Here is a 144,179-nt window from a genome sequence, read left to right as displayed (position 1 = left end):
CTGCCTTCAGACCTGGTCCCGTCAACTCCCTATTGAGTCGCCAACTCCTGGAGGGAGCTATTTCTCCTCCGGCCACTTGGCCTCGCTGCCACAACCTGCTCAGTCTAGGGGTTCAGATTGAGAGGAACAGGACTCCCAATCCCCCTCTCCAGCTATGAGGCCAGGCCTCAAGGTCCTCTGCCACCCTGTACTTGGGTATCACAGAGACCACAGCACTTCTTTGGGGAACCCCTGGAGGATTGGCACCTTATCCAACTGCATGCCTTCCCCCTTCCCAAGGTCCCCCTTCATAAAGCAGCGTGGTCTAAGCGGTTGGGGATCTATGTGGTACAGAGTTTGACTGCCAGCATTCAAAACAGTAAAAATGTTTAATAAGAAGAGAAAGAAAAAAATAAAAACAAAGGCCCTGACCTGCCTCTTAGTCTTTGGGGCCTCCCACTTTTGGATTGTCTCCACTTTGTCCCACAGTGGAGTTATTCTCCCACTCCCCACCTTATGTCCAGGGTACACCACCTCTAACATTCCAAACTGGTATTTGTTCAGTTTAATCGTGAGGCCTGCTTTCTGGATTGCCTCCAGCACTTTGACCAAATGTTCAAGGTGAGAATCCAAGTCCTTACTAAAAATGGCGATGTCATCAATATAAGCTACAGCATAGTCCGACATGCCACTTAACAGGTTGTTCACCAACCTTTGGAAGGATGAGGGAGCATTTCGGAGGCCAAAGGGCATCACCCTGACTTCATACAGTCCATCTGGGGTGATGAAGGCTGACTTGGCCCTTGCCTCAGACTCCAATTCCATTTGCCAGTAACCTTTGCACAAGTCCACAGTAGATATCACCCTAGCTGAGCCTAGCATATCCAGCAGGGTATCTATCCTGGGCATAGGATATGCACCTGGTTTTGTGATGTTGTTTAATTTTCAGTAGTCCACACAAAACCTAATTGAGCCATCTGGTTTGGCTACCAACACCACTGGAGCTGCCCATGGACTTACTGAGGGTTGTATGACTCCCATCCTCAGCACCTCTTGGACCTCCCTCCAGATATCTGCCAACACCTTACCGTTGACTCTGAAAGGGGAGCACCTGATAGGCCCATGAGTACCTGTGTCAATCCGATGTCGTGCCAGGCCTGTTCTTCCTGGCTCTTTCTTGAAAATATCCTTAAACTGTTGCAAAACCACAAGGATCTTTTCTTTGTCCGGCACAGATATAGTTATAGACCACAACAACGCTTCCCACTGTACCAGTTCTGAAAAATGGGCTAGAACATCCAATGGGTCATCATCTATCATCTCAAGGTTTCCTTCCTGTCTGGTTATATGCAGCACCAGGGGCCTCTCTAAGAAGGGCTTTAGCATATTCACATGCACCACTTTAGTCTTTTGCCCAGACCTCTCCATAGACACTGCATATGTGACATCGTCCAATTGGTCCACAATTACATGGGGACCGTCCCATGCAGCTTTTAGTTTATTAGTGTGCAGTGGCAGTTAAAGCATCACCCTATCCCCTATTTCAAAAGTTCGGGATCTGGCTGTTTTGTTATACCAACTGTTCTGATTGCTTTGAGCTTTGAGCAGGTTCTCCCTCACCAGATCCATCATCTCTTTCAGTTGCTCCCTGAAGGACAACACATAGTCTACTACTGACATCTTAGTCTTTGGGATTTTCTCCTCCCATCTCTCCTTGACCAGGTCTAGAGGTCCCCTGACCCTTCGGCCAAACATAAGTTCAAACGGAGAGAACCCGGTGGATTCCTGGGGTACCTCCCTATAAGCAAATAATAATTGTGGCAGTTTTTCATCCCAGTCTTGGGGATGAGTATCAACATAAGCTCTTAGCATTCCTTTCAAAGTCCCATTAAACCTCTCCGTTAACCCATTTGACTGAGGATGGTAGGCTGTGGTTTTCAGATGTTTCACTCCACAGCATTTCCACAAACACTCCATTAGTTCTGACAGAAAGTTACGCCCCCTGTTTGTCAGAATTTCAGCAGGAAACCCCAGTTGACAGAACACCTTGATCAGGGCTTCTGCTACTACTGGAGCCTCAGTGGAGGCTAGAGGCACTGCTTCTAGGTACCTGGTTGCGTGGTCCACAATAGTTAATATAAACCGTTTGTCTCTCTGAGTGGGTTTTGGGAATGGGCCCACAATGTCGATTCCTATCCTTTGGAATGCCTCTCCCATGATAGGAAGGGACTGCAAAGGAGCTCCTGCTTTGCACCCACTTTTGCCCACCTTTTGGCAGGTTGGACATGACTTGCAGTAGTCCCTCACATCCTGAGCCAGCTTCGGCCAGTAAAAATTTAACAAAAGCCTCTGTCTGGTCTTGTTAATCCCTAAGTGTCCAGCACATGGTATGTCATGTGCCAGCTCCAAGAGCTTCAGCCTGTATTTCCTGGGAACCACAAGCTGTTGAACTGCTTCCCAAGTCACTCGTCTACCAGGTGGCAACCAGAGCCTATATAAGTGATCCTGCTTCCATACCACGTGTTCAGTCAGAGCTTCTGAGAACTCCACTTCCTGGTCCCTTGCTACCTTACGCAGCGGTTCCAGACTAGGGTCACATTGGATCTCTGACAGGAAAGTTTCTGGTTCCCCTAGACTCTCTGCTCTCAGCTCCTCCAAGCCACCCATAGTCCCACTATTCCCAGGACACTCAGACAAAGTTTGGTTTGGGTTCTCTGCCCCCTCAGTTGGTTTTTCAGTGTCAACCAACTGAACTCCTTCCTGCCTGGAAGGCTCCACAGCATCCTGCTGCCCTTGGGTGAATTGGCACCCCTCTTCCCATTGGGCACACCCTCCTTCAGGGCTTGAGACAGGCTGGTCCTCCCCCTCCTGGGTGACTGACCTCTCTTCGTTCTCAGTAACCTGGGCTATTTCCCCCTCCCTGTTTGGTGGTGAGGTGGCTTCCCTAAAGTTGCCTTCCTCCTCTCACTTTCCTCTGCGGGTTTGGCTGTGGGTTACAGCATTGATAGAGTACTGGCCAACCAACAAATCCCGGCCCAATAACACTGGAACTGTCTGTTCCTTCATTACCCCCACCTCCATAAGACCTGCTGATCCTCGCCATTCCACTGGCATCTGGGCCACAGGAATCTTGGCGGGTGGTCCCAGAACCCCCTTGATTCTGAATGCCATATCAGGGACAATGTCAGCTTCTGACACCAGATCTGCCCTCACAAGGGTGACTGAAGAGCCAGTGTCATCATATCCCAAAACCAACCGGTCTTTAAGCCTTACTGGTTCAACAAAATCACTCCAGGCCTCTGCAGGCTCCATTCTGGTGAAAAGACATGCATGGCATACCACGGCCACGTACTCCTCCTTCACCTTAGGAGTGACTGGTGCTTTTGTTGTGGGTTTGGGGGTTTCGGCTTGCAGCTCTGGGCAGGCCAACCTTAAGTGCCCAGCCCGGCCACAGCTGTAGCACGTTCGAATCTGGGGCCAATCCTGATTAGTCAAATCAGGGGATTTCCTACCCTTTTCCTGGGCAGGTTTCCCTTCCCTTTTGGGTGACGGTTGTTCCTTCCCACCCCTTAGGGACCCCTTTTGTCCCCTTCCCAACTGGAAAGGGATCCAATTCAACCCATCTCTGTTCTGCACCAGCTCGTCCGCCAGTTCTGAGGCCTTCGTAATGGTTTTAGGTTTCCTATCTTTTACCAGGCATTTCAACTCTTTGGGAAGTCAACAACTGAAACAAAGCCTTAAAATCCTGGGCTTTTTCTTCCTCTGCCCATCTCTTCCCAAGATCACCTAGCTTTACACCAAATTCAGAATAGGATTTACATTCTGGTGGGGCTAAACCCCTGAACTGCTTTTGGAAGTGGTCTGCCCCCAGCTTAAACCTTTTAAAGACAGTGGCTTTATAGGCTGCAAAAGGTATCCCCCCATCTTCCATAGGTATGCTGTGATAGATGGCTGCATGTTCTCCAGTCAGGATGCTACAGAGGTAAGACATAGTCTTCCTCTGCAATTCCCCACTGTTTGGCTGCCTTCTCAAAGTTGGAGAGGTATATGGAGGGGTCTTCTCCCTCTTTGTACACTGCAAAGTCTTTGGGGGTGACTTTGATCTTTTTGCTTTGTTCAGCTTTCAGACATAGCACCTCAAGCTCATGGTGGCATTCCTCTTCCTGCTACCGTCTGAGGATCTCAGCTTGTCTTTCATCCCTATCTCTTTCCTCCCGGCTGCAGATCTCTGCCTGTCTTTCATCCCTCTCTCTTTCCTCCTGTCTGCGGTCTCAGTCCGCCTCGATACGCATTCTCTCCAGTTCCAATTGTAGCCGTAAGGTTGCTTCTGACTGGGCGGAGTGCACTTCTGCAGGTGCCCCTGCATGCTGATTATGCTCCAACAGGAGGTCTTGCATATCTGCTACAGTCATGTTGTCACACTCCAGCTTTTGCTTTGCACACTCTTCCTGGAGCTGTGGCTTTGTCATCTTCAGGATGTCCTGTCTCTTGGCACGCTCCATCCTAACTAAACTAAACTTTCCCTACTCCAGATGACCCGAAAATAAAACAAAACCTCTGTTGCTTCCTCTGGGTGCTTGCACGTATCAAATTCAAAATGCCAACTTAAAAAAAAAATGCCTGGCCAATCAAGTTCTCTGTTTGTTCTTATCCCACCGCTGCCACCAAATGTGACGGAACCGGCCCGATTCTGCCTTCAGACCTGGTCCCGTCAACTCCCTATTGAGTCGCCAACTCCTGGAGGGAGCTATTTCTCCTCCGGCCACTTGGGCTCTCTGCCACAACCTGCTCAGTCTAGGGGTTCAGATTGAGAGGAACAGGACTCCCAATCTCCCTTTCCAGCTATGAGGCCAGGCCTCAAGGTCCTCTGCCACCCTGTACTTGGGTATCACAGAGACCACAGCACTTCTTTGGGGAACCCCTGGAGGATTGGCACCTTATCCAACTGCATGCCTTCCCCCTTCCCCAGGTCCCCCTTCATAAAGCAGCGTGGTCGAAGCGGTTGGGGATCTATGTGGTACAGAGTTTGACTGCCAGCATTCAAAACAGTAAAAATGTTTAATAAGAAGAGAAAGAAAAAAACAAAAACAAAAACAGTTACATGTATAGCACAGCACCTGAACAGCAACAAGAAGGACAAATAAAAGGTAGATTTAAATGCATCCTCTCGTCCCTGGTGTAAACTTGCCCTACCTTGTGAATTACTGCATGGGGGCCACTCCGCCCCTCCCACAGGCAGGAGCCCACAGACTGGCAACCTTTCTCCTTGAGCGCCAGCCGAGAAATGCCCCTTTCCCACCTAACTCAAATAAAAAGAACAAAAAAACGTCCTACCCCTCTAGGAGGCTTTCCCCCTAGAGTTGCTGGTTTAACTCCAGAAGGGAGGAGGGAATGAGGGGAAGGCTAAAGAACTTCCTCCCCCTCTAGGAGGCTTTCCCCCTAGAGGCGCTGGTTTAACTCTGGAAGGGAGGGGGGGATGAAGGGAAGGCTAGGCCCCAATGCCTGCTTTAGTAGTTTCATGTTCCCCTCCAACCAAGCACCAACATTAACTCAGATGGCGTTTCTCCACAGTAGTATTTAATGAATCCCACAGGTCAGGTCTGGACGGGCTAAACTCCGGTAGTTGGCATCCTGGAGTGATAGCCATGATCCCAGCTGCGATGCATGACCCTGTGTGCAATTAGAGCACTGGAGTGTTGTGCGGACTTGCAGTGCAGCTGAGTAATAGGCTGACTCAATAGGATCCCACCTTCTTTGCCAGGAACTTTGCAACAGTTTTGGTAACATCATCAGCAGTATTGTTCAGCAGAAAGAGCAATTTGTGTGAGTCAGGTAAATCTAAAATAAAACCAAGAACTGGTGATAAAATGCTATGCCATACACTGATGTAGTAACAGCATTCTAATAGCACATGGGATACTGTCTCGATGGCACCGCTTGCACAGGGTCATAATCTATTATAGAAAGGTGTGCCATTTACTCTTCCTGGTAGGATCGCTGAGGGGAGGACATTAGCCTTGCAAGTGAAAAGGTTTTATGTAGTGTTGAATTCTGATGTTGGTAAAGATAACGGGGAGGATGACCCAGTTATGACCCAGGGATAAATGTAAAGTTCTGCAATTCAATAGGAAAAATCCCATGCATATTTACAGAATGGGGGAGACTTGCCTTAGCAGTAGTATGTACGAAAAGGATCTTAGGGTCTTAGTGGATCCTATGCTGAACATGAGTCAACAGAGTGATGCAGTGGCTAAAAAGGCAAATGCAATTTTGGACTATATCAACAGAAGTATAATGTCCAGATCACGTGAAGTGATGGTATCGCTTTACTCTGCTCTGGTAAGACCTGACCTGGAGTATTGTGTTCAGTTTTGGCCACTACATTTTAAAAAGATATAGAAAAGTTGGAACGGGTCCAGAGGAGGGTGACGAAGATGGTGAAGGGTCTGGAGACAAAGTCCTATGAGGAAAGGTTGAAGGAGCTGGGCATGTTTCGCCTGGAGAGGAGGCGGCTGAGAGGTGATATGATCACCATCTTTAAGTACTTATAAAGGATGGTATGGAATTGTTTTCTGTGGCCCTGGAACGTAGGACCAGAACCAATAGATTAAAATTAAATCAAAAGAGTTTCCAGCTTAACCTTAGGAAGAACGTTCTGACTGTTAGAGTGATACCTCAGTGGAACAGGCTTCCTTGGGAGGTGGTGGGCTCTCCTTCCTTTGAGGTTTTTAAACAGAGGCTAGATGGCCATCTGACAGCGATTAAGATCCTGTGAATTTGGGGTAGGTATTTGTTGGTTTCCTGCATTGTGCAGGGGGTTGGACTAGATGACCCTGGAGGTCTCTTCCAACTCTATGATTCTATGACGCAAAATAGATAATATTCCATGGTTGAGGAGACAGCAAATCTTATTGGCTGCACTGTACAAATCCATTAGTTCTGCATTTAACAGTCTATCTCTTATTATTCGCAGTGCTTCCATTTCTGAAAGAGGAAGGAGGGATTCAAGAGAAATACTGTGTCTCCAGTTTGCTTCCTATGTTAGCCAGCCAGGATGAATGATTAGATTCAGTTAATAGTTGGAAGCCGTAGCTGGAAGGGTCAGAATTATATTGCAAATGCAGCCAATATTTGAATGTCATGAGCCATGCCCTTGTGAGCATAAAACTGGCCACATTCTAGGCATAAAGCCACATATGGGACAACAATAGGACACCCAAGCTCTTCCGTAAGAAGCCAGATTGTACCTGCTCAACTGCCTTATTTATTGAGTCAATCCAGATGGGGATACCATATAGTATTTGAGGGCGTATATTCAGATTGAACACTTTCAAAACAGCTGGAATGTATTGATTCCCTCTTTCAGAGAAAAAGAAACGCAGAAGTGCATTTACATTTGCTTTAGAATTGTCAATTATTGCTCTGCGTTGTTGGGTCCATGTTGCAGTGGTTTGTAAATACAAACCTAGGTATTTGTAGTGTTTATCTACTACCCAATGCAAAGGTCACAAGCACAAAAATAAAAACATTGCAACATACAAAATGGTGGAAAACAAGAACTGATGTTAAAAGGCATAAAATTATGTCAAGCAATATTTCAGAGAAGATGCTGCACTAATTCTCAATGTAGTGGGCATATCTTCCCTAAAACTATATGCTGTGATCACAAGACTCCAGTAAGGTGATGCTGGTATGTCGTTCTATCAGTAACTCCAAAACAGTTTGATCTGCAAGATACAAGCTCTCAAACTGTATTATCTGAATAATAATATTATGCTCTTTCCCTTAGGGACAGGCACTACCTCTATCTATGTGCAATAGTGTTTGCCATTCAGGTTATAATAGGATAAAGAAGGAAGGAAAGCCATTTTGCTGCTATGAATGCTTTCGGTGTCCAGAAGGGAAGATTTCTAATGATGAAGGTAGGAAGTGACCTGTGAAAATTTTCTTGGCTATATTAACTGTGATGAAACATGTGCACACCAGGGGTCAGAGATGCTAACTATGGTAATGTTTCCAAAAGCATTTCATACAGAGTTGTTTTAAACAATTTTATTTATAACATAAGGTAACAAATTCTTATTATATCATTACTATCTCTAACCCATAGGATATTTTCCTATCCCCCCTCCCTCCGTTATTAGACTCCCGCCGAGGTTATATACTTAAGTTCAGTTATAAAGGTACCCTTAACCAATCAAGGTTCAATGTCTTTCTTTTCTCATATTCATATTAAAAAATTGTCCAATGTCTTTTTACATTCCATTCTTTCTCTACATTTCCTCTAAATTTCTTCCACTCCTTTTTAAACACATCCAAATCGTAGTCTCTTAAAGTTCTTGTTAATTTGGCCATCTCGCTCCATGATAAAATTTTCACAATCCAATCCCATTTCTCTGGTATTTTTTCTTGCTTCCACAATTGCGCATATAATGTCCTAGCAGCTGAGAGCAAGTACCAAATTAGAGTTCTATCTTCTTTTGGAAATTTTCTCATTTGTAAAACCAACAGAAAGGTCTCTGCAACTTTCTTAAAGTTGTATCCCAAAATTTTAGACATTTCTTGTTGTATCATCTGCCAAAACTTTTTTGCTTTTTCACAAGTCCACCACATATGAAAAAAGAACCTTCATGATTTTTACATTTCCAACATCTATCCGAAATCTTTTTACTCATATACCACTTATACATCATCTTAAAACAGTTCTCTTTAATACTCTGACATGTTGATATTTTCATCGACTTCTTCCAAAGATACTCCCAAGTATCCATTTGAATTTCTCTATTCACATTAATTGCCCATTTAATCATTTGAGATTTTACTACTTCTTCTTCTGTAGACCATTTCAATAGTAATTTATATACTTTTGATATTAATTTTTCGTTATCTCCAAGCAGAACCCTTTCCATTTCCGTTTGCTCACGTCTAATTCCATCAGATTTAACATCATTTTCCATCAAGTTTTTTATTTGTTGCATTTGAAACCAGTCAAACTTATTATTTAACTCTTCTGCATAACTCATTATCATATGCCAGCTCCCCCCAGCCAAAAGCAACCTGATGCAAGAAAGGAGAGCTGTGGGTGAGTGAGGCCTGCTTGGGTAGTCAGAGTTCCAGCCAGCCCAAGCAGGTCTCACTCACCTGGGGCTCTCCTGGGCCACCCCACCCCACAGTCAAAAGGACAGCAAGACACCTGCCACCCAAAATCACATAAAAAGTGAAGAAAGGTGGAACGGGCTTCTCCAGGGGTTAATGAGAGCTGCTGGGGGTGTGGCAAAGCCCCTGGTGGCTGCCTAACTGCTCGCTCTCCTAATCCAGGGATTGTTATGCAACTGCCCCTACTATTCAATGGACAAGGTAGGTGGGGAGGAAGAGGAGGAACCCTCAGAAAGGTTCAGGAACTGTCCTCCTGTGAGCTCCTGCTGAATCTGAGGCCTGCCTGTACTGGAAGACAATTTTTTTTCTTAATTTGCAAACAGGGAATTGTCTTTCAGGGTTAAATATTGAGGGCAGATTACTGGAATTGTTTCTGTTAGTCACGTGTATAAACCACATTGTGTTTTCCAGATATGAATGACTGTTTTCCCTGTCCAGAAGATCATTATCCTAACAATGACCACAACTTATGCATTCCCAAAGTTATAAACTTCCTATCTTATGAAGAAACATTGGGAGCCAGTCTGGCTACTTCTGCCCTTTCTTTATCACTCCTCAGTGTTTGGGTCCTTGGGATTTTCGTGAAATACCAGGAGACTCCCATTGTCAAAGCCAACAACCGGCACTTAACCTACATCCTTCTCATCTCCCTCCTACTATCCTTCCTTTCTACTTTACTATTTATTGGCCAACCTGAGAAAATCATGTGCCTCCTCCAACAAACAGCCTTTAGCATGATATTCTCTCTTGCTGTGTCTTGTGTGTTGGCCAAAACCACCACTGTGGTCCTAGCTTTCATGGCCACCCGACCGGGGTCAAATATTAGGAACTGGGTGAGGAAACAACTGACAAATGGCATTGTTCTTTCCTGCTTCCTTATTGAAGCAATTGTTTGTACTGTATGGCTCGCAACCTCTCCTCCATTCCCTGATTTTGATATGCACTCAATAACTGCAGAAATTGTACTGCAATGCAATGCAGGGTCAGTTGCTATGTTTTACTGTGCATTGGGGTTTCTGGGCTTCTTGGCCCTTGTCAGCTTCACTGTGGCTTTCCTAGCTCGGAAATTACCGGATAGTTTTAATGAAGCCAAGTTCATCACTTTCAGTATGTTGGTCTTCTGCAGTGTTTGGCTCTGCTTTGTTCCAACCTACTTAAGCACCAAGGGAAAATACATGGTGGCTGTTGAGGTTTTCTCCATCTTGTCTTCCAGTGCTGGATTGCTGGGTTGCATCTTCTCCCCTAAGTTATACATCATTATACTGAAGCCTGAGTTGAATAATAAGGAACAGTTACTAAGGAGGAAAAAAGAAGAATAGGAGCCTAATGCTCTGTGGCCCTGGCCAAGCTGAAGTCATCCTTTGTTAAGACACATTGTAAGCAATGCAGTATCATTTTTTTTTAAAAAAGTAAAGATAGTCCCCTGTGCAAGCACCAGTTGTTTCTGACTCTGAGGTTAAGTTGCTTTTAAAACCTTTACACGGCAGACTTTTTTCGAGGTGGTTTGCCATTGCCTTCCCCAATCATCTACACTTTCCCCCCAGCAAGTTGGGTATTCATTTTTGTAGTGTATCGGCAGCCATACGCGTCCACGCGCAGAGGCGACTGGGCGGTCCCAGGCGCCTCCAACGCGGGGCGCGTAACCCCCCGCCAATCACCAGCTGTGGCGGGAAGTTTAACAGGTCAGGATTGGCCTGACCTGTCCAGTAGGCTGTACCGGGGATTGTACATAAGCGGGACCCGGCCCGCGTGTCCTCTCTCTTGCAACGTGCTCCTAATAAAGAATGTTGCCCTACTCGCGTCTCCCGATCGAGTACGTTACAGTTTTACTTACCTCGGAAGGATGGAAGGCTGAGTCCATCTTGAGCTGGCTACCTGAACCTAGCTTCTGTCGGGATCGAACTCAGATAGTGAGCAGAAAGCTTTGACTGCAGTACTGCAGCTTTACCACTCTGCGACACAAGGCTGGTTAATTTAGTAGTATCATTTAATTATGTGTATTATGCTATAAGAATATAAGCAAAATCTTTCTGAATTGTATCAGTGCTCTATTTAGACCAGTGTTCTGTTTTACACTGTGCCATCCAGTTACCCTGGAAGACTTTCAAAGAGGGCACAGAAGAAAAGGCCTTCCATGACATTTCATTCATCCTTTGTCTTTATATTATGGTCTTTTTAGTCCACATGAATGCTAACTATTGACAGGGCTTTTTTTGTAGCAGGAACAGTAGGCCTGTACTAAGAGACCTGTAACCTCTTGAAGGGTTGGCTACATCACGGGTGTGTGGCCTAATATGCAAAGGAGTTCCTGCTACAAGAAAAGCCCTGACTATTTCTAAATCTATCCTCCATGAAACTCTCTTATCTCCATTGAAACCATTCACAAGAATTTTGGTTTCAGTTGAATTTCATGTTGAGAAAACATTGTTTCTTTTACGTTCTCCTATCCATCCTCTCATTATTGTGTAAATTTCATGTGATCAACAAAGGAAAACCAGAAATGACATTAAATTACTATACAATGTTTACATTCAACTCTCTTCATCATATGTTGTAAAAGAAACACTTTAGAAATGAGTTTTTCATATGTGTACGAACCACCATTGATGCACAAGAATTACATAAGTAGTCAGCCAGCTTAGTTTTGTTATTGTTGTGCATTATGACTGCCACTAAAGCATATGATTTTTTTTTTTTAATCTTCAATAAAGATTTTTTGTTTTGTTTTGAGTTGTTTTGTTTCATGGTCTGTTTCACTGGGGAATGTCTTGAACCAAACTCAGTGTAAGAACATAAGAGAAGCCATGTTGGATGAGGCCAACGGCTCATCCACTCCAACACTCTGGCCGTTTTCGCACTAGCGTTTGCTCCGGCGTAGCGCCCCATTTACCTCCGGATCTTCTCTTGGATTTCGCACATGTTGCTCCGGCGCTGCGCTTTGCTCTGGCGCTTCAGGGATTTTACGCCGGAGTATGTTTTTCAGCATGCTGCCGGAGTTTCCGAAAACCTCCGAATCCACTCCGGATCCGCTCAGCGGAGTTTGCTGTGTGAAATCCATCCACGCCGGATCGACTGCTTTGTGGGCGTCACCCTCTCCCTTTCCGTCCTCCCACCCCATCCACCCGCTTGGCCAATCATCAGCCTTTCGCGGCGCTTCCCCAAAGTGCCGGCACGGCCATTTTTTTTTAAAACTTCAGTTTTGCGTAATAGCGATATTTCGAAATTAACAAATAGAAAAAAAAAACCCTCCTGGAATAGCCTCAATTGCCACTTCAATTGGTTTCGTTAGAATTTTTTTTATTATTATTGACTTTAGTTGCATTATTTCGCTGTTGCGTTATCTCGATAATGCGAAAACGACCATTGTTGGGGGGGGAATCTAGTGCCGGTGCGGGCCAAAGCGTTCATGTGTGTGTGTTTTAAAAAGGGAATGCCTCCCTCAGCTGTGCCACCAGGATTTCTGGACCTGCACAAAATCGCCATGTATAAAATGGGAAGTTGGAGTCATGCATTCTTCTCCCTGGCTACATTCCGCTCGGTTAGAAAGTAGACGCAAGCGAGCTCTTCACACGCGCCACAGAAGGGGAAGGAGAGAATGGAGCGGGGGGGGGGGAGCTCTGGCAGCAGGAATCAGTCAGGTCCCCGTTGCAAGCGCCAGCCGGGGAGGGTAAAGAGAGCGGAGGAAATTTTTTTGGGGGGATCTAGTGCTTCAGAATTTGGGGGGGGGGAAATCTAGTGCTAGGATTCTCCACTGTGAATGCTTCCGTTAATACATAAAGGGCTGTGGAGGATTCTACAGCAGCAGCACACGTGATGTGGTTTGTCCAAGAAAAGAAGGGGAGGAAACAGCTCGATGTTACGTTAGTACGTTAGTATGTCATTACGCAACCAGACTTGCGCTTAAAAAAAAATGATTGACAGGGCATCGAACTCAAGCCGATGCCAGTGGGAAAACGATTTGAGCCGGGGCTTCAGGGAAGGCGACTCCGCAAAGAGTCACTAGTGGGAAAACGAGAAAAATGATCCGGACATAATTGCGCCGCGGAATAAGGGGAGCAAACGCTAAGTGCGAAAACGGCCTCTGTGTCACACAGTGGCAAAACTTTTTATATATACACACACACTGTGGATAATAGCCACTGATGGACCTGTGCTCCATATTTTTATCTAAACCCCTCTTGAAGGTGGCTATACTTGTGGCTTCCACCACCTCCTGTGGCAGTGAATTCCACATGTTAATCACCCTTTGGGTGAAGAAGTACTTCCTTTTATCCGTTTTAAGAGGGCAAGCTTGTTTATGTTACAAAAACAAGGCATGGTCAGCCTTGTGACTGGCACTGCAACTGTAAAGAGAGTTACTTCCTTTGGCCAGGGGGCTAGTGTACTCAGATCAGGCTTCCTGCAGTCACTTGGTGATGGAGTTGCCCTGACAACTGCTCCTCTGGTCCCCTGAAGCTGGAGAGGGGAGGACCTATACTACACTAAGTTCCTTTCCTCTCTGCCTAGCCTGTCCTCAAGACAGTCCTGTCAGCCTTAAACAGGAAGGGGAGGGATACATAACACCCACCTCTTCCTTCTCCCATCACCCATTGTTCTGCAGAGAATGGAGGTTTGACTGTCTTCCTTGGCCACCATCCCCAGTTTCCTAAATAAGGCTGTGCAGTCTACATCAGAGGAGGCCTTGGTATTTGCCTAGTGTAAGCCCACTTTGCTGCTCCGCTGCTAGATAGGTGAACCGGCCTCCTAACCTCAATTTGTGGTGATTCCTGACAGTTTTTAGGTCACCCATCATCATCAGGGTCGGCCCAGAGAAGTCTTCAGCCAGCGCTGGTAATGGTCCACACCTGGACATGGGTGAAATCCATATGAAAAAATGGACACAAAATGAGCTTTCTCTCTCCATGTTGCGTTATTTTCAGTATGACACGCTTTCAGATGAACGTAACTCTCCATCCATATCCAACTTGCACCTGCTCGACAGTAAACTAAAAAAGCCAGCACAGAATGGCAAGACGGGAAATATTTGTCTCTTGCCTTGGTGTTAGAGTTGCATTGCCTTTCAATTCCATAACCCATGTGGAGTGAGGCAATCCAGTATGTCTTCACAGAACCAGATCTGATTAGCTACATGATGTCGACACCGTCATGGTCATCACTTCCCCTTTTTTCAATGAGTTCTGAAAAAAAGATTTCAGCCATGGAACAGAAAATGGGCTGTGGGAAGAATATCCCGTTTTCTGCATATAAACAATTACTGTATTCAATAAAAATTACACAGAAGCAGAACCAGATCAGGGAACAAGGACTCCAATTTCCTTCCAGACCAAATTCAAGGTGCTGGTTTTGCCCTTTATAGCCCTAAATAGTTTAGGGCCAGAAACTGCTTTCACTTGCCTCGGTTTTGATATCCATTCATGATGTTCTCCTGCTTAAACCAGTCCTACCTATGTATGTACTTCCAAGTCACAACCTACTTATGTTAACCCTTGCTTCCAAGGCAAGCAAAAAGCAGAGGGGGGGGGTTACCCCTTTTAATTGCCTTCCTCTTCAGAATCTTCCTTGGTGGGCCCCCATCCATTTAAATCAGTCCTTCTTTAGGATATATTCCCTGTCACTTGCAGGAAAACTTTTTCTACTGCCCCCAGAGACTGTGGAATCCCCCCCCCCAGCAGTTAAGATGGAGATTGTCCCTAACTACTTTTGAGACTGAATTTTGCTTTCTTGGAAGTCCTTCAAGCTGTGATAAAGTAGATAACAGAAAGTTGTTATGGTTTTACATCTCTGAAGTATTTGGATTTTTTTTAGGTTATTATATGCGTGCTATGTAAGAAATTGTATTTCAGTTCCCTAGATGCCACAAAGTCCTATTGAATAGAAAGATAGCCATTTTAAATACATTCCAGAAGCATGAAACAATGGGTGAAAAGTGGAGAGTCGAGTACCGTTTTTACACACAGCTTCCCTCTCAGACACAATCCTGTTAACTCCGCAGTGTCCGGTCGGATTTCCCACCATCTGCACCGGAGTTAAAGGAAGTTCCGCAGCTTCTGCGTAGCAAACGTAAACTGGGTTTTAGTGGTTTACATTTGCTACGCAAAAGCCGCGGCACTTCCTGTAACTGCGGCGCAGATGGTGCGAAATCTGAGCGGACACTGCGGAGCGAACAGGATTATGACTGCGACATTAGCTGTGTGAGAAAACGGTCGAGGTTTTTCATGAACATTTCTTGACTTTGTTGTAAATTATCCACTTTCATGGGAGTAACATATTCTCATTAAAATTAAGAAAAGCACTTCTATCAAGTAAAACCAAGTTAGACTTTATTGGCATAAGAATATCAATAAAAATTAATACAGTTTTTTTTTTAAAAAAAAACACAGCCTACATATACACCTGTGTGAGCATAAATTATTTATGTGAGATCTTTTGGCTCCGGTTTAGAGCAGAGTAACAAAATTTGGCCACCTTCTCAGTAACATTGAAATAAAAGGCCAAGGGCATTTTTTGTAGAAGGAACTTTTTTGCATATTAGGCCACTCCCCGATGTAGCCAATCCTCCTAGAGTTTAAAGTAGGCACTGGAAGCTCTTGGAGGATTGGCTACATCATGGGTATGTGGCCTAATATGCAAAGGAGTTCCTGCTACACAAAAAGTCCTGTGTAGACCTTAAGGACATCAGAGCAGTCCATCATCTTAGCTAAAACAGAATGTAAATACATGTAACGTCAATCTGTATGCAAATGACAGTGCAGAAGAACTTTCTTAAATCGATTGGATCGGAAACTATTGATGGATAACTCCCATGTTTACTACCAACAGTTCTCCTTCCCCTGATGCCTCAGCCTTTTAGGAAATGAATGACTGCCTAACATGCAATTATCTCTGATTCCTGTGATCATGAATTCGCCTACCAAATCATTATTTTTTTTTAATGATTCTATCAAATACCATCAGTACTGTTCAGGGCAAGACACTGCTCAGGGCAAGCTTGAAACTATCTGATTTTGATAATTTTCCCTAGGCTCGCAGAACCCTGCTATCGGATTCACCAGAGAGCAGTTTCCCCTTTTAAACATCAGATGGTATAACCAGACTGCTGGTAGATAGTGGACGATAAGATTGAAGGTTTGTCAAGAGACCAAGTTTCTGTCTTCTTGATGACAGGTTACAGCTTGCCTTTACAGCTCCTGGTATTTCTAATGCTGCCTCAGACTGAATGCAAGAGGAATAATCCTGCCTCATGGATTATGGATGATCAACTCTGGACACGATACCAGTATTATCAACCAGGGGATATCATCATTTGTGGGCTCACTTCTCAGTTCATCTTGGTTTCTGACAGTGTATCCTTCAAGGAACATCCCAAAGGAAATCTTATTCATGAACCTTTGTAAGAAAATTTATGGGCTATTAGTTTCCATAACGTCTATTTTGGTTTTATAATACTTGCAAAGACATAATGCCTTGGATCCTACTAGTTTTCCTGCTATTGAAAAGGGAAGATGAGATCCCACTTAACCACCAACAAAGCTTATGCTGATGATCACAGAATGCACATTTACAAAAAATACATGTGATGGAAGCTGTAGATAGAAAAGTAATGCAGTGTGATTGAGTGAAAACATTGGCTAGGTCCAACCAATGTCCCTATAAGTTGCAGAGTCTTGTGAGCAAAAATTCTACTTTGTGAGCTACTGGTATTAAATTTGTGAGCTACTACTCAGATTATTGTGCTCTGGGGCCATTATTCCTGAGCTAAGAAAAAATGTGTGCGCTGGAGGCTAAGAATCTGTGAGCTAGCTCACGCTAACTCAGCTTTGAGTGAACTCTGGATCCAACCCAATATAATCATGGGCATGTATACAGCCATGAATTTCAAAGACTTTAAAGGAACTGGCATCTTTAAAAAAGTGGGTGGTGATTTCCCCTGCTTCTCAATATACTTAAGATCCTGAATTTCTTCCTATGGCATTCTCTTGCCCACCCCATCCAACGTCACTGAAAAAATCAGGGGTTGAATTCAGATGGCTAATTTGAGCTGACATAGGCATGGCCTCCAGGAGGATTAAAAAAGAAAGGTCAGACAGGTACAGCTGCTGCCCGTCCTACTCTTGCACTCATCCCATCCTCTGATGTCTTTGAGACAGATCAAATAGCTAACACTCAAAATTCTTCCCAGGGTGGTTTGTCTGTTTCCCTCTACTGATGTCTTCTGAAGGAGCATTTAGACATAAAATGTTTTTATTGTTTTGTTTAGGGATCTCCGATTAGGTGTAAAGATTTTAAGTACATAAATAGATAATTGCCACTGACATATTTTGCAAATGAAATACTTATTTGTATTAACAAGTCATGTTCAAGTATGTATTTCAGAATAAGTAAAGCACAAGTGAGAAATTCATCCTCTCCAGCATGAGTTTCTCATGAATAATTTTGGATCCTGTGAGAGTTTATGTTTTTTTTTTAATGTGACCAAACTTTTATTTTGCAATATATTGAAGTACATTCAACTATTCATATTCAAATATACTTCTCCAATACATTACATATTTCCTCCCCCCCCCCCCCCACTCTTATTCATGACCTCCGCCGGTACTTAAAACAGATTAAAAGCATATTAGAGGTAAATTCACACTTATAGAATCTTGATGAAGAAAGAAGAAAGAAATATATATATATATATATATATATATATATATATATATATATATATATATATATATATATATATATATATATATATGTCATTCACTAACCTTTTCACTAATAATCACTTAGCACTTATTAAACACATCGCACATAATTATTAATTCAATTCCAGGGCTTCCTCTATCTTAGTCTTATCTTAACTCTCATATATATATATTTACTAAGTAGCTATGTTCTACTAATACTTTTATCACAATAGCACAGTACCTCTTTATCCTTAAAAGTTCGCTTAATGTTGTCATGCACTACTAAATATCTTTTCGCCATTATAAAATTTTTACACAAAGAGTTATCTTTCCCTAACCTTTTCTCTATAATTCCCTTAGTGCTTATTAAACACAAAACCCAAAGTTATACAACCAACTCCGGAATTCCAACTGTCTTGATTTTATCTTAACTCATATATACATAATTACCATGTAGCTATATTCTATTAATTCAATAATCACAATTCTTCTTTATCATTTAAAGTTCAGTTAATGTTATCATAAACCACTAAGTGGCTCTTCACCCTCCATTGTGTTTCCACGTAACTTTGGAATTTACTCCAATCTTCTTTAAACTTCTCCAAATTGTTGTCTTTTAAGATTCTAGTAAGTTTGTCCATTTCACTCCAGTTAAGAACCTTTAAGACCCAGTCCCATTTTTCAGGTATTCTGTCTTGCTTCCACATTTGCGCATACAATGTTCTCGCAGCTGAAAGCAAATACCACAACAATGTTCTGTCTTGCTTCGGAAAGCTTTCCATTTGTAATCCCACCAGAAAGACATCTGGTGCTCTCTTAATATTATAACCCAAGATTTTCGAGATCTCCTGTTGAATCATTGACCAAAATTGTTTTGCCTTTTCACAAGTCCACCACATGTGGTAAAAAGAACCTTCATGTTTTTTACATTTCCAACACCTATCTGAGGCTTGATTATTCATTTTTGTTAACTTTTTAGGTGTCATGTACCATCTGTACAGCATTTTGAAACAGTTCTCTTTAATGTTATAACACGTTGATATTTTCATTGAATTCTTCCATAGGTGTTCCCACGTCTCCATTTGTATTTCTTTATTAAAATTAATCGCCCATTTAATCATTTGAGGCTTCACCACCTCTTCTTCTGTAGACCATTTCAATAGCAGTTTGTACATCCTTGAAATCAATTTTTCATTCTCGCCCAGCAGCATTTTCTCCATTTCTGTTTTCTCTCGTCTTATACCTGTAGTTTTAATGTCTTTCTCTATTAAGCTTTTAATCTGTAACAGCTGAAACCAATCAAATTTGTCCTGCAATTCTTCAACCGATTTCATTTCAACTTTGCCCCCCTTGAACTTTAGCAGTTGTTCATATGATGCCCATTTCCCTTCCTTTACACTTTGCGGCATACTTATTACTTCAGTTGGCACAATCCAAAGTGGTTTCCTCTCATCTCCATATTTACTATATTTTTTCCAAGTATTCAGCAAACTCCTCCTTATATAGTGATGCGAAAAAAAACCATCCATCTTCTCTTTCCCATAGTACATATACGCATGCCAACCAAATACATTTCCATGTCCTTCTAGCGCCAATAATTTTTTGTTGATCAAAGTCATCCATTCCTTAATCCACACCAAACAGACTGCATCATGGTATAGCATTAAGTCAGGTAGTTGGAAGCCGCCTCTTTCTTTCGCATCTGTTAAGATTTTCATTTTAATTCTTGGTTTCTTGCCCGCCCAAATAAACTCTGAAATTTTTCTTTGCCACAGATTAAATTGTTTCTTATTTTTCACTATTGGAATAGTTTGAAATAAAAACATCATCCTTGGTAGAACATTCATTTTAATTGCAGATATCCTCCCCAGCATGGATATGTTTAGTTTATTCCATTTTAACATATCACCTTCTATTTTATGCCAGAGCTTTTCATAATTGTTCTTATATAAGTCAATGTTTTTCATCGTCATCTCCACACCTAAATATTTTATTTTGGAGGCAACTTCACATCCAGTAGCATTTTGTAATTCTTTCTGTTTGTTTAGTGTCAGATTCTTAGTAAGGATTTTTGATTTTTCTTTGTTGATATAAAAGCCAGCTAGCTCACCATACTCTTTAATTTTTTTTAACAACAAAGGCATCACTTGTACTGGGTTCTCATTGACGAACATCACATCGTCTGCAAAGGCTCTGTATTTATAGGAAAAACCTTTCAACTTCAAACCCTCTATTTCACTATCTTCATCAATTTGAGTCAACAAGACCTCTAGGGTCATTATAAACAGCAATGGAGATAGAGGGCAACCTTGTCTAGTGCCTTTGCTAATTTTCAGTTGTTCAGTTAAGTCGGCATTCACACAAAGTTTTGCCTGTTGTTCTGCATATATTGCTTTGATCATCCTTATAAAATCATCTCCTAGATTCATTTTCTCCATAACTGCAAACATAAAGTCCCAATTAAGATTGTCAAAAGCTTTTTCCGCATCCGCAAAGAATAAGGCCACCTCCTTTTCTGGGTGTTTTTCATAAAATTCAACAATGTCTATTACATTTCTGATGTTGTCCCTTATTTGCCTCCTGGGGAGAAAACCTGCTTGTTCTTCCTGAATAGAAATGTTTAAATGCTGCTTGAGTCTTTCCGCTAAAATTCTAGCAAATATTTTGTAGTCATTATTCAGTAGTGAAATCGGTCTATAATTTTTAACATTTGTGGAGTCTCTTTCTTCTTTCGGTATTAATGAAATAACCGCTTCTTTCCAAGAATCTGGTACCTTCCCATCATCTCTAATACAATTCATCAACTTTTGCATTTTGGGTACTAGTACATCCGCCAAGACTTTGTAAAATTTTGCTGAGAAGCCGTCTGGACCTGGAGCCTTGCCTAATTTCATTGAACCAATCGCTGCTTCAATTTCAACCTTCTCAATTGGCTTGTTCAATATTTTTTCGATATTATCATTCAAGGGCTTTACTTTTACTCTTTTCAGATAGGCATCAATTTTTTCTTTTTTTATCTGTTGACCTTTATATAATTTGGCATAAAATTTGAAAAACTCCCTTTTAATTCCAGCTTGATCTACAATTTCTTTCCCTTCCACGCAAATTTTATTCACAAACTTTTTCTCCCTTTTTTTCTTAAGTTGCCAAGCCAGATATTTCCCTGGTTTATTAGCACCTTCAAATGATTTTTGCTGCGACCTTTTTAACATCCATTCGACCTCCTTGTTCAATAAATGTTTCAGCTGATTCTGCAAAATTGTGATTTCTCGCATTATTTTCTTTTTCCCCGGTCGTTTTTTTAGATCTTTTTCTTTTTTGCTTATTTCTGCTTGTAAATCTTTCAGTTGCTTTTCTTTAGCTCTTTTGTCTTTGTTGTTCAGTGTGATTAGTAATCCTCTCATCACTGCTTTATACGCATCCCAAACGGTCTGTGTTCTAACCTCTTGGTCTTCATTTGCTTGGAAGAAATCTTTAGTTTCTTTTTCCAGAGACATCACTACTTCCACTTTATGCAACAAATCCTCATTTATTCTCCATCTTCTGCTCTTTCTCGTAACCTTCGCTGACCACATTAATGGATTGTGGTCTGCACCTATTTTCGGAAGAATTTCCATCTTATTTGTAATAAGTCCCAGGTCCTTCGTGGACCATAACATATCAATTCTTGAGAAGGAGTTATGCCTTGCTGAAAAAAAGGTATAGTCACGTACATTAGGATTAAACTTTCTCCAAATGTCTTCCAGACTTTCTTGCTCTATTAAGTCAAAGAAGGAGTTTGGTAGCTTCCCATCTTTCTTCTTTTTGTTTCCAGATCTATCCAGAGAGTTGTTAATGGTTCCATTGAAATCTCCCATTAACATAATCTGTTCATGAGCCACTTGGTTAAGTTGTTGCAAAATGTCTTTAAAAAAAACATCCTTCGCCCCGTTAGGGGCGTATAAACCCAACAACAATGTTTTTTTTCCATTTATCAACACCTCCACTGCAATGTATCTGCCATCATTGTCTTTAAAGACCAGTTTGGGTTCTAGTTCTTTTTTAATGTAAAAAACCACTCCCCTTTTTTTCTCTTTAGCTAATGAAACAAATTGTTCTCCCAAAGCCTTATTCCATAAAAATTTATAATCCAATTGTTTAATATGCACTTCTTGTAGACAAATTATATTACATTTCTGCTTGTTAATCCAATGAAAAATTGCCCTTCTTTTTTGTGGTGAATTAAGTCCATTTACGTTCCAAGAAATTAATTTGTAATCCATAGTGTTTTCTCAGTTATTCTGTACCCTCAAATTCTTTATTGTCCACCAAAAATTCATTCATGCCTTGGGTGTCAACTATTGTTTTTCGCAGTCTTTTGTATTCAAAGCTAAGACCTTCTGGTAGTATCCATCTGTACCTTATGTTCTTCTCCCTTAGCTTGTCCGTCAATTTCTTAAATTGTTTTCTGTCACTTATAACCTTTCTTGGCAGCTCCTTCATTATTCGTATTCTGCTTTCCTCCCTCACCATTGGGGTTTCAAATTGCTTGCTTAAGATCCTTCCCACCACGTCTCTCCTAGTAAACTTCACTACTACATCCCTGGGTAGTTTACGCTTCCTGGCAAATTCAGAATTAACTCTATATGCATAGTCACATAGACGCTCCATCTCCTCTACATCTTCTTCCAAAAATTCAGCCATAATTGTGACAATATTAGTCTTTACATCCTCCCGTTCATTCTCAGGCACTCCCCTTAGCCGAATCATGTTCTCCATCAACTTACAGTCTTGTAGTATTGCTTTGTCTTGCATTTTCTTAATAGTGGCATCTTGGTCTTTAATTTTCACTTCTATCTCATCAGTCTTTTTAGCTGTTGCTTGGGACTCTTTCCTTAAGTCCTCAATTTCCTTCTTAAATTCTTTCTTTATCTCTTCAGCACTGGAATTTATTTCCATAGTTAGTTTTTTCTCACTTCCAGTTATTAAATCTCTCATTACTTTCAAAATTCTTGCTTCCATAGCTTCCAGTTGTTCATGAACTTGTTTAGACATTTTACCTTCTCCCAGTGAGGCAGCTCTTAACCTTGTAACTCTTGGTTCCAACTTCTTTTCAGACATTACTGACTGCCCATTGCAAGTAGTGGATTTTTAATTGGTATCTTCAATCTCCAATCTGTTATTTGCATTTAATAGAACAGAGCATGCCCTTTTCAACAAGCCTAAGAATGCCGTCCTCAGAGCTTCCTAGCATAAGATATTGATTTTTAAAGTTCCAAGCCTCCCTTTTTAAAAAGTTTTCCTTTTGCCCTCTAGGGCTTATTTTCCCTTTTCAAGCACATAGTCCAAATTATTTAGCCCTTAGGGGATTGTTTATATATGTTTTAAATCCTTTTATAGTCCACTTTCAGGTTATTTAATAAAAGTCTTTTGGCCTTTCTGTAATTAGCCTCCAATGTTTCTCTATGATTACTGACTCTTGCAAATGTCCGGATGCTTGGATGCTTGGATGCTCCTATTCATTCCACCCTTACTTCCTTACTCTCTGGGATTAAAGAGACTCAATGGTTACAGCTTAGTGAGCTGTCCTGTTTCCCTGTGTGGGACAGACCAGGTTCTTTGTTTTTGGACAGAAAAGGTTCTATAAAGCCTACTGTCTACTTTTTCCAGTAAAGGAATTTGTCTATGGCATGCATGTTTATTTAGAGAGGAGTTCACTTTGGCCGACGAACGACCTCAGAAGAGGTTTTTTTTCGGCTTTGAAGACTCCCCGATGAAGAATTGTATTCCACCGCCTGCAAAGGATTCTTGGAGTCATTAAATTGACATAAACTCACTAAAGCTTCAACTTCCTATAGACTACAACAACATCTGAGATAAAGAGGACGGTATTCGGAAATTAGACATCGTAACGAGGTACAGATCTCTATCTTTTATTCCGGGAGTAATTCAAGCTTGTTAAAAGGGAAGATCTGGGACCCAGAACTATTTTTCAAAGTGGAAAATCAAGGAGAAGTGGAAGGGGGTAGAAGTTGTTTTTTTGGACTTAAAAGAAAGCAGAAATATGCAGAAAAATACCTTTTGTTATTGATTCCTGTGGCTTTAAAAGACAACCTCCAGCCATAACAAGCTGCTGACTCTCTCCTTAAAGCAGGCTGTGAGAGTTTATGTTTAATCTGGAAAACATTAATTTTATGTATGATATTTTCTCTAATTTTTTGCAGCTTTTTTTTTTTGTTCTTAAATTTTATAGCTATAGAAATTCTTATTACAGATATAAAGGTGTCTCAAACCACTTCTTCCTTAACTTCTTTATTACTGGGGGCGGTGGAGTATTCATGTATTGCTGATTGGAGCTTCTGTACAGAGATATCTTCCTTTAATTAAAAAAAATGGCTCTCAACATTCTAATTGGCTTCTTTCCGTGATATTTTTAGGACCATGGTCTGATCATGTCATAGGACTGCTCTCTGCTGCCCCAATAAAGGGAGCAAAGAGTGAGAAATCTGAATCTTATCAATTCTACTATAATATGTCTACTGGAGTAATGAGTGCATTCTTTTAAAGATGGGTGAATAAATATCCAGGCATCTAGTAAGTTAACATCCTGTAAAATTTTAGAGGGTTTATGCTGCTTACACAACAGGCTTCTTAAGCTACTGTGCTACATCTAAGATTGGATTTATCGAGGTCTCGGTTGATGATTTCATTAAAATCTCTTCCAATACCTGAATGTCCTACTGTGAAGGCTTCCAACTTGGTTAGAGTTTCTGTCAGGAAAGATATCTGATTAACGTTGGGTGCACATAAAACACAAAGGGTATACTCAGTCCCTTCTCTAACGCCTTTGTCAAAGATTAATCTCTCCAAGGGGCTGACCAGAGTTTTGGTTAGTAGCAAAATTTGCAGCCTTCGATATTAGAATTGAGACACCCCTAGCTTTGAGGTGCCAGGGGCATCCAATTGGTAAGTAAACCATCCCAAGTTGATTTATCGTGGATATCACAAACCAGAGAACCGGCTTTGAAGCAGATTGTATCTAGATCAGCACTGGAAAGTAGTCAGAAAGTTAAAGCCTGCATCTTACACATCCTTTGTCTTTTCCTTTAGTGCTGTGACAAAGGCCTACCAGCATCTTCTTTCCTTGGTATTTGCTGTGAAAGAAATTAATGAGAATCCCGAGACCTTACCTAACATAACATTAGGGTTCCACATCTATGACAGCTACTTTGATGCAAGGATGACGTATCATAATACTTTGAACCTCCTCTTTAATCAAAATAAGACCATTCCTAACTATAACTGTGATGTGTGGAAGAATCTAATAGCTGTCATTGGGGGATTGGACTCTGAAATATCCTCCCATATGGCCACTACTTTAGCCATTTACAAGATTCCACAGGTAACATGGTGTTTACTGAAAATGCTGCTGGGGCAATCCCTTATATCCCCCCCCCCAACTTGGTGTAGTTACTATGGGAAAGGAAGGCAGCATGGTATAGCCAGATCTCATTGATCTCAGAGGCTAAGCAGGGTTGGTACTTGAATGGGAGTCCACCAAGAAAGACTGATTCATGGTGCATAGATAGGTACAAAAGCGTTACCAAGTCTCAACTGACTTATGGTGACCCAAGCAAAAGGAATTCAAGGTGAGAAGCAAAGGTGGTTTGCCATTGACTTCCTCTGTAGAATCTTTCTTGGTTGTCTCTCAACCAGCAAGGGACTTTCAAGTTAAGAAAGAAGCAGAGACCATTTGCCATTCCTTTCCTCTGTAAAGTCTTCTTTGGTGATCTCCCATTCAACCCTGCTTAGCTCCTGAGATTCTCCAACCCATTGTACATAGATACCATTGATACAAACTAGAATTTTAATTTGGATTATGTAGAAATAAATAAAATAAAAAGAATGGGTCACATATGAACAACTGTTCTGCTGGTAAAAATGAGAGTTCTCACTCACCACCAAAAAGGCTTTGCTAAGAATTGTAGGGGTCTGCATGGAAAAAAGCAACATGGGGTAGTAACTTTAGATGGGGTAAATGAGAAAAAATGGGTGAAAAGAGCTTGCATTATCCAATCCAGTTAGTAGTGTGTGCAGAGTTTTGAGACTCCAGAATGTTGTCTCCTTGCTTACTCTTTGTGTGTGTGTGTGTGTGTGTGTGTGTGTGCGTATGTGTGTGTGCCCTGCGTAATCTACAAAGAAAATGGAGACCAAAGAATTTAGACTGTAATGTCAAAAATGTGAAAATTGGGAACAAACCCACAAAACAAACAAACTGAAGAACCTACCAAACAACAGAATACAAAATCAGTATTTCAGAGCTTTGCACAATTTCCAGTACAGAAAATCACAACACATCGGAATGCCAACAAAGAACTGATGAAATAGTGTAATAATGTGACTGGCAGAACATTGAGAATGTTGATGAAGAATGATACATTTGATGCTGTGATGATTAATGATCCCCCACAGCGATGTGCCCTATTTGTGATTCAGATTCTCTATACAGCATTTTTTAAAAGTTTGCTATTCTTCAGGGTTTGTACCCAGATATCATTTCTGTCTGTATAGATCAGAGAATACAGAAAGTGGATAATGTTGGTCCTAGACATGAGTGACTATAAAGGAAGTTCACAGAGTAGCCACCGATCTCCAAACATTTCTCTCTTGCAGCCCACATTGTTCTTATGAAGTGCGGAAGAACCTTCATGAAAGATATCTTAAGCTACTTGGAGGACAATAAAGTTTATTTTATTTTATTTTTGCTTAGGTCACATATTGTTTATTTGCTCCTACAATGAGCGATACAATCCAGCGATCTCCTTTATACCGAGTTGTCCCCAGTGAAGAGCATCAGTACACTGGATTAGTCCAACTTCTTCTGCGTTTCCAATGGAATTGGGTGGGGATCATTGCAATGAGTGATGATAAAGGAGAAGTGTTCATGCAGACCCTGGCTCGCAAGTTTTCCCAGAATGGTATCTGCACTGCATTCACTGTAAGAATTCCAACTTACAGTAATACTTTTGATGTCTATAGCATGTTAAATGAATATTTTCTGAATATGGTAATTTTTCTAACCAAGACAAGCATCAATATATGTATAGTAAATGCTGACAGTTTCAGTATGAGTGCTTTACAGTTGGTGCTGAATCAATTTGACCCATATTCTATGTCACCTATACATAAGGTGTGGGTTATGACGGCCGATTTTGATTTTTCATCAGAAATATATCACAGACATCTCGACATACAAGTCTTTAATGGTGCTTTATCATTTGCACTTCATCTCACTGAAGTTCAAGGATTCCAAAACTTCCTTCAGAGCCTGAATCCCTTTGGTGAGGGAGATGGTTTTATCAGAACTTTCTGGCAGCAGGCATTCGACTGTGTATTTCCAGATACTGATGTAGGTGATGAGACAATGAATAGCTGTACTGGAGAAGAGAAGCTGGAGAGCCTTCCTGGCCCTTTTTTTGAAATGATCATGACAAGCCAAAGTTATAGTGTTTACAATGCTGTCTATGCCGTGGCCCATGCTCTACATGCCATGTATTCATCCAGAAACAAATATGGAATCATGGCAGATGGGAGCAAGCTGGAGCATCCAAAGCCACAGCCATTTCAGGTAAAGTTTCATATAGACTGAAGACTAATGTGAAAGACCATGTGCTCAGGAAGCATAGAATACACAACAGCATTCTGTTCAGCCCTTTCTATTGGTCATGATATAGCCTCAGTTCAAGGATAGAAGCTTCTATTCAATATTTTTTTATTATTATTTATTTAGAGTTTATATCCCGCCCTTCCCACGAGTGGCTCAGGGCGGCTTCCAATAATAGATCCGACATAAAAATTAAACAATATTTAAACATGTGAAGGATTAAACATTTAAAACAGATAAAACAGATAAAACCTTAAAAATTAATAAATATTCCAAATATATATAAAAGAGATCTGGCAAATGCATTAAATTCTCAAGCTAGGTATAGGCTAGCCGGAAGAGGGTCTTCTTACAGGCCCTGCGGAACTGGACAAGGTCCCGCAGGTCCCTCACCTCTTCCGGCAGCTGATTCCACCATGTAGGGGCCATAACAGAGAAAGCCCTTTCTCTGGTGGATTTCAAGCGGGCTTCTTTCGGCCCAGGGACAGTAAGGAGATTTTGTGTTCCCGACCTCAGTACTCTCTGGGGAACATGCGGGGAAAGACGGTCCTTCAGGTAGACAGGTCCCAAGCCATATAGGGCTTTAAAGGTGATAATCACTGTCCCTCTTTTCACACAGAAGTGTGACCAAATATAGGTTCTCCTGAAAAAGCTGGGAACCCAGCTTAATTTTTGCATTAAGGAACCAGACTTAAGTCATTACTAAGACTGCCTCTCCCTGTATGTGCCACAATGGGCTTTATGCTCAGAAAACCATCTCCTGGAAGTCCCCAGCCCTAAGGATGTCTTTCTGGTCTCATCTAGGACCAGGGCTTTTTGTGTCCTGACCTTGGCCTGGTGGAACATGCTCCTATTGGAGATTAGGGCCCTGCTAGATCTGCTACCTTTTCACAGGGCCTGCAAGACAGAGCTGATCTGCCAGGCCTTTCGGTGAGGCAGTGGGCATCCACATTAAATCAAACTAAATTAAATTGGCCTCACTTGAACTACCATATCTTTATTTGTTTATTTGCTTGTTGGTTTGTTTAGTAGGCTTATATTCCGCCCTTTCCCATAATGGGTTTAGCGCAGATCACAACATAATTAGTGGCCAGCTGGAAATTGTTCTAACCTTATACCCATCTGTCTCCTTCTCTGAACCAGGAGGTTTCTACTTGTTTTAATATATTGCTTTTTATTGATTTTAATGTCTTACATGTTGTAGTGATGCATGTTGTAATCCACCCAGAGCCCATTTGTGGGGTAGAGCAGAATATAAATTTACTAAAATAAATCAAAATGAATAAAATAATAACAACAACAAAAGTACAGAATCTGATTTAGATGTCTTCTTCTTCCCTACCTCCACACGCTGTTTTCGTCATCATTACCTTCATGTAATCTTTCTTAATTTATTTGATTCTAGCTTCATCGGTTTCTGAGAAGCATCACTTTTAATAACAGTGCTGGAGGTGAGGTGTCTCTTGATGAGAAGGGTGAAATGGTTGGTGGATTTGATATTATAAATTGGATTATTTTCCCAAATAAATCCTTTTCAAGAGTAAAAATAGGGGAAATGGATCCCCAAACACCCCCGGGTAAAGAATTGTCCATTAATGACATGGCTATTACATGGCATAGCAGCTTCAATCAGGTAAGACCTGAGCAGAATTTCTAAGGTACAAAGAAAATGGGTAACCCTGCTAATACTTTGCAGCTGGCACATTAAATTCTGTTTAACACTCTTTAAGAGGTGGGGGCAAGGAGGAACTGGCCTACTTTAATCTGGAATGTTCTTTTAACCGAAGGAATGATTTGAATATGACTTGTCCATTGCAAAATATACTCTTCACTGAGCCTCCTCCAAATTTCTTGCTAGGTCACCATGGCTTGGGGGATTACATTGAGCACTCATACAGACTGTTATCTCAGGGATTTATGAATTGTGTTGATTGTCATCTTGTTGATGTAGGATTTTATTAATTCTCTATGGATTTTGTATAACATTTGTTTGTCCTTATCATTGTAATAGGCCCTGAGCCCTGTTGTGCGGGGCGGGGTGGGGGTGGGGCTAGAAATCCAAACAAACAAATACCTCGGCTCTTGTGATTGGCCTTAAATTAACAGTATGAATGTACAATTCTCAGAGCAGCTCAAGGAGATCCACTCTCTTGTCCAACCACTTCATTGAATTAGGTTTCATCAACAGAAGAAGTATGACACAATCATAATGTGATTCGCCTATACCAAAATTCTTGAATAGCATCAAATATATAGTTTTCAATTGTTTAATAGTTAAGTTTTATTGTTTCTAAAATTGTAACTGGAAAGTGTTGTTTTTAATATGGCTGTTAACCGCCCTGAATTCACTAACAGAGAGGGTGGGATATAAATCTAAGGTTTTTCTGTAGGAAAAACTCAGCAGGAACTTGTTTGCTTATTAGGCCACACCCCCTGACATTAGTATTGTTTTGTGCAGGACTTTTTTTGTAGAAAAAGCCCAGTAGACGTTTATTTGCATATTAGGCCACATCTCCTGATACCATCCCAGTCGAAACTGTGTTCCTGTGCATTCCTGCTCAAAAAAAGTGCTGCATTTATTTATTTATACTCCACTTTCCCTTTTGGTTCAAGTTTGAAGCCTTCTTCCAATCTAAGATGCCTTTCTCCAACTAAATTGTCTCTTCCTTTGGAGGAAAGATATTTAAGTTGAAGGAAGATTTCTTAGGCTAAAGAGAGGCTTTCTGCATGATGATTGGATCCACTCAACTATTTATAAAAATATTAAATAGAGAAAATTGGAAAACATTCTTTTTTTTAAAAAAAATTGTCAGGTTGTTCCCCTTGCTGTGTGTAATGAGAACTGTCTACCAGGTTACAGTACAAAAGGAAAAGAAGGAGAACCGTTTTGCTGTTACGATTGTGCTCCATGCCCAGAAGGAAAGATTTCAAACCAGAAAAGTAAGAATGATTTTACTTCGCATTTAAAGTAGAAAGTATTTGTGGTAAAAGGTAAACAAAAATCATGTGTTCCTCACATGCAGACTCCATGTACAATAGACAGATGGAGTCCAGGGATGCCAGTCTACTCACCTCTCAACCTTTCTGGCCCAATTGTGAAGCTGCCTTGTACTGAATCGGACCCTTGTCCATCAAATTCAGCATTGTCTATTCAGACTGCCAGAGGCTCTTTGGAGTTTCAGGCAGAGGTCTTTCACACCATCTACTGCCTGATCGTTTTAACTGAAGATGCCAGGATTGAATCTGGTACCTTTTGCACGCCAAGCAAATGCTATACCGCTAATCCATGGCCCCTCTCTACAGTCTACAGAACTAATATTATTTGGGAATTGGGAAAGTTCTGTATTTCTTGATATATGATACAAGTAGTTTAAACATATTGGGTCAGTACATAGAACTTTACAGTACTATGATTATATTGGAAAATACTTTTTAAAATGTTTTTGTTTTAGATATGAATTACTGTTTCAAATGCCCAGAAGATCATTATCCCAACAAGGATCAAAATGGATGCCTTTTAAAGAATCTCAATGTCCTGTCTTTTGATGAACCATTGGGCATAAGTTTGGCTGTTTGGGCTCTGTGTCTTTCTCTGACCACAGTTGTTGTGCTGGGAATCTTCATTAAGCACCAGAATACACCCATTGTCAGAGCCAACAATCAGAATCTCACCTACTCTCTGCTTTTCTCCATCTCGCTCTGCTTCCTCTGCTCTTTGCTATTCATTGGCCAGCCTCACTTTCTGATCTGCCTTCTACGACAAATTGCTTTTGGCGTCATTTTCTCAGTGGTTATTTCATGTGTCTTGGCAAAAACCATCACTGTGGTTTTGGCTTTCATGGCCACTAAACCGGGATCGTGGATGAGGAAATGGGTGGGAGAAAGAGCTGCCATCTCTATTGTTCTTTGTCTATCATTCATTCAGGTGATTATTTGCATGACTTGGCTATTTCTTGATCCCCCATACCCAGATTGTGACACACACTCGCTAGCAAAAGAAATCATAATAGAATGCAATGAAGGATCTGTTGGAATGTTTTATTATGTTTTGGGCTACATGGGGTTTCTTGCAATTGTCAGCTTCATTGTGGCTTTCTTTGCTAGAACACTGCCCAATTCCTTTAATGAAGCCAAATTTATCACTTTTAGTATGCTGCTGTTTTGCAGTCTGTGGGCGTCATTTGTCCCAACTTATCTTAGTACCAAAGGAAAATACATGGTGGCTGTGGAGATCTTCTCCATCTTGGCCTCCAGTGCTGGATTACTAGGCTTCATCTTTTTCCCAAAATGCTTTATAATGGTCCTAAGGCCTGAATTAAACTGCAAGGCACAGCTATCAAGGAAAAAATAAAACACAATGTAACAACCCAAAAACAGCTTACACAAAAAGTCATTGAGTAAGAATGGTTGGGTGCATCTGTTATGGACTCACTGGAATCTCCTAAACACAGGGAGACTAGAATTCACGCCTGGTTAGTACTTGGATGGGAAACCACCAGCGAATTTTAGGATAGCTATGCCCCTGTTCTTATTTTGCCCTGAAAACTCTATGGTATTGCCATAAGTCAGTTGCAACTTGGTGGGGGGGGGGGATAGGGGGGAGTTTCTGATGCAGTTCAGATGCAGTTCAAATGCCACATCCTTAACCATTCCATTGCCATATTGAGGCACCTATTCAGAACTTCCAAGGACCTACTCAGCTCAAATGATAAGGAAAAATGAAATTGGTTGTGATACTCTTAATCCCTCTCTGTGGTTTCATGTAAATTGGAGTTCCCTAATAGCAGGGTCATGACCCGGTACTGGTCCACAGAGCCCTCAACACTGGGCTGTGGGGCATCCTTACACCTGGCCGACCCGGCGTCCCCCCACATCGCGCCTCACTCCACAGCATTGCTCCCCTTCACACTTCCTTCACAGCTGAAAAGGGCACATGGCTCCTCCCTCACTGGAACTTCCTTCCCATCCAGGAAGTGCTGGCGAGGGAGGAGCCACATGCCCTTTTCAGCTGCGGACTCTTCAAGCTGCCACAGGTTTAGCCCAGCGTGGAGTGAGCTCCATGCCTATTTCCCACTGATCAGGCCATCAGTCGGTAGCGAGCTTTAGGCAGTGTGAAATTGACCTGCCTGCAGTGGGGAAGGGAGGGAGAAGGAGGTGCAGAGGGGCACAACGCAGCGCGGGGGAGGTGCAATGTGAGGGGGAGGCGGGGGGAGGCAGGGGACGGGAGGCCCTGTGGCCTGCTGTTGAGGTCTCTGTGGCATGATTTTGCAGCGATGAGGCAGGGGGGGCTTTAGGCAGCATAAAATTCACATGCCTGCATTGGGGAAGGGAGGGAGAAGGAGGTGCGCAACCCTGCAGGGGGGGAAGGCACATTGCAAGGGGGTGGCCAGGGGACAAGAGGTCCAGCAGCCCGGTGTTGAGGCTTCTGTGGCACAATTTTGCAGCTTTCAGGCGGGGGGGGGGGACTTTACAGCCAGAAATTGACCTGTTGTTGGGAAGGGAGGGAGGCAACAGGGGAAGAGTCAGCTGCGTGGTGAGAGTGAGCAGTTTTAATGGTTAATTGCTCCCATCCCATTTCTTTCCATTTTGCTTTTCTTTCTTTTCCTTTTTCTTCCTTTTGTCCTCCTTTAATTCCTTCCCTCCCTTTTCCTTCCTTCCTATTTCCTTTCTTTTTTCTTTTTTTCTATATTTCTTTCCAACTCTCTCCCCCTATCCCTCTTTCCCTCCCTCCCTCCCTCCCTCCCTCCCTTCCTTCCTTCCTTCCTTCCTTCCTTCCTTCCTTTCTTTCTTTCTTTCTTTCTTTCTTTCTTTCTTTCTTTCTTTCTTTCTTTCTTTCTTTCTTTCTTTCTTTCTTTTTGTAATTTAAACAAGATGCTAGCTTAAACAAAATAGAGAAATGAGTAATTAAGAAAGACAAAAAATTGTGGGAACTGGGCTTTTTCAGATACCCAGAACCCTTGCAGACCCTGCATGATGCATGAACCCTTGCAGACCCTGCATGAAGTTTGTGCAGCATGGGGGCTTTGGGTTGTCCTTAATTCTTTCATAAACTCTGCTTGAGAAGCCACTGAGAAACCTGAAAAACAGATTCAGGAATTAGAAAAATTTGGCTTTGCATTTGAGAAAGGCCTTCTTTTAAATTTCCTTAGCTAAATAAAGGAAGAACTTGAAAAGGAAAAAAAAGCAAAAGCAGACTCTTTAGAAACCCAATTAGGTCAAAAATGGAAGGTTGCCAATACATAGAACATATAAATCAACTGCATATGAAATCATAGACCATGCATATACACTGTAACCTTCTTTTTAAAAACCCAGCAAAACACCGGAAACACTTAACTTGGATTAGAGGGCCTGTCGCTCAGTGGTAGAGCATCTGTTCAGCATGCAGAAGGTCCCTAGTTCTATCCTTGGTTAGAAGATCAGGTGTAGGTAATGTGAAAGACCTCTGCCTGAGAAGTTGGAGAGTCACTGCCAGAATGAGCAGGCCATACTGACGTTGATGGACCAATTCATACTGACGTTGATGGCTCTAATTCAATAGAAGACAGTTTAGTGTGTTCATCAAGTTTTCAATTCCAATTTGATTATGTATGGGCAAAAGACCCCAGGAGTGGTAGAAGTTCTAATACTCCAATGAGCAGCAAGTACCCAGTAGACCTGTTCACCATTCTGCATAATAAGTCTCTAACACAGAATTTTCAAAACCTGAATCTTCAAAAAGCTTCCATAATAGCAATAACGTCATAAGAACATGAGAAGCCATGTTGAATCAGGCCAATGACCATCCAGTCTAACACTCTGTGTCACACAGTGGCCAAAACCCAGGTGCCATCAGGACCAGAACTCTAACAGCAGGACCAGAACTCTAGAACCTCTAGTCTCTTATCCCTGCAACCAAGAGGACAGGGTCTTAGAGTCTTTCTTGACTTTTGTTAAAAGGCCATCAGCCTACAATAGCTCTCTGATGTTGTTACTTCCAACTCAAGTAGCATTGATGCAGGCAGAATCAAGCACCCTTAAGGTATATGGGAAAAAATGGGACTGCCAACTCCATGTTTGGAAATTTCCAAAGCTTTATGTGGTATAGCCTGGGGCAGGTTAGGTTTGGGGTACACTGCCATTGACTACCCTACAAAACAGCCATTTTGGGAAAACTTTTGTTGCTGTAGGTCATTGTTAGACCACGTGCATCTCCTGTTCTGCTGGGGATGACTTGAGAAGCTTCCACTGAGATGGCATAAACATGTTTTCCTCTGCAATACCACCAAAACTCTATATTGCACAGAGTAGTTAATTATGGTCCCTGTAGCAATAAAACTATCATTTATTTTAACTTCTTCTCTAGATCCCTAAGGAGTTCCCCTAGCAAATCGAGAAACCAAGACTGAAAATGCTATTAGTATCCCCTGTAATGTTCAAGGATGTGACTTGAGGGCAGAAAGGGCTCTACCAGTCTTCTCACTGAGACTTTATATTGCCCATCCTACAAATCAGCCTATAGTTTGAGAGAGGCTGTGTGACTCAAGAAGACGCTCGCATGGCAAAGAAGGCGCAGCTGAACCTGTGCCCAGAAAGAAGGTTTCCATGCATGATGCTGGTATTTGTGAGACTGTTACTGATGTTGATGCCTCCGGCTTTAGGCAAGGTTCCTCTTTATAATTGCATGCCCAGTGATTCTCTTTCCATTCTTCACAAGTATTATCATTTAGGAGACCTCATCATTGGTGGCATCATCTCTCAGATCTACATCACTTCTGAAGCGATAACATTTACAAATTATCCTCATCAGGAAGAAATTGAGGAACTCATGTAAGGAGACATGAAAGTCAATCAGGCTAGTCTTAGGGGATGGCTTTTGTCTTTGCTTTATCTTTGCTTTGGTGACAAGTGACTATCTTTCAAACTCCCCCCCCCTTCCCCCATTTAGGTTGTCTATAATGATGTTGATTTATTTATTTCAGGGCTTTTTTTGTAGCAGGAACTCCTTTGTATATTAGGCCACGCTCTCCTGATGTAGCCAATTCTCCAGGAGCTTCCAGTAGGCCCTGTCAGAATGCAAAAGAGTTCCTGCTACAAAGAAGCCCAGATTTACTTTATTTATACATCACACTTCTTGCTTAGCCTTCAAGATGAATCAGATGATATAAATAGTTTCAGGAGGGTGGCCATATTGGTCTGCTGTAGAGGAGCTTGCTTTGATTCCAATAGCACCTTAGAGACGAACAATGTTTTGGGATTATAAGCTTTCCAAGTGTTAGATACTAGATACCTGATGAAGGGAGGTTTGACGCTTGAAAGCTTAAACCCCAATATATTGTCAGCCTCTAAAGTGCTAAATGACTCCAATGATGCACATACTGTAATCAGACAGCATTAATTTTGAAATAGACATCCCATAAATTTTGCAATAGGACTAAGATCACAAAGTAAGAAAAAGAACACAAACAGAGTAATGTATCAGACATTATATCAAATAGTGCAGAAATCTGGATTTCAAAAAGTAGGAGACAGTATAATAAGAACAGGATAAATGTACCATAAACTCTGGAATGAACGACAATCCTGTTCCTTCTATTTTTTTTTAAAAGGCATCCTCTTGATTCCCATTGTGGAAATTATTGCAAATACAGCTCTCTCAACAAATCTTTTGTGCTCCCCCCTTTTTGCTGCAGCTCCTTCTGACCTCTCTGAAAAGAATATTCAGGACTGTTTTGAGAAGCAGTGAAAGTAACTGCAGATAAGAAGGAATCTGTTTAACTTTCTAGACCCGTATGAGCAGATTTGGACTTCTCCTTGTGTAGAAAGGGGGTGCAGATCACTAGAAGTAGCAGTGGTACTTTCATCTTGCTTTCTGCAACCACTGATCCATAGTCCTCCTGGGTGACTAACTTGTTCCTTTAGCTGATTTCAGGGAGTAAAGGCCCAGCTACAGAACTCTCACAGGACATATGGTGGTGGTGAGAAGTGCTGTCAAGTTACATGGGTGATCCTGTAGGATCTTCAGGGCAACAGAGGTGGTTTCCCATTGCCTGCCTCCGTGTAGCAACCCCAGGCTTCTTCGGTGGTCTCCCATCTAAGTACTAATAGGAACAACCTTGTTTAGTTTCTGGACTTAGTTTGGGCCATCCAGGTCAGCTGCAGACCACATGGTGAACTTAAAGATACTGAATGTTACATTCTGTGGCTCATGAAGAGATAATATTATACTCTGTAACTGATGCAGCATGTAATTCTGTTGCAGGTTAATAACTCATAACTACCAACACATCCTGTCCTTGGCTTTCGCTGCCAAGGAGATCAATGGAAATCCATCTATTTTACCCAATATCAGCCTGGGATTTCACATCAGTAGCGATTATTTCAGAATAAGCTATACCTACCTTGCTGCAATAGACCTTCTCTCTACACCCAACAAATTAATCCCTAACTACAAATGTGACATCCAGAACACCCCAATGGCAGTTATTGGGGGACCACCTTCTGACACTGATCTCCATATGGCCACCATCCTAAGCAACTATAAACTTCCCCAGGTAAGGTGGGTGCATGAAACATGGAGAGTTACTCCAGCCTAAGCACATTGAAATAATTGGTCTTACATAGTGAAACATTAATGCAAAGCACATGGTCTACCACTGAGTTACAGACCCCATCAAAGTAAAACAAAACAAACCCACAACAGTATCATGTTTCTTATGTGCAGCCATAGAATCACAGATTTGGAAGGGGCCATACAGATCACCTAGTCCAACCCCCTGTTCAATGCAGGATCAACCTAGAGTATCCCTGACAAGTGTTTGTCCAGACACAGTTTAAAGACCGTCAGTGAGGGGGAGCTCACCGCCTCCCTTAGTAGCTGATTTCACTGTTGAACAACTCTTACCTTAAAGAAAGTTTTTCCTAATATCCTGTTATATTAATATCCAGTCAGTTCTATGAGAATGGATAGGATCTCTCCAGTGAAATTAAAGATCTAAAGACGCATTCGTCCACACTATTTTTACTTTGGAAATAGATCTTCTCTCTCTTATTTCTTGACTTCCTTCTAGCTCACCTATGGTTCTCCTTCATCAATTAATAACAATAGTCAGTCTGTTTTCTCTCAATGGATGTTCCCAAATAGGAACCATCATTATATGGGGATTATCAAGTTACTGCTGCATTTCAAGTGGACGTGGATTGGGGTGATTTATCTGCATGGCCAAAGCGCAGAGGAATTTGTACACAGCACACTTCCTGCTTTTTCCCAGAAAGGTATCTGCTTTGACTTCATAGAAAGATTCCCCCAAATGGCTTTTTCAAACAATTATGCTGAAATGATCGAGAAGGGATCACAGTTATATGATAAAGCCATGAGAAGCACCGCCAATGTGCTCATCGTCCATGGTGAAATTCAAAGCATGATGATTTTGAGAATGCTGCTACATTTGTCAAAAGATGAGAATAGACCAGTGAAGGAAAAAATCTGGATTATGACAGCACAGATGGAATTCACATCACTATTCTTTCAAAGAGATTGGGACTTAGATTTCATCCATGGTGCTTTATCATTTGCCATTCACTCAGAAAAGCTGCTAGGATTCCAGGAATTTCTTCAGTGGAGAAACCCTCAAGTGGAAAAAGAAGATGGTTTTATCAAGGACTTCTGGAAGGATGCATTTAAGTGCTGTTTCCATGACTCCAAGGAAGATATGAAGATCTGTACTGGAGAGGAGAAGCTGGAGTCTCTTCCTGGGTCCGTCTTTGAAACAAGCATGACTGGCCACAGCTACTGTGTTTACAATGCTGTCTATGCTGTAGCACATGCTGTGCATGCCATGTTATCACCCAAATTCAGACAAAGAGTAGTGGATGGAGGGACCAGGAAGCTAAATCAACCACCTTGGCAGGTACTGCAAGATAATTCAGTCAACTGTGGGTATAACCCTGGACTTTGTGCCCTAGACAGTGTGTCCTGAGGAGAAATCCGTTGCCTACATATCCTTTATCTGCTTGAAATTTAAATCAAGATCACTGCGAGTTTACACATCAGTTTGCACCTATCTGGTCTGGTTTTATCAAGGGCCCTGAATTTTTAATAATAACTTATAGAGCTGATATGAAAGAGGGCTGTTTTCAAGAACACTTATACAAAAGCAAATTGTATCCTTCCTTTGAGGTATTTGTGTGTGTTTGTGTGTGTGGTGATAAAAATACAAGATAGGATGAGGGACAATTGGGTTCATTTTCCCTGAGTGACATTGTCATAGATTTCTTGAATTGGTTGGGTTAACAGCAAAGATGAGACAAAACATATGAAAGTAGCTAAAGAGAATGAAATAAAGGTAAAGGTAAGGGTACTCCCCTGTGCAAGCACCAGTCATTTCCAACTCTGGGGTGACGTTGCATCACAACATTTTCACAGCAGACTTTTTATGGGGTGGTTTGTCATTGCCTTTTCCAGTCATCTACACTTTCTCCCTAGCAAGCTGGGTACTCATTTTACCTACCTCGGACGGATGGAAGACTGAGTCAACCTTGAGCTGGCTACCTGAACCCAGAAGAGAATGAAATACCTGTTGTCGTAGTATTGTAGTATCAACCTTTAATGGCATATAAAAACAGGTTAAGAAACAATAGGTTAAGAAACAATAAATAGGTTGAGATGCTGTACATCAAGATTAAAACACAGTTACAAGCAATCACATTTAAATGAAACAACAAGACTGTTCCTTGTCTTGACGAATCTTTTTGGCCCAGTAGAGAAATGAGGCAGTATTCACAGTTATGTCAGGAGTAACATCCTTCAGAACAAGCTGGACCTTATCTGGATCAGCTGGACCCATCTTATTTAGAAGAATAGGATCCAAAAATCGACAATGAAACTTACATAAAAAGGGCAGTACAAAAGAATAAGTGAAATGGTTTCAATAGATCCGGACATAGTCTGGCTGGGTAGGGTATATTATGAAATCTACCATATAGAACTGCTGATGGCATAACATCAAATCTTGCCAATGAAAAGGCCCTACGCTTTGCAAAGAATTGAGATAAGAAGCCATATAGCCAACATCAAATGAAAACCCTAGACTCACAGGAGAACAAGTTTTATTAGCGGCACTGTGGAGATTTTGTAATTCAATATCCAGGATTCTGGCTTTAATCATACGAAATGCCTCTATTTGTGAGAGCATAGATAATGACTCTGTAGATAAACCAACAGTGCTGATCTTTTTCTCAATGGAGTCTAGCCAATTAGAGTAGAAGAAGAAGAAGAAGAAGAAGAAGAAGAAGAAGAAGAAGAAGAAGATGATATTGGATTTATATCCCGCCCTCCACTCCGAAGAGTCTCAGAGCGGCTCACAATCTCCTTTACCTTCCTCCCCCACAACAGACACCCTGTGAGGTGGGTGGGGCTGGAGAGGGCTCTCACAGCAGCTGCCCTTTCAAGGACAACCTCTGCCAGAGCTATGGCTGACCCAAGGCCATGCTAGCAGGTGCAAGTGGAGGAGGGGGGAATCAAACCCAGTTCTCCCAGATAAGAGTCCACACACTTAACCACTACACCAAACTGGTGTAGTATCAAGATTCTGAAAGCATTTGAGTGATAAGACTGGAAGGATCAGAATTATAGTGTATTCGCAACCAGTATTTAACAGTTAAAAGCCATGCCCTAGTTTCAAGTGGAACCTGCCCCGATTCTAGGCATAGGGCTGCATAAGGCACACAACGTGGCATTCCCAGAAATTTACGGAGAAATTTGGATTGGATGCGTTCCAAAGAATACCTGTTGTCAAACAGCCACTTACTCACTCACTCACTCACTCACTCACTCACTCACTCACTCACTCACTCATTCTGTCTGCCTGCCTGCCTGCCTTTCTGTCTGTCTCTGTCTGTCTGTCTCTCTCTTCAATTTGAGGAGCAGCATGGAGTAATCCCTGCACCACCATTTTCAGACAGAGGGAGGGTAAGGCATGGATGACATCCAGCAGCTCCATGCTGCCCACAAGGATTGAAGGGTTGGGATCAGCTGCAGACTGGACCAACTGGCTTTGTCAGCTGGGGCTGGCTTTTGAGCAATGCGGTAGAGCAGACCCCTCTGATGTTTAAAGCTGCTCCTCAGCCAGCTCACCCTTTATTTGTCTGGTTGATTTTCCTCAATCCTCCCTTCTTTTGTTTTGTTGTTATGGGTCAATATACATTGTCATGTCATTTTGTCATTACTTTTTTTGTCACAACTCAGGCAGTTTGGGCATTGGGATGGATCTGTGGGGGAGGGGATCTACATGTGTGCTCTGTCAGTTTGAGGATTCCCTTGAGGGGTCATGGGGGTGGAGCCACTTAGTGGAAGACCCAGTTTAGGGGCTACCAGGTGGCTTCACCATCAGGTGTCAAGGGGACCATGCAGCAGCTTACATGGATCTTGGGGTCTTGCCATTCCATGGTGTGATCCTCCAGCATGCGGACTGGGGAATTATGTTTATCAGATGGCAAGTGGGTCACTTGATGCCAGATCTGTGCCCATGTTGCACCAGTGCTTCTTCAACCGTATCCAAACAAAACTGTAGCAATGTTCTCACCAATATGATGGTCTATTTGTGTTCCTTCTGCTGCATTGCCTCACTATCCCTCCCCAGCCTGCACCTTTGTGTTCTTTTAATTTTATTTCCTTGTTTCTCGTAAGCTCCACCATTTTCTGAGAAGCATATCATTTAACAACACTGCCGGGGAAGAGATTTCCTTCAACCCAAATGGTGAACTGGTAGCTGGATTTGATATTATCAACTGGGTCACCTTCTCGAATCAGTCCTTTCTTAGGGTCAAAGTTGGAAGGATAGACCCAAAGGCTCCTCCCGATAAAGTACTCACCATTCGTCAGGATGCTATTGTGTGGCCAAGTGGATTTAATCAGGTATGGGCTATACCTATTTCAGGACATCTCTAGTCATTTCACCAGCATTTGAAAAGTTCAATGTTCTGTCCCTGTATTTTTTAAGGTGAAGCTCACCTGAAATGCAGTTTCTAATCCCTTGTTTAATTTTGAGGGTATATCATGTTATTTTGTACGTATTCATTGAAATGCCAATATCCCAATTTTTCATAATTATTAGACTCACTTTAGAAGTCACATAAGAACAGGGCTTTTTTTTTTTTGTAGCTGGACCTCCTTTGCATATGAGGCTACAAACCCCTGTTGTAGCCAATCCTCCAAGAACTTACAGGGCTCTTAGTATAGGGTCTTCTTTAAGCTCTTGGAGGATCGGCTACATCAGAGATGTGTGACTTAATATGCAAAGGAGGTCCTACTAAAAAAGAAGAAGAAGAAGCCCTACATAAGAACATACAGAAGAATCAACAGCTAGCAGACATATTTGATTGTGGCATTGGTGAAGATCTAAAAAGAAAAATAGGAACATAAAAAGGTTACCACAAAAGGACTTTTGTCCCACTTCAGGATCAGCAGAGAAAGAGCAAAGAATAAACTGACAAGGCATGGCATTCTAGTTAAAAATTACATGGGAGGTTATGCAAAGGTCCCGAAAATACTGCGGATCTGGAGTCAGGCTTTGCTTCTAGTGGTCATACATTTTGTACCTGACAATGGGGATAACACAGACAAAGGCCTCTAAAGAAGATGGAACCCATACAGGGTTTTGACACCTGATTCAGCACTGGTTACTAACATTTAACTACATATGACAGCAATTTCCTTTATTGGCATTATAAAACTTTTAATATAAAAAAGAGTAGGGTAAAAGAAAATGCAGAAATACACCATACACATGTATAAAAAACACATTCCATCTTCCAATTCAATTTTTAAAAGTTATGAATTAAATCATTATAAAATAGCTTAGTTTATCATAGTACTATGTAAAACCTACAAGTTATGACCCAGGTAGGTGCAATGAGGTGCTTCATCAGATGGAGAGTCTCGCCTCAGGAGGAGTGCCTTCTTATCATCTGCTTCCTCCATCATGTGCAACTGAAAGTAGTATTTAATGAATCCCACAGGTCAGGTCTAGACGGGCTGAATTTCGGTAGTTGGTGTCCTGGAGTGATAGCCATGATCCCAGCTGTGATGCATGACCCTGTGTGCAATTAGAGCACTGGAGTGTTGTGCGGACTTGCAGTGCAGCTGAGTAATAGGCTGACTCAACAGGATCCCACCTTCTTTGCCAGGAACTTTGCCACAGTTTCAGTAACATCATCAGCAGTACTGTTCAGCAGAAAGAGCAATTTGTGTGAATCGGGTAAATCTAAAATACAACCAAGAATTGGTGATAAAACGTTATGCCATACACTGATGTAGTAACAGCATTCTAATAGCACATGGGATACTGTCTCGATGGCACCGCTTGCACAGAGACATAATCTATTATAGAAAGGTGTGCCATTTACTCTTCCTGTTAGGATCGCTGAGGGGGAGACGTTAAGCCTAGCAAGTGAAAAGGTTTTATGTAGTGTTGAATTCTGAAATTGGTAAAGATAACTGGGAGGAGGACCCAGTTATGACCCAGGGATAAATGTATTCTGCAATTCGGTAGGAAAAATCCCATGCATAGTTTCAGGATGGGGGAGACTTCCCTTAGCAGTAGTATGCGCAAAAAGAATCTAGGGGTCTTAGTGGATCCTATGCTGAACATGAGTCAACAGTGTGATGCAGTGGCTAAAAAGGCAAATGCCATCTTGGGCTATATCAACAGAAGTATAATGTCCAGATCATGTGAAGTGATGGTATCGATTTACTCTGCTCTGGTAAGACCTCAGCTGGAGTATTGTGTTAAGTTTTGGGCACCACATTTTAAGAAGATATAGACAAGCTGGAAAGGGTCCAGTGGAGGGTGACAAAGATGGTGAGGGGTCTGGAGACCAAGTTCTATGAAGAAAGGTTGAAGGAGCTTGGGATGTTTCGCCTGGAGAGGAGGCGGCTGAGAGGTGATACGATCACCATCTTCAAGTACTTGAAGGGCTGTCATATAGAGGATGGTGTGGAATTGTTTTCTGTGGCCCTGGAACGTAGGACCAGAACCAATAGGTTGAAATTAAATCAAAAGAGTTTCCAGCTCAACCTTAGGAAAACTTGCTGACTGTTAGACGGATTCCTCAGTGGAACAGCCTTCCTTGGGAGGTGGTGGGCTCTCCTTCCTTGGACTTTTTTAACAGAGGCTAGATGGCCATCTGACAGCGATGAAGATCCTGTGAATTTGGGGTAGGTATTTGTTGGTTTCCTGCATTGTTCAGGGGGTTTCACTAGATGACCCCGGAGGTCCCTTCCAACTTTATGATTCTATGATGCAAAATAGGTAATATTCCATGGTTGAGGAGAGAGCAAGTCTTATTGGCTGCACTGTACAAATCCATTAGTTCTGCCTTTAACAGTCTATCCATTATTATTATTCGCAGTGCTTCCAAGAGAAATACTGTGTCTCCAGTTTGCTTCCTATGTTAGCCACCAGGATGAATGATTAGATTCAGATAATAGCTGGAAGCAGTAGCTGGAAGGGTCAGTGTTATAATGCAAATGCAGCCAATATTTGAATGTCATGAGCCATGCCCTTGTGAGCAGATTGTACTTATTCAACTGTTTTATTTATTGAGTCAATCCAGATGGGGGCACCATATGGTATTTGAGGGCCTATATTCAGATTGAACGCTTTCAAAACAGCTGGAACGTATTGATTCCCTCTTTCAGAGAAAAAAGAAACGCAGAAGTGCATTTACATTTGCATTAGAATTGTCAATTATTGCTCTGCGTCGTTGGGTCCATGTTGCAAAAGTAAAACCATTGCAACATACAAAATGGTGGAAAACAAGAGCTGATATTAAAAGGCATAACATTATGTCAAGCAATATTTCAGAGAAGATGCTGCACTAATTCTCAATATAGTGGGCATATGTGCCCTAAAACTATATGCTGTGATCACAAGACTCCAGTAAGGTGATGCTGGTATGTCGTTCTAGAAGTAACTCCAAAACAGTTTGATCTGCAACAAACAAGCTCTCAAACTGTATTATCTGAATAAATAATATTATGCTCTTTCCCTTAGGGGAAGGCACTACCTCTATCTATGTGCAATAGTGTTTGCCATTCGGGTTATAATAGGATAAAGAAGGAAGGAAAGCCATTTTGCTGCTATGAATGCCTTCGGTGTCCAGAAGGGAAGATTTCTAATGATGAAGGTAGGAGGTGACAAGTGAAAATATTCTTGGCTATATTAACTGTGATGAAACATGTGCACACCAGGGTTCAGAGATGCTAACAATCCTAATGTTTCCAAAGCACTTTTTACAGTGTTGGTGTTTTCTAGTAGTCCAGTATTTTTACTTGGGACTAGAGTCGCCAGCCTCCAAGTATGCCCTGGAGATCTCAATGAATTTCAATTGATGACTAGAGTACCTACTGTAGGTCAGTTCCCCTGGCTGCCTTGGAGAAAGGAGTATATGATATTATACCATGCTCCCATCTTCAATCTTCGACCTTCCCAGTCCTATCCAAACCTGAAAATTGCAACTCTACTTGGATCCTATGCAGGGCTTTATTTGGAGGAGGGAGGGAAAGATCCAGAGCTTTCTATGTCCAGTTCCCTGGATCCCACAGAAGAAATGAAAAGAAAGCACCTTTAAGACCAACAAGTGCTAATGTTTTAAGCATGTTTTATTTTTAAGTTTTGCTTTCTTTTGTAAAAAAAAAAATCTTTAATTGTGTTTATCTGTGTCCTTTAAAAACTTTATATCTTTGCTACCTAATCTTAAATAGGTACACACGTGGCCCAGCCCAACATGGCCCAGCCCAAAAAGGTCTCATTTATGTCAGATCCAGCCCTCATAACAAATCAGTTTGATACTCCTGATCTAGCATATACAACATTTGTTTATAGGATCCAGGTAATAGTCTGGTAAAATCACCTTGCTTATAGAACCAAACTTAACACCAAATTTGACAGCAACAGTGTACATCCTACAATAAATCCAGATAACATAAAGGGAGAGGCTGGGATGTATTTCCACTTACAAGTCCAAACCTGAGTATGAAATTGCATGTATACCTGTACTCAGGGGTTGATTTGTAGAAAAATAGGTGGTGGAGCTCATTAGTATTACTCATTATTATATGCCAGCTCCCCCAGCCAAAAGCTACCTGATACAAGAAAGGAGAGCCCTGGGTGAGCGAGGCCTGCTTGGGTAGTCAGAGTTCCAGCCAGCCCAAGCAGGTCTCACTCACCTGGGGCTCTCCTGGGCCACCCCACCCCACAGTCAAAAGGACAGCAAGCCACCTGCCACCCAAAATCACAAAAGAAGTGGTGAAAGGTGGCACGGGCTTCTCCAGGGGTTAATGAGAGCTGCTGGGGGTGTGGAAAAGCCCCTGATGGCTGATTGGCTGCCCACTATCCTAATTCATTATTATGCAGCTGCCCCTACTATTCAATGGACAAGGTAGGTGGGGAGGAAGAGGAGGAACCCTCAGAAAGGTTCAGGAGCTGTCCTCCTGTGAGCTCCTGCTGAATCTGAGGCCTGCCTGTACTGGAAGACATTTTTTTTTCTTAATTTGCAAACAGGGAATTGTCTTTCAGGGTTAAATATTGAGGGCAGATTACTGGAATTGTTTCTGTTAGTCACGTGTATAAACCACATTGTCTTTTTCAGATATGAATGACTGTTTTCCCTGTCCAGAAGATCATTATCCTAACAATGACCACAACTTATGCATTCCCAAAGTTATAAGCTTCTTATCTTATGAAGAAACATTGGGAGCCAGTCTGGCTACTTCTGCCCTTTCTTTATCACTCCTCAGTGTTTGGGTCCTTGGGATTTTCGTAAAATACCAGGAGACTCCCATTGTCAAAGCCAACAACAGGCACTTAACCTACATCCTTCTCATCTCCCTCCTACTATCCTTCCTTTCTACTTTACTATTTATTGGCCAACCTGAGAAAATCATGTGTCTCCTTCAACAAACAGCGTTTGGCATGATATTCTCTCTAGCTGTGTCTTGTGTGTTGGCCAAAACCACCACTGTGGTCCTAGCTTTCATGGCCACCCAACCGGGATCAAATATTAGGAACTGGGTGAGGAAACAACTGACAAATGGCATTGTTCTTTCCTGCTTCCTTATTGAAGCAATTGTTTGTACTGTATGGCTCGCAACCTCTCCTCCATTCCCTGATTTTGATATGCACTCAATAACTGAAGAAATTGTACTGCAATGCAATGCAGGGTCAGTTGCTATGTTTTACTGTGCACTGGGGTTTTTGGGCTTCTTGGCTCTTGTCAGCTTCACTGTGGCTTTCCTGGCTCGGAAATTACCGGACAGTTTTAATGAAGCCAAGTTCATCACTTTCAGTATGTTGGTCTTCTGCAGTGTTTGGCTCTCCTTTGTTCCAACCTACTTAAGCACCAAGGGAAAATACATGGTGGCTGTCGAGGTTTTCTCCATCTTGTCTTCCAGTGCTGGATTGCTGGGTTGCATCTTCTCCCCTAAGTTATACATCATTATACTGAAGCCTGAGTTGAATAATAAGGAACAGTTACTAAGGAGGAAAAAAGAAGAATAGGAGCCTAATGCTCTGTGGCCCTGGCCAAGCTGAAGTCATCCTTTGTTAAGACACATTGTAAGCAATGCAGTATCATCTTGAACATATGAAGCTGCCTTATACTGAATCAGACCCTTGGTCCATCAAAGTCAGTATCGTCTTCTCAGACTGGCAGCGGCTCTCCAGGATATCAAGCTGAGGTTTTTCACACCTACTTGCCTCGACTATTTTTTGGAGATGCCAGGGATTGAATCTGGGACCTTCTGCTTCCCAAGCAGATGCTCTACCACAGAGCCACCGTCCCATTTCCCTTAAAAAAAGGTAAAGGTAGTCCCCTGTGCAAGCACCAGTCGTTTCTGACTCTGGGGTTACATTGCTTTTACAACGTTTTCACGGCAGACTTTTTACGGGGTGGTTTGCCATTGCCTTCCCCAGTCATCTACACTCCCCCCCCCCACCAGCAAGTTGGGTATTCATTTTACTGACCTCGGAAGGAAGGAAGGCTGAGTTCATCTTGAGCTGGCTACCTGAACCCAGCTTCTGCCGGGATCGAACTCAGATTGTGAGCTGAAAGCTTTGACTGCAGTACTGCAGCTTTACCACTCTGCAATACGAGGCTGGTTCATTTAATAGTATCATCTAATTATGTGTAATATGCTATAAGAATATAAGCAAAATCTTTCTGGATTGTATCAGTGCTCTATTTAGTGTTCTATTTTGCACTGTGCCAACCAGTTACCCTGGAAGATTTTCAAAGAGGGCACAGAAGAAAAGGCCTTAATGACATTTCATCCTTCCTCTGTTTTTGTATTAAGGTCTTTTTAGTCTGCATGAATGCTAACTATTGACAGGGCTTTTTTTTGTAGCAGGAACAGTAGGCCCTGTACTAAGAGCCCTGTAAGCTCTTGGAGGATTGGCTACATCAGGGGCATGCGGCCTAATATGCAAAGGAGTTCCTGCTACAAGAAAAGCCCTGACTATTGATAAATCTATCTTCCATGAAACTCTCTTATCCCCATTGAAACCATTCACAAGAATTTTGGTTTCAGTTGAATTTCATGTTGAGAAAACATTGTTTCTTTTACGTTCTCCTATCCATCCTCTCATTATTGTGTAAATATCATGTGATCAACAGAGGAAAACCAGAAATGACATTAAATTACTATACAACGTTTACATTCAACTCTCTTCTTCATATGTTGTAAAAGAAACACTGTAGATATGAGTTTTTCATATGTGTATGAACCACCATTGATGCTGCAAGAATTACATAAGTAGTCAGCCAGCTTAGTTTTGTTATTGCTGTGCATTATGAGTGCCACTAAAGTTTATGATTTTTTTTTAAAAAAACCCTGTTTTTAAAAAATCTTCAATAAAGGTTTTTTTGTTTTGGGTTGTTTTGTTTCATGGTCTGTGTGTTACTGGGGAATGTCTTGAACCAAACTCAGGGTAAGCTTGTTTATGTTACAAAACCAAGGCAGGGTCAGCCTTGCTACTGGCACTGCAACTGTAAAGAGAGTTACTTCCTTTGGCCAGGGGGCAAGTGTACTCAGATCAGGCTTCCTGCAGTCACTTGATGTGGTTGCCCTGACAACTGCTTCTCTGGTCCCCTGAAGCTGGAGAGGGGAGGACCTATACTACACTAAGTTCCTTTCCTCGCTGCCTAGCCTATCCTCAAGACAGACCTGTCAGCCTTAAACACGAAGGGGAGGGATACATAACGCCCACCTCTTCCTTCTCCCATCACCCATTGTTCTGCAGAGAATGGAGGTTTTGACTGTCCTCCTTGGCCACCATCCCCAGTTTCCTAAATAAGGCTGTGCAGTCTACATCAGAGGAGGCCTTGGTATCTGCCTAGTGTAAGCCCACTTTGCTGCTCCGCTGCTAGATAGGTGAACCGGCCTCATAACCTCAATTTGCGGTGATTCCTGACAGTTTTTAGGTCACCCATCATCATCAGGGTCGGCCCAGAGAAGTCTTCAGCCAGCGCTGGTAATGGTCCACACCTGGACATGGGTGAAATTCATATGAAGAAATGGACACAAAAATGAGCTTTCTCTCTCCATGTTGCGTTATTTTCAGTATGACACGCTTTCAGATGAACGTAACTCTCCATCCATATCCAACTTGCAACTGATCGACAGCAAACTAAATACCAGCACAGAATGGCAAGACGGAAAATATTTGTCTCTTGCCTTGGTGTTAGGGTTGCATTGCCTTTCAATTCCATAACCCATGTGGAGTGAGGCAATCCAGTATGTCATCACAGAACCAGATCTGATTAGCTACATGATGTAGACATCGTCATGGTCATCACTTCCCCTTTTTACAATGAGTTCTGAAAAAAGATTTCAGCCATGGAACAGAAAATTTGCTGTGGGAGGAATATCCAGATTTCTGCATATAAGCAATTACTGTATTCAATACAAATTACACAGAAGCAGAACCAGATCAGGGAACAAGGACACCAATTTCTTTCCAGACTGAATTCAAGGTGCTGGTTTTGCCTTTTATAGCCCTGAATAGTTTAGGGCCAGAAACTGCTTTCACTTGCCTAGGATTTGGAATCCATTCATGATGTTCTCCTGCTTAAACCAGTCCTACCTATGTATGTACCTCCAAGTCACAACCTACTTATGTTAATCCTTGCTTCCACGGCAAGCAAAAAGCAGAGGGGTTTTTTTTTACCCCTTTCAATTGCCGTCCTCTTCAGAATCTTCCTTGGTGGGCCCCCATCCAGTGAAATCAGTCCTTCTTTAGGATATATTCCCTGTCACTTGCAGGAAAACTTTTTCTACTGCCCCCAGAGACTGTGGAATCCCTCCCCAGCAGTTAAGATGGAGATTGTCCCTAACTACTTTTGAGACTGAATTTTGCTTTCTTGGAAGTCCTTCAAGCTGTGATAAAGTAGATAACAGAAAGTTGTTATGGTTTTACACCTCTGATGTTTTTGGATTTTTTTTAGGTGATTATATGCATGTTATATAAGAAATTGTATTTCAGTTCCCTAGATGCCACAAAGACCTATTGAGTAGAAAGACAGCTTTTTTGAATATATTCCAGAAGCATGAAAAAACTGGTGAAAAGTGGAGAGTCGAGGTTTTTCAAGAACATTTCTGGACTTTGTTTTAAATTATCCACTATCATGGGAGCAACATATTCTCATTAAAATTAAGAAAAGCACTTAAATCAAGTAAAACCAAGTTAGACTTTATTGGCATAAGAATATCAAAAATTAATACAGTTTTTAAAAAAACAAAACAAAATAGAAATACAGCCTAAATCTACACCTGTGTGAGCATAAATTATTTACATGAGATCTTTTGGCTCAGGTTTAGAGCAGAGTAAAAAAAAACTTGGCCACCTTCTCAGTAACATTGAAATAAAAGACCAAGGGCATATTTTGTAGCAGGAACTCCTTTGCATATTAGGCCACCACCCCACCCCCCACCGCCGATATAGCCAATCCTCCTATAGTTTAAAGTAGGCACTGGAAGCTCTCGGAGGATTGGCTACATTAGGGGGATATGGCCTAATATGCAAAGGAGTTCCTGCTACACAAAAAGCCCTGTGTAGACCTTAAGGACATCAGAGCAGTCCATCATCCTAGCTAAAACAGAATGTAAATACATGTAACTTCAATCTGTATGCAAATGACAGTGCAGAAGAACTTTCTTAAATCGATTGGATAGGAAACTTTTGATGGATAACTCCCATGTTTACTACCAACAGTTCTCCTTCCCCTGATGCCTCAGCCTTTTAGCAAATGAATGACTGCCTAACATGCAATTATCTATGAGTCCTGTGATCATGAATTTGCCTATAAAATGAACTCTTTTTTTTTTTTTTAAATGATTCTATCAAATACCATCAGCACTGTTCAGGGCAAGATACTGCTCAGGGCAAGCTTGAAACAATCTGCTTTTGATAGTTTTCCCTAGGCTTGTGGAATCTTGCTGTCGGATTCACCGGAGAGCAGTTTCCCAGGTCAAATCTTAAACATCAGATGGTGTAACCAGACTGCTGGTAGACAGTGGGGGATATGACTGAAGGTTTGTCAAGAGACCAAGTTTCTGTCTTCTTGATGACAGGTTCCAGCTTGCCTTTACAGCTCCTGGTATTTCTAATGCTGCCTCAGACTGAATGCAAGAGGAATAATCCTGCCTTGTGGATTATGGATGATCAGCTCTGGACGCAATACCAGTATTATCAACCAGAGGATATGATCATTTGTGGGCTCACTTCTCAGTTCATCTTGGTTTCTGACAGTGTATCCTTCAAGGAACATCCCAAAGGGAATCCTTTTCATGAACCTTTGTAAGAAAATTTATGGGCTATTAGTTTCCATAACATGTCTATTTGGGTTTTATAACACTTGCAAAGAGAGAATGCCTTGGATCCTACTAGTTTTCCTGCTACTGAAAAGTGAAGATGAGGTCCCACTTGACCACCCACAAAGCTTATGCTGATGATCACAGAATGCACATTTACAAAAAATACATAGGATGGAGGTTGTAGTTAGAAGAGAAATGCAGTGTGATTGAGTGAAAACATTGGTTAGGTCCAACCAATGTCCCTCTAAGTTCCAGAGTCTTGTGAGCAAAAAATCTACTTTGTGAACTACTGGTATTAAAGTTGTGAGCTACTACACAGATTATTGTGCTCTGGGGCCATTTTTTGGAGCTAAGGCAAAAATGTGTGAGCTGGAGGCTAAAAATATGTGAGCTAGCTCACGCTAACTCAGCTTAGAGGGAACACTGGATCCAACCCAATATAATCATGGACATGTATACAGCCATGAATTTTAAAGAGTTTAAAGGAACTGGCATCTTTAAAAAAGTGGGTGGTGATTTCCCCTCCTTCTCTAAATACTGCAGATCCTGAATTTCCTCCTATGGCATTCCATTGCCCACCTCATCCCACATCACTGAAAAAATCAGGGGCTGAATTCAGATGGCTAATTTGAGCTGACATATGCATGGCCTCCAGGAGGATTAAAAAAGCAAGATCAGACAGGCACAGCTGCTGCCCGTCCTGCTCTCGCACTCACCCCATCCTCTGATGTCTTTGAGACAGATCAAATAGCTAACACTAAAAATCTGGCCCTTTCTTCCGAGTAGGGTTTGTCTGTTTCCCTCTACTGATGTCTTCTAAAGGAGCATTTAGACATAAAATGTTTTTATTGTTTTGTTTTGGGATCTCCCATTAGGTGTAAAGATTTTAAATACAGAAATAGATAATTGCCACCGACGTATTTTGCAAATGAAATTCTTATTTGTAATAACAAGTCATGTTCAAGTATGTATTTCAGAATAAGTAAAGCACAAGTGAGAAATTCATCCTCTCCAGCATGAGTTTCTCATGAATAATTTTGGATCCTGTGAGAGTTTATGTTTAACCTGGCAAACATTAATTTCATGTATGATATTTTCTCTAATTTTTTGCAGCTTTTTTTCTCAAATTTATAGCTCTAGAAATTCTTATTACAGATAGAAAGGTGTCTCAAACCACTTCTTCCTTAACTTCTTTATTACTGGGGGCGGGGGAGTATTCATTTATTGCTGATTTGAGCTTATGTACAGAGATATCTTCCTTTAATTAAAAAAAATTCTGACTCACCACATTCTAATTGGCTACTTTCGCTAATATTTTTAGGACCATGGTCTGATCCTGTCATAGGACTGCTCTCTGCTGCCCCAATAAAGGGAGCAAAGAGTGAGAAATCTGAATCTTATCAATTCTACTATAACAGTTATGTCTACTGGAGTAATAAGTGCATTCTTTTAAAGATGGGTGAATAAATATCCAGGCATCTAGTAAGTTAAAATCCTGTGAAATTTTAGAGGGTTTATGCTGCTTATACAACAGGCTTTTTAAGCTACTGTGCTACATCTAAGATTGGATTTACCGAGGTCTCGGTTGATGATTTCATTAAAATCTCTTCCAATAATTGAATGTCCTACTGCAAAGGCTTCCAACTTGGTTAGAGTTTCTGTCATGAAGAATATCTGATTAACGCTGGGTGCACATAAAACACAAGGGGTATATGCAGTCCCTTCTCTAATGCCTTTGTCAAAGATTAATCTTTCCAAGGGACACCCCAGAGTTTTGGTTAGTAGCAAAATTTGCAGCCTTCGATATTAGAATTGAGACACCCCTAGCTTTGAGGTGCCAGGGGCATCCAATTGGTAAGTAAACCATCCCAAGTTGATTTATAGTGGATATCACAAACCAGAGAACTGGCTTTGAAGCAGATTGTATCTAGAGCAGCAGTAAAGCGCTGAAAAGTAGTCAGAAAGATGAAGCCTTCATCTTACACATCCTTTGTGTTTTCCTTTAGTGCTGTGACAAAGTCCTACCGGCATCTTCTTTCCTTGGTATTTGCTGTGAAAGAAATTAATGAGAACCCCAAGACCTTACCTAACATAACATTAGGGTTCCACATCTATGACAGCTACTTTGATGCAAGGATGACTTATCAAAATACTTTGAACCTCCTCTTTAATCAAAATAAGACCATCCCTAACTACAACTGCGATGTGTGGAAGAATCTAATAGCTGTCATTGGGGGATTGAACTCTGCAATATCCTCCCATATGGCCACTACTTTAGCCATTTACAAGATTCCACAGGTAACATGGTATTTACTGAAAATGCTGCTGGGGTAATCCCTTATCCCCCCACACCTAACTTGGTGTAGTTACTATTGGAAGGGAAGGGAGCATGGTATAGCCAGATCTCATTGATCTCAGAGACTAAGAAGGGTTGGTACTTGAATGGGAGTCCACCAAGAAAGACTCTGATTCATGGTGCATAGATAGGTACAAAAGCGTTATCAAGTCTCAACTGACTTATGGTGACTCCAGCAAGAGGAATTCAAAGTGAGAAGCAGAGGTGGTTTGCCATTGCCTTCTCTGTAGAATCTTCCTTGGTTGTCTCCCACCCATCAAGTTAAGAAAGAAGCAGAGACCATTTGCCATTCCTTTCCTCTGTAAAGTCTTCTTTGGTGATCTCCCATTCAACCCTGCTTAGCTCCTGAGATTTTCCCTCCCATTGTACATAGAAACCATTGATACAAACTGGAATTTTAATTTGAATTATGTAGAAATAAATAAAATAAAAAGAATGGGTCACATATGAACAACTGTTCTGCTGGTAAATAATGAGAGTTCTCACTCACCACCAAAAAGGCTTTGCTGAGAACTGTGGGGGTCTGCTTGGAAAAATGCCACATGGGATGGTACCTTTAGATGGGTGGCAAATGAAAAAAAATGGGTGAAAAGAGCTTGCACGATCCAGTCCAGTTAGTAGTGTGTGCAGAGATTTGAGACATCAGAACATTGGCTCCTTGCTTACTCTATGTGTGTGTGCGCGTATGTGTGTGTGCCCTGCTTACTCTACAAAGAAAACGGAGACCAAAGAATTTAGATTGGAATGTCAAAAATGTGAAAACTGGGAACAACGCCACAAAACAAACAAACAAACCGAACAACCAATCAAACAGCAGAATACGAAATCAGTATTTCAGAGCTTTGCACAATTTCCAGTACAGAAAATCACAAAGCATCAGAATGCTAACAAAGAACTGATGAAATAGTGTAATAATGTGACTGGCAGAACATTGAGAATGTTGATAAGAGTGAAGAATGAAACATTTGAAGCTGTGATGGTTAATGATCCCCCACAGCGATGTGCCCTATTTGTGATTCAGATTCTCTGTACAGCATTTTTTAAAAGTTTGCTGTTCTTCAGGGTTTGTACCCAGATATCATTTCTGTCTGTATAGATCAGAGAATACAGAAAGTGGCAGACAGTGGATAATGTTGGTCCTAGACATGAGTGACTATAAAGGAAGTTCACTGAGTAGCCACCAATCTCCAAACATTTTTCTCTCGCAGCCCACATTGTTCTTATGAAGTGGGGAAGAACCTTCATGAAAGATATCTTGAGCTACTTGGAGGACAATAAAGTTTATTTTATTTTATTTTTGCTTAGGTCACATATTGTTTATTTGCTCCTACAATGAGCGATACAATCCAGCGATCTCCTTTATACCGAGTTGTCCCCAGTGAAGAGCATCAGTACACTGGATTAGTCCAACTTCTTCTGCGTTTCCAATGGAATTGGGTGGGGATCATTGCAATGAGTGATGATAAAGGAGAAGTGTTCATGCAGACCCTGGCTCGCAAGTTTTCCCAGAATGGTATCTGCACTGCATTCACTGTAAGAATTCCAACTTACAGTAATACTTTTGATATCTATAGCATGTTAAATGAATATTTTCTGAATATGGTAATTTTTCTAACCAAGACAAGCATCAATATATGTATAGTAAATGCTGACAGTTTCAGTATGAGTGCTTTACAGTTGGTGCTGAATCAATTTGACCCATATTCTATGTCACCTATACATAAGGTGTGGGTTATGACGGCCGATTTTGATTTTTCATCAGAAATATATCACAGACATCTCGACATACAAGTCTTTAATGGTGCTTTATCATTTGCACTTCATCTCACTGAAGTTCAAGGATTCCAAAACTTCCTTCAGAGCCTGAATCCCTTTGGTGAGGGAGATGGTTTTATCAGAACTTTCTGGCAGCAGGCATTCGACTGTGTATTTCCAGATACTGATGTAGGTGATGAGACAATGAATAGCTGTACTGGAGAAGAGAAGCTGGAGAGCCTTCCTGGCCCTTTTTTTGAAATGATCATGACAAGCCAAAGTTACAGTGTTTACAATGCTGTCTATGCCGTGGCCTATGCTCTACATGCCATGTATTCATCCAGAAACAAATATGGAATCAAGGCAGATGGGAGCAAGCTGGAGCATCCAAAGCCACAGCCATTTCAGGTAAAGTTTCATATAGACTGAAGACTAATGTGACAGACTATGTGCTCAGGAAGCAAAGAATACACAACAGCATTCTGTTCAGCCCTTTCTATTGGTCATGATATAGCCTCAGTTCAAGGATAGAAGTTTCTATTCAATACCTACTGTCCCCCTTTTCACAGAGAAGTGTGACCAAATTATGGTTCTCCTGAAAAAGCTGGGAACCCAGCTTAATTTTTGCATTAAGGAACCAGACTTAAGTCATTACTAAGACTGCCTCTTCCTGTATGTGCCGCAATGGGCTTTACGCTCAGAAAACCATCTCCTGGTGGTCCCCAGCCCTAAGGATGTCTGTCTTTCCTCATCCAGGACCAGGCTTTTTCTGCCCTGACCTTGGCCTGGTGGAACATGCTCCCACTGGAGATTAGGGCCCTGCTAGATCTGCTACCTTTTCACAGGGCCTGCAAGACAGGTCTGATCTGCCAGGCCTTTGGGTGAGGCAGTGGGCATCCACATTAAATCAAATTAAATTAAATTGGCCTCATTTGAACTATGACATCTTTATTTATTTATTTGTTTGTTTGTTTATTAGGTATATATTCCGCCCATTCCTATAATGGGCTTAGAGCGGATCACAACATAATTAGTGGCCAGCTGGAAATTGTTTTAATCTTATACCATTCTGTCTCCTGCTCTGAACCAGGAGGTTTCTACTTGTTTTAATATGTTGTTTTTTGAAAGCACATTTTTTTTGATAACATATGGTAACCATATCCATTAATACCTTCTTTTTATCTATCTATTTATTGATGTTAATGTCTTACGTGTTGTAGTGTTGTATGTTGTAATCCACCCAGAGCCCACCTGTGGGGTAGAGCAGAATATAAATTTACTAAAATAAATAAAAATGAATAAAATAACAACAGCAACAAAAATCCTGAATCTGATTTAGATGACTTTTTCTTTCCTACCTCCACATGCTGTTTTCTTCATGTAATCTTCCTCAATTTATTCAATTCTAGCTTCATCGGTATCTGAGGAGCATCACTTTTAATAACAGTGCTGGAGGCGAGGTGTCTCTTGATGAGAAGGGTGAAATGGTTGGTGGATTTGATATTATAAATTGGATTATTTTCCCAAATAAATCCTTTTCAAGAGTGAAAATAGGGAAAATGGATCCCCAAACACCCCTGGGTAAAGAATTGTCCATTAATGATATGGCTATTACATGGCATAGCAGCTTCAATCAGGTAAGACCTGAGCAGAATTTCTAAGGTACAAAGAAAATGCGTAACCCTGCTAATACTTTGCAGATGGCACGTTGAATTCTGTTTGACACTCTTTAAGAGGTGCGGGCAGGGAGGAACTGGCCTACTTTAATCTGGAATGTTCTTTTAACCGAAGGAATGATTTGAATATGACTTGTCCATTGCTAAATATGCTCTTCACTGAGCCTCCTCCAAATTTCTTTCTAGGTCACCATGGCTTGGGGGGTTACATTGAGCACTCATACAGATCGTTATCTCAGGGATTTATGAATTGTGTTGATTGTCATCTTGTTGATGTAGGATGTTATTAAATCTCTATGGATTTTGTATAACATTTGTTTATCCTTATTATTGTAATAGTCACTAAAACCCTGCTGTGCGGGGGGGGGGGGGTAGGGGAACTAGAAATCCAAACAAACACCTGGGCTCTTGTGATTGGTCTTAAATTAACAGTATGTATGTACAATTCTCAGAGCAGCTGAAGAAGATCCTATCTCTTGCCCAACTACTTCACTGAATTAGGTTTCATCAACAGAAGAACTATGACACAATCATAATCTGACTCACATATACCAAAATTCTTGAATAGCATCAAATATGTAGTTTTCAATTGTTTAATAGTTAAGTTTTATTGTTTCTAAAATTGTAACTGGAAATTGTTGTTTTTAACATAACTGTTAGCCGCCCTGAGTCCACTCACGGAGAGGGTGGGATATAAATCTAAGGGACGGTGGCTCAGTGGTCTAACATCTGCTTGGTAAGCAGAAGGTCCCAGGTTCAATCCCCGGCATCTCCAAAAAAGGGTCCAGGCAAAAAAGTGTGAAAAACCTCAGCTTGAGACCCTGGAGAGCTGCTGCCAGTCTGAGTAGACAATACTGACTTTGATAGACCAAGGGTCTGATTCAGTATAAGGCAGCTTCATATGTACATGTTCATATGTTCAAATAAATATAAATAAAATAAATAAATTCATTTATTCAGGGTTTTTTGGTAGGAAAAACCCAGCAGGAACTTGTTTGCATATAAGGCCACACCCCATGACATCACCATTGTTTTGTGCAGGACTTTTTTTGTAGAAAAAGCCCAGAAGAAGTTTATTTGCATATTAGTCCTCACTGATACCAAGCCGGTCGAAACTGTGTTCCTGTGCATTCCTTCTAAAAAAAAAGTGCTGCAATTATTTATTTATACTCCACTTTCCCTTTTGGTTCAAGTCTAAAATGCCTTTCTCCAACTAAATTGACTCTTCCTTTGGAGGAAAGATACTTAAGTTGAAGGAAGACTTCTTAGGCTAAAGAGAGGCTTTCTACGTGATGATTGGATCCACTCAACTATTTGTAAAAATATTAAATTGGAAAAATTGGAAAAGATGCTATTTTTTTTTTTAAATGGGCAGGTTGTTCCCCTTGCTGTGTGTAATGAGAACTGTCTACCAGGTTACAGCAAGAAAAGGAAAGAAGGAGAACCGTTTTGCTGTTACGATTGTGCTCCATGCCCAGAAGGAAAGATTTCAAACCAGAAAGGTAGAAGTCATTTTACTTTGCATTTAAATTGAAAGTGTTTGTGGTAAAAGGCAAACAAAAATCATGTATTCCTCACATGCAGACTCCATGTACAATAGACAGACTGAGTCCAGGGATGCTAGTCTACTCACCTCTTAACCTTTCTGGTCCAATTGTGAAGCTGCCTTGTACTGAATCAGACACTTGGTCTATCAAATTTAGCATTGTCAATTCAGACTTCCGGAGGCACTTTGGAGTTTCAGACAGAGGTCTTTCACACCGTCTACTGCCTGATCTACTGCCAGGATTGAATCTTCTACCTTTTGCACGGCAAGCAAATGCTCTACTGCTAAACCATGGCCCCTCTTTACAGTCTACAGAACCAATATTTCTTGGAAATCGGAAAAGTTCTGTATTTCTTGATCTATGATACAAGTGGTTAATACATATTGGGCTTTAAAGAACTTTATAGTACTATGATTATATTGGAAAATTCTTTTTTAAAATTTTTTGTTTTAGATATGAATTACTGTTTCAAATGCCCAGAAGATCATTATCCCAACAAGGATCAAAATGGATGCCTTTTAAAGAATCTCAATGTTCTGTCTTTTGATGAACCATTGGGCATAAGTTTGGCTGTTTCGGCTCTGTGTCTTTCTCTGACCACAGCTGTGGTGCTGGGAATCTTCATTAAGCACCAGAATACACCCATTGTCAGAGCCAACAATCAGAATCTCACCTACTCTCTGCTTTTCTCCATCTCGCTCTGCTTCCTCTGCTCTTTGCTATTCATTGGCCAGCCTCACTTTCTGATCTGCCTTCTACGACAAATTGCTTTTGGCGTCATTTTCTCAGTGGTTATTTCATGTGTCTTGGCAAAAACCATCACTGTGGTTTTGGCTTTCATGGCCACTAAACCGGGGTCATGGATGAGGAAATGGGTGGGAGAAAGAGTTGCCATCTCTATTGTTCTTTGTCTATCATTCATTCAAGTGATTATTTGCATGACTTGGCTATTTCTTGATCCCCCATACCCAGATTTTGACACACACTCGCTAGCAAAAGAAATTATAGTACAATGCAATGAAGGATCTGTTGGAATGTTTTATTATGTTCTGGGCTACATGGGGTTTCTTGCAATTGTCAGCTTCATTGTGGCTTTCTTTGCTAGAACACTGCCCAATTCCTTTAATGAAGCCAAATTAATCACTTTTAGTATGCTGCTGTTTTGCAGTCTGTGGGCGTCATTTGTCCCAACTTATCTTAGTACCAAAGGAAAATACATGGTGGCTGTGGAGATCTTCTCCATCTTGGCTTCCAGTGCTGGATTACTAGGCTTCATCTTTTTCCCCAAATGCTTTATAATGGTCCTAAGGCCTGAATTAAACTGCAAGGCACAGCTATCAAGGAAAAAATCAATCACAATGTAACAACCCTAAAACTGCTTACACAAAAAGTCATTAAGTAAGAATGGGTGGTTGCATCTGTTATGGACTCACTGGAATTTCCTAAACTCAGGGAGACTAGAATTCACGCCTGGTTAGTACTTGGATGGGAAACCACCAAGCAATTTTAGGATAGCTATGCCCCTGTTCTTATTTTGCCCTGAAAACTCTATGGGATTGCCATAAGTCAGTTGCAACTTGGTGGGGGGGGGGAGAGGGGGAAGTTTCTGATGCAGTTCAGATGCAGTTCAAATGCCACATCCTTAACCATTCCATTACCATATTGAGGCACCTATTCAGAACTTCCAAGGACCTACTCAGCTCAACTGATAAGGAAAAATGAAGACGGTTGTGATAGTCTTAATCCCTCTCTGTGGTTTCATATAGATCAGCGTTTCCTATTAGCAGGGTCATGACCCGGCACCGGGCCACAGAACCCTCAACACCGGGTTGCGGGGCATCCTGTCCCCTGGCTGACCCTGCCTCCCCCCCACATTGCGCCTCCCCCACACAGCGTTGTGCCCCTTCACACCTCCTTCACAGCTGAAAAGGGAACATGCCTCCTCCCTTGCTGGCACTTCCTTCCCATCCAGGAAGTGCCAGCGAGGGAGGAGCCACACACCCTTTTCAGCTGCGGTTGGTTTGAGCTGCCACAGGCTTGGCCCAGTGCAGAGTGAGCTCTGTGCCAATTTCCCACTGATCGGGCCATCAGTCGGGGGCGGACTTTAGGCAGCATGAAATTGACCAGCCTGCAGTGGGGAAGGGAAGGAGAAGGAGGTGTGGAGGGGCGCAACGTAGTGGGGGGAGGCACAATGCGATGGGGAGGCAGGGGGCAGGCATGGGACGGTAGGCCATACGGCCCAGTGTTGAGGTCTCCGTGGCCCGATTTTGCAATGAGCAGCAAATACCCAGTAGACCTGTTCACCATTATGCTATGGCAGAAGGAACACAGTTCCTAAAATTGGATTGGCCAATGAAATAAAAATCCCAAAGTATATGTTTTGTATGCTAAAATGTTTTTCTCTTTCCTTTATGGACAGACACATCCCCTTTCTGTATGTAATGATGCTTCCCTTCTGGGCTATAGTAGGACAAAGAAAGGAGGGAAGCCATTTTGCTGCTATGTTTGTATTCCATGTCCATTAGGGAAGATTTCAAACCAGATGGGTAAAATATGTTGAGCGCAGAATATGTTAACTGTAATCTGGGTTATGAGCATTCAGGAATAAAGATTCTCTTTTCCCTAATGTTTAAAAACATTGTTCACAGTTCAATGATGATGGTAGTTATTGATAAGAAGATAGAGTCTGATATACCCACAGAAACCTAACATACCCTTCGTAGCAGTTCCTGTAATGGAAAGAAACAGTGGTGGACTGACCATTAAGGCCACCAGGAAAAGTTCCAGTGGGATGGTGGCCCAGTTCCCAGAATTTGCTGTTCAGGTACAGCAGATGCTTTCAATAATTTAGTTGATATTCTATTTTTGCAATGTCATGCAGGACCACTTTTGCACACACTTTGAGTGTGACTTTTTGCAAATATAATTACAGAATGCAAATTCCCCTTAGGCATTCATTCAAAGCTGAAGTTTTATTATTGTAATGCTCTCTAGGAAAGTCTGTCTTACATGGCAATCTATATTTCCCTTTTTTTTCCAGACATGGATTACTGTTCTCCATGCCCAGAAGATCATTATCTGAACAATGACCAAGATTCTTGCCTTCCAAAAGTCATAAGCTTTCTGTCTTATGAAGAGCCTTTAGGGATCAGTTTAGCCATTTTGCTCTTTCCTTTTCTTTCATCACAGCTTTGGTGTTGGGAAGTTTTGTGAAGAAGAAGAAGAAGAAGATATTGGATTTATATCCCGCCCTCCACTCCGAAGAGTCTCAGAGCGGCTCACAATCTCCTTTACCTTCCTCCCCCACAACAAACACCCTGTGAGGTGGGTGGGGCTGGAGAGGGCTCTCACAGCTGCTGCCCTTTCAAGGACAACCTCTGCCAGAGCTATGGCTGACCCAAGGCCATTCCAGCAGGTGCAAGTGGAGGAGTGGGGAATCAAACCCGGTTCTCCCAGATAAGAGTCTGCACACTTAACCACTACACCAAACTGGCTCTGAAGTACCAGGACACCCCCATTGTCAAAGCCAACAACCGGAGCCTCTCCTACATTCTCTTTGTCTCTCTCTTCCTGTGCTTCCTTTGTGCTTTGATCTTCCTTGGGCGACCCGAAAAAGTGAGATGCCTGATTCGTCAAGCTGCATTTGGCATCATTTTTTCAATGGCTGTTTCTTGTGGGTTTGCCAAAACCATTACGGTGATTCTATCTTTTATGGCTACGAAGCCAGGGAACAAGATGAGGAAATGGGTGGGGAGAAGACTGGCCAGCTCTATAGTAATTTCCTGTTCCCACTCTCAAGCAACTATTTGTACTGTGTGGCTTGCAACCTTTCCTCCTTTCCCAGATATTGATATGCACTCAGTAACTAGAGAAACTGTTGTGGAATGTAATAGAGGGTCAGTCATCATGTTTTACTGTGTCCTGGGCTTTATGGGGTTCCTGGCTTTTGTGAGCTTCACTGTGGCTTTCCTAGCAAGGAAGTTACCAGATTTTTTCCATGAAACCAAATCCATCACATGGTGGCTGTGGAAGTCTTCTCCATTTTGGCCTCTAGTGCTGGCTTACTGGGGTGTATCTTTCCCCCTAAATGCTACATCATTGTGCTGAGACATGAACTGAACAAGAGAGAGCAACTAATAAACAGAAGCAAGTGAAGAATATGTGTTTACTTTATAGGAAGCAGGCAAAAAACGTGTCAAGTGTTTCTAAGGGTGTGATCATACAAGATATTTGGCACAGCAGTATCCCAGCTCTGAAAAAGCAAATTCTCTATGATCCATGCCATGACATTCTCACAGTCCCCACCTACTGCCAGGAAAGGCGTGGATCACACTTGGATAAGAAGAGCATTCAGACTTCTCATGTGCATGTGGGGTGGGTGTAACATGCACTCCTGCTGCTCAGACATCTTGGAAATGTGCCCTACATATGTTTTAGAGGTTTACTACTGGGAAGTTCCTGGTAACTATTTAGCCGGTCCCAGTCCATCCTAAAATGAGTTAGGTACTGGTGGAACCTGGAGGGGGGGTGCAAATGTGCACATTTGTTCATGCACATTAAATCTGAATGGGAGGTGTGGCTATGTCAGGCCAAATCTCTTATGTGATCACACCCTAATTTCTTCCTAATTCTGTGCAATCAACTAAGGGATTTGTAGATACTGTTCAGCACAAATGGTCTCCATTCCCCAAACTACTTGGCTGCTCTGTCAATGATGGCCTGATTTGGGAATTGTAATGGTTCTTCAATCTCAGATTACTCATGGGTTTCCTTAATTCCTCTACCTATGGTATAGCAACCAACCAGGAATACACCCTCATTGTCCATCTTAAAATATCCCCAAAAGTACTGCTCAGCCCCTTGAAAGACACCAGTTTCCTGTGTATTGGCCAAAGCAATCACTGTGGTTCTAGCTTTCATGGCCACCAAACCAGGATCAAGAATAAGGAAATGTGTGGGGAAGAGAGTGGCCAAATCTGTAGTTATTTCCTGCTCTTTCATTCAAGCCATTATTTGTACTTTGTGGTTGGCAACTTCTACTCCATTTCTAGATTCTGACATACATTCAATGACTGAAGAAATTGTACTGCGATGTAATGAAGGATCAGTCTCCATGTTCTACTGTGCCCTGGGCTATATGGGCTTCCAGGCTGTTGTCAGCCTCACTGTGGCTTTCTTTGCCAGGAGGTTACCTGACAGTTTCAACGAGGCCAAGTTCATCACCTTTAGCATGTTGGTCTTCTGCAGTGTTTGGGTGTCCTTTGTTCCAACCTACTTGAGCACCAAGGGAAAATCCATGGTGGCTGTGGAGATCCTCTCTATTTTATCCTGTTGAACTACTGGGCTGCATCTTTTCCCTCAAATGTTACATCATTTTACTGATCTGAACAAAAAGGAAATACTTATAAAAAGAAATAAATAATAAATTTGTGTGTCTTCTATTATAGCCTGATTGAAAGGTGTGATGAAGTTTTGATAACATTGAGAATTTCCATCTCAGTTGAGCTAGGACTGCTTTAGGCATTGCAATGTGGTATACCTCAGGCATCAAATTGCATAGATAAATGTCCTATTAAATTTTGGTAAGCGTGTAAAAAACCTGCATGAGAGTTGTCAAGAGCTTCTCTATCTTGGCTTTCACATTAGGTTACACCGGTACGCTCCTTTTTTGTTGAGTTAAATACCACCAGGAACAGTTAATAAAAGACTGAAATATTAAAAATGTCTGGCTGTGATCTAGAGCTGAATGCACGTTGTCTTAGAGTGTCCCTTTCTGCAGTGTAGGCACTACACTGGTCAGTAGGGGTATCTTGTCCTAAGGAAGCAGGTTTTCAGAACTGCACTTAAGGAAAAAGTTTAAAGTGCAATGGGTATTTTGACTCATAGAATGCTGGAATGTTTATCTCTCTACTGGTAAAGAAGATACAGTTAAGACATATCTATAATACTGTAATAACAATGACTTCTCTAAATGAGCTCTTCCTTCCTTCCTACCTTCCTTCCTTCCTTCCTTCCTTCCTTCCTTCCTTCCTTCCTTCCTTCCTTCCTTCCTTCCTTCCTTCCTTCCTTCCTTCCTTCCTTCCTTCCTCTTTCTTTCTTGCCAAATTGTATACCTTGAGAACATCTCTGAGAGCAGCTCTAGCAAACGAACCTCTAAATCCCCTAAATTAAATTATACTATTTATTTGTTTAATTTTTATGACATATATGCATCCGAATATACATTATTGAATAATATTCCTTGTGTAATTTTATTATGTTACTCTTTCTCAAAGGAAAGTCAGCCATATTAGGAAATTAATCTAGTAGTCATTTTTTAATGGAAATGCATGTTTTGGCAGTGTAAATCAGCTCATCCAGTTTGGATGACATTATAAGAGACTGCGTCTGCCATCCAAGGGATCTTCCTGCGCTGAATTCAGCACAGTTATAGGAAGTTCACCCAAATCAGGCTGTACGTAACAGTTGTGTTTCTCACTTGCATAGCTAAGTAATTTGTGCCCTCCAGCTGAATCTGCTCCATTTCTTGAAGCATATTCTCTCCTGACAAGAGTCCTGGGTGGGGGTGGGGAGTCAGTGGGTCTCAGAGGACAACTTAGAAAGTTGCTGAGTACGTTTGTGGAAGCCATTCATGGAAGTGGAGGAGTATAAATCAATGAAAATAAATACAGCAACTGCAGGAGGAGGCAGACTTCAGCTCCACTCTATGTGCACTCAGTTGTTGTTTTTTAAGGTAATGAAAAACGTATTTATCTTTCCCTTCAAAGTATGTTCATGTGTGTTTGCTCTTTACTGTCCTAGGAGTAGGGAACACCTTGAAAGAGTTGAAGGCAGTGCCTTGCAACCAACTGGGGAGTTGTAGGCAGGGATACGGGTGAAGGCGCAACAGCAACTTCAGCACTGTGTCACTTCTGCTTAAAATTGGAAGTGATACTAATAGTTGTGTGAATGTCCAGAAACTCTATTGTAATTCTAGTGATTCCTATAGCTACTCTATCCTTAAAGCCACCAATTCTATTTTTTTAATAGCTAGGGATGTGACATTGCAACCATTGTTGTGTTCCTGTTCCCTGCCCCTTTCTCCTGTGGGCTGCAGGAGTAGGGGGGAATCTCCACCCCCACTTGGAGAATAGGACTTCTGGCCTTTAACCTCTGTCTCGGTCTCTTCCTTCAGTCTTCAGGGCAGGCAGGCTGGAGATGGAGGTGATCAAGCTATCTGCCTTTATTCCACCAAGCAAAAACCCCTTTACACTTTTAACTGGCTGTTAGCATGTATGTGCAAATCTTATGTCTCTTTTCCATGCTGCAGTCATCCTTTCTGTTAGGCTTATGGGTTGGTGTAACCTGATTCCCTCACCTAGCCCAATATGTGCAAGTAAAGAAGATAGCTCAGGAAGAAGCTATGGAGACTCATGTGTGGAGGTTGTGGCGGAGGTAACAGTGCTCAGACAATTCTTTAAAAATTGTTTTCACATCATAATAAGTCTCCAGCACAGAATTTGCTAGATTGTATTGATTTTTTTTTTCAAAGCCTGCATCTTCCATAATAGCAATAACCTCATAAGAACATAAGAGAAACCATGTTGGATCAGGTCAATGACCATCCAATCCTACACTCTGTGTCACACAGTGGCCAAAACCTAGGTGCCATCAGGACCAGAACTCTAACAGCAGGACCAGAACGCTAGAAGCTCTAGTCTCTAATCCCTGGAACCAAGAGGACAGGGTCTTAGAGCCTTTTGTTGACTTTTGTTAAAAGGCCATCAGCCTCCAATAGCTCTCTGATGTTGTTACTTCCAACTCAAGTAGCATTGATACAGGCAGAATCAAGCACCCTCAGGTTATGTGGGAAAAATGGGACTGCCAGCTCCATGTTTGAAAATTTCCAGAGATTTGTGTGGTATACCCTGGGGCAGGTTAGGATTGGGGTATACTGCCATTGACTTCACCATCCAAAACAGCCATTTTGGGAAAACTTTTGTTGCTGTAGGTCATTGTTAGAGCACGTGCATCTCCTGTTCTTCTGGGGATGACTTCAGAAGCTTCCACTGAGATGGCATAAACATGTTTTCCTCTGCAATGCCACCAAAACTCTATATAGCACAGAGTAGTTAATTATGGTCCCTGTAGCTAAAAAAACTGTCATTTATTCTAACTTCTTCACTAGATCCCTAAGGAGTTCCCCTAGCAAATCTAGAAATCAAGACTGAAAATGCTATTAGTATCCCTTGTAATGTTCAAGGATGTGACTTGAAGGCAGAAAGGGCTCTGCCAGTCTTCTCACTGATACTTTATATAGCCCAACGTACAAATCAGCCTAGAGTTTGAGAGAGGCTGTGTGACTCCAGAAGACGTTCGCATGGCAAAGAAGGCGCAGCTGAACCTGTGCCCAGAAAGCAGGTTTCCATGCATGATGCTGGTATTTGTGAGACTGTTACTGATGTTGATGCCTCAGACTTTAGGCAAGGTTCCTCTTTATAATTGCATGCCCAGTGATTCTCTTTCCATTCTTCACAAGTATTATCATTTAGGAGACCTCATCATTGGTGGCATCATCTCTCAGATCTACATCACTTCTGGAGTGATAACATTTACAAGGCATCCTCATCAGGAAGAAGTTGAGGATCTCATGTAAGGAGACATGAAAGTCAATCAGGCTAGTCTTAGGGGATGGCTTTTGTCTTTGCTTTATCTTTGCTTTGATGACAAGTGACTGTCTTTCAACCCCCCCTCCCCCATTTAGGTTGTCTATGATGATTTTGATTTATTTATTTCAGGGCTTTTTTTGTAGCAGGAACTCCTTTGTATATTAAGCCACGCCCTCCTGATGTAGCCAATTCTCCAGGAGCTTCCAGTAGGCCCTGTCAGAATGCAAAGGAGTTCCTGCTACAAAGAAGCCCTGATTTACTTTATTTATACATCACACTTCTTGCTTAGCATGCAAGGTGAATCAGGTGATATAAATAGTTCAGGAGGGTGGCCATATTGGTCTGCTGTAGAAGAGCTTGCTTTGATTCCAATAGCACCTTAGAGACCAACAATTTTTTTGGGTTATAAGCTTTCCAAGTGTCAAACTTCCTTTTGTCAGATACTAGATACCTGATGAAGGGAGTTTTGATGCTTGAAAGCTTTAACTCCAAAATATTGTCGGTCTGCCATGAAAACACTGTCAGTACAGAGTCAGAAACAACTGGCGCTTGCACAGGAGACCTTTCCTTTCCTTTCCTTTCCTTTCAAGTGCTAAAGGACTCCAATGATGCAAATACTGTAATCAGACAGCATAAATTTGGCAATAGACATCCTATAAATTTTGCAATAGGACTAAGATCACAAACTAAGAAAAACAACATAGAGAAATGTATCAGACATTATATCAAAAAATGCAGAAATCTGGATTTCAAAAAGTAGGAGATAAGTATAATAAGAACAGGATAAATGTACAATAAACTCTGGAGAGAACTACAATTCTGTTCCTTCTATTTTTTTTTTTTTAAAAAGGCCTCCTCTTGATTCCCATTGTGGAAATTATTGCAAATACAGCTTTGCTCTCGCAACAAAACTTTTGTGCTCCCCCCTTTTTGCTGCAGCTCCTTCTGCCCTCTCTGAAAAGAATCTTCAGGAATGTCTTGAGAAGCAGTGAAAAGAATAAGATAAGAAGAAATCTGTTTAACTTTCTAGACCCGTATGAGCAGAATTGGACTTCTTCTTGTGTAGAAAGGGGGTGCAGATCACTAGAAGTAGTAGCGGTATTTTTATCTTGCTTTCTGCAACCACTGATCCATAGTCCTCCTGGGTGACTAACTTGTTCCTTTAGCTGATTTGAGGGAGTAAAGGCCCAGCTACAGAACTCTCACAGGACATATGGTGGTGGTGAGAAGTGCTGTCAAGTTACATGGGTGATCCTGTAGGATCTTCAGGGCAACAGAGGTGGTTTCCCATTGCCTGCCTCTGTGTATCAACCCCAGGCTTCTTCAGTGGTCTCCCATCTAAGTACTAATAGGAACCACCTTGTTTGGCTTCTGGACTTAGTTTGGACCATCCAGGTCAGCTGCAGACCACATAGTGGACTTAAAGATACTGAATGTTACATTCTGTGGCTCATGAAGAGACAATATTATACTCTGTAACTGATGCAGCATGTAATTCTGTTGCAGGTTAATAACTCAGAACTATCAACACATCCTGTCCTTGGCTTTCGCTGCCAAGGAGATCAATGGAAATCCATCTATTTTACCCAACATCAGCCTGGGATTTCACATCAATAACGATTATTTCAAAAAAAGGTATACCTACCTTGCTGCAATAGGCCTTCTCTCTACACCAAACAAATTAACCCCTAACTACAAATGTGACATCCAGAACACCCCAATGGCAGTTATTGGGGGACCACCTTCTGACACTGATCTCCATATGGCCACCATCCTAAGCAACTACAAACTTCCCCAGGTAAGGTGGGAGCATGAAACATAGAGAGTTACTCCAGTCTAAGCACATTGAAATAATTGGTCTTACATAGTGAAATGTTAATGCAAAGCACATGGTCTACCACTGAGTTACAGACCCCATCAAAGTAAAACAAAACAAACAAACAAAAACACCCACGACAGTATTATGTTTTCGTATGTGCAGGTGTAGAATCACAGATTTGGAAGGGGCCATACAGATCACCTTGTCCAATCCCGTTCCATTCAGGATCAACCTAGAGCATCCCTGACAAGTGTTTGTCTAGACGCAGTTTAAAGACCGTCAGTGAGGGGGAGCTCACCACCACCCTTGTAGCTGATTTCACTGTTGAACAGCTCTTACCTTAAAGAAAGTTTTTCCTAATATCCTGTCATATTTATATCCAGTCAGTTCTATGAGAATGGATAGGATCTCTCCGGTGAAATTAAAGATCTAAAGACGCATTCGTCGACACTATTTTTACTTTGGAAATCGATCTTCTCTCACTTATTTCTTTACTTCCTTCTAGCTCACCTATGGTTCTCCTTCATCAATTAATAACAATAGTCAGTCTGTTTTCTCTCAATGGATGTTCCCCAATAGGAACCATCATTATATGGGGATTATCAAATTACTGCTCCATTTCAAATGGACGTGGATTGGGGTGATTTATCTGCATAGCCAAACCGCTGAGGAATTTTTACACAACACACTTCCTGTTTTTTCCCAGAAAGGTATCTGCTTTGACTTCATAGAAAGATTCCCCCAAATGGCTTTTTCAAACAATTTTGCTGAAATGATCGAGAAGGGATCACAGTTATATGATAAAGCCATGAGAAGCACCGCCAATGTGCTCATCGTCCATGGTGAAATTCAAAGCATGATGATTTTGAGAATGCTGCTACGTTTGTCAAAAGATGAGAATAGACCAGTGAAGGAAAAAATCTGGATTATGACAGCACAGATGGAATTCACATCACTATTCTTTCAAAGAGATTGGGACTTAGATTTCATCCATGGTGCTTTATCGTTTGCCATTCACTCAGAAAAGCTGCTAGGATTCCAGGAATTTCTTCAGGGAAGAAACCCTCAAGTGGAAAAAGAAGATGGCTTTATCGAGGACTTCTGGAAGGATGCATTTAAGTGCTCTTTCCATGACTCCAAGGAAGATATGAAGATCTGTACTGGAGAGGAGAAGCTGGAATCTCTTCCTGGTTCTGTCTTTGAAACAAGCATGACTGGCCACAGCTACTGTGTTTACAATGCTGTCTATGCTGTGGCACATGCTGTGCATGCCATGTTATCACCCAAATTCAGACAAAGAGTAGTGGATGGAGGGACCAGGAAGCTAATTCAACCACCTTGGCAGGTACTTCAGGATAATTCAATCAACTGTGGGTACAACCCTGGACATTGTGTCCTAGACATTGTGTCCTGAGGAGAAATCCGTTACCTAGATATTCTTTATCTGCTTGAAATTTAAATCAAGAGCACTGTGAGTTTACACATAAGTTTTTATCTATCTGGTCTGGTTTTTTCAAGGGCCCTGAATTTTTAATATTAACTTATAGAGCTAACATGAAAGAGGGCTGTTTTCTTTCTATCTATCTATCTATCTATCTATCTATCTATCTATCTATCTATCTATCTATCTATCTATCTATCTATCTATCTATCATCTGTCTGTCTATCCGTCTGTCTGTGCAATGTGAAGAGCAGCATGGACTAACCCCTGCACCGCCATTTTCAGACAGAGGGAGGGTAAGGCATGGATGACATCCAGCAGCTCCATGCTGCCCACAAGGATTGAAGGGTTGGGATCAGCTGCAGACTGGACCAACTGGCTTTGTCAGCTGGGGCTGGCTTTTGAGCCGTGTGGTAGAACAAACCTCTCAACAATTTAAAGCTGCTCCTCAGCCAGCTCACCCTTTGTTTGTCTGGTTGATTTTCCGCCATCCTCCCTTCTTTTGTTTGGTTGTTATGGGTCAATATACATTGTCATGTCATTTTGTCATTACTTTTTTTGTTACAGCTCAGGCAGTTTGGGCATTGGGATGGATCTTTGGGGGAGGGGCTCTGCATGCATGCTCACCTCTGCCAGTTTGAGGATTCCCTTGAGGGGTCTTGGGGGTGGAGCCACTTAGCGGAAGGCCCAGTTTAGGGGCTACCGGGTGGCTTCACCATCAGGTGTCAAGGGGACCATGCAGCAGTTTACATGAATTTTGGGGTCTTGCCATTCCATGGTGTCATCCTCCAGCATGCGGACTGGGGGATTATGTTTATCAGATGGCAGGTGGGTCACTTGATGCCAGATCTGTGCCCATGTTGCACCAGTGCTTCTTCAACTGTATCCAATCAAAGCTGCAGCTATGTTCTCACCAATTTCTTGGTTTATTTGTGTTCCTTCTGCTGCATTGCCTCAGTATCCCTCCAAGCCTGCACCTTTGTGTTCTTTTAATTTTATTTCCTTGTTTCTCTTAAGCTCCACCATTTTCTGAGGAGCATATCATTTAACAACACTGCCAGGGAAGAGGTTTCCTTCAATCCAAAAGGGGAACTGGTAGCTGGATTTGATATTATCAACTGGGTCACCTTCTCAAATCAGTCCTTTCTTAGGGTCAAAGTTGGAAGGATAGAACCAAATGCTCCTCCTGATAAAGTCCTCACCATTCGTCAGGATGCTATTGTGTGGCCAAGTGGATTTAATCAGGTATGGGCTATACCAATTTCAGGACATCTCTAGTCATTTCCCCACTATTTGAAAAGTTCAATGTTCAATGTTCTGTTCCTGTTTTTTTTTAAGGTGAAGCTCACCTGAAATGCAGTTTCGAATCCCTAGTTTAATTTTGAGGGTATATCATGTTATTTTGTACGTATTCATTAAAATGCCGATACCCCAATTTGTTCACACACAGGATGGCTTATTAGACTCACTTTAAAAGTCACATAAGAACAGGGCTTTTTTTTTTTTATAGCAGGACCTCCTTTGCATATGAGGCTACACACCTCTGCTGTAGACAACCGTCCAAGAACTTACAGGGCTCTTAGTATAGGGTCTACTTTAAGCTCCTGGAGGATTGGCTACATCAGGGATGTGTGGCCTAATATGCAAAGGAGGTCCTGCTAAAATAGAAGAAGCCCTACAGAAGAACATACAGAAGAACCAACAGCTAGCAGACATATTTGATTGTGGCATTGGTGGAATCTAAAAAAAAAAATTGGAACATAAAAAGGTAACCACAAAAGGACTTTTGCCCCACTTCAACATCAGCAGCGAAAGAGCAAAGAACAAACTGACAAGGCATGGCATTCTAGTTAAAAATTACAAGGGAGATTATGCAAAGGCCCAGAAAATACTGTGGATCTGGAGTCAGGCTCTGCTTCTAGTGGTCATACATTTTTTACCTGACGATGGGGATAACACAGACAAAGGCCTCTAAAGAAGATGGATCCCATACAGGTTTTTGACACGTGATTCAGCACTGGTTACTAACATTTAACTATATATGGCATAGCAATTTCTTTTATTGGCATGATAAAACTCTTAGTATAAAAAGAGTAGGGTAAAAGAAAATGCAGAAATAAAACATACACATGTATAAAAAACATATTCCATCTTCCAGTTCCAATCTTAAAAAGTTATGAATGAAATCATTATAAAATAGCTTAGTTTATCATAGTACAACGCAAAGCCTGCCAGTTATGACCCAGGTAGGTGCAATGAGGTGCTTCATCAGCTGGAGAGTCTCGACTACACACAGACTCAGGAGGAGTGCCTTCTGATCATCTGCTTCCTCCATCTTGTGCAACTGGATGTAATATTTACGCTGGTCCACCCATGAATCCCACAGGCCAGGTCTGGATGGGCTGAATTTCGGTAGTTGGTGTCCTGGAGTGATAGCCATGATCCCAGCTGTGATGCATGACCCTGTGTGCAATTAGAGCACTGGAGTGTTGTGCGGACTTGCAGTGCAACTGAGTAATAGGGTGACTCAACAGGATCCCACCTTCTTTGCCAGGAACTTTGCCACAGTTTCAGTAACATCATCAGCAGTATTCTTCAGCAGAAAGAGCAATTTGTGTGAATCGGGTAAATCTAAAATAAAACCAAGAACTGGTGATAAAATGCTATGCCATACACTGATGTAGTAACAGCATTCTAATAGCACATGGGATACTGTCTCGATGGCACCGCTTGCACAGGGACATGATCTATTATAGAAAGGTGTGCCATTTACTCTTCCTGGTAGGTTCGCTGAGGGGAGGACATTAAACCTAGCAAGTGAAAAGGTTTTATGTAGTATTGAATTCTGAAGTTGATAAAGGTAACTGGGAGGATGACCCAGTTATGACCCAGGGATAAATGTAAAGTTCTGCAATTCGGTAGGAAAAATCCCATGCATAGTTCCAGGATGGTGGAGACTTGACCTAGCAGTAGTATGTACGAAAAGGATCTAGGGGTCTTAGTGGATCCTATGCTGAACATGAGTCGACAGTGTGATGCAGTGGCTAAAAAGGCAAATGCAATTTTGGGCTATATCAACAGAAGTATAATGTCCAGATGACGTGAAGTGATGGTATCGCTTTACTCTGCTCTGGTAAGACCTCACCTGGAGTATTGTGTTCAGTTTTGGGCAGCACATTTTAAGAAGGATATAGACAAGTTGGAACAGGTCCAGAGGAGGGTGACGAAGATGGTGAGGGGTCTGGAGACAAAGTCCTATGAGGAAAGGTTGAAGGAGCTGGGGATGTTTCGCCTGGAGAGGAGGCAGCTGAGAGGTGATATGATCACCATCTTCAAGTTCTTGAAGGGCTGTCATATAGAGGATGGTGTGGAATTGTTTTCTGTGATCCTGGAAGGTAGGACCAGAACCAATGGGTTGAAATTAAATCAAAAGAGTTTCCGGCTCAACCTTAGGAAGAACTTCCTGACTGTTAGAGCGATTCCTCAGTGAAACAGGCTTCCTCGGGAGGTGGTAGGCTCTCCTTCCTTGGAGGTTTTTAAACAGAGGCTAGATGGCCATCTGACAGCGATGAAGATCCTGTGAATTTGGGGTAGGTATTTGTTGGTTTCCTGCATTGTGTAGGGAGTTGGGCTAGATGACCCTGCAGGTCCCTTCCAACTCTAGGATTCTATGACCTAAAATAGGTAATATTCCATGGTTGAGGGCAGAGCAAGTCTTATTGGTTGCACTGTACAAATAAATCCATTAGTTCTGCCTTTAACAGTCTATCCCTTATTATTCACAGAGCTTCCATTTCTGAAAGAGGAAGGAGAGATTCAAGAGAAATACTGTGTCTCCAGTCTCCTTCCTATGTTAGCAACCAGGATGAATAATTAGATTTATTTAATAGTTGGAAGCAGTAGCTGGAAGGGGCAGTTATAATGCTAATGTAGCCAATATTTGAATGTCATGAGCCATGCCCTTCTGAGCATAAAACTGGCCACTTTCTAGGCATAAAGCGCATATGGGACACCCAAGCTCTTCCGTAAAAAGCCAGATTGTACCTGCTCAACTGCCTTATTTATTGAGTCAATCCAGATGGGGGCACCATATAATATTTGTGGGCCGATTTTCAGAGTGAACACTTTCAAAACAGCTGGATTGTATTGATTCCTTCTTTCAGGGAAAGATCAATGCAGAAGTGCATTGACATTTGCTTTAGAATTGTCAATTATTGCTCTGCGTCGTTGGGTCCATGTTGCAGTGGCTTGTAAATACAAACCTAGGTATTTGTACTGTTTAACTACTACCCAATGCAAAGGTCACAAGCACAAAAATAAAAACATTGCAACATACAAAATGATGGAAAACAAGAACTGATATTAAAAGGCATAAAATTATGTCAAGCAATATTTCAGAGAAGATGCTGCTCTAATTGTCATTATAGTGGCCATATGTTCCCTAACACTATATGCTGTGATCACGAGACTCCAATAAGGTGATGCCGGTATGTCGTTCTAGCAGTAACTCCAAAACAGCTTGATCTGCAAGATTCAAGCTCTCAAACTGTATTATTGGAAAGTACAGCTAGTGCAGAACGCTGCAGCATAGCTGTTAATGGGGCTCCCCTGGTGGAAGAACATTTCGGCCAGTGCTCAGAGAGCTGCACTGGCTACCTGTTGTGTTCCGAGTCCATTTCAAGGTGTTCGTATTGACCTTTAAAGCCTTCTATGGTCAGGGGCCTGTCTATCTGTGGGACCGCCTTTCTCCACATGTTCCCCGGAGAGCACTGCAGGGACAAAAAAATCTATTGTCCGTCCCTAGTCCAAAGAAGGCTAGGTTGTGGATGACATGAGCTAGGGCCTTCTCGGTGTCAGCACCAGAATTGTGGAATGTTCTCCCAGAGGCCATAAGGGCCCTGCAGGATCTCTTTACTTTCCGCAGGACCTGTAAGACCAAACTGTTTCGAAAGGCCTTTGAGTTCTAACCGGGAGAGAGCTGCCACCCTACATCATTATAGAGTACCATATGATCACCGCTTATATTATATTGTAGTGATACAGCACCATGAAATGAAATGTTTTTAAAATAATTTTAAACTGTAACTATTTTTATTGGATTTTAATTAGTAAAAATGAATGTTGTTAGCCGCCCTGAGTCAGCTTGCGGAGAGGGCAGGATAGAAATTTAAAGTAATAACTAAATAAATAATAATTTTATCCTCTTTCCCTTAGGGGCAGGTACTACCACTATCTTTGTGCAATAGTGTTTGCCATTCAGGTTATAACAGGATAAAGATGGAAGGAAAACAATTTTGCTGCTATGAATGCCTTCAGTGTCCAGAAGGGAAGATTTCTAATGATGAAGGTAGGAAGTGACCTGTGAAAAAAAATTTTGGCTATAACAACTGTGATGAAACATGTGCACACCAGGATTCACAGATGCTAACTATGCTAGTGTTTCCAAAAACATTTCATACAGTGCTGATGGTGTTTTCTAGTAGTCCAGTATTTTTACTTGGGACTAGAGTCTCCAGCCTCCAAGTATGCCCTGGAGATCTCAATGAATTTCAATTGATGACTAGAGTACCTACTGTAGGTCAGTTCCCCTGGCTGCTTTGGAGAAAGGACTATATGACATTATACCGTGCCCCCATCTTCAATCTTCGCCCTTCCCAGTCCTATCCAAACCTGAAAATTGCAACTCTACTTGGATCCTATGCAGGGCTTTATTTGTAGAAAAAGTCCAGCAGGAACCTATTTGCATATTAGGCCACACCCTCTGATACCAAGCCAGCCGGAACTTCGTTCCTGTGTGTTCCTGCTCAAAAAAAGCCCTGATCCTATGAGTGTGTCATGACTCACCCCAGTTCTGCTGATACCAACACATCAGACAAAGAATGGTCCTTCATGGTGCAGACCCCTCCAAATGTATTGCAGGGGACATTGTGGTCCTTCCCCAGAAACCAGGCAGAGTCCCTGCCCCCAGGGGTTAAGAGACTAGGAACCTCTTCAGCAGAACTGTACCCCCTTGATTCCTCTGACTGACCTGAAGCCACTACTGGAGCTATATGAGACTTTGTAACACCACCACCCCCCTCCCCAGACAGGACACAATGAGTTCCATGCCCACTCAGTTGTCTCTGCCACACAACATCCTTCTTCCACTAACATTTATGTTTATGTAAGTCCAATGGTTTGCAATGAGCTCTTGTACAAATGGAATTGCTGGATGAAAGGAAGGCATGCTCCATAGCATTCTAATGCAGGGGTGTCAAACATGTAGCCCGGGGGCCAAAACCAGGCCCCCGGAGACCTCCTATCAGGCCCCCAAGCAACTGGCTCTTGTCTGCTTCCTGCTCCCTCTCTCTTGCTTCCTCTGCATCTCAGCTTGCTTTGCCAGGCTTGCTCAATCGCACAGGAGTTCTATTTCCTCCATTGGTTGAGTGCCTCCTGGTCCCCTGGGGAGGGAGGGAAAGAGCCAGAGCTTCCTATGTCCAGTTCCCTGGATCCCACAGGAGAAATACAAAGAAAGCACCTTTAAGACCAACAAGGGCTAATGTTTTAAGGATGTTTTATTTTAGGGTTTGCTTTGTTTTTTAAAAAATCTTTGTGTTTGTCTGTGTCCTTTAAAAAGTTTATATCTCTGCTACCTAATCTTAAATAGGTACACACACGGCCCAGCCCAACAAGGTCTCATTTATGTCAGATCCAGACCTCATAAGAAATCAGTTTGATACCCCTGATCTAGTGTACACAACATATGTTTATAGGATCCAGGTAATAGTCTGATAAAATTACCTTGCTTATAGAACCAAACTTAGCACCAAATTTGACTGCAACAGTGTACATCCTACAATAAATCCAGATAACATAAAGGGAGAGGCTGAAATTTATTTCCACTTACAAATCCAAATCTGAGTATGAAATGGCATGTATACCTGTACTCAGGGGTTGTTTTGTAGAAAAAATAGGTAGTGGAGCACATTTGCATAACTCATTATCATACGCCAGCTCCCCCAGCCAAAAGCAACCTGATGCAAGAAAGGAGAGCCCTGGGTGAGCGAGGCCTGCTTGGGCTGGTTAGAGATGCAGCCAGCTGAAGCAGATCTCACTCGCCTGGGGCTCTCCTGGGCCACCCCAGCCCACAGTCAAAGGGACAGCAAGCCACCTGCCATCCAAAATCACATAAGAAGTGGAGAAAGGTGGCACGGGCTTCTCCAGGGGTTAATGAGAGCTGCTGGGGGTGTGGCAAAGCCCCTGGTGGCTGCCTGACCGTCCGCTCTCCTAATCCAGGGATTATTATGCAGCTGCCCCTACTATTCAATGGAGGTGGAGGGGAAGAGGAGAAACCCTCAAAAAGGTTCAGGAGCTGTGCTCCTGTGAGCTCCTGCTGAATCTGAGGCCTGCCTGTCCTGGAAGACAATTTTTTTTCTTAATTTGCAAACAGGGAATTGTCTTTCAGGGTTAAATATTGAGGGCAGATTACTGGAATTAAGAACATAAAAGAAGTCATGTTGGATCAGGCCAAAGGCCCATCCAGTCCAACACTCTGTGTCACACAGTGGCCAATATTTATGTGTGTGTGTGTATATACATACATATGCACACACATGCACAAACACACACACACACACACACATATATGTTAATCACCCTTTGGGTGAAGAAGTACTTCCTTTTATCCATTTTAATTTGACTGCTCAGCAATTTCATTGAATGCCCACAAGTTCTCGTATTGTGAGAAAGGGAGAAAAGGACTTCTTTCTCTACTTTCTCCATCCCATGCATAATCTTGTAAACCTCTATCATGTCACCCCACAGTCGACGTTTCTCCAAGCTGAGGAGCCTCAAGTGTTTTAACCTTTCTTCATAGGGAAAGTGTTCCAAACCTTTATTCATTCTAGTTGCCCTTTTCTGCACTTTTTCCAATGCTATAATATCCTTTTTGAGGTGCGGTGACCAGAATTGTACACAGTATTCCAAATGAGACCGCACCATCGATATATACAGGGGCATTATGATACTGGCTGATTTGTTTTCAATTCCCTTCCTAATTTTTCCCAGCATGGGATTGGCCTTTTTTATTGCAATCGCACACTGTCTTGATATTTTCAGTAAGTTATCTACCACGACCCCAAGATCTCTCTCTTGGTCAGTCTCTGCCAGTTCACAACCCATCAACTTGTATTTGTACCTGGGATTCTTGGCCCCAATGTGCATTACTTTGCACTTGGCCACACTGAACTTCATCTGTCACGTTGACGTCCATTCACCCAGCCTCAACAGACCCCTTTGGAGTGCCTCACAATCCTCTCTGGTTCTCACCACCCTGAACAATTTAGTGCCATCTGCAAACTTGGCCACTTCACTGCTTACTCCCAACTCCAAATCATTAATGAACAAGTTAAAGAGCATGGCACCCAGTACTGAGCCCTGTGGCACTCCACTGCTTACCATCCTCCACTGAGAAGATTGCCCATTTATATTCACTCTCTGCTTCCTGTTAATTAGCCAGTTTTTGATCCACAAGAGGACCTGTCCTTTTACTCCATGACTCTCGAGGTTAGTAAGGAGCCTTTGATGAGGAACTTTATCAAAAGCTTTCTGGAAGTCAAGGTAAACAATATCTATTGGGTCCCCTTTGTCCACATGTTTGTTCACTCCCTCAAAGGACTGTAACAGGTTAGTAAGGCAAGATCTTCCCTTACAGAACCCATGCTGAGTCTTCCTCAATAACTCGTGTTCATCAATGTGTCTACTCATTCTGTCCTTGATAATGGTTTCTACCAACTTTCCCAGTATTGAAGTCAGACTGACTGGCCTGTAATTTCCTGAATGTTCTCTGAAACCCTGTTTAAAGATGGGGGGGGGGGGTGACATTTGCTACCATCCAGTCCTCAGGAATGGAGGCAGATTTCAATTAAAAATTACATATTTTTTTCAGGAGATCCACAAGTTCAATTTTGAGTTCTTTCAGAACTCTTGGAAGTATGACATCCAGACCAAGTGACTTATTAGTTTTTAATTCATCAATCAGTTGTAGGACCTCCTCTCTTGTCACCTCAATCTGACTCAGGTCTTTCAACACCCCTTCCAAAATTAGTGGTTATAGAGCGGGCAAACACTCTTCATCTTCCACAGTGAAGACTGAGGCAAAAAATGCATTCAGCTTCTCAACCATTTTCCTATCCTTTTTCAGTAATCCTTTTACCCCTTAGTCATCCAAAGGCCCCACTGCCTCCCTGGCTGGTTTCCTGCTTCTAATATATTTGAAGAAATTTCTATTGTTGGTCTTTATGTTTTTTGCAATATGCTTCTCATAGTCCCTTTTTGCCTGCCTGATCACAGTCTTGCATTTGATTTGTCACAACCTGTGTTCCTTTTTATCAATCTGTTATTAATCTAACAGAACTGCTTCCGTTAGTCTCGTATATAAACCACATTGTCTTTTTCAGATATGAACGACTGTTTTCCTTGTCCAGAAGATCATTATCCTAACAATGACCACAACTTATGCATTCCCAAAGTTATAAGCTTCTTATCTTATGAAGAAACATTGGGAGCCAGTCTAGCTACTTCTGCCCTTTCTTTATCACTCCTCACGGTTTGGGTCCTTGGGATTTTTGTTAAATACCAGGAGACTCCCATTGTCAAAGCCAACAACCGGAACTTAACCTACATCCTTCTCATCTCCCTCCTACTATCCTTCCTTTCTACTTTATTATTTATTGGCCAACCTGAGAAAATCATGTGCCTCCTTCAACAAACAGCCTTTGGTATGATATTCTCTCTAGCTGTGTCTTCTGTGTTGGCCAAAACCACCACTGTGGTTCTAGCTTTCATGGCCACCAAACCAGGGTCAAATATTAGGAACTGGGTGAAGAAACAACTGGCCAACTGCATTGTTCTTTCCTGCTTCCTTACTGAAGCCGCTATTTGTACCATATGGCTCGCAACCTCTTCTCCATTCCCCGATTTTGATATGCACTCAATAACTGAAGAAACTGTACTACAATGCAATGCAGGGTCAGTTGCTATGTTTTACTGTGCACTGGGTTTTCTGGGCTTCTTGGCCCTTGTCAGCTTCACTGTGGCTTTCCTAGCTCGGAAATTACCGGATAGTTTTAATGAAGCCAAGTTCATCACTTTCAGTATGTTGGTCTTCTGCAGTGTTTGGCTCTGCTTTGTTCCAACCTACTTAAGCACCAAGGGAAAATACATGGTGGCTGTTGAGGTTTTCTCCATCTTGTCTTCCAGTGCTGGATTGCTGGGTTGCATCTTCTCCCCTAAGTTATACATCATTATACTGAAGCCTGAGTTGAATAATAAGGAACAGTTACTAAGGAGGAAAAAAGAAGAAAAATAGGATCCTAATGCTCTGTGGCCCTGGCCAAGCTGAAGTCATCCTTTGTTAAGACACATTTTAAGCAATGTAGTATCATTTTTTTTAAGGTAAAGGTTGTCCCCTGTGCAAGCACCAGTCGTTTCTGACTCTGGTGTGACGTTGCTTCATAACGTTTTCATGGCAGACTTTTTTTACAGGGTGGATATTCATTTTACTGACCTCGGAAGGATGGAAGGCTGAGTCCATCTTGAGCTGGCTACCTGAACCCAGCTTCTGCTGGGATCGAACTCAGGTCATGAGGAGAGAGCTCTGACTGCAGTCCTGCAGCTTTACCACTTTGCACCACAAGGCTGGTTCATTTAGTGGTATCATTTAGTTATGTATAATATGCTATAAGAATATAAGCAAAGTTTTTCTAGATTGTATCAGTGCTCTATTTAGACCACTGTTCTGTTTTGCAATGTGCCAACCAGTTACCCTGAAAGACTTACAAACAGGGCACAGAGGACAAGGCCTTCCATGACATTTCATCCTTCCTCTTTCATTGTATTAAGGTCTTTTTAGTCTGCATGGATGATAACTATTGACAGGGCTTTTTTTGTAGCAGGAACTCCTTTGTATACTAGGCCACACAATCATGATGCAACCTCCTGGAACTTACAGTAGGCCCTGTTCTAAGAACCCTGTGAGCTCTTGGAGGATTGGCTACATCAGGGGCATGTGGCCTAATATGGAAAGGAGTTCCTGCTACAACAAAAGCCCTGACTATTGATAAACCTATCCTCCATGAAACTCTCTTATTCCCATTGAAACGATTCAAAAGAATTTTGGTTTCAGTTGAAGTTCATGTTGAGAAAGCATTGTTTCTTTTATGTTATCCTATCCATCCTCTCATTATTGTGTAAATATTATGTGATCAACAGAGGAAAACCAGACATGGCATTACATTACTATACAATGTTTACATTCAGCTCTCTTCATATGTCCTAAAAGAAACAACTTAGAAATGAGTTTTTCATATGTGTAAGAACCACCATTGATGCTGCAAGAATTACATAAGTAGTCAGCCAGCTTAGTTTTGAAAGTCCTGCCAGCCTTAAACAGGAAGGGGAGGGATATATAACACCCACCTCTTCCTTCTCCCATTGTTCTGCAGAGAAGGGAGGTTTTGCCCCCCTTGGCCACCATCCCCAGAATTACATAAGTAGTCAGCCAGCTTAGTTTTGTTATTTTTGTGCATTATGAGTGCTACTAAAGTATATGATTTTTTTTTTAAGTTTAAAACATTCTTCAATAAAGGTTTTTTGTTTTGTTTTGTGTTGTTTTGTTTCATGGTATGTGTGTTACTGGGGAATGCCTTGAACCAAACTCAGGGTAAGCTTGTTTATGTTACAAAAACAAGGCAGGGTCAGCCTTGTGACTGGCACTGCAACTGTAAACAGAGTTACTTCCTTTAGCCAGGAGACTCGTGTACTCAGACCAGGCTTCCTGCAGTCACTTGATGATGCAGTTGCCCTGACAACTGCCCTCTTGTCCCCTGAAGCTGGAGAGGTGAGGAGCTATACTACACTAAGTTCCTCCTCCCTTCTGCCTAGCCTCAAGAAAGTCCTGCCAGCCTTAAACAGGAAGGGGAGGGATATATAACACCCACCTCTTTCTTCTCCCATTGTTCTGCAGAGAAGGGAGGTTTTGTCCTCCTTGGCCACCATCCCCAGTTTCCTTTGTAAGGATGTGCAGTCTACATCAGAGGAGGCCTTGGTATCTGTCTAGTGTAAGCCCACTTTGGTGCTCCACTGCTAGATAGGTGAACCGGCCTCCTAACCTCAATTTGTGGTGATTCCTGACAGTTTTTAGGTCACCCATCATCATCAGGGTTGCCCCAGAGAAGTCTTCAGCCAGTGCTGGTAATGTCCCACACCTGAACATGAGTGAAATCCAGATGCAAAAATGGATACAAATATGGGCAAGTTATTCTCCATGTTCTGTTTTGTTCAGTATGACACACTTTCAGCTAAAGGTAAATCTCCATCCATATCCAACTTGCACCTGATCTACAGTAAACTAAAAAAAGCCAGCACAGAATGGCAAGACAGGAAATATTTGTCTCTTGCCTTGGTGTTAGGGTTTCATTGCTTTTCAATTCCATAACCCATGTGGAGTGAGGCAATCCAGTATGTCATCACAGAACCAGATCTGATTAGCTACATAATGTAGACACCGTCATGGTCATTACTTCCCCTCTTTTCAATGAGCTCTGAAAAAAGATTTCAGCCATGGAACAGAAAATGGGCTGTGGTAGGGATGGTGGCTCAGTGGTAGAGCATCTACTTGGGAAGCAGAAGGTCCCAGGTTCAATCCTCGGCATCTCCAACTAAAAAGCTTCCAGGTAATAGGTGTGAAAAACCTCAGCTTGAGACTCTGGAGAGCCACTGCCAGTCTGAGTAGACAATACTGACTTTGATGGACCAAGGGTTTGATTCAGTATAAGGCAGTTTCATATGTTTCATATGTAGGAATATCCAGTTTTCTGCAAATAAGCAATTACTGCATTCAATACAAATTACACCGAAGCAGAACCATATCAGGGAACAAGGACTACAATTTCTTTCCAGACTGAATTCAAGGTGCTGGTTTTGCCCTTTATAGCCCTGAATAGTTTAGGGCCAGAAACTGCTTCCACTTGTCTAGGTTTTGGAATCCATTCATGATATTCTCCTGCTTAAACCAGTCCTACCTATGTATGTACCTCCAAGTCACAACCTACTTATCTTGACCCTTGCTTCCAAGGCAAGCAAAAAGCAGAGGGAGTTTTTTTAGGAGTTGAAAGGGAGGAACTGCAGGCTTCCTTGCTTTCAAATGCAATGCTTCTGATAGCAGTATCTGAGCAGAGCTCTTTCGAGCTACAGGGATCATAAGGCGAATTGTTGATAAGCTGTTGATAAGCTGTTACACTGCTGTTCTGGTTTCTCAGAGCATCCCTACAAGTGTTTGTCCAGCCACTGCTTAAAGACTGCCAGAGAGGGGGTCAATCGCACTGTTGAACAACACTTACTGTTAAAAAGTTTTTCCTATGCCAGTCCTCTTCTCTGCGGCCAACAGGAACAGCTCCCTACCCTCCTTTAAGTGGCAGCCCTTCTAATACTTCAAAAGAGCAATCATGTCTCCCCCCTCAACCTCCTCTTCTCCAGACTGAATATCCCCAAGCTCCTTAGCCTTTCCTCATTGGGCTTGCTCTCCCATGGTTACTCACAAGTAATCTACAGTGAGCACTGTGGCACCTACTCTCTACACATGCACAGGATTGCAGTTTTACTTTAAAGAAAGAAGGTATTGGATTTATATCCCGCCCTTTACTCTGAATCTCAGGGTTTCAGAGCAGCTCACAATCTCCTTTATCTTCCTCCTCCACAACAGTCACCCTGTGAGGTAGGTGGGGCTGAGAGAAGCTCTCCCAGAAGCTGCCCTTTCAAGGACAGCTCTGTGATTGCTATGGCTGACCCAAGGCCATTCCAGCAGCTGAAAGTGGAGGAGTGGGGAATCAAACCCAGTTCTCCCAGATAAAAGTCCACACACAACCTCTACACCAAACTGGCCCTCCTTTCTCACATCAGACTTTCTAGTTAATACAATTCAGACTATCCCTGAAGTTTCCAAGGGTTGCTGTGCTGGTCCATTGTAGAACAACTAGATTCAAGCCCAGGAGCACCTTAGAGACCAACAAGATTTAGGGGAGGGGCACAAACTTTACAGCATTAGAGCTCCCTTGAGTAGATAAAAGGAGCTTTGAATATCAAAAATCTTGTTCTCGAAGGTGCTGCTGGACTCAGATTTAGCCATATAAATCAGTGGACTCCTTTCATCAACTTAATTTATTAACTAACATCTTGTATCCCCTGCCTTCCTCGCCCAAAAGGACACTGAAGTGGTTTGACACACTCTCCCCTTCTCTTTTATCCTCACAATGAACCTATGAGGCGGGTTAACTCAGAGTATATCACTGGTCCAAGGTTTCCCAGCAAGCTGCCAGGGCAGAGTGGGCATATGAATTAGGACCTCCCAGATCTGATTTGGATACCCTAACCACCAGCTCCTGCTAAACACACTATATTTTAATGTATTCTTTTTTCCTAATGGCAAACTAGAATGATGTTTATAATGTATGTTACATGTTCAAAAGTAAATCAGGTGGACAGGAACACCTCTGGGAAAGTCATGTTCTCAGTTTAACCCAGACCTGCAAGCAACAGAGCAATGAACAGCCTCCATTTATTGCCTTATGACACTCCCACCATCATTCTCCCATTCTGACATATTATTATTTTGTTGATTTCCTGAGCAAATGCTATCCGGACCAAATGTTCTTTCAGTTTGTTAATTTCACTATGAGTTGTTTTTTTCTAAACTAAAACCTCGGTATTCAGGTTAAATTGCCGGATTGGCAATAAATAAGTGGGTTTTAGGTTGCAATTTGGGAACTCAGCCTCTAAAAGGTTCGCCATCACTGGTCTAGAGTGTGAGGGCACCATGCCCAAAACATGAGGTAGCTGCACCAAATCCATGAAGAAGATTGGGAGGTAATATGGACTTCAAGTAACTTTGCCTCAAATAAATGTATCAGAGTTTTAAATTATATTCAAGACAGTATTATACTCCTACTAGACTGAACAAGACCTTCACACTTGAAATATTGCTGGGGAAAGTGTGGTAAAATTATTGATTTATTGCATTGTTGGTGGTCTTGTGAAACCATTAATAATTATTGGAAGGACATGTTTAGAGAAATCAAACAGATTACTAAACAAGACTTACCTTTTCTTCCTGAAATGATACTTTTAGATTTTTGGCCCTCTTTTACTTGCACAAAAACAGAATTAGAAGTCATTTCACTATTGTTAGCAGCAACATGTGTCAGAATTGCATTAAATTTAAGATTTAATTGCATTAAATATGAATAGTTAATAGCTGGAGAAGGTATCTTTGCGATTATCTAATTATGCACAAAATTGTGATTAATTTAGACATGGCAACCAACAATAACTCAGCAGAAAAGTTTATGCAGAGAGGTATTGTATATCTGGATATCTGATGGAATGTGAGGTTCTGCCAAATAACTCTTACTACCAAAAATGGCTTTTGTTTTGGATGATTATTATATTTGTTTTAAATATTTATTCGATGTGTTATTTTTATTAGCAAGTGTCTTAAAATAAAATTATTTTTGAAAAGATTTTAAGAACTCTCATCTCTCTTAGGAGCTCAGAAGTATTTGTCTTCCAATGAAATCAGACACCACAAATGGTGCATTTTGTGTAATGCCTGCAAGTGATTTAAAAATACATAGGCTGCGATCACAAACACTAAATAATGTACACTTCCCAATTGGATTTTATTGTGTGAGCTGTCAAAATCCAGTTGGAAAGTGCATTGCAAGTGGATTGGAAGTGCATTATTCAGAGTGTGTGATCACCGACATATTCAATGAAATTGACAGATTGATGAATAGACAGATATAAAACAGCTAATTAAGAATAATCATCTACTACTACTACTACTACTACTACTAGAAATCCTTAGTGAATGCCTACAAAGTCCCCAGCTATATCATCATAGAAATACCTATACAATTCTAAAGTAAATATTGTGTTCAACACGCCCTGACCTGGGTAGCCCAGACAAGCCCAATCTCATCAGGTCTAAGAAGCTAAGCTGGGTCGACACTCGCAAGTACTTGGATGGGAGACTTCCTTGGAATACCAGCAGTCAGGACGACAGGGGTAGGCTTTATTCAGCCACCTCCCTGAATATCCTCCAAGCCCTCTGTAGAGTCAGCCACCAGAGGTTGCCATGACTTCCAGATGCAGACTCACACAAATACACTAAAAAAAAAAAATGCACCCCCCCCCCCCCCCGAAATGTCGTGTTCAATAACAGAGTTTCTGAAGGAAACACTTCGCATGATCCTTTTCTTTCTTTTTCAACTCAGACCATGGGAAATGACTTGGGGACATATTTTCCTGCACACACTAAGAGAGAAACGAGAGAAACTTCATTCTGCAGTAAAACTTCAGTTTGACCAATGCACCAGACTGACCACATAATTCTCATCCCCCAGATTGCTAACTGTGTGACCTGGCAACCCAATCTCTTAGCTACCACCTCAGACTAACAGAAAATGGCTGCCTTGAACTGGATTTCAAGAGAGGGAGAGAAAGTAAAATATACTGAGTGAAACAGGAATGTGTACGCCTCCCCCCACCCCCGCCTCAAATTTAATCGGTTGTGTAAAGGCCTGATTCTAAAGAGTGGGTGTATGTGTTTGTGGCTTGACTATTTGTGACAGTGGATTCTTAGAGCATCATGTCCAAGTGATCACGTCATTTCTACTTTTCTGCCAGAAGTGGTGTTGTGCATCAGTCCTGATTTTCTCAAGCAATGACAAGGAAAGGTGAAGGGGAGAGGTCTTCCGCTATAATGAGACACCTGGTCTCTCTATTATTATTCCATTTACAAACCAAGAACTAATTAGGACAGGGGATTATTGTCATAAAGTACTATGTACATTGAACAAGAAGAAAGAGAAGAATAAAAATGGAAAATAACACTCAGCCGTTTGCTCCTCTGCAGCTTCACCATTTTCTGAGGCGTGTTTCTTTTAACAACACTGCTGGGGGCGGTGTCTTTTGATGACAATGGAGAAATGGTCATTGGATTTGATATCATAAACTGGATTACTTTCCGAAATAAATCCTTCTCTAGGTTGAAAGTAGGTGGCATAGAACCACAAGCTGCACAGAGGAGAGAGTTCTCCATTGATGAAAAAACCATTACATGGCATGGCAGATGTAATCAGGTAGGCACATGTGAGTGTCTACAAGTCAATGAGAAGGTCCAGAGTTTTTATTCTACAATGGATTAATTATGTTCAGTAGCAAGAGCCCATTTAAACCTTTACCATACAGCCATTTACATTATTTCCCCTAAAATTTGACTAGAGAGCCAGTTTGGTGTAGTGGTTAAGTTTGTGGACTCTTATCTGGGAGAACTCTTATCTGATTCCCTGCTCCCCCACTTGCAGCGGCTGGAATGGCCTTGGGTCAACCATAGCTCTTGCAGCACTGTCCCGGAAAGGACAGTTTCTATGAGAGCTCTTTCAGCCCCACCCACCTCACAGGGTGTCTGTTGTGGGAGAGAAAGGTAAAGGAGATTATGAACCACTCTGAGATTTGGAATGGAGTGTGGGATATAAACCCAGTATCTTATTCTTCTAGATCATATTCTTTATGGAAGATTGGAGACTGATAGGGTCAAATGGGCTTGATTTTATGAAAAGTAGAATTGTAGGGCTGTTAATGGAAGGTGTTATCTAATTTAACTTATCTGCTAAGAAAACTCCTCTCATAGCTGTAAAGAGCTACTCCTTTAAAGCCACTTCAAGGATAAACAAATTTTGTGCAACCTCTGCTTTTACCTAGATTTGTTTTCTTTGACTTTTATGGCCGCAAAAAAGAACCCTAATGCAATACAGAAATGTCTAGGTCTCTACATTGTTTTATTTCTCCCACAGTTTAGGGCAACATTGTTTTGGTATTGTGTCTGCTTTTCTCTCTTTTCAACCAAACTTGCCAGATTATTCACATTTTTTTATTTTCCACATCAAAGAGGTGAAATGAACAGTCCCCCCGGCAGCACGGGACAAATGCTCCTTCACCACAGATCTGGTCGCCCTGAAAAGAGCTGGCACAATGGTCCTGCTAAGGGTGGTTCTAGCAGGAATTTTGTACCAGGGCGCCAGGTACTCCAGCAACCCCCGCACCCCAGGATTCTCGACCACTGAAAACGGAAGCCCATGGGCGACCGACCTGGCAAGGTGCCAGGCGATCACCCTCCTGCCGTGCCTGATTCCCCCTCTTGGCACAGAGGTGCCCCTACCAAACATCTCAGGCAGAGATGCCTGGCGTCCCTGTTCTCCCACGGAACGCTCCTGGAGAGCGGGGGTAGTCGCAATGGGACGGACACCCTGGCTGGGTGGTGTTGTTGTCCACTTGGACAACACAGCACCAGCCTGCTTCTCCCCCTTAAGAAGCACCCCTGGGTGGTGCTTCTGCAGGTGATTCCGCATCCCCCCCGGAGTCAGGTGGGCAGGGTTCCGCCCATGACTGATCCGGGCCCTGCACAGCTTGCACTGCGCATAACGTGGATCCTCCATAAGTTGGATATGCTTCCATACTTCAGAGGTGAATGGATGCCCAAACTGACTGGCAGGTTGGGTGTCCGGAGCCACCTCCTTTGAGGTGCTCAGGGGAGACACATCGTGCCTCGGGGTGGCAGGAGGGGCTAGCCGCCGGGGGGAAGTGGGCAGAGATGGAGGCACCTCATGTGTCTCCATCTCTTCCCCCTCCACCCCATGCGGCCTCCCCTCCTGGCCATCCCCTGAAGGTCTGCTGGTGCCCGAAGGAACCGAAGAAGGGGGCTGGTCCTCCCCAACCAGCTTCTCCTCCAGCTCCTGCACGACACTCTGCACCCTCCTTGGGGTGATCGTTTTGGACAGAAAACTATCCCCAAAGCTCATCTCCAAGGAGGGCTGCACTTGCTGCCCCTCCTCCGGCTGCTGAGGCCGAGCGACATCAGCTGGAGGAGAGACTGCCCGAGCAGCAGACCCCTGCGCAGTGCCAGCACCTAATGGCACCTTTGCTGGGGGTGCCCCAGCAGCAGCCTCGATGAAGGGCCCAAGGCGGGCCTTCTTCTTCATCACACTCCGGCCAGAGGTCAGAGTGATGGAAAGCGGCTGTGGAGTGGCCCCACACACAGGTGAGGGGGAGACCTGGGTCCTCCCCCTCCCCTCCAACCCTCTAGTCTTCTCCTTGGCCTTGCCCCCAGGGCCCCTCTTCTGCTGCCTGTCACTCATGTCACCCTTGGCCAGTCTCACAGAACCTGAACTGAGAGTGGGGTTTTTTACAAACCTAACTCACTGCACTGTACCAACAGGTACCCTGCCTTCTTTTTAAAAACCCTCCCACCAAAGCTTGTTTATTTGTTTTTTTGGTCCCTAACCTGTCCTTCTTTGGGTTGGGGTAGTAGTACTCTGGTAAAGTTTAGGAGACTAGGTGATCCTGCCTCTACCTGGCTGCAGTTTTTAAAAGGCTACCTTGAGATGAAGGCAATCCTTGTTATATCTTCCTAGTTAAACTTCTCCTAACTAGATCCTGGGACAAACCTGATTTCCTTGCAAACTAGAAATCAGGTGTCCCCTATAACGTGAGAGAAGCTGTGGTTTACCCTGTGGAAATCTAAGGATGCACCAGCTTTCAGTGGCTGAAAGCCAGATGCACAGCTGCTGCAACCCTAGTCTCTTTAAAAGGGAGCCTGATGTGGCCTAGTAGTCACGCTGCCTTTTATGAGAAACCTAAAAACTTTTTAAAGCACCCCTATCTGGCCTACTTGAATTGTGAAAGGAGATAAAGCCCTAAACTGGATTAATTTTGTTTTAAATTTCAAAAAAACACGATCCCTAAAAACACCCTTATTAGTGGGGCAGCCTATTTAGTGGCCCTAGCCAAACCGCGAGCACACTCAGATTCCAAAAATCACTCTATAACAACAAGAAAGTGACCCAGCCCACACACACCCTCGCCAACCCCCACACCAACCAGAGGTAATTTAAAAAAAAAAAAAAAAACCAGCAGAATCACAAAAGGCCAAGCAAGTCAAGTGTTTAAAAAGTGGCCTTTCACCAATAAGAAATTTTAGGCCAAATCAGTCAACAACACCCCCACCCCCAAACCAGGAAAAGTGGCAACAGGAAAAAAAAGGCCAAGCAAAGCAACTCAAGTTTTTAAAAAGTGGCGTTTCACCAATAAGAAAACTCAGGCCAAATCAGTCAACAACAACACCCCCACCCCTAAAACCAGAACCAGGAAAAGGGGGACAAAAGTGGCCTTTTAAACAATGAAAATTAGGCCAAACAGCACCCCCCCCCCCGAATAACCTGAAGAGAAAAGTAACACAGCAGCAACACAACACAGCAGCAACAAATCAAACACTGAAACAGTAAAAAACTCAACTTTTAACAATACAGGAAGTCCCCCCCCCAAAAAAAAACCCCTTCACCCTAACCCCAAGAAATCCAAGCCACCCAAATCAGGAGGAGTAAAAGGACACTGCACTTTTAAAAGTCCTCTCACTAAATTAAGATATGGGCCCCCACCCCCCCGCAGAACCTAACCCCAACCCCAAATAGGCTACCCACCCAGTACTCACCCACCCAAATCTGGACAAGTAAAGGGACTCTAGTCCTTTTACCAACAAAAACTAAAACAAGAACCCCCAAACTGTCTTACCTTGTCTTCTCTGAGTCCAGGGAAGTCTGGCAAGGCTGAGTGAAAGAGCAGCAGGCAGCAGCTGAAGCCAAGGGCCAGCAGCTAGCAGCAGCACAATCTCTCTCACACCAACGCACATACACCAACACAGCAATGGAGGAGTCCAGCCAGGAAGACTCCTTAAAAAGGTTCTCTGGCCTTACAGAGAGCAATTTCAAAAAATAGCACTGCTCTCTGATTGGCCAGACAACAGTGCTTACTTGGATACCCAAGTAAGCAAAAGATCAAAATAACAACAATGTAGCTGATGGCTGGGCCATCAGCTACACAACAGCCCTGCAAAGCATGCATTTGCAATGCATTTTGCAAATGCATGCTTTGGATTGGCTGCTGGGGCTCCTCTTCCCCCTCCCCCTCCTCCCTGATCCCAGGGAGGCTATGGGAGAGGCGGGAAGAGGCCACTAAAGGCAGGAAAGTAGGCAAGCAGCTCCACTGAGGCTGCAGAAGCTACTTTCCCGCCTTTTCCATTGACAGCCGTATACTTCCGAATAGCTATTCGGCAGTATACGGCAACCCGTATTCGGCTGCCACATAATAGGCGGCAATGGGAATCGGCTACGGCCAATTCCGTATACAGCCGAATCAGTGTTGATTCGGCTGTATATACGGTTCGGCCGAACCGAATGCACATCCCTACTCACTACTATTCATTGGCAAGCCACAGGGACTGAGCTCCCTTCTACGCCAAACTGCTTTTGGTATCTTCTTTGTGGTGGCTGTTTCTTCTGTATTGGCTAAAACGATGATAGTGGTTCTGGCTTTCATGGCCACTAAGCCAGGGCCCAGGATGCAGAAAAGTGTAGGGAAAAGATTTGCAAATTCTCTTGTTCCTTGCTGCTCATTTATTTAAACAGCTATTTGCTTGACGTGGCTGTGTACTGACCCCCCATTCCCGGTTTTTGACATGCACTCTCTGGCAGAAAAGATCATAGTAGAATGCAATGAAGGATCCATCCTCATGTTCTCCTGTGTCCTCACTTATATGGGTGTTTTGGCTCTTCTCAGCTTCTGTGTGGCTTTCTTTGCATGGCAGCTGCCTGATGCTTTTAATGAAGCCAAGTTTATTACTTTCAGTATGTTGGTCTTCTGTAGTGTTTGGACATCCTTTATTCCAACCTATTTGAGCAGCAAAGGGAAATAAATGGTGGATGTGGAGATTTTCTCCATCTTGGTCTCCTGGATTACTGGGTTGTATCTTTCCCAAAAAAATGTATATAATCATTTTGAGACCAGAACTAAACAGGAAGGAGCAACTAATAAAGAGGCAAAAGATAAAAAGTTGACCTTTTCTGCTTCTTGATTATGTAGGAACAAAGATGTTAAAGAGGAAAATATATTAACAAACTCATTGGCTTCGTCAGGCTACATTTCATACTACATGACTCTCTTTGACAAATGCAATCGTGTTGTATAATCCCCATTTCTCCTTTCTCTTTTTATTTTCTGTACCTCTACAGTTTCCTAAATTAATGATATTGATATTGGATTTTATCCCACCCTCCATTCAGAGTCTCAGAGTGGCTCACAATCTCCTTTATCTTCTTCCCCCACAACAGACACCCTGTGAGCAGGGTGGGGCTAAGAGGGCTCTCACAGCAGCTGCCCTTTCAAGGACAACCTCTGCCAGAGCTATGGCTAACTTAAAGCCATTCCAGCAGGTGCAAGTGGGGAATCAAACCCAGTTGTCCCAGACAAGAGTCCACACACTTAACCACTACACCAAACTGGCTCTCTTAAAAAAAAAAAAAGTAAAATCAATGGTTTCAGCAATGATATTAATGTAAATTATTTTTTAAAAAATGAAAATGAAAACTAAACCATGAAAATGAAAACTAAAGACATGTGTAGCTATGATAGTATACTGTGATGTCTCATTCTGGAAAAGATATTCCAGAGGAGCATTTATGATTGGGGAGGAGTTCTTGAAAGGTAAAGCCCTAATTGCTGGGCGACCTGTCCCAGTGGCTTTACATAGATGTTGAAAAGCATGGGGGACAAGATGGAACCTAGGGGAACCCAATGGGCTAAAGCCCAAGAGGAAGAGCAGCAGCCCCCCAGCATCACACTATGAAACCCAGAGCTTTTTTTGTAGTGGAAACTCCTTTGCATATTGGGCCACACCTCCCTGATGTAGCCAATCCTCCTGGAGCTTACCGTAGGCCCTTTAATAAGAGCCCTGTAACCTCTTGGAGGCTTGGCTACATCCAGTGGGTGTGGCCTAATATGCAAAGGAGTTCCTGCTACAAAAAAAAGCCTTGATGAAACCTATCCTCAAGATAGGACTACAACTACCACAAAACAGTGCCTCCAGGTCCCAGTACCAAAAAGTAAAGAGTTACAGATTGTGCTGCCTTTCCCATACTTTCCCCCTTGGATGCTGATCACCAAGAGTGAGGTGTCATCACCGAAGACAGATGAGTGTGTGAGAAGTCTCCTCATTTACCCACCAGACTCTAGCACTGTCACCTCATCATCTGTGATCATGAATTAATGTCAGCGTTTGGGAGGGTAGCTGAAATGATGGCAGGACAGGTGCATGAGAAGGAGCCCCAACAGTGGCTGTGAGGGGCAGCAGCTGTGGCTTCTGCTCCACTCCTTGTTCGTTCATCTCTCATTTTCCCCATCCATCTCCCAGATGCTTTCAAAGGGAGGGGATGGAAACTCTTGACTGCCTCCTCCCTCTCTCAATCCACCATTCTGGCTAGCTGAAGAGGTTGTTAGGGGAAGACATGATGGGGGGAACCATTTTTTGGGCTCGACTACAGCAGGGGATATTACAGCAGCTGCCCTTTCAAGGACAACTCCTGCAAGAGCTATGGCTGACCCAAGGCCATTCCAGCAGCAGCAAGTGGAGGAGTGGGGAATCAAACCTGGTTCTCTCAGATAAGATTCTGTACACTTAACCACTACACCAAACTGGCTCTCCTGTGTTAAGCCCTGTGTGAAACAATGGTGATGTCAGTGGGTGTGGCCCAATATGCAAATGAGTTCCTGCTGGGCTTTTTCTACAAACAAAACCCTGCCTGTCATACAATGAATGCTGGGCTGTTGCAGAAAGAGTGCTTCATCACTTGGTGCCTTAGAGACCTTGCCAATTCACCCAAGATATAATAAGCAAGCTGCGCTGGTACCTATGATCTAAGCCGTCCAAAGATGAAGGCTGTTTATCAAGTCCTCCAATGCACGGCAAGAAGCAGAAAGTGGAGGAATGATATCCTAAAATGCTAATGAAACAAGATCCAGTAATTCCTGGTTGACTCAAAGTGGCTGGCTACTGCCATGTGTTTAGGAAGGATAGGTGGGCCAACAGTAAGTGCCTAGTAGAGTAACACAAATTACTCAGTCAATTACCCTTATCTTTGAACTCAACAATGACCTAGGGAGATGAATTCTGGCAGAAAATGGTCAGATGCAACATTCCCAAACACCTAAGTCTTATATACTTTGTTCAGATTTGAAAAAGTGTGTGGACGAGTTGGATCCTGGAGTCCACCCCCACCCGCAAAAAAATGTACCACCAAATGCTACCTTTTACAATAAAAATCAAGTCTCTTGAAAATTCAGTGCAGAATCAATTGGACAGGAAAGCACTGAAATTTAACTGCATATATTTAGGTTTCTCTCACACACACCCCCCCGCCAATCAATCTGCTGCACCTGGTGCCATCTATAATGCAATACTCTGGGGGATCTAACCATACACCCTATAATTATCTCCAGTTAGGATTGCCAGGCAGCTCCTGGAAACCAACAGGAGGGTTGGGGAGGAGGCGGCAGCTCGAAATAGAGCAGATTGAAATTAGTACATTTGTAACTAAAGGATCCCAGTTGTAGGAATAGGACTTCAGTTCAATAATTCAGAGGAAGTGAAATGTGATTTATACCGTACATCATCATCATTTATGAATCGTCTCATCCCAGCCAATGCTGGGCTCTAGGCGATGTCCAACAAGGACATACACATAAAATCAGTAAAACCAATTAAATAAAAACAGTTGCAACCTAATGGACATTCTTTATAATATTTTTTCATATCATTAAAAAAAAAGTTTCTTGCTTCGATTAACCCTGTGGGCTGTGTGTCTTACGGGAAAGAAGTACACACAAACTATTTAATTTCTTGGTCTAGACATATATTGCAGGATATGAATAAATGGTGGCAACAAGTGAATGGAACCCTGCTTGAGCCCCACTCCGAATAGCTCTCTGTGAGTGAGGTCTTATTATTAAAGCGAGGCTGGGTAACCCTGTCTGTAGATGTGTCTGGGATGGAGAAAGAGGACCTGAGATGTGAAATGATCAATTCTGTTTATTTTATATTAGAAGGGTAGCTTGTGATGTCCTGACCTGCTTCTAATCTTTGAAAGATAGAGGTTTAAGAGGATGGTAGCCAGTCTGAAGGGATGTTACAGTAGGTCTGGCGGAAAGTGTGTGACAATTTTGGCAATCTTCCAAGAGTTGGCAATCTACCACAATCAGCCAACAACCTTCTCTGGCTGAGGTGCCACTAGAAACTGGCTGTTCTTGATCCTAGTCTGACTGATTACCTTAGGTTCACTGGGAATAGCAAGAGGGATGACAGTTTGTTGCATAAAATTGCAAAAAAGTCTAAAATAAAGAATGATTTTCTACAGGCATCATGTGCATGGGTGTGCGAGGTAGGGGGGAGCTTCATGGCAGGCCTCTAATGGAGGACCTACTCATGGGAAGCCTGAGCTAAAAATTGAATAAATCAAACCAAATCAAATAAATCAAATCAAGACAGGAGAAATGTAGAAGAAGAGTGTTCATTGCAAGGCCATTAAGTAGGCTTGCCAGTCCACAAGTCCTGGTGGGTATACCCTGTTTTTACAGGCTCCTCCCCACCACCAGTCAGCTGACTGGCAGGGGGAAGCCCCACCCCAACAGCCATGATGTGCCTGTCCATCTCAGAAGGCTTAGAAGTAGCTTGTAAGCTTAGAAGAAGCTTGGAGACTTGGAAGGTGCATGTGCCTTTAAATTTCAGATGGAGCAAGGTTGAATGTGGGCAGGGCGGGGCTAGCCAGCAGAGTCATGTGGCTGTTCTTGGTGAGTCTGTAAAGCTATGAGAAAGGAAGAGAGCCCAGTCCCTCTGTTTGTTTTACATTCCTTTCAGAAATTGTTTGCACAGTAAAGAGTAAACTAGAACCTTTCATTTCCTGTGTTAGCCTGAAGAAGTTTGTGGAAATACAGCAGATGGTTACATCCAGCAGCTCCCCTGAGTAGATTGCCCCAGCAAGATCACAAAAGTGTGTGTTTGCAAACTGCTTTTATTTTGCTGCTTTGTGAATGCGTGTAGATATGTTCACTTTCATTTAGTGGAAGTATAGCCATTTGCTGGGAGATGAGGAAATGGACTGTATTCAGGGGAACTACACTGCAGTATTTTTATTTATTTATTTTAGGGATTGGGAAGGTATCCTGGCACCACTCCTAATGTCCCCAGGAATTTTCTGAGTTGGACCAACCATGAAGACACACAGAGAGAAGAGAAGGAGGGTGTGGAGTGTAAAAGGGAACTCTAAAATCACTACCAGACAACAAGAGCATGCTGAGTTGCCTTCATTCCAACATCGACCCTACTAGCGCTGCCTTGGATAGGAGAGGCCTGGAAACAAACTCAACTTGGGCATTCAGAGACTTGGCAATCTACCACAGGGTATCTACTTATGTGGATATTTCTGAAGCTGTAATATTTAGCACATCACACACCCAACCTGGATCCCATTGTAGGCCCAAAAATGAAACTAAAAGTTTGAGCGCAAGGAGAGCTTTCCCTGCTGCTTTCCTACAAACTCTCTGTTGATCACTCCCCGTTTTAAAAGAGAAGGTTAAAACAGGAAAGTGTGTAATAGATGGTCAAGCTACCTAAAACACAATTCATAAAAATGTATAACATTTAATATAAAGCATACACCAAAAAAGGGCTGTTGTGAAGATGTTCTGATCCAGTGAGTTGAAAGGAAGTCAGGATTGGCTTTGAAAATTATTTATTGACTGGTTTTCAAATTAACAGACCAGAAGAAACGCTAACTTCAGTTTGAGTTATTGTTAGCCAGTGGCCTGCCAAAACTGGTGGTGAATCCACACTGGCTGCAAACTTTGCCAACATTATGGATTCGTTTATCTTTGACCAACCACAAAACACTGCTGAAAGGTACAAAGATGCCTACTTCTCCCCCAGTTACTACCCCAGCAACTGAGGATTTGATTGATGCTGTTTAGCAATAAGGGTTTCCTTTCCCTTCAACGCACCTGATTTCTAGAGTCAATGATGGATTGGTTTGTGAACAACCCTTCATCCTTGAATACCTTAGGATGCCTGCCAATCAATCTCACCTGTATGGCAGGAACTAAATTTGCTTAACCATGAATGCACACCAAATACCAAACCTGTGTGGGGAAGGTGAAGTAAAAGCAAAATTGGCCTGTTGCTTTCTTGCAGGGATGCTTTGGGGAAGGCGGAAGTGGGCACCAGAAAATACCCACCCAAACACCCGGTCAGCACCACACTGAAAATTATTTCACTTCTGTCACTTTTTTGATGGGCAAAGAACAAAAAAGCCAATGGCCTCAAAGAGAGGAAAGTAGAAGCTTTACAGAGCAATACTAAGTAGGTCTGTTCTGAATTCTACTAAGGTCTATTCAGTGAGGCTTACTCCCATGAAAGTGCTCTTAGGATTCCACTTTAGTTGCTCTAGGACAGGGATGGCCAACGGTAGCTCTCCAGACGTTTTTTGCCTACAATTCCCATCAGCCTCAGCCATCAGCCATGCTGTCTGGGGCTGATGGGAGTTGTAGGCAAAAAACATCTGGGGAGCTACTGTTGGCCACCCCTGCTCTAGGATGATTCTTTGCAAAATTTCACATATGTACTTTGTTGAGCCTCGGGGGGGGGGGGGAAATCTTCTTTCAGACTATGGACCATGTATGCAAAATATTCTAAACAAAATAAATCAAGGGGAAAACATCAACCTATAACTGAAGAATGACTTTTCATCAGACATTCAATTATAGTTATTTTATGTACAGAATGAATTTACATTACTTACTTGTCTCATGCTATTATTGATTATCATTCCTTTTTTACAATTTCAATTAAAAAAAAGAAAATGATGTTATGATAATTGCTTGGATCTTTCAATATGGTAGCTAAAGTCATCCCACAGCTGAGACCTTCAATGGATTCTTCAGAAGAAATATAAATGATGGCAGAAGAGAGGACTCGATACTTAGGTCCTTCTCTTTATAAGCTGTTCTCTGTTGTTCAACTCAGGCCTCAGTATTATAATATAACACTTCATGGAAAATATGCAGATCAATAACCCGCCACTGGAGGCCAAGATGGAGAAGATCTCCACAGCCACCATATATTTCCCTTTGGTGCTTAAGTAGGTGGGAAGAGAAAAATACTCCACCCCCTAGGCTGCTCTCCCTTGGAGTTCCTTTGTCTGAAAAAGCTGGTTGAAATATAGCAGATAGTTACATTCAGCAGCTCTTGAGAGTAAATTACCCCAGTGAGATAACACAAAAAGTGTGGGCTTGCAAACTGTGCTTCTTTTGGCTACTTTTTAATTGTGTCTCTTTAAAAAGCCATGCTCAGAAACGCTTCCAAAGCCTAACTTGTGGGGGGTATGACAAATGCCACTTTCAGATAGTAGAAGTGCAACTGCCAGGGTAGGCATAAAAAGAGGAAATGAAGGCTGTATTCAGGGGGACTGAACTGCTGTATATTTGTTTATTTAGAGAATGGAAAAGTCTCCTGGCTTCACCCCCAGATATTTCCTAAGTTGGACTTGGCAACTCTAGCTGTAATATCACTTTTGGCACAAACAGGAAGTCACAATTCCTCATCAACATGAGGGATTCCTCCAAAATTGTATGGTTTTAAGATATATTTTGGGGTAATGCTAAAAAAATTGCCCTGAAACAATGACATCACTTCCAGGTCTATACTGAAGTAACAACAGTGTTGGCACAATGCCTTTTCCCCCCAACTCCCCCCCCCTACTTCTCTGTAGCCTATGACTACAGATCACTTAGATCAGGGTTGTCAAACTCATCTGTTATGAGGGCCATATCTGACATAAATGAGACCTTGTCGGATTGGGCCATGCCAGGGAGTTGAGATATAAACTTTATAAAAGACACAAACACTATTAAAGATTTTTAATTTTTTTAAAAAATAAAACATGCTTAAAAGATGAGCACTCATGAAATATCTTATTTAACCATTTCTGATAACTGACACCTCTTGCTCGAATTATTGCATCAAAATCTAGATACAATGTCTATGATGTAGAAAACTTGAGTATGCTGTTCAGGTGTATATCTGTAAGTTGCAAACATACTTTTGATTTATTGACATTCATTACAGAAATCTCATGTTCAAAACTTTTAGCCTAAGACCCAGGGGAAAACATAAAACAGCTGAGTATCATGCACTTTTGTACATAAGTTGCTTCATGTGCTGGTCAGCCAGTGGAGATAATAGAGGCTTGGCTTTGTAGCTCCTGTGTGATTGAGCAAGCCTGAAAAGCAAGCAGTGATGCAGAAGGAAGCAAGAGAGACAGAGAAGGAAGCAGATAACAGTGAGTTGCTTGTGGGCCTGAGAGATGCCATCTGGGGCCTGATCTGGCCCTTGAGCCATATGTTTGACACCCCTTCTCTAGGATGATTCTTCCCAAAATTTTGCATATGAACTTTGTCAGGCCTCGGAGGGGAGGGGGACGGACGGACTTCTCTTAGACCATGGGCTATGTATGCAAATTATATTCTTAAAAAATAAATCAAGGGGAAAACATCAACCCATTATTGAAGAATGATTTTACATCAGTTATTAAATTATAGATATTCTATGTGCAGAAGAAATTTACATTACTAACTTGTCTCATGTTATTATTATTTTAAAAAATTACCATTTCAATTAAGAATAAGAAAATGATGTTACAACAGTAGCTTGGATTTTCATTATGATAGCTGATGTCATCACATAGCTGACTCTTTCAATGGATTCTTCAGAAGAAATATAAATGATGGCAGAAGAGAGGACTAGATACTTAGGTCCTTCGCTTTATAAGCTGTTCTCTGTTGTTCAACTCATCCCTCAGTATTATAATATAACACTTGGGGGAAAATATGCAAATCAAAAACCCACCACTGGAAGCCAAGATGGAGAAGATCTCCACAGCCATCATGTATTTCCCTTTGGTGCTTAAGTAGGTGGGAACAAAGGACAACCAAACACTACAAAAGACCAACATGCTGAAGGTGATGAACTTGGCTTCATTGAAACTGTCTGGTAACTTTCTGGCTAGAAAAGCCACAATGAAACTGACTGTGGCAAGGATACCCATGTAGCCTAACTCACAGTAGAATAATGCCACAGAATATTCATTACACTGTAGTATGATTTCTGTATTCAGGGAGTGCATGTCCAAATCTGGGAAAGGAGGAAAAGTCCCCAACCAAACAGCACAAATGAAGACTTGAACAAGGGAACAGGAAAAAACAACAACGGAATATGCCAATATCTTCCCTATCCTTTTTTGGAAAATATTTCCTGGCTTGGAGCCCATGAAAGCCACCACCACCATAATGGTTTTTGCAAACACAGAAGAAACAGCCACTGAGAAGATGATGCCAAAAGTTGTTTGTCGGAGGAGACATGTACACTTCTTAGGCTGGCCAATGAATAGCAAAGAGCAGAGAAAGCACAGAAGGATAGAGGCAAGGAGAACATAGATGAGGCTACGGTTGTTGGCTTTGACTATGGGAGACTCTTGGTGCCTAATGAAGGCTCCAAGAACTACAGATGTCATCAGGGCAAAGCAAAGAGCCAGAAAAGCTAAAATGCTACACAGAGTTTCTTCAAAATATAGGAAGGTTGTGACCTTGGGGATGCATCGATTGTGTTCCTTGTTTGGATGATGATCTTCTGAGCAGCTGATGCAGTTATCCATGTCTGAAAGACAGACAGCATGCAATAAAATGACACAAAAATCACTCCTTGCTTTGGGCAGTATTTATTTCGCTGTTACAAGAACAATTGGATTAAAGGATTCTCCCCCTATTAGGGTGGATAAAGTTGGGTCTGGCTAAATGAGTACCTCATTGCTCATCCTCCCCTGAAGGACGTCTCCTTTACATTATACCTTATAGAGGGAGGTCTGGAAAAGGAAGAAGTATCAGTGTTCAATAGATGGTACCTACAGAGACCTAAATTGGGGCATAATGGAGCTTACAGAAATAGTTATAGGAGTGGGGCCCCTGCCCCAATAGTTGAACATTAAATATATTCTGTGGAACAAAATTCTGGTCCAGAAAAAAAATCAGCATATCTTTAACTTTCATGAGTTAAAGCGTATTTTTCAGATATAAATACTTGCCAGATATTCATCTGAGCTTGAATTCTGATGTACTACCACAGACTAACTCACCAGAAAATATATTCTGTATAGGTCCTGAGTTCAACCAAGTAACTAAGAGAAGCAGGGTGGATGAGAATTGCATTGCGAACTGGATTCCTGCACACTGGTGAGAAAAGCAAACTTCTAACTATATATGCAAGCTAAACAGAGTTATCTGAAACACTTCTGATTGACATTCCAATTTGTACTGGTTTTCTTTCTTCCTCAAAAAAATTTTTGTAATAAAAAGAATTGCATTTTGTACACACATAAACTTGGGTATCTTCTACTATTCTTCTACTTCCAGATTTCCAGTGCTTTTTCTTTAAAACCTATATTCCCTTCTTTCTAAGCCATCAGTTTGCTATCAATAAAAGAATAGAATTCTAGATTTGGATAAGAAAAGGGAACACCCCAGCTAAATCCACACGGATATTTTACCTGTGGAATCTTGTAAAGACGTAATATGTTTGCCATATGCATAGAGATTTCAGACTCAAGACCTCCAATGACACCTATTATTTTTTTCTGGATGCTGCATTTGTAGTTGGGGGTAAACCTAAAAGATTTGAAGAGAAGGTCCATAGTGGTATGGTAGACCATCCTTGCATCAGAATAACTGTCATGGATATGGAATCCAAGCATAACATTGGGTAAAATCTTGGGATTTTCATTGATTTCCTCAACTGCAAATGCCAAGGCGAGGAGGTGCTGATAGAACTTTGTTACCCTACTGCAGATAAAGTTGTGAAATGACTTTGATGAAAGTTGATGAAAGTTACAGGAGAATACTCACACACAGGAAATCATTTCGTCACAGTTTTCTCTTTTCTGTCGCTAGAGACTTCTGACTGTGTGAGAGGTCATAATCCAGGAAAGGCAGTCATGAGTAAATTCCATTGGAATAGAGATAAATGTGTCAAGGTTTACTTCTGCTGGATTGTGTCCATGTATTTGTATATCTAAATGTGTTTCTGAAGAAATCAATGCGGCATTCTACTCCTCTTAAGTTTTCTTTACTATTTCCTTAATCCGTTCTTCTGTCACATCTTGAATATCAATTTTTAAACTATCTCTATCCAGTAAAAGGACATTTGACTCTCAAAAGCTTATATCCTGGACATGCTGTTGGTCTTTAAGATGCTACTGGCTCAAACCTTGCTCTTCTACTGCATTTAAAAAAAATTACTATCCACCTGAAACATTGAACTATCTTGAAACTGCACATCTTTAATTATACAGATCTGGTAGCAGTTAAAAAAATGCATGCACACACACAAGGAGTCTACTGGTGCCCCTTTTAATATATGACAATTCATCCCAGATGTACTAAGATCTGGTAAGATGTAATTGATTCATTAATAATTACTGTTACAAAGGTTCTTGTCCTTTTAAAGTTATCATCTTATTGTGTTTATTTTTATTCACCATATCATCAATGGCTATTGTTTATTTATTCTTTTAAATTACCCTTCCCCCCCCCAAAAAAAAAATCAGTCATTCAAACATGAACAACATGCATTATTAGCCACTATGAGTCCAAGGATAAGAAGATACTGGATTTATATCCCACCCTCAAGGTTGTCCTTGAGAGGGCAGCTGCTGGGAGAGCCCTCTCAGCCCCACCACCTCACAGGGTGTCTGTTGTGGGGTGGGGGGAGATATAGGCGATTGTAAGCCACTCTGAGTCTCTGATTCAGAGAGAAGGGCAGGGTATAAATCTGCAATTCTTCTTCTTCTTCTTCTTCTTCTTCTTCTCCTCTGTAAGCCATGACTAAGACAACAGATCATCACACTTAGATGTATCTGTGGACCCCCCCCCCAGATCCTCCAGAAAGAAGAGCTATGCATTCTTTTTATTTATTTCTTAATTCCATTTCACCAAAGTTTTGAAATATTAGGAAGGCATATATTTCCCTAATCTAGGAGGCAGAAGAGAATCTCAGTAGTGTGACACATATCCTTCGTTTTAAAGGGACGAAGAACCACAGCTGACAATATGCTTCAAAAGGATACATTTGCTTGCACTCACTCACCCCTTCCCACATTCTGAAGGTAATAGCAGTGTCTCAGTTATTTTTCCCATTGAGGAGGAGGAGGAGGAATTGTTGTTCTAAAATGCTAATATTCTGCAAACATTTTTATATCGGTAGAACTGAAACTGTTTTCTTATATGTATTGAAGGCTATAATATTATTTGTTTGTCTATAAACACACCTGTCAAGAAAGCAGATGGAGCATCTATTGTAATGTGTTCATGAAGCGTATTCATCCAAGCTAAAAATGGCTCCACTAATTCATATCTACGGAAAACAATTATGATGTCATCAATAAAGCTCTTATAATATAATACATCCTGGTGATATGGGTTAAAGTCAGAATTGCAAATACTCTCTTCAAAAGCCACCATAAACAAATTGGCTATATTTGGGGCTGCTGGGCTCCCCATAGCCACTCCCTTAGTCTGTACACAGAGGAAAGGAAAGGTCCCCTGTGCAAGCACCAGTCGTTTCGGACTCTGGGGTGACGTTGCTTTCACAACGTTTTCACGGCAGACTTTTTACGAGGTGGTTTGCCATTGCCTTCCCCAGTCATCTATACTTCCCCCACCCCCAGCAAGCTGGGTACTCATTTTACCAACCTTGGAAAGATGGAAGTCTGAGTCAACCTTGAGCCAGCTACCTGAAAACCCAGCTTCCAACGGGGTTCAAACTCAGGTCATGAGCAGAGCTTAGGACTGCAGTACTGCAGCTTTAACACTCTGCGCCACGGAACTCTGTACATAGAAGTGGTCACCATATCCCCCAATATTATGTCAATTATATCCATTAAAATATATTGGAGGATGCAAATCAGATCTTGAATTTAATAATTTCTCCAACACAATCCTAGAATGAGGAATATTTGGGTACAATGCAGCCACATCTAGTATGACAAAGGCTGACTCTTCTGGAATGGGTACATTTTTCAATTTATTTATCAAATCTTTTGTGTCTTTGACACAAGATGGTACACTAGAAACAAAAGGCTATAAAAATGAATCCATATACTTGGCCAAAGGCTCAAGCAAGGCTCAAGATACAATAGGATGTGAGACTTTTCTATAGAGATGTTTGTGAGTAAGCCTTTAGAATGTATCTTGTTAGATGCTTGGTTTGAAGAGTAGCTTAAAGGAGCAGTTTTTGCTTAGCTATTTATATTTTCCACATTGTGATTCTAATTCACTGTTCTCTAGAAGAACAGTGAAGTATTCAGCATGGCCAGAAACATCTTCCGCAGCAGTAGATTCTTGAGGAAGAATAATTAAAATGGCATGGAAAACCAGCCAGCTATGGAATCATATAACAGAAGACATATTAAGCTTTGCATGACAACATGGCGGTCTAGGCTGTAGAGGAAGGAGTGCCCGATTTGCCACCATGGATGGAAGGAGACCAATGGATTTGTACTTGCCTGCCCTGGTTGAACTCATTCTTCGTTCATCATTTGGCCCACTCACCCTCCCTGTATTAGAATGAGCTTTGGCTGGTCACCATATTTTGGGCTGGGTAGGAATTTTTTGCCTTCAACTTAATTGGCCAATTGCTGAGGGTGTTTTTGCCTACCCCATTATTTGAGCAGTAGTTTTGGGCTATCAATTGGCTTTGGTGGTGTCTGTTAAATAGATTTCCTGGCAGGTTACAGGCAGAATTGTATTGGGATGCATTTATTGGTATTGGGATGCATGTATTGGGATGCATTTATTCTATCATTGTTTGGACAGGGTGGAAATGATTTACCTATACCTTTATATTTAGCTTGTATTGATTGCACAATTTTTAAAATTATTATAATATTTTATATAATTTATACACAGTGTGGAAATATTTTTGTTACTAGTTTGTCATTATATATGATCTGGGGTCGTTTTGTAGAAAAATAGGTGGTGGAACTCATCCAGGGATTGTTATACAGCTGCACATACTATTCAATGGACAAGGAGGTGGAACTCTCAGGAGGAGGTGGAACTCTCAGAAAGGTTCAGGAGCTGCGCTCTTGTGAGCTCCCACTGAATCTGAGGCCTGCATATGATGCAAATCCCAGAGTATTTTAGTGCATGGGAAAAAAGGTGAAAAATCAAACAATTCAATGTGGGGGGAGAATATTGCAGCCCCTGGATCAAAGTATCTAACTGAACCATAGTTATGTCCCCTAATATGGTCAATTCCTTTCTCATTCAATTTCTTATTCAATTTCAGTGTCCCATACAGATATACTAAGCAGATCTATGCAGAATATGTCTTATTTTCAGTGGGGCTTACTCCCAGGAAAGTGTTCATAGGATTGCAGCCTAACTCATCTGGTTCTACTTGCTTCCTTGTGATCACACAGAGCCCAGCTGCCCTTCCTTTCCAAACAATAACCACATTAAAGTCAAGGCAAGTCATGCTGAGGACAGACAAAGATTTTTTCTTCAGTGTTTTTGCAGTCCTTGATGTCATACTAATTTCAGTCCTCTGGGGAGGTGGCTGTGAACCTAGGAATTATCTCAAACCAGTATGTTTCATTCTCTGTTGTCCAGAGGACTGTGCAAATTATAAGTCTAGCAAATATCCAAATCTGAAAATGTCTATAAGAGATCCAAGAACTATTTGAATGTGGGAGTATAGGGGCTGTGGACACATGGGGCTTGCCAGTCTGATCTTTGATTTTTGTTATGGATTTTTGGCCAGGTCCAGGGAGGTTATAATATGAGAATTAAATAGGGGGTGGGGAGGGAAGGGTCCATGTGCAGAGAGAAAGGCAATTGTCCTTGGAAATGCTAGGGATTGTCTTGACACTGCTTTTTCTGTGGTTGTTTGTGACCTCTGTATCTGAAGGCAAGTCGTCTCCTTCTCTGTGTTTTGTGAATAACCCCCTCATCCACATCAAACACCAGCGTTATCAGCCGGGGGACCTGATCATTGGAGGAATCACTTCTCAGCTCTTCAACCCTTCCTACACTTCATTTGACTTCAAGAAGAACCCCCAGGAGTTGATTGCTGATGAACATATGTAAGGAAATCATAGCATAATGCTATGTCAGCATAACAATGTTGAATATATCAGTATATTGAATATATTGAAATAATAGCATAATGCTATATCAGTATAACAATATTGAATATATCAGTATATTGAATATATCAGTATAACAACAGAGAATCAGTTTGGTGTAGTTGTTAAGTGTGCGAACTCTTATTTGGGAGAACTAGGTTTGATTCCCCACTCCTCCGCTTGCACCTGCTGGAATGACTTGGGTCATCCACAGTTCTCACAGGAATTGTCCTTGAAAGGGCAGCTGCTGTGAGAGTTCTCTCAGCCCCACCCTCCTCATAGGGTATATGTTGTGGGGGAGGAAGATAAAGAAGATTGTGAGCCATTCCAAGACACTGAGATTTGGAGTGGAGGGTGGGATATAAATCCAATATCATCATCAATGTGTGTGTGAAGTACCATCAAATCACAGTTGACTTTGGGGGACCTTAGACTCGACTGTGCGACTGAACAACAACAACAACAAGCAAGGGGTCTTCAAGGCAAGTGAGAAGCAGAGGTGGTTTCCCCTTGTCTTCCACTGCAGGGTCTTCCTAGATGGTCTCCCTTCAAAGTATCAACCTTGATTAACTTCCAAGATTTGAAAAGATTGGGCTACCACATGCTGCCTTCCCTCCAACAATATTAAATAGCTGATTTTTTAAAAACAACAACAACAACTGCTAAGTGGAAGCTCTGTTGCCACTGTGTTGTGTTAACAGATACAATGAAAAAACAGGGACGACGAGAAAGATGAAGCAACCAGAAAACACCAGATATCTCCCTTATTCAATGGAAACAATATACTTCATACACAAACACATGTCAAATGCTCAAAACACTAGTAATAGATATATAGCAAAAAAGTCAAAATATTGTAACGCACACTTGTCAGTAAATACAGTGGTCAGAATTACATAAGCCAAACCACCAAGTTAACAGATACAGCAGCAACAGGGAAACCAAACATAAGCCTGTCCCTGTGTAGAAAGGACCAACATATTATTATCTGCATTAGATATTAGTGTATTAACAGGAAGGAGGGGGGTAAGGTTATTGAAGATGTTTATGCATCTTGCACCTCTTGGTTTAGCTTCATTCTGAAGAGCTACCAGCATGTCCTATCCTTGGTGTTTGCTGTGAAGGAAATCAACGAGAATCCCCAAATCTTACCCAACCACACTTTGGGGCTGCACATTTACGAAAGCTATTTCAATGCAAGGATCACCTATCAGGATACTCTGAACCTTGTATTTACTGAAAAGAGGACAGTCCTCAACTACAAATGTGACACTTGGAATAATCTGGTCGCTGCGATCGGGGGGCTGGACTCTGAAACCTCTCTTCACATGGCCACCATTTTAGGCATCTACAAGACTCCACAGGTAAGCTGTAAATGCAAGGAAGAGCCTGTTTTACAAGTCTAAATTGTAACAATTCACATTTTTTATTTCTAGGAAGTAGGTTTTTGGGATTTGGTGTGTGAATGAAAGAGTGCAAGAAAGACAATACAAAACAAAGATTTGTTCATTTTGCAAAAAGAACCTTGAGGCTCTGGGTGAATTGTTTATCATGAAAGCCGTCCAAATTACTCATGTTAGACTGTCACCCAGTCATAGGAATCATGAAATTGCAACTGCATGGTTAGAACATAACAACATAAGAGAAGCCATGTTGGATCAGGCCAATGGCCCATCCAGTCCAACACTCTGTGTCACACAGTGCCCCCCCCCAAAAAATATATATATATACATATAAAATTATATACACATATATATACACACACGGTGGCTAATAGCCACTGATGGACCTCTGCTCCATATTTTTATCTAATCCCCTCTTGAAGCTGGCTATGCTTGTAGCTGCCACCATCTCCTGTGGCAGTGAATTCCACATGTTAATCACCCTTTGGGTGAAGTAGTACTTCCTTCTATCCATTTTAACCTGACTGCTCAGCAATTTCATTGAATGCCCACGAGTTCTTGTATTGTGAGAAAGGGAGAAAAGTACTTATTTCTCTACTTTCTCCATCCCATGCATAATCTTGTAAACCTCTATCATGTCACCCCGCAGTCGACGTTTCTCCAAGCTGAGGAGTCCCAAGCGTTTTAACTTTTCTTCATTGGGAAAGTGTTCCAAACCTTTAATCATTCTAGTTGCCCTTTTCTGCACTTTTTCCAATGCTATAATATCCTTTTTGAGGTTCGGTGACCAGAATTGTACACAGTATTCCAAATGAGACTGCACCATCGATATATACAGGGGCATTATGATACTGGCTGATTTATTTTCAATTCCCTTCCTAATATTCCCAGCATGGCATTGGCCTTTTTAATTGCAATCGCACACGGTCTTGACATTTTCAGTGAGTTATCTACCACAACCCCAAGATCTCTCTCTTGGTCAGTCTCTGCCAGTTCACACCCCATCAACTTGTATTTGTAGCTGGGATTCTTGGCCCCAATGTGCATTACTTTGCACTTGGCCACATTGAACCTCATCTGCCATGTTGACGCCCACACACCCAGCCTCAACATATCCCTTTGGCATGCCTCACAATCCTCTCTGATTCTCACCACCCTGAACAATTTAGTGCCATCTGCAAATTTGGCCACTTCACTGCCTACTCTCCTCCAAATCATTTATGAACTAGTTAAAGAGCATGGGACCCAGTACTGAGCCCTGCGGCACCCCACTGCTTACCGTCCTCCACTGCAAAGACTGCCCATTTACATTCACTCTCTGCTTCCTATTAATTAGCCAGTTTTTGATCCACAAGAGGATCTGTCCCTTTACTCCATGACTCTTGAGCTTTCTAAGGAGACTTTGATGAGGAGCTTTATCAAAAGCTTTCTGGAAGTCAAGGTAAACAACATCTATTGGGTCTCCTTTGTCCACATGTTTGTTCACCCCCTCAAAGAAATGCAACAGGTTAGTGAGGCAAGATCTTCCCTTACAGAACCCATGCTGAGTCTTCCTCAATAACTTGTGTTCATCAATGTGCCTACTCATTCTGTCCTTGATAATGGTTTCTACCACTTTCCCGGTATTGAAGTCAGACTGACTGGCCTGTAATTTCCCGGATCTCTTCTGAAACCCTTTTTAAAGATGTGGGTGACATTTGCTACCTTCCAGTCCTCAGGAATGGAGGAAGATTTCAGTGAAAGATTACATATTTTTGTCAGGAGATCCACAAGTTCAACTTTGAGTTCTTTCAGAACTCTTGGATGTATGCCATCCAGACCTGGTGACTTATTAATTTTTAATTCGTCTATCAGTTGTAGGTTGTGTATTCCTTTATGGTCCTTGGTTTAGTTGTTTCACTGAATACAGGAGGGGAAGTTTACACAGCTTCTCCCTCTATTCAGACATCCTTGTAGATGACCAGGAGTGAGGGAGGCAGCACAATTACTTCTACTCTCCCTTCCTTGCACATTCATGCACATTGACCTTGTGATAGGTCACTTTGGAATTACATGTGAACAGTATGTTTTTTGACCTTAAGATAATCATGTGTGTATTATGCACTATCAGGTTGCTTTTGGCCCTCTGAACTTTAGGTGACCTTTGCAAGAGGGCCTGTCTTTAATAGACTTACTCAGGTTTTGTGAACTAAAAGCTTCAGCTTCTTTTATTGAGTCAATCCATCTCATGTTGGGTCATCCTCTAATCTTGCTGTCTTCAACTTTTCCTAGCATTATTGTATGAGACCAAAGTATGAGCACCTCAATTCAATCATTTTCACTTCTAGGGATAATTCAGGCTTGATATCATCTAGAATGCAACTGATTTGTCTTCTTGGTGGCCCATGGCAGCTGTAAAAGTCTCTTCCAACACCACATTTCAGAGGAATCAATTTTCTTCCTGTCATCATTATCCAATTTCTGAATATCCATACATAGGGAAAGGGAATGCCATGGTATGAAATATCTTGATAATGGTCTACAGTGACACATTCTTACACTTGGTCTTTCCTAGTTCCTTCATGGTTGCCTTCAGGGCTTTTTTTTTTGTAGCAGGAACTTATTTGAATATTAGGTCACACACCCTTGATGTAGACAATCCTCCAAGAGCTTACAGGGATCCTAATACAGGACCTATTGTAAGTTCCAAAAGGATTGGCTACATCAGGGGTGTGTGGCCTAATATGCAAAGGAGTTTCTGCTACAAAAAAAGCCATGGTTGCCTTTCCAGGACTCAATCTCCCTTCTGATTTTTGGTTGCTATCTCCCTTTTGGTTGTTCATTGAGTAGAAAATCTTTAACAATTTCAATTTCATCATTGCCTGCCTTAAAATTGTGTCATTCGTAACCATTGATAAATGTTTCATATAAGTAATTTATTTATTGTTTTATTTATTATTTTATTGTTTCCACTGTTTAATTTTAATGTATTGTTTTAACTCTGAACTATAGGTTTTTATTGTTGTACCGTATGTTGTGATTCCCCCTGAGCCTGTTTACGGGAAAGGGAGGGATATAAATAGGGGTGTGCATTCGGTTCGGCCGAACTGCATAGACCATCGAATCACCCCTGATTTGGAAGTATACGGCATCGTATACTTCCGATTCCATTTCCAGGCCATTAAATGGGAGCCATATATGGCTCCCCGTATACTTCCGTATAGATATTTGGAAGTATACGGAAGTCAATGGAAAAGGAGGGAAAGGAGCTTCTGCAGCCTCAGGGGAGCTGCTTGCTTCCTTTCCCGCCTTTGGAAGCCTTTTCCCGCCTCTCCCATAGCCTCCCTGGGATCAGGGAGGGAGGGGGAGGGGGAGAGGAACCCCAACAGCCAATCCAAAGCATGCATTTACAAAATGCATTGCAAATGCATGCTTTGAAGGGCTTTTGTGTAGCTGATGGCTGGGCTAATCTCTCAGTCATCAGCTATATTGTTGTTCTTTTGTTTACTTGGGTATCCAAGTAAACAGTGTTCTCTGGACAATCACAGAGCAGTGCTATTTTTTGAAACTGCTCTGTGTAGGGTCAGAGTCTGCCTGGCTGGACTCCATTCCATTGCTGTTGTGTTTTGTGTTGGTATGAGAGAGAGATTGTGCTGCGTTGGCCCTTGGCCTCAGCTGCTGCTGCTCTCACCCAGCCTTTCCTGACCTGCCTTGAGAAAAGAAAACGTCTAAGGTAAGACAGTCTTGGGGTTCTTGTTTTTATTTTAGTTAGTCAAAGGACTTTTTAAGACTCAGCGTCCCTTTACGTATCCAGATTTGGGTGGGTGAGTATTGGGTAGCTTATTTGGGGTTAGGGGGTTCTGCTGGGGGTGGGAGTGGGGTGGGGGGTTTGCCAATTTGCCCATATCTTACTTTAGTGAGAGGACTTTTAAAAGTGCAGTGTCCTTTTACTTTTCTTGATTTGGGTGGCTTGGATTTCTTGGGATTGGAGTGAAGGGGGTTTTTTTGGGGGGAGGGGTTGGTAAAGTTCCTGTATTGTTTAAAGTTAAGTTTTTTACTGTTTTAAAAGGATTCTGTGTTTGATTTGTTGCTGCTGTGTTGTGCTGCTGTTGTTCCTTTTCTCTTCTGGTTCTAGTTCTTGGGGGGGGGGGTGCTGTTTGGCCTAATTTTCATTGTTTAAAAGGCCACTTTTTAAACAGTTGAGTTTCTTGGCCTTCTCCTGTTGTCCCTTTTCCTGGTTCTGGTTTTGGGGGGGGGGGAAGCTGGCACCTGGGTGAGAGACTCAGAACCAGCAGGCTTGTTGTGCTTGGCCAGCTCTCCCCGTGTTGTTTGGGGCAGGGCTGGAGAGCTGGCATCTGTAGATTGTGTGTTCTGTGGCAGGGAAGCTGGCACCTGGGTGAGAGACCCAGAACCAGCAGGCTTGTTGTGCTTGGCCAGCTCTCCCCGTGTTGTTTGGGGCAGGGCTGGAGAACTGGCATCTGTAGATTGTGTGTTCTGTGGCAGGGAAGCTGGCACCTGGGTGAGAGACCCAGAACCAGCAGGCTTGTTGTGCTTGGCCAGCTCTCCCCGTGTTGTTTGGGGCAGGGCTGGAGAGCTGGCATCTGTAGATTGTGTGTTCTGTGGCAGGGAAGCTGGCACCTGGGTGAGAGACCCAGAACCAGCAGGCTTGTTGTGCTTGGCCAGCTCTCCCCGTGTTGTTTGGGGCAGGGCTGGAGAACTGGCATCTGTAGATTGTGTGTTCTGTGGCAGGGAAGCTGGCATCTGGGTGAGAGACCCAGAACCAGCAGGCTTGTTGTGCTTGGCCAGCTCTCCCCGTGTTGTTTGGGGCAGGGCTGGAAAGCTGGCATCTGTAGATTGTGTGTTCTGTGGCAGGGAAGCTGGCACCTGGGTGAGAGACCCAGAACCAGCAGGCTTGTTGTGCTTGGCCAGCTCTCCCCGTGTTGTTTGGGGCAGGGCTGGAGAGCTGGCATCTGTAGATTGTGTGTTCTGTGGCAGGGAAGCTGGCACCTGGGTGAGAGACCCAGAACCAGCAGGCTTGTTGTGCTTGGCCAGCTCTCCCCGTGTTGTTTGGGGCAGGGCTGGAGAACTGGCATCTGTAGATTGTGTGTTCTGTGGCAGGGAAGCTGGCACCTGGGTGAGAGACCCAGAACCAGCAGGCTTGTTGTGCTTGGCCAGTTCTCCCTGTGTTGTTTGGGGGCAGGGCTGGAGAGCTGGCATCTGTGTTTGCTGCAGCCAGATCTGCAGAGCAGACCTTGAGCAGATTGTGTTTTGTGTGGCAGTGATGTTGGCAACTGGGTTTATATTGGTTCCAGGCCAGCAGGGTTCATAGAGTAGATAGAGGGATGTAGTGCATTTGGGTCCTATAGAGATTCTCTGGTGGGAAGTTAGGTTTGGCTTTGGGTGCCCCAGGAATTGGACCCCCTGGTCCAATTTTTTTTTTTTTGGCCTTGTGGGTTTTGTGTGGGACAGTGCCCTGAAGCTGCACAGCAGTTTGGGGGGGCTCTCCTCAAAACCTCCTGCTCCACAGAGCCACTTTCCCCACAACAATTACAGTGAGAAAGTGGCTCTAATTGTTTTTTTCTCACCATTGGGAGCAGTGTTCCTTTTGGGGTGCCCACTGATGGGTGCAGTCTTTTTGGGCCAGGGGGGTTTCATGCTGGGAAGTCCCCTGAAGCTGCCCTGCAGTTTTGGGGCCTCTCCCTCAAACCCCCCTCTGGCCAGAGCCACTTTCCCCACAGCAATTATAGTGGAGGAAGTGGCTATTTGGGCTTTCACCATCATTGGTGACAATGGGTCTTTTGGGGAGCCCAAAGACAGGGACCCTTTGGACCAATCTTTTTGGGACATGGGGTTTTATAGGGGAGAGTTCCCTGCGGGTTCCCTGCAGTTTTTGGGGCTCTCCCTCAAAACCCCTGCCCCCCACTAGCCTCTAATTATGCCCTACGTTGCCATTGATTTGCCATTAATGGTGGGATAGGGGCACCCTCTTTGGGTGCCCCTGGAATGGGACCCCCTGGCCCAATCTTTTTGGGATTTGGAGGGTTTGTAGGGGAGAGTCCCTTGAAGGTCCCCTGAAAATTTGGGGGCTCTCCTTCAAACCTTCTCCCCTCTAGGTGGCTTCTAATATACCCTATTTTGCCATTGATTTCAATGGCCATAGGGTATAATGGGGCTGTATATTCAGAAATAGCCGCGCATCTACTGTATATGCGGCTATTCCTAGTACGGTAATAGGAAATACATGATATTCCATATCTTTTTGGCCCTGTGTATTTCCAAATCCGTGTAATTCCGTTTTTTTTTTTTTTGCACACCCCTAGATATGAGCTTACTAAATAAATAAATAATAACAATCTGTAAGCCTTTGTGTCTTCTTGTTTAGATTACCTATTGCTCATTTGATTCATCTGGTTACGATAAAACTTTGGTCTCTTCTTTATACCGCATGGTCCCCAATGAAGCACATCAGTACATTGGACTTCTCCGGCTTCTGCTGCATTTTCATTGGAAGTGGGTTGGGCTAATTTCAACGGCAGATGATAAAGGAGAAAAGTTTGTACAGACATTGGAACACTTCTTTTTCCAGAATGGCATCTGTGCTGCCTTTACTCAAAAAGTACCAAACCCAAGTGCATATTTAGAAATGGAAGACATGATAGATCATTGGATGGACATGGTCCCATTGTTATCCGGTCCCAATGTCAATGTATATATTGTGAATGCTGACTCTCGAACTTCAATGCAAGTGCTGTGGTTTCTAGTATTGGATATATTGCGAGGTTTGAAGCCCATTGAAAAGGTGTGGATAATGTCCTCTCAATGGGATTTTTCATCAGAGACATTCCACAGAGGACTGGATATAAAAACCCTCCATGGTGCCTTATCCATTGCCTTTCACTGGAATGAAGTTGAGGGGTTTCAGAATTTCCTTCAGATCTTGAATCCCAGCTCCGATGGTGATGGTTACATCAGAATGTTCTGGCAACAGGCATTTGACTGTTTATTTCCAAACAGTGATGAAGAGATTGATGAAAACAAGGCAAGATGCACTGGGGAAGAGAAGCTGGAGAGTCTTCCTGGGCCTTTTTTTGAAATGAGCATGACCAGCCAAAGCTATAGTATTTACAATGCTGTGTATGCTGTGGCACATTCATTGCATTCTATGTATTCGTCCAGAGCTACACGCAAAACAATGGTGGAAAAAGACCATCAGGGGCCTTCAAAGCCAAGAGGTTTTCAGGTATGGACTGACATTTCTCATGGATTGAAGATTTCACATTCGATTAACAGATTAATGTCTGAGGCTACAGTACTCAGACCAGGGCTTTTTTTTTTGTAGCAGGAACTCCTTTGCCTATTAGGCCATACACCCCTGATGTAGCCAATCCTCCTGGAGCTTCCAGTAGGCCCTGTAAGGAGAGCCCTGTAAGCTCTTGGAGGATTGGCTACATCAGGAGTGTGTGGCCTAATATGCAAAGGAGTTCCTGCTGCAAAAAAAAAGCCCTTATCCAGACAATGCACTAATAATCCCATCTCCTCTACAAGTGGTAGTTGCACTAGTCACAGATGAAGTTTGTCAGGGTTCCCCAACTACCAATGGGGGATGGGGGAATTAAGGTTGCCAGATTCAGGTTGCGAAACTCCTGGAGATTTAAGGATGGTACCTGGGGAGGACAGAGACCTCAACAGGGTATGATGCCATAGAATGCACCCTCCAAATATCAATTTTCTCCTGGGGAACCTGTTCTCTGTAGTATGGAGATAAGCTGTGATTCCAGGAAAACCCAGGTCTGGCATACCTGGTCACAGATAAATAAATAAATGATAAATAAATAAATGAGCCAGTTTGGTGTAGTGGTTAAGTGTGCAGGCTCTTATCTAGGAGAACCGGGTATGATTCCCCACTCCTCCACTTCCAGCTGCTGGAATGGCCTTGGGTTAGCCATAGCTTTCACAGAAGTTGTCCCTGAAAGGGCAACTGCTGTGAGAGCCCTCTCAGCCCCACCCACCTCACAGGGTGTCTGTTGCGAGGGGAGAAGATATAAGAGATTGGAAGCCGCTCTGTGTCTCAGATTCAGAGAGAAGGGCGGGGTATAAATCTGCAGTCTTCTTCTTCTAAAAATGTCTGCCAGGTACTGTGATTTTTTTTTGGTAATTGTGTGGCCTTCAGAGGAGCAAAGACTGTTCATATGCACTACAACAATTTAATTTGCAGACTAACCATTTCCCCTTGTGTTGACGTAATCTCATCAAAGTAACTAATAGCAAACAGTTCAGATACAGTTTTGCACTCCAGAACTGTGATTTTGATATTGTTCATGAGATGGGCTATGGGAATATCACCGTTGATGTATTTAAATCTTAAATCCATATTTGGGGGTTGGGAAGAAGGGGAATGTGACAAGTAGAACAATCTAGCTGAGCAGAAGAGGAAAGAATGAGAATGGCACTTTGAACAGAACAATAGAAGCTGTGTTCTGGGCAGGGGTCATTTTGTAGAAAAAGGAAGTACCGGAGCTCATTAGCACAACTCATTTGCGCAACTCATTTGCATATGCTAACTCATTTGCATATGCCATACACCCCTGACATTACCAGAAGGTGTACTAAATTACATCATCTCAACATCTACCATAAAATGCTTCTTGAATAATAATTATCATAATAAAACCTTACTCCATCATACTTTTTAAATTACTCTCTCCTATGTGGCCACAGTGGTATGATTAATATTTCCATCTCTCTGCTTTATATCATAACAAACCTTTAATGGCATAACAGTTGCAAATAAAAATACACAGAATATAAAAAATTAAACATTGGAGATAAAATCAAAATGAAACCGAGTTTACAGATGCATTCATACATGGTCAGATTTAAATTTAAGGATGTCAGCCAAAAGTTTTGCCACAGCGTCGCTAACCTCCCCCTCAGTATCATTATATAAATAATAACAGGGTGGCAGAATAGACAAATCTGGGGAGAAAGAAAGCTTACAAAATAAATCTTTATGGAGATTATGATAAAAGGAACAATCAAGCAATATATGCTGAATTGAGTCGGGAATATTCGCTCCACAGAAACAGAGTCTGTCGCCTAAAAGGACTCGATATCTCCCTTGTAAAACTTTGGCGGGAAACGCATTTAGTCTGCTTTATATGTTTTGGTTATTTTCCCATTTTTGTGGAGGAAAATATTGAAAAGTTTGTCAGATCATAGAGTTCAGCAAAATTTTCCCAAGGGGTTTAAACGAGGGAGCCCAGAAGCATTTTTTGGGAGGGGGGGTGGGGGTATGAAAGAATACAATACAATTTAGAGGTTCTGGAGCTCTGCTCCTGTGAACTCCTGCCCTGGTTTTGGGAGTCAGGTTAGAATCTGGCCATTGAAGTGTCAGATCTCAAGTTAGATTTTATAAGGGGGGTTGTAAAAGGGTTAGCATAGCAGGATAGCATCGCTGATACAATGATGTCACTTCCAAGTGATGTTACCACATCACACAATGTTGCCCAACATCCCCACCCACCCCAGGATACCTCCCCCCAATTCCCCTGCTGGAGCAATGAGAAAACGTGGCAACACTATAATGCAAAGAATGAGAAACAACATCTTATTTCCTTTGGCTTCGCTTTCCTATAATTTTCATTAATATTCTTTCATCCCAGCTTCATTCTTTCCTGAGGAGCATCTCATTCAACAATAGCGCCGGGGACAAGGTTTCTTTCAATGAAGATGGTGAACTGGCGGGTGGATTTGATATTATCAACTGGGTTACTTTCCCAAATAAATCCTTTCTGAGAGTGAAAGTAGGGGAAATTAATCCCTTAGCTCCACGAGGCAGTGAGTTCTCCATCCACGAGGCACTCATTCAGTGGCACCACAGATTTAACCAGGTAGGATCTGACTGTGAGTTCGAGGGTCCTTGTCTAAATGGGAAAAATGCTTTGAGAATGCCTGCCGTATTGCTGCACACATTAACTAAGTGATCCAGTCGCTGTTCTTTAATAAGTTTCTAAGCTTGAAGCACTATAGTTCTGCAGTGATTGCCTAGCCCAGTCAATATACCCAGATGCAGGCTTTAGTCAGTCACTATTTAGGGCAAAGTAGGTGGAGTTCCTACAGATTGGTTTGGAAGGAGATCTTCCTTCAGCTGCTTCATATTATTTTCAAGATTGGGAATATAATGACATACTTCCAACTGGGGGTCATTTTATAGAAAAATAGGTAGTGGAGCTCATCCAGGAATTGTTATGCAGCTGCACATACTATTCAATGGACAAGGAGGTGGAACTCTCAGAAAGGTTCAGGAGCTGCGCTCCTGTGAGCTCCCATTGAATCTGAGGCCTGCTTCCAACCTAAGAATGGAGTTGGTTCCATTGAGAGCCAGTTTGGTGTAGTGGTTAAGTGTGCGGACTCTTATCTGGGAGAACCGGGTTTGATTCCCCACTCCTCCACTTGTGGCTGCTGGAATGGCCTTGGGTCAGCCATAGTTTTCACAGGAGTTGTTCTTGAAAGGGCAGCTGCTGTAAAAAGCTCTCTCAGCCCCACTTGCTCCACAGGGTGTCTGTTGTGGCGACGGGGGGGGGGGAGGTAAAGGAGATTGTGACCTCCCCGAGACTCTGAGGTTCAGAGTATAGGGTGGAATATAAATCCAATATCTTCTTCTTCATTGGAGAGAGAGCCATAAATAGGAGGGAAGCCCCATAGGCTAGAGAAAGGCTTCAGAATTTGCTCAATAGCATGGTATAATAATTAGGTCAAGACTGGCTAGGCTATAACTGTACATCCAGTCTCGTCAGGCAGGGATAGCATGGGTCATTTGAACATAAATAGATTAATTAACAAGCAAAGCCAGCCAACCATTAGTTTTGCAGCTGGAGAAACTCCTTTGGTGCTGAGCAGTGTCAGTTGAACTCTTAGCTTTTTTTGAAATGGGGGGGAGATAGGTGAAGTTTGCAGCCTCTAAGTACAGTTTTCATATGCAGATTGTATTTTCAAATGAAGATCTGATATTGGCTGTGTTGGGCAGTGTTCCCTCTAAGCTGGGTTAGCATGAACTGGCTCACAGATTTTTAGCCTCCAGCTCACAGATTTTTGCCTTAGCTTAGGAAGGCTGACTTCAGAGCACACTAATTTATGTGGTAGCTCACAACTTTAACGCCAGTAGCTCACAACTTTAATGCTAGTAGCTCACAGAGTAGAGTTTTTGCTCCCAAGACTCTGCCGCTTAGAGGGATCATTGATGTTGGGCGACTTTCCAAAATGCTTGAAGCAAACAAGAGCTTCCCATTAATCCCATGCTAGAAGATGGGAGCATCATTACTATTGCAGATCAGCTTGGGTGAAACCTAGTTTAGCCCATATGTGGGTGTCATGGCTGCCTTTTGGATAGGGTTGCCAACTGCAGGAATGGAATACATGTTTAATCTCTCTTTTCCTGGACAGGTTGTTCCCCTTGCTTTGTGTAATGACAACTGCCCTCCAGGTTACAGCATAAAAATGAAGGAAGGAGAACCTTTCTGCTGCTATGATTGTAAGCCATGTCCAGAAGGGAAGATTTCAGAGAAGGAGGGTAAGAAACTTCATATTGCAAAGCATAGTGAGGAAATATAATTGTGGGTTTTCAAAACAAAACCAATAAAACAAAACATCTCCATTTTTTTTTAAAAAAAAAACAAACACCTTTGTTTAAGAGAAAAATTGGGGTTTGGGCTAATTTACTCACGTACCAAAGGCCATTCATTTTCTGACCTGGTTTTGCAAAATGGATCATTTTGATCACATCGCTTCATGTTCTTCCAGGACATCTCTGAAGCTTTCAGTACTTTAAAACACAGTCTTGTTTTGGGGTCACCTTTGGGATCACCTGGCCAGATGAAGAATGGGCAATGAATTTTACAGAGAAGGGGAAATTTTTGGAAGGCAGTGATGGCAAGTTACTGCTTCAACAGGTGGTCCCTGACTAATAGTTCTTCATTGACTTGACTTTACCATCCTTGGCTCTTGGAAGATACGTCTCAGAAGCAGATACTCTGGGACTGCTGCTCCAACCCACCATTGTTGGTGTGTGAGAGATATCTGTCTAGTTAACTGTATTACTTAGCAGAAGGGATATCCCGGGAAAGCCAAATACACATGCAAATACCTCCATGTGTATGGAAAATTTCAAGAGGCTACAAGTGAAAAGCTCATTCTGCTTCCTCCCACCAACTCGAAATTTGACCAGTTTCTACAATACATGGAGTCTCTGAACCAAATGCAATAGTGAGAGGTCAAACTGTTTTATTTAATGATGAACAAGATGTCCAGGTATTGTAAGACAACATGATGAAATAGTAGCATTAGGAAACAAAAAACCCAATAACAATTCACAACACTTCCACGTATTCACAACACTTCTGCAGCACTTCCACATATTCACAACACTTCCACATACTATTCTCTCACCAGACACAGATCTATCCACTATTCCTACTTCCTTGACTATTACCTCACATAATTGGAAGGGTGACCTACAAGGAATACCAGGGCATGACACAGAGGCAGGAAATAGCAAACCACCTCTGAAATGTCTTTTGCCTTATAAAGAGTCTAGCTCACCTAGTGGTGCATAGTGCTGAAAGAGCTTGAACTTCTGGCTGCCAGACAACCTTAGGATTTCCTGGCTATTCTACACAAAATGACATTCAATAATAATTATCACAAATCTTTTAATCCTTTTTTAGTACACACATAGAACTTAAATCTGAATTGTGGAAGCATTTCTATATTGTCATAAAAGCCAAAAACACCCGCACTCAAAAAAAGTAGTTTCCAAGGGTATTTTATAAACCAAATGCCTCCATCACCTCCACTGAGTACCGCACAGCAGATTTTGGAATACAGAAAACTTAAATTAACTAACTCAAAATATTTTCTTTTCCTTCCTTCCTTCCTTCCTTCCTTCCTTCCTTCCTTCCTTCCTTCCTTCCTTCCTTCCTTCCTTCCTTCCTTCCTTCCTTCCTTCCTTCCTTCCTTCCTTCCTTCCTTCCTTCCTTCCTTCCTTCCTTCCTAGATATGGATAGTTGTTTCCAGTGCCCAGAAGATCAGTATCCAAATAAAGATAAAAATGGATGTCAACCAAAGATTATAACTTTCCTGTCTTATAATGAACCTTTGGGCACCAGTTTGGCTGTTTTGTCTCTGTCTCTGTTTCTGAGCACAGCTGTGGTACTTGGAATCTTTCTTAAGTACAACAACACTCCCATAGTCCAAGCCAATAACCGGAACCTCAGCTATTCTCTGCTCATCTCCCTCCTGCTCTGCTTCCTTTGCTCCTTGCTATTCATTGGCCGGCCTGAGAGAGTGGCCTGCCAGTTACGTCAAACTGCTTTTGGTATCATCTTCACAGTGGCTGTTTCTTCCGTGTTGGCCAAAACCATCACAGTGCTTTGGGCTTTCATGGCCACTAAGCCAGGATCCAAGATGAGGAGATGGGTGGGGAAACGATTTGGAAACTCTGTTGTTTTCCTGTGTTTATTCATTCAAGCAAGTATTTGTACAGCATGGTTTTGCAACGACTCTCCATTCCCTGATATTGATATGCACTCTGTGACTGGAGAAATCATATTGGAATGCAACGAAGGGTCTACCAACATGTTCTTCTATACTCTGGGGTATATGGGATTTTTGGCTCTTGTAAGCCTTGTTGTAGCTTACTTTGTCAGAAAGTTGCCCGATGCGTTCAATGAAGCCAGATTTATCACTTTCAGCATGCTGGTGTTTTGCAGTGTTTGGCTGTCCTTTGTTCCGACTTATCTGAGCACCAAAGGAAAATACATGAATGCAGTGGAGATATTCTCCATCTTGGCCTCCAGTGCTGGCTTACTGGGCTGCATCTTTTTGCCCAAATGCTATATCATGATACTGAGACCTGAACTGAACAACAGAGATCAGCTAATGTGGAAAAAAGTATTGAAATAGCTGCTGAACGTAGTCCAATCCTAAATAGAGCTGTGCTGTAATAAGCCTGTCTATTTCAACAGTCTTAAAAGGGTGTAACTAATCTTAGGATTGTTTTCCATGTTGCTACTGTGTTTTATCTGAAAAAAAAATATGGAATAAATCAGTTTTAATTCAGTCTTTACTAGTGTTGCCAGATCCAACTCCGAAATTATCTGGGGACCTTTGGGGAGTGGAGTCAAGAAGCTTTCCCATGCCCTAAAATAAATAAATAAAATATAGCTGTGTAGTCCTCAATTCCTCATCCCCCAGCAGCTACACTTCCACTAAATGAAAGGGAACACACACTCACACATTCTCACAAAGCATCCAAAATAAACACAGCAAGCACACACTTTTATGATCTCATTGGGGCTCTTAACTCAGGTTGCTGAATGTAACCATCTGCTGTTACTTCAACCAACTGTCTTCAGGAAAATGAAAGAACAGCCTAGGGGGTGGAGTTTTCCACCAAACAGAGGGACTGAAAGCCACATGGCTCTGTCTGCTCACCCCACCTCCCAGCAACTTTCCTTTTTTTCAGATTTAAAGACACACACATTCAGAAACACAAACGGTTGCAAGCCTCTTCTGAAGCTGTTGAGGTTTAAAGGTACATGGTAGTTTTTGGGGCATAGTTTTCCCCTACCAGCCAACTGGCTGGTGGTGAGGAAAAGCATGCAAAACTAGGAGATTCCCCACTGGGACCGGGGGACTGGCAAGGCTAGTCTTTACAGACTTAGTGATCCCTATAGCCACCCAAAACTCACAAGGGTGGCACTAGGAATTTACAAAGGGCAGCACTAGGAATTTACAAAACCTCTATTGCAAGACTTCTGGTTTTTCTATAGAATGCCCTGTGATTTCTGGAACTAATCTTTATCTAGGGTCATTTCATAGAAAAAGAGGTGCCAGAGCTCATTAGTACAACTCATTTGCATAGGCCACACACCCCTGACATCACCAGAAGGTATACTAAATTATATCAGCTCAGCTTTTACCTTAAAATGATTCTTGAAATATAATTGTCATAATAAAACCTTCCTCCCATCATGCTTTTTAGATTACATTCTCCTTTATGGCCATAGTGGCATGATGAAGATTTCCACCTCTCTGCTTTATATGCTTAGCTATTTCACCATTAGAAAATTTGTCACATCTTAGAGTTCATCAGAATTCTCACAGGGGGTTTTGAACAACAGAGCCCAGAAGCAAGGGGTTTTTTTGGGGGGGGGGGGAGAGGGTAAGAAAGAAAAGAGCACAATAAAATTTAGAGGTTCCGGAGCTTCACTCCTATGAGCTCCTGCCCAAAACGAGGCCTGCCTTGATCACTTCCAGGTAGCTTGAGGAATAGCCAGAAATCTATAGTAAAATCTTCCTGCAAGTAGACAAGGCCTTATTAGGGTGCTTCCCCCCATTAGGGTTCTTCCCTTCCTGCCTGGCATTTCTAGCACCAAGTGAGTTTTGAGGGAGGGCAATCCAAAGATGAGATGCCACTACAGAAAATGCTCTGTCTCTAGTCACCACCTGCCTCTTACTGGCAGGCAGGATAGTATGAGAGGAGACTGCCCTTCCAGTATTCTGGTACCGAGTCCTTTAGACCTTAAAACTTAAAGGGTCTTGGGTCATGCACTGAGCTGTATATGCATTGAACGTAATGTAAAATTTACTGTATAAGCAAAAATCAAGTGTACACTGTACACAAATGGTACATGCGTTCAGTGTAACTTGTGAATCAAACCACCAGCCCATTGTGTTTAGCATTTCTACCCAGACTGGCAGCACCGCTCTGGAGCAAAGGCATCAACTACTGTTTGAGGTGAGAAGACAAAGAGACACTTGGAGTGCAATGATATGTCTTCTCTCACTAAATATGGGACGACTGGACCCTTCACTCTTTACCCAAATTCATCAGTAAGAAAGTGAAAATCAAAAAAGGATAATGCTCACAAAGGTTCTGCTCAGTATTTTCTGACAAAATCTTGGCTGCTTTTGTTTGATGGGAATAAGAGCTGAGCTGGGGTCTTAACTTTACCCTTTTCCACTGCTTCATACCCCAAATTACGGTGGCAATGAGATTTCACTGAGCATACATGCACTTGAATTACTATACCATTCAATTTTTTTTTTCAATCAGGAGAGAAAATCTTTAATATTTGTACTACTATATATATCCAGATTTATTCTTTTGTGCTGCTATTATGTTCTTTTATCCATTAAAAAAACCCTTAGGAGTTCATCCCCCCCTTCATTAAAATGTATTTATTTGTATGAAGTGAGAAATAAAATATTTTCTACAACCTAGAACTGGAAATTGGCTGAAATTGTGCTTCATTGTTCTGGCTTCCTTTTCTATGGCAAACATGAAGAAGGAACATTAACACGAGGGGGAACTGTTTCCATGTCTCCCCCCTTCCTTTAATTTTTTTTTTATTCCACTGAAGGTTTTCATTTGATCAACATGGCTTGATTAAATTGATCAAGATGATATAAATTTCTTTCTCAATCAACACTTTTAAAAACATTTAATCATCCTTTGTTTATAGGAACATATCTTTTTCTACTAGCAAATCAATTTCTTTTTTTATGTTGACAGCTTTTAAAAAAAATCAAAGGAATATAGTGAATAAAAAATCAAAGGAATAGTGAATTATTTTTATCCAATTTCAGAAATCCACATTGCTTGGTTTAATAAAACTCAAGCAAAAGCGAAGTCACAAAAACAGTGATCCTAGGTAGAGATGTACTCTTTTAAGACTATTCAAAACTATGGACTAACAGGGGCATAACTTTTCTTAGGATAGCCCAGGAATAATTATGAAGTGAAACTAGTAAAATCTCCTCCTGTCTATACTTAATGCAATCAATCTTTTCCAGGGTTCATTTATGTACCTGTAGCCTTCCATCCTTCCGAGGTTGGTAAAATGAGTCCCCAGCTTGCTGGGGGGAAAGTGTAGATGACTGGGGAAGGCAATGGCAAACCATCCCATAAAAAGTCTGCCGTGAAAACGTGAAAGCAATGTCACCTCAGAGACAGAAACGACTGGTGCTTGCACAGGGGACCTTTCCTTTTCCTTTATTCACAGAAATGGTTAATGGCAAATTAGACTGTTATGGGGGCTTTTGATGACTTTCTCCTTATTAGTTGCTCCCTTTTGTTCTGATTTAGTCTCATGATAATGATGTGATATTTAGGAAAAAGATGCAGCTCAGTAGCCCAGCACTGGAGGCCAAGATGGAGAAGATCTCCATGCCTACCATGAACTCAGATATAGGTCAGATACTTCAGGTACCCTGTGCTCTTAAAGCTTGAAACAAAGGTTGGAACACTGCTTAAGGTGATGAATTTAGCTTAGAATTTGTCCCAACCAGCCTGCAGCTACGCTGTAAGGTCAGAGGGACACGTTTGTCGCCCTTTCATTGGAGAAGGGGAAGATTGACAGCCTGCTGGGCTCAGGCTTTGAGGGCATTTCCCACCCCCCACCCCCATCCTTCATTCTGAGGGCATTTCTTTTCCCCTCCTCCATTCTGTATGCATTTTGAGATGGGGTGGATGCCAATTCTTTACTTTTAAAGGGGTTGTTTTAGGATCAGGTAGTGGGTGATGTGAAAGGTCCTGCCCAATTAGTAGGGAATTTTAGCTGCTGGTGGCAGAGCTGCTGCATCCATTTTGTGCCTCCCTTCGTGTCTTTCTTTTTAAATAAGGCAGACATTTTAAGCTCTGGGGAGACGGGGCCTTTTTAATTTTAACTGCATTGCTCCTCTGCAGGCTGTCTTTTTGTGAGGGAGTTGGCCATTTTGGGTGCTTGGGAGCAGCGGCCATTTTAGAGGTGGTTTTACTGTTAGTTGTTTCAACTGGTGCCATTTAAATGCCTGGAAAAAAAGACACGGGCAGGTCCAAGGGTAAGCAATCTTTGCCTAAAGCTCCTAAAGCTCTACCCAAAAGGCCACCTCCCCCTTTGTCCTCTTCAGATGAGGAGGGTGATGATGTTGTCAGTGTTGCAATTTTGCAAAGGCTTAGGGCACTTGAGCAAGCTTCCAAGATGCCTCTTTCACAAGATTTGGGTTCTGGTTTGCAGAAAAATTCTAAAGCTTCATTTCAAGCAGATATTTTAAGCAGGCTGTCTATCTTTGAGGGCAGGTCGGCTGGTAGCATTGGTGGAGGACTTGCGGGTTCCAGTGGCTCAGAAGGGGCCGCAGGGCCGTCGCTTATGGACATTGGAGCGGTATCTGCATTGGTATCGACTGGAACTATGGGTAAGGCTGGAACCAGTACACAGTTGCACATGGGGCAGGCATGGCCATGGGGCCCTTGGGGACTGGCTGAGCCAGCTACACCAAGTGCTGCTACAGGGACATCAAGTGTTTCCCCCTCTCCTGGCCTGGGTGTGCAGCAAGACTCATCCTGGCCATCTGGGCAGTTTGGCCCTTATAGGCCATGGTTAACAAATGGTCAGCAGTGCATGTCAGGTCCCATGATGGGGGGATGGGGCTTTCCTCCTCCCTTGAGTGATGCTTATGGGGCTGTTCCCTTTACTGCCATACCTTTTGAAGAAGTAGCACTATCTTTAGGGGACCATTTATTGTCAGCGAGAGATAAAATTCTAAAAGGTGAATATGTAGATAACTTCTCCCTCCTGTTCTGTGAGTTGGAGAATAAAGATAAGGAGGATTTGGATGACAAAGAAAAGGAAAAACTGAAGAAGCACAAAGTGGACTGGACTTTAGCTAGCTGGCTGCCTGGGTTTTTCATATATGCTGGTGTGATAGCACACGCCCAGTCTTGGAGGGCGGCTTCACTTATCCAGTATATGGATATCATTTATAAGGGGTATACCATGTTTAATGGGCCTGCTTGGGTTAAATATGATGAAGAATTCAGGATGCTGGCTGCTTTATACTCCTCCCTTCAATGGGATCATATCCACCAGCAGCTGTGACTCCAAGTCATGTCCCCTGCGCGACCAAATTTGGGCGACCGTTCTGATAGCGGTCAATTGATTTGTGTCCTCTTCATTCTCTTCTCACAGTTCTGCGGGGCAGGCAGTTCAACCCCATTTGCTCTGCTGGGAGTTTGGCTCACAAGGAATGTGCAATAGGAAGGCTTGCCAGTACAAGCACAAATGCCCCATGTGTGGTGGTTCTCACTCCTTTAGCAACTGCCCCAGAGCCCAACTACGTAAGGGCCAAAAGAAGCAAGGTGGGGGTGGGGGTAATTCCCAAGCTGGTAAAGGGGCCCAGTCCAATAAAGGTGGGACCTCTTGAGCAGTGGCTCGCCAGATACCCCAAATGGGTCGATAGGGCTTATCTGTTAAAAGGTCTTATGTTTGGTTTTAGAATTCCCTTTCAAGGTCCTCGGGTTGCTTTTCGGTCCGGGAACCTTGGTTCTGTTAGGGGTATGGAGCATGTAGTTAGGGATAAGATTGCCAAGGAGTTGGCTAAGAGCAGGATTTTGGGGCCATTTTCAAATCCTCTAGTACCTAACCTTTGGGTTTCTCCCTTGGGAGTGGTGCCAAAGAAGGCGCCAGGTGAATTTCGTTTGATTCACCATCTCTTCTAGCCTAGGGGTGCGTCAGCAAACGGTGGCATTCCTGAGCATTTATGCTCTGTTAGGTATACCAGCTTTGATCAGGCCGTTTGTGTTGTGTGACGCTGTGGTAGGGGGGCAGAGATGGCTAAATGCAATATTAAGTCTGCCTTTCACCTTCTCCCTGCCCATCCAGCTGACTTTGAGCTGCTGGGTTTTTCCTTCGAGGGACAATTCTACATGGACAGAGCTCTGCCTATGAGTTGCTCTGTCTCATGCTCAGCTTTTGAATGCTTATGCGCATTCCTTGAATGGACTGTTCGTGAGAAAGTGGGTTTACAGGAAGTGGTGCATTATTTGGATGACTACCTCTTTGTGAGTGCTGAAGAGACTGTGCGCTGTACAAAATTAATGTCTGGCTTTATGGAGCTGGCGGTGGAACTGGGTGTTTGCTGGCACAGGAAAAGACAGAGGGTCCAGCTCAAATCCTTACTTTTGGGGGGATTGAGCTGGACACTCTGGCACAATTGTCCACTATACCTAATGAAAAAGTGGCAGATTTGAGGAGAAGGATTAATTCCTTCCTTCTTAAACAAAAGGTCACATTGCTCGAGCTCCAACAGCTGGTTGAGCATCTTAACTTTGCTTGCAAAGTGGTTGCTCCTGGACGAGTTTTTCTGCATAGGCTATGTGATGCTATGGCAGGCCTCCGCCTACCTCAAAATAGAACACAGATTAGCAGCAGCATGAGGGAAGATTTAAAGGTATGGCATGAATTTTTGGATTCCTTTAATGGGATTTCATTTTGGAGAGACGACATTAAGGCTTGAGGCAGAGCTTCAGGTCATGTCTAATGCTGCGGGGTCTTTAGGTTTTGGGGTTCATTTCTGCAGAGATTGGTGTGCAGATACATGGCCAGATTCATGGGTTCAGGCAGGTGTGAACCGAGATCTTATGTTTCTCGAGTTCTTTCCCATTCTTGTTGCAGTTTGGCTGTGAGGGAATTATATGACCAATCGCACAATTCATTTTTGGTGCAATAATATGGCAGTGGTCCATGTCATTAACTCCCTTTCATCCAAATCTCAATGAGTTATGAGATTGGTGAGGGCTTTCACTCTGTTTTATCTGCGGCTTACTGTTTTTAGCCAAGCATATTCCTGGGGTGAATAGCAGGGTGGCTGATGCTCTCTCTCATAAACAGATTGAGAGGTTTTGTCAGCTGGCCCCAGATGCTGATCGCGAGTCGGCGCCAATGCCCCAGGAGCTATGGCTGATTGGAGAGCCGAGGCCTGCAGAGAAATAGACCTAGCCATTGCATCCAGCACCCAGAAGTCTTACGAACGTGCTGTGCAGAAGTTTGAAGACTTTGGGTCAGAGGTAAAGTATCGCATTGTTTGGCCCCTCCCGGTGGAGCAGTTGCTCCACTGCTGTGTTTTGTTAAAAGGTAAGGGATTGGTCATGCGATCCATTAGGGGACGCCTGTCTGCTCTGGCTTTTGCTAGTAAGGTGTTGGGGTATAAGGAGGAAACCACAGACTTTCGTTTGCATAAGATGCTGGAGGACTGGGCTAGAGAGGCCGGGTCTAATTCTGACACTAGGAAGCCTATTTCCCCTTTGGTCCTTCGGGGTTTGAAGGGGGTTTGGGGCACAGTGTATGCATCCTATTTTGAAGTCACACTGTTTCATGCTGCTTCCTTGGTTGCCTTTTTGGGGGCCCTTAGAGTCAGTGAGCTAGTGGCAGGCTCCAGAAATGATGTTTCTGGTAATGCTTTGTTGCTACAGGACCTGAGGTTAGTGGAGAGTAAGGTCGTCATCACTGTTCTCTGCTTTAAGACTGACCAGCACTGCAAGGGGACTGTTTTGGAGCTGGGCACATGCTCTGAGCAGGAGTTGTGTCCTGTTTCCGCTTTGGCTGTTTATTTAGCAGTATGGGGTCTCACAGATGGGTTTTTGTTTTGTCACCTTAATGGCAGCCCACTGACAAAGCATCAGTTTTGGGCTGTGACTTCCCGAGCTTCAGCTAAGCTTGGGTTGTCTGGAGTGCTCACTCCTTTAGAATTGGAGTGGCCTCTACGGTCACTGCCTTGGGGTACCCTGCACCTACTATTCAGCGGCTGGGCTGATGGCGCTTAGTCGCCTATAAACCATATGTTCGCCCCTTGCTGTATCCCTAACTTTATGAGTTTTAACATGGAGCATTGTCTTTATAGTTGATAGTTGATTGTTCTTTCTTGTAGGTGCTGTTTTCCTGGCCAGAGGAGCCAAGTTCTCGTCTGTGGACACAGTTATGTGCTTTGGGCTGCACATCAGGCTTGGAGAACTTTGGTCAGCTCTCAGCTGGGGCTCAGTCAATGGGTTACAATAGAGTGGTGGGGGTGCCAGGGGTGCCGAGGTCTTCATTGGCCTGGCTTGATGCCACTGTTGTTCCAGGGAAATGCGGGTCCTCCGCCCTGGGTCTTAGTTATACATCTGGGAGGGAATGATCTGGGGCTGATGAAGGGCACAGCTTTGGCCCTGCAGGCAGAGGAGGATCTTAGGGCTATCAAGGAGAGATGGCCTGTGACCATTATTATTTGGTCAGCCATGATTTCTTGCCTTGTTTGGTGGGATGTTTTGGATCCTGCGGGCATTGATAGGGTCTGTCGCAAGGCTAATAAAAGAATTTGAAGAGCCTTGGATGAAGGCTTGGGCCATTATTTGCCTCATCTGGACATTCATATTAGTCGTGCCCACTTCTATAGGGGTGATGGTGCTCATCTTTTGGATGAGGGCAATGGTCTCTTCTTGAGAGAACTTCAGCAAGGGCTGGGGTGGTCTTGGGCCTCCCAGTTGGTGCTAAGGCCTACGCAGAGGCTTGGCCTTAGTGGTGGCAGGTTTGGTGGTTAATGAGCTTATGCGGCTAGGGGAGAGCCACAAAGGGGGGTCTGTCAGGATCAACCTTTGGGTTTGCTGGCCCGGGGTGGGAGAATGCAGACCGTCCTTTAGGGCTTACCTGGAAGAGTCCTTCCACTGAATTGCCCTGCTCATGGGGGGTACTTTCCAGGTGTTGCCTGCTTGCTGAGCTGGTCTGCTTGGAGCTGTGATGTACAGCTCTGGCCAGGAGCTTGGGCGCTCTCCCGTTAAATGACAGGGAAGGGGTCTGTTGAGACCCATGGCCCTGACCACGACCAGGCCACTTGCACTGTTTAGCTCTTGCCGATTTTTGAATAAAATTCAATAAAGTGGCCCTTAGTTCATCCAATTCATTGTGTCTGACTCTTCCAACTTTGGGGGACAATCATAACATCATATAGTTGGAGATCCCCTGATCATTTAGTCCAACCTCCTGCACAATGCAGGAAATAGCTGGCTAAAATGCTTTGTTCACTGTAGCTAAAGAGCTGGAAGTCAATGGCACAATTTTTGTCCAGCTCATGGCCTTTTCCTTCCTTTTGTCTTGGGGGTCAGAGTGGCTTATGCTGAACTTATTAACTAGCAGCAGCAGAAAGTTCTAACAACATCTTACAAACTTTTTTTTAAATCCCTTCTCCTACCACTTATACTGCATGAATTTGAAAAAGTTTGTCAAAGTGATTATCACCCACCTATAATTATTAAAATGACCATAATTAATTTACTTCAACAAGATTAAATGTCTGTCCAGGAGACCCATGGACGGGGGAACAAAGCCACCTGTAGCTGTTATAATAATCCCAACTGCCATTTGCAATTATGTTTAGGGAGAAGGGAGAGGCAGGGCTCTCTTGCTTTGAACCATACACCCATAGGTTGCGCACAGCTGCATTGCAAATTGTTTTTATTTTCTTTTAGGCATCCAGAGTGTGCTTGGGAGTCAGCAATAATTCCTTTGAGAAGCACAGGGGCTGTCAGTACCACCCAAGCTACTGTGTTCAGACTAGGTGGATGCTAGTTGTTATGCTGTAGGCGGACTCAGGAGAGACCTCTTGGTGAGGAAAGAGTTTCCCCCACATTGCTGAGGGATGAAATGTTATTATTCCTGCTGCTGCTCCTGCTACTGTCTCACATAGCTTGCAAATCACATACTATGAAGCAGGCAGTGACAGAGGCCCTCCCAATTCCACATGAGTGGCATCAGCCAAGTGAAATCTTCATCGGGGGAATTCTGTCTCATATCAATTTCATTTTTCCCATATTTTCATTCCAGCAACCCCCATCCCAGATACCAAGGAATGATCTATTGTAAGCAGCTATTTGCTAACTCCTCTGAAAAGTGGTTTGTGATTTTGTTTTATTGATAGCTTATGTTTCATTAAATGGCTTTGATACTTACTGGAAAAGTCAGTGATTGAATCAATAGGAGGTTGGGGAGGGGTAATATGTGTGAAATATTCACAGCGAGAAAGAGATTAAGTTGTTCTATGTTTCAATGTGTGTACAGGCAGGAACATGCCATGTCTATATAGTTATATATCAGGATAGTCATGCAAAATTCAAAAGCAACAATGAATTAAACGGGAATAAATTGTATCATATATCAAGTTCAATACCAGAATGCCCAAATTTCATGTTAAGCAGAAGAGAAAATAGGGATCAAAAACACCTGAAATAATTGTTTTCTTGTGATCAATGTCCTTGATCCAGGGACAGTTAGTCATAACTGTAAATAACCATGACCCACCATAAGAAGTTGAACAAAACAGGAGTCAAGGGCACCTTTGAGACCAATAAAGTTTTATTCAGAATGTAAGCTTTCGTATGCATGCATACTTCTTCAGACGAGGGAATGGGGTACAGTGAACAGGAATACATATAGCTGGTGGGTTAAGGGTGCAAACTGCCATCTGCCCACCTGGATCTGTCACCATAAGAAGTTGTGAATAGCGCCATAATGTTATATTTATAGTTTTTAGTTTTACATTGTTTTCGTGATTTTAATATGTAATCCATGGTTGTCGTTAGCCACCCTGAGCCTGTTCGTGGAGAGGGTGGGATATAAGTTTAAAGTAAATAAATAAATATCTTCAAAACCCGCAACATATATGATAGATCATTTTTTTTTTGGGGGGGGGGGCGGTGTCACACTGACTTGAAAAGGAAGTCTTCGTAACATGTGGCTGCCAGTAACTGAAAATAGCATCAGATTTGATGCCAACTCTTCATGTGTTTTTATTCGATAAACTCATGAGAAAACAGTTACAACCAAAGAGAATAGAAAGGCTTAGACTCCAGAGTTTTCCAAGAGAACAGCATTTCAGACCATCCTTTTCTGGAAACATTTTTTTTTTCCCATGGAAAGCAAGGAAGCAAGAAAGTCGGTCATTGTACATACATTTTTCTTTATTGGCTTCTACATGGACTTCAACATATGTCTAACTAGAAGCAAAAGGTATACTTGCAGTGTCCTTTCTGATGAATGTAGAAAATAGCCCTTCTCTTATTTATTTAATGGACTTATATCCCGCCCTTCTCACCGAAGTGTCTCAGGGCGGGATATAAGTCCATCTTATGCCTTCCAGCTAATGTAATGCCCTTCTTTTATGCCTCCTAGATATCATAATTACTTTATCTAATTTCCAGTCTCCTTGTCATGCTGAAAAAATATTGAATGCGTCATACTCTCTCCTTCGGAGGCTTTGTTCACAATGGTGATTGTGGAAACTTTCAATTAAAATATTGATAATGGAATTGAGATTTAAGACACCAAAGCAATTTCCACCATTCTCACTTATAAAACAATTTCCCTAGACTCTGTTGCTTGTATGACAGCTAATTATATTATTACAGTTTTAAAATGCATCTTTGTGTTAGAGGTTTGCTTGATTTTAATGTCCACTGTCAAGTGTTTTTAATACTCAATTGTCGTACTGTTTCATACTTAAGGCATTCTAGAGAATGTTTGGTGAAGGGTAGGTGACTATTTGGTGAATACTTCAACTAAATAGAAGGGAACTCTTTCAAATAAATAGAAAGGAAATCTATTGATAACTGAGATTCTTCTTACATCACAAACTTTTTAAACTTATGCATGCAGGCAATACATCTAGTCAAGACCAAGTTCTCCTTTTCAAGTACAGGAAACTTTGCTGAACTGGGATTTTTTTTTACAGTCAGGCAGCTGAACTTATTCTTGGCAGCTGGGATTGTTAATGTAAATTGTGATTTAGTGCATATAGAATTCTCCAATCAGACACTAATCACTGTATTTGCAGTTCAGCTCCAAAGTTCTACCAGAATCTCCTGGCCTTGGCCTTTGCCATAAAAGAGATCAATGAGAATCCCAAGATCTTGCCCAATGTCACTCTTGGGTTCCTCATCTACGACAGCTATTCTGATGCACGAATGGCGTACCGTACCACCCTGGACCTGCTCTTCAAATCGGATAACTTTCTCCCCAACTATAAATGTAGCAGACATAAAAATCTAATGGGAGTCATTGGTGGACTTAGCTCTGAGACCTCCTTTCGCATATCAGAGATCTTAACTCTTTACAAAGTTCCACAGGTGGGTCCAACAGGTGGGAGGCATGGGGCTTTTCTTCATCTCAGTTTATAATTTCATCTAGCGGTTTCATGATCCGGAGGTGCAGTCTCTGGATGAGCTGGTACTGCCCTTCCACTGCACTCCATTCTACCATCTGAGCTGCTACTTCAGAATGCAATGGTAACCAATGCAGCTTATTTCAATTTATGGCAAGAAAGCAGAGATGACTTTGAAACAACAGAGCAGTTGAAGGAATAGCTTCACCTGCTATGAGTGCAATGATCATCCATCCTGGAATTCTTGCAAGTTGCTAGGCCATTACCAGTGAATTTGAACCTTTGCTCACTCACTTTTATTTCAATTTTCTGCATGTAGCTGTGTGTTAGGCTGATTCTATCATGCAACTGAGGGTCTCTGAATATCTGACTTCAGAAAATGTCCCCATCTTCATTGTTTCCTCACTTATAAATATATATTTTAAAAATGCACCTTTGGGAGGAGCAATACGTCCTCTATCATAACTCCTGCCCTTAAACAATTCTAAAGGGAAGAAACATAGTAGATGCTGTGTTCTGCCTCTTCATCATCAAGCTTAGGAAATCTCCGTACCTTGATTAACTCCAAGGCATTGTTAAAGCCAAATCTTTCCATTTTCACCCCCTCAATATTTTACTTCTCCAACCAAAAACAAAATACCTCCATTTTTGTAGGCTGTATTTCTAAAAATCTAACTCTTAAATATAATCAAAAAACATTCAACTCATTAGGGTTCTCATAAAGTAGAGAAATGATCACGCTTGGGAAAGTTTAATATGTGAAGCAGATTTCTGTATGCAAACCTCTATGCATAAACACATCCAGGCATATGGAGAGTTTAATGCTAATGTATGATTCCTTTAAAACTGGTTTACAGATAATTTGAGGTCACAGGGCATGCAAGAATTGAAGTAGATATTCAAGGAACAAAATCAGTCACTCAGTCACTCAGTCACTCAATCAGTCCTTAAGCCGTAATATCCACAGTACAATACACAGTCAGTTACAAAGTCTGCTGATACCAAGAGGTTTCCTAATCCTTTACTCTGTGCTTGGTTATAATAATCATGAGTGAAATTGCTTCAAATAATTATTGCTATAATATCAGTCTCCTTTTGTAGCTCTCCTATGGCTCGTTTGAACCTGTAACAGACAAAGGAGTCCATTTTCCTTCTTTTTATCGTATGGTCCCTGATGAAGACCTTCAGAATCGGGGAATTGTCCGGTTACTGCTGCACTTTGGATGGAAATGGGTTGGACTGCTCAGCTCAAGTGATGAGAGTGGAGAACATTTTTTGCAGTCCATAGAGCCATTATTTTCCAAGAATGGGATCTGTCTAGCTATTACAGCAAAAGTCCCTGAGTATATCAATTTTTATAGTGTTGGTGACATTGTCAATAGCATGCTGAATCTCACTGAAATTCCCTTGCAGACGAATGTAAATGTGTTTATTATATATGGAGATACATCATCTGTTACATTTGTGGCGATTATTCTATGGGTTGTAACAACACTGGTCCCTCTTTCACATTTTGAACATAAGGAAAAGATATCTGTGGCAAGAGTGTGGATGACGACTGCTCAGATTGATTTCACGTTCTATACTTATAGAATGGACTATGACATTCAACTGTTTCATGGTGCACTATCCTTTTCAATTCATTCAGTGGAGCCTTCAGGATTCCAAAAGTTTCTTCAGAGCAAAAGAGTTTTTGGAAAAGACGGAGATGGATTTATCAAAGATTTCTGGGAGAATGCATTTTATTGTTTATTTGGTGGAAACTCCACTGAGTTGACAGATAACAAGGAAGCATGTACTGGAGAAGAACTCTTGGAAGACCTTCCATTGACATTTTTTGAAATGAGCATGACTGGCCACAGCTATACTGTCTATAATGCTGCCTATGCCATGGCACATGCTTTACATGTCATTTATACATCAAGCTCAAACCACCGATCTATGAAGGAGACTGGCAGGCTGAAGTATCCATTTGTGGAACCATGGCAGGTAAGCTCTACTTACATTCAGAGGCTTCTTGTTCTGTACTCCAGCAATGAATACAACATATACACATTTAGTCCCACCCTTTTCCCAAGCAGCTCAGAGTGAGATATGCTGTTCTCTCCGCCTCTCTATAAATTGTGTTAGGTTTGAAGTACAGATGGCCCATGCCCACCCAGCAAGCTTTATGAGAAAGTGAGACTTTGAACTTAGGCCTCCCAGATTCTAGTCTGGAGTTTAACAACTACACTGTATTGGCACTCTGTGTTCAAGTTTTGCTGATCAACACTTTTTGTGGGGATTGATTAACATTATAACCTCCCGTGCCAATCAGGATGGGAATGATGATATCTGGGAATGGATTTCCTCTCCAGCCCTCTGGTTCTGTTAATACAATTAAGGTAACAACTCTGGATAACTTTCTTCACCTTTACGTATTTCAGTGTGATAGTCAAACTATGTAATTGTTGCCTGAACTAATGCAGCCAGAGGAAGTAGCTAGCACCACCTTGGTTCCTTTACCCAATCTGCTGGCAGTGAAGTCCAGTAGGAGCCTGTGCATTCAGCTGAAAAGAAAGCAATATCCACAAAAGTTAAATGAATGTGTCAATCTCTCTATAAAGGTGCAGAAGGGATCTTCTGGGGATAACCTAGTCTCACCCATCCTTGTCATTATTACCTTCCATAAGCCTTGGTTGACTTTCTTTCTGGACTTTCTTACCATATTTTTTCCAAGTGATAGCTGTTACAGCTACCTTTAGGTGCCATTGGGCCTGTTGTGAGTGAGAGTCGGACCCAAGGCATACCAGTTCAATTTTACTCAAGAGTCCCACATAGACTTGCTGGTGCAGACCATTATCCCAAAGCCAGCCAAGGGAAAATGATTACTTTCTCCACCAATGTCTTGTGTTCCCCAACATTGACCATGGATAGCCTCACCAAGGCCCAGTTGGATTCCATCAGTAGAGGAATTCAGTCTTTTTGGGCCCCAAATACCATTGATAGGACTGAAAGCACCTAGCCTGGGTTTTCTGTCCCAACCATGCCCTGCAAGAAAAACAAATATAACCAGTATGTTGACAATCAACAGTCCTGAGGTTAAAACAGAGAGAAGAATTTCTTTTCAAAGTTCCCTTTTTGAGATATAGCCACTGATTCCTGATATTCTTTTTTAAAGAAGGAATTCTCTTTCAATATTTTTATTTCACTTTTGAAGAGAAATGAATGCATCCTTTTGTAACCAGCTTTTGCTGTTTCATGATATGCACCACAATGTAGTAATCTAGCAGGAGGGCAGGAAGGTTTGGGAAGACATTGCCTACCTCTGAGCATCTGCACAGTGAAATGCTGAACTGTTGCAAGACCACCACTCTTGGTCCTCTTCTGTTTGAATTTCCATTTGATCAAAATGAACCTTGTTTGAAACAGATACCAAATTCCTGTCCAAATTTAGCTCCATGCCACTCTTCGAAGGATCCAGTTCAACAACAGTGCAGGCGAGGAACTTGTGTTCAATGAAGACGGAGAGCTAGAGGCTGGCTTCGATATTACTAACCTGGTTACTTTCCAAAATGGCTCCTATGTCAAAGTCAAAGTTGGGAGTCTGGATCCTCAGGCATCTTCAGGCCAAGAGCTCACCATTGATGAAGACAGAATCGAGTGGCACAAAGACTTGACTCAGGTGAAAAATGACTTGCACTGCGGTAAGAACAAATTAAAATGAAATTTACTAACTAGAAGATGCAGGGATGTGAGGGGCAAAGAAAGCAAGGCCCTTTCCATTGGTCAGACTAAAAATAACTTGATCCCTTCTGTCACAAATTCCATCAACAGTCAGAAAGTGGAAACAGTGAAGATAAGGCCCTTTGAACTGCCCAGCTTGTGCGAGTTTGTTTCCTTGAATTTGTTGCCGGCATTTGTTAGTCACTGGTATTTTCTTTTGAAATAGAAATGTGTAAATGTAATAAACAGAATAGTTAAGTAGGAAAATAAAATTCTTGTTGATGATATAGTGCAGAGCTATTTAATTAATTAGATTAAGTAAATTATTATCTAACAATAGTGAAAATATCAAAGATTTCAGGTTTTCACGGCAGGTAACATCATTAGGGTTTGTAGAATCTTTTGGGCTCAAGTGCCGTGTTCTACTGGAGAAAGTTTTTCTTCCAGACATTTCGTGAGTGAAAATGGTAAACTTCATATTTATGATTTCTTTTTACCAGCAGTTGGAGTTTAACACTTATCTGTAATGTTGTACCTGTGGAAAACTGTGACGGACATGACCACCATTGAGTCAGGCTCAGACTCCACAAAGGAGGAACCAGATGAGCTCAAGGAAGAGACAGGAGCACTATCTCAGTTGGCTCAGATGGTCAAGAAAACCCTAACACAACAAGATTTCCATCAGATTCAGAGCCCTGGGCTCCCAAGCCCATTTCTAAGGAGTCTGTAGTCAAGACCTCACCAGTGGGAAACCCTGAGTCATGAGTCCGCAGCCATAACCTCACCACCAAAAGACACCTGGGTAGATAGCCCAGGTCCAGTGACAGCTGTCAATCAGCCCTACAAAGCCAGGTCCAGGATCCCTAGCCCTCCAGGCTGTACTACCCCCAGCAAGAGTAGTGATCTCATCAGGCTTGTTTTGAAGTGGCCCAACTGAAAAGCCATGTTCGATCAGGCCAATGGCCTATCCAGTCCAACACTGTGTCACACAGTGGCCAAAAAACAAAAACCAAGTGCCATCTAGAGTTCCACCAGTGGGTCTAGAAGTCCTTCCACTGTGCCCCTCCCAAGTGCAGTGCCAGGCTTGCAAGAACTCACATTCCAGCTCTGTTAACTGACCATCACTCCACTGGACTTTATTTTTTGCTGGATTTGGAGCTGAATTAATCTCTGGCAAGATGAGTCTCAAACACTGGTGGTATGCAGTAGATCAGAATCAAAGTGGGAGAAATACATCATATTCTGTCCACCACAAAGAATGGGAATAATAGGACTCAGAGATCTCCATTCCTACTCATATCTGAAAAAGGGAGCATATTGTTGGAATTCTGTCTGGGGCAGTGATGCTCTGTATTCTTGGTGCTTGGGGGGGGGGGGGTGCACTGGGAGAGCTTCTAGTGTCCTGGCCCCTCTGATGGACCTCCTGATGGCACCTGGTTTTTTGTGTGTGTGTGTGTGTGTGTGAGAGAGAGAGAGTTAGGCTCAAAAAAGCCATGTTGGATCAGGCCAATGGCTCATCCAGTCCAACACTCTGTGTCACACAGTGGCCAAAAAAAAACCACAACCAACTGCCATCTAGAGTTCTACCAGTGGGTCTAGAAGTCCTTCCACTGTGCCCCTCCCAAGTGCAGTGCCAGGCTTGCAAGAACCCACATTCCAGCTCTGTTAACTGACCATCACTCCACTGGACTTTATTTTTTGCTGGATTTGGAGCTGAATTAATCTCTGGCAAGATGAGTCTCAAACACTAATGGCATGCAGTAGATCAGAATCAAAATGGGAGAATTACATCATACTCTGTCCATCACAAAGAATGGGAATAATAGGACCCAGAGATCTCCATTCCTATTCATATCTGAAAAAGGGAGCATATTGTTGGAACTCTCTGTCTGGGGCAGTGATGCTCTGTATTCCTGGTGCTTGGGGGGAGGTGCACAGTGGGAGAGCTTCTAATGTCCTGGCCCCACTGATGGACCTCCTGATGGTGCCTGTTGTTGTTTTTTTGCCACTGTGTGACACAGAGTTTTGGACTGGATGGGCCATTGACCTGATCCAACATGGCTTCTCTTATGTTCTTATGACTCTTGGAAGTGTATATGCTTGAGGCTCTTCTTGGTCTCTAAGATGCTACTGGACTCAAATCTATCAGTCTCATTTGGGTAGCCGAAGAGGGAAAACCTACTACAAAGTGATGTGTAAGGAAAAGTTAAACCAAAAATGTTGGGAAAGGCTAGTAGGTCAGGGGAAGATATCCTGATGATTAATGAGAAATTATGCTACTGTGCCAGTCTTGGACTCCTGAGTGGAAGATAATGATGACTTACTTTATTAGAAACACTGGTCATTCAAGGTGGGAAAGATTGAGACAAATGACTCTACAGAAACTTGTCTGTGTCATCACGCGGAGACACTTGATTGCATGCTCCCCTGATCTAAATTCTCTGACAAAGAGGGGATATTGGGTAGCAGTCTAGTCCATGCATTACTTTTCATACTGGGAATTTTCAGTTTCTTCTGTATAACCGAAGGAATAATTTTTGTTCAGTGTGGCTACCCCTGTACTAATTACTTGTTAAGACAATTTCCTGAACCCTTCTTCCTGGTTGTCTTCTTCTTCCCAAGGACAGGTGCCTCCTGTCTCTCGGTGCAATGATATTTGTTATCCTGGTTCCAGTCAGAAAAAAATAGAGGGGAGGGAATTTTGCTGCTATAATTGTGATCCATGTCCTAAAGACTTGATGTCAAATAAAGAAGGTAAGGGATGTAATGAAATAAGAAATAAGTGAAGAGTTTTCTCTGGAGTGATGTCATTTATGGTAATTTGTGTGGGGCATGAATAATTTGTAGTGTGCATGGATCACATGAAGCCTTCTTGTGAACTTCAGGAAAAGGCTTTGGATGACTCTTTCTTTACTTTCTTTGGAAGGCTCTTTTCTTTACTGTACAAATTCATTTATATGAATGATATGACTTGTGTGTGTGTGTGTGTGTGTATGTGTGGAGGGGATTAACTCTATGTTGCCCTAATTTGGATTGCCCAGGCTAGCCTGATTTCATGAGATCTCAGAAGCTAAGGAGGCTCCTCCTGGTTAGTATTCAGATGGGAGACTAACAAGGAGCTCCATGGTTGCTACTCAGAGACATGCGACAACAAATTACTAGGGGTGTGCAAAAAGAGAAAAGAAATCTGGTTAAATCTGGATTTGGGATTATTCAGGGGCAAGATATTCAGGAGGGCTGAATATCCCTGAATACCAGATTTGGCTATTCCTGAATATACCATAGATATTTGGCTATTCCCGAATATACGGCCCCATTATACCCTATAGGCCATTGAAGTCAATGGCAAAATCGGGTATAATGAATTGTGGCGGTGGTGGGGGGGGAGGGTTTGAAGTAGAGCCTCCAAATTTGCAGGGTAGCTACAGGAGCCTCTCCCCAATAGAACTGCTTTGCAGGCATAAAATCCATGCCCCATCTCTGCTGCTTGGCTCTAGTGCACTCTAGGGTAATCTGACTGCTGCCTGGGGTAGTCTTTTCCCACCATAGGGAACAATGACCCAATTTGGGTGCCCCTAGGATAAAAACCCCTTGTCCAATCTTTTTTTTTGTAAACTTGGGGCTTCTGTGAGGGAGAGCCTCCTGCCACTGCCTTGCAAATCTGTGGACTCTCTCTCAAACCTCCTGCCCCCCAGCTGCCATTCATTATACCCTATTTTGCTATTGACTTCAATGGTCCCTAGGGAATAATGATGATATGGGGGCACCCCCTTTGGCTGCCCCTAGAATTGAATCCCCTTGTCCAATCTTTTTGAAACTTGGGGGGTTCTGTTGGGGGGAGGTGCCTGCAGCTACCTTGCAAATTATGAGCCTCTACCTCAAACTTCCTCCCTCCCAGCTGCAGTTCATTATGCCCTATTATGCTCTTGACTTTAATGGCCAATAGGGTATAATGGGGCAAATACTGGCAAATCAGTATTTAGTAGTATTTGGTTAGCTGTATTTGGCCACTGAATAGTATTAGAAAATCTGATTATTCAGGGCCAAATGCAGCCAAATCAGCTGTTATTCAGCATTTTATTCGGTTCAGCCAAACTGAATGCACACCCCTACAGACTACCTCTGACTGTCTCTTTACTTGAAAACTCTATGGGTCACCATAAGTTAGCTGTGACATGCCAGCACTTTCCTATTCATGAAGGTTCATTGTTCATGGGGTATCATGAACTATGAACCAGAATGAACCTCCCCTGATTCATAAAAGTGTTCAAGTTTATGGAGTTCTTGATATGGCATGGTTCACAAAAGCCGTTTAAAGGGAATGCATTCTGTTTAAATGATTTTTGCAAGCCCTGCTCTCGTCTCTGTGGCTTAATGAGGATGTCTACTCAGAAAACATTTAAATGCCTTCTACGCTCACTGGTTTGTCAGCTTTAAAGGGTTCCCTTTGCTGTGGATCCCAGCACATCTGGCCCACAAACTGTTCCCATGAACGCCATAAACTTCAAGAAATTTTGAAGTGTTTAATGGGTGGTTTGTGGAAGAAGTAATTCCACACACCTAAGTTTGGTGTGAACTGGGCGCAATTGTTGATGGACTTAGGTTCATAATTTAGTTTGTGCCCATCCCTATCATTTACTTGCTGACAAAAGAAACTGACTGTCCACTTTTTCCAGACTTGAGGTCTGGAGTCAAGCTCGGATCTCATCCCAATCATTCCTTCTTTATTAGTGAGTGAAAATACATTACCAAAGGTTCTTCAGGTTTTTCAAAGCATATCTGTTCATTGGCATGCTAGCTTTCAGGTTCAATAGTTTAGTACTTTTAAAATATTCTGAAGATAGATTTGAAACTATTGCTACTCCAAAGAAGACACAGCTAGATTTTTTTTAAAGCAGATACCTTTTATTATTAAAAAACAGTAGCTTTTAGCGGGTATTATTTTTCTCTTTCAGACATGGAGGAATGTGTCAGTTGCTCAGAAGATCAATTTCCAAACAAGGAACAAGATCAATGCATTCCCAAGATTATAAACTTCCTCTCGTTTGATCAAACCTGGGGCATTGTTTTAGCCCTTTTGTCTCTTCTCTTTTCTCTGACCACAGCTCTGGTGCTTGGAATCTTCATCAAGCTCCGGGACACTCCCATAGTCAAAGCCAACAACCGCAGTCTCACCTACACTCTTCTTGTCTCTCTCCTGCTTTGTTTCCTCTGCTCTTTGATATTCATTGGACGGCCTAATAAGATGACTTGCCTCCTCCGACAAACGGCTTTTGGCATCATTTTCTCGGTTGCTGTTTCTTCTGTGCTGGCAAAAACTGTTACAGTGGTAGTGATTTTCACGGCCACCAAGCCAGGAAATATTTTCCGGAAATTGGTGGGGAAAAGTTTAGCACATAGCATTATTGCTTCCTGCACCTTTGTACAAGTGGGTATTTGCACTGCTTGGCTATGTATATTTCCTCCATTTCCAGATTTGGACAGGCACTCGATTTATGGTGAAATCATAGAACAATGTAATGAAGGGTCAGTTGCCATGTTTTATGGTGTTTTGGGCTACATGGGATTCCTTGCAATTGTCAGCTTAATGGTAGCTTTCCTAGCCAGGAAATTACCTGACAGTTTTAATGAAGCCAAGTTCATCACTTTCAGCATGTTGGTCTTTTGCAGCGTTTGGCTGTCCTTCGTTCCAACCTACCTGAGCACAAAAGGAAAGGACATGGTTGCTGTGGAGATCTTCTCCATCTTGGCTTCCAGTGCTGGATTATTGGCTTTTATTTTTTTTCCTAAGTGCTACATTATTTTGTTGAAACCAAATTTGAACAAGAGAGAGCAGCTAATAAAGAAAAGACATTAAAGTATCCTATAACTTAGCAAAATGCAATGGTTGCTACATTATCATACAATTTAGCATGGTACTATGATTAGGATATGTCCTTCGGAAGGTTGAAACTGGGCTATGCATCTGAACAATCACATCTACTTTCCCCATATACCCTGCTATTGAACAACTCGATTTCTTTAATTCTGCTCCATGATTAGTCCATGGTTTTATCAAGATGATTACTCCTCTGGTTGACTTGCATGATACCAATGTTATAAGAATTTAATAATGCATTTATGGAAAGAAAAAAAAATCCTCTGAGATTTAGACACATTTTAAAATAAGGTTAATGGGTACTCTAATTAAAATAATGTTGCATTATTTGCAGTGCCTTTTTACAGTTTGTTTTATTTCAAATACCAAAAACTCTTTTCTTGAGTCTGTTTTTGAAATAATATCCAATGGTTCTTTCTCAGCCTCTCTTCATTTCCTTTACAACAACAACAACAACA

General features: G+C 42.3%; 6 protein-coding genes and 1 pseudogene across 6 annotated transcripts in view; all 7 read left to right on the top strand.

Annotated features, from left to right (window-relative positions):
• The window catches only part of LOC132583164 (vomeronasal type-2 receptor 26-like), a 20,094-nt gene extending 9,640 nt beyond the window's left edge, over positions 1-10,454 (top strand). The window contains exons 5-6 of the mRNA XM_060254836.1: positions 7,775-7,901; positions 9,547-10,454. Of these exons, the coding sequence (XP_060110819.1) occupies positions 7,775-7,901; positions 9,547-10,454 (1,035 nt within the window). The remainder of the gene's footprint in view (positions 1-7,774; positions 7,902-9,546) is intronic.
• A 3,531-nt stretch (positions 10,455-13,985) lies between these two features.
• On the top strand, positions 13,986-31,816 carry LOC132583163 (vomeronasal type-2 receptor 26-like; annotated as a pseudogene).
• Positions 31,817-35,149: 3,333 nt separating this feature from the next.
• Positions 35,150-46,991, top strand: LOC132583162 (vomeronasal type-2 receptor 26-like). Its single transcript, XM_060254835.1, has 6 exons — positions 35,150-35,262; positions 36,806-36,986; positions 37,503-38,342; positions 41,120-41,347; positions 44,493-44,619; positions 46,084-46,991. The coding sequence occupies exons 2-6, from the start codon at positions 36,909-36,911 to the stop codon at positions 46,989-46,991; spliced, it is 2,181 nt and encodes a 726-aa protein (XP_060110818.1). The 5' UTR covers positions 35,150-35,262; positions 36,806-36,908.
• A 4,021-nt stretch (positions 46,992-51,012) lies between these two features.
• Positions 51,013-60,002, top strand: LOC132583161 (vomeronasal type-2 receptor 26-like). Its single transcript, XM_060254834.1, has 5 exons — positions 51,013-51,287; positions 53,311-53,602; positions 56,825-56,902; positions 58,467-58,593; positions 59,092-60,002. The coding sequence occupies exons 1-5, from the start codon at positions 51,013-51,015 to the stop codon at positions 60,000-60,002; spliced, it is 1,683 nt and encodes a 560-aa protein (XP_060110817.1).
• A 7,154-nt stretch (positions 60,003-67,156) lies between these two features.
• On the top strand, positions 67,157-80,894 carry LOC132583160 (vomeronasal type-2 receptor 26-like). Its single transcript, XM_060254833.1, has 6 exons — positions 67,157-67,267; positions 68,905-69,084; positions 69,611-70,450; positions 71,564-71,791; positions 75,767-75,893; positions 79,984-80,894. Exons 2-6 carry the CDS (start codon positions 69,007-69,009, stop codon positions 80,892-80,894), a joined length of 2,184 nt encoding a protein of 727 aa, XP_060110816.1. The 5' UTR covers positions 67,157-67,267; positions 68,905-69,006.
• Positions 80,895-100,528: 19,634 nt separating this feature from the next.
• On the top strand, positions 100,529-122,093 carry LOC132583159 (vomeronasal type-2 receptor 26-like). Its single transcript, XM_060254832.1, has 7 exons — positions 100,529-100,568; positions 106,536-106,710; positions 107,825-108,116; positions 114,517-115,374; positions 117,797-118,024; positions 119,577-119,703; positions 121,186-122,093. Exons 1-7 carry the CDS (start codon positions 100,529-100,531, stop codon positions 122,091-122,093), a joined length of 2,628 nt encoding a protein of 875 aa, XP_060110815.1.
• A 1,723-nt stretch (positions 122,094-123,816) lies between these two features.
• LOC132583158 (vomeronasal type-2 receptor 26-like) lies at positions 123,817-143,700 on the top strand. Its single transcript, XM_060254831.1, has 7 exons — positions 123,817-123,930; positions 125,281-125,400; positions 129,424-129,431; positions 133,812-134,103; positions 137,575-137,824; positions 140,466-140,597; positions 142,799-143,700. The coding sequence occupies exons 1-7, from the start codon at positions 123,817-123,819 to the stop codon at positions 143,698-143,700; spliced, it is 1,818 nt and encodes a 605-aa protein (XP_060110814.1).
• Positions 143,701-144,179: the final 479 nt, after the last annotated feature.

The sequence above is a fragment of the Heteronotia binoei genome, chromosome 15 (genome assembly GCF_032191835.1).
Source record: "Heteronotia binoei isolate CCM8104 ecotype False Entrance Well chromosome 15, APGP_CSIRO_Hbin_v1, whole genome shotgun sequence".
Taxonomy (NCBI): domain Eukaryota; kingdom Metazoa; phylum Chordata; class Lepidosauria; order Squamata; family Gekkonidae; genus Heteronotia; species Heteronotia binoei.
Note: the sequence above shows the minus strand (reverse complement) of the source record. Positions and strands in the feature narration are given on the sequence as shown.

Coding starts and splice junctions, on each gene's coding strand:
- LOC132583159 (XM_060254832.1), top strand. CDS start 100,529: ATGCTGAAGGTGATGAACTTGGCTTCATTGAAACTGTCTG. Junction 118,025..119,576: donor GGCACCACAGATTTAACCAG/GTAGGATCTGAC, acceptor TTTCCTGGACAG/GTTGTTCCCCTTGCTTTGTG. Junction 119,704..121,185: donor GAAGATTTCAGAGAAGGAGG/GTAAGAAACTTC, acceptor CTTCCTTCCTAG/ATATGGATAGTTGTTTCCAG.
- LOC132583161 (XM_060254834.1), top strand. CDS start 51,013: ATGACTGAAGGTTTGTCAAGAGACCAAGTTTCTGTCTTCTTGATGACA. Junction 51,288..53,310: donor AATCCTTTTCATGAACCTTT/GTAAGAAAATTT, acceptor GTTTTCCTTTAG/TGCTGTGACAAAGTCCTACC. Junction 53,603..56,824: donor CCATTTACAAGATTCCACAG/GTAACATGGTAT, acceptor ATTCAATTCTAG/CTTCATCGGTATCTGAGGAG.
- LOC132583158 (XM_060254831.1), top strand. CDS start 123,817: ATGGTACATGCGTTCAGTGTAACTTGTGAATCAAACCACCAGCCCATT. Junction 123,931..125,280: donor GGCATCAACTACTGTTTGAG/GTGAGAAGACAA, acceptor GTTCTGATTTAG/TCTCATGATAATGATGTGAT. Junction 134,104..137,574: donor CTCTTTACAAAGTTCCACAG/GTGGGTCCAACA, acceptor GTCCAAATTTAG/CTCCATGCCACTCTTCGAAG.
- LOC132583162 (XM_060254835.1), top strand. CDS start 36,909: ATGGCAGTTATTGGGGGACCACCTTCTGACACTGATCTCCATATGGCC. Junction 41,348..44,492: donor GGCCAAGTGGATTTAATCAG/GTATGGGCTATA, acceptor CCTTAGGGGAAG/GCACTACCTCTATCTATGTG. Junction 44,620..46,083: donor GAAGATTTCTAATGATGAAG/GTAGGAGGTGAC, acceptor TGTCTTTTTCAG/ATATGAATGACTGTTTTCCC.
- LOC132583160 (XM_060254833.1), top strand. CDS start 69,007: ATGGCAGTTATTGGGGGACCACCTTCTGACACTGATCTCCATATGGCC. Junction 69,085..69,610: donor GCAACTACAAACTTCCCCAG/GTAAGGTGGGAG, acceptor ACTTCCTTCTAG/CTCACCTATGGTTCTCCTTC. Junction 70,451..71,563: donor TAATTCAACCACCTTGGCAG/GTACTTCAGGAT, acceptor GTTTCTCTTAAG/CTCCACCATTTTCTGAGGAG.